The 128,066-nt window shown below is 58.9% G+C and overlaps 4 protein-coding genes and 2 pseudogenes across 12 annotated transcripts; 4 read left to right on the plus strand and 2 right to left on the minus strand.

Annotated features, from left to right (window-relative positions):
• Window positions 1–13,992: 13,992 nt before the first annotated feature.
• Window positions 13,993–33,424, plus strand: SECTM1 (secreted and transmembrane 1). 2 transcript variants are annotated; one of them, XM_064369734.1, is made up of 6 exons: window positions 13,993–14,075; window positions 24,072–24,229; window positions 28,252–28,557; window positions 30,506–30,565; window positions 32,059–32,240; window positions 32,714–33,424. In XM_064369734.1, the coding sequence occupies exons 2-6, from the start codon at window positions 24,136–24,138 to the stop codon at window positions 32,747–32,749; spliced, it is 678 nt and encodes a 225-aa protein (XP_064225804.1). In that variant the 5' UTR covers window positions 13,993–14,075; window positions 24,072–24,135; the 3' UTR covers window positions 32,750–33,424. The 2 variants fall into 2 exon arrangements, with proteins under 2 accessions (XP_064225804.1, XP_064225803.1); XM_064369733.1 differs by lacking the exons at window positions 32,059–32,240; window positions 32,714–33,424 and adding an exon at window positions 31,172–31,577.
• A 2,275-nt stretch (window positions 33,425–35,699) lies between these two features.
• CD7 (CD7 molecule) lies at window positions 35,700–38,446 on the plus strand. 2 transcript variants are annotated; one of them, XM_012452795.2, is made up of 4 exons: window positions 35,700–35,941; window positions 36,353–36,673; window positions 36,928–37,058; window positions 37,751–38,446. In XM_012452795.2, the coding sequence occupies exons 1-4, from the start codon at window positions 35,860–35,862 to the stop codon at window positions 37,862–37,864; spliced, it is 648 nt and encodes a 215-aa protein (XP_012308218.2). In that variant the 5' UTR covers window positions 35,700–35,859; the 3' UTR covers window positions 37,865–38,446. The 2 variants fall into 2 exon arrangements, with proteins under 2 accessions (XP_012308218.2, XP_012308217.2); XM_012452794.2 differs by having other exon boundaries at window positions 35,703–35,941; window positions 36,925–37,058.
• Window positions 38,447–68,948: 30,502 nt separating this feature from the next.
• CSNK1D (casein kinase 1 delta) lies at window positions 68,949–107,912 on the plus strand. Of its 6 annotated transcripts, XM_012452662.2 has the most exons (11): window positions 68,949–69,700; window positions 74,967–75,323; window positions 83,593–83,703; window positions 94,070–94,218; window positions 95,089–95,317; window positions 95,629–95,799; window positions 96,376–96,524; window positions 98,132–98,303; window positions 98,708–98,847; window positions 101,985–102,048; window positions 103,202–105,349. In XM_012452662.2, the coding sequence occupies exons 1-10, from the start codon at window positions 69,319–69,321 to the stop codon at window positions 102,015–102,017; spliced, it is 1,893 nt and encodes a 630-aa protein (XP_012308085.2). In that variant the 5' UTR covers window positions 68,949–69,318; the 3' UTR covers window positions 102,018–102,048; window positions 103,202–105,349. The 6 variants fall into 6 exon arrangements, 5 of the variants coding, with proteins under 5 accessions (XP_012308085.2, XP_012308084.2, XP_012308088.1 ...); XM_012452661.3 differs by lacking the exon at window positions 101,985–102,048; XM_012452665.2 differs by lacking the exons at window positions 68,949–69,700; window positions 74,967–75,323 and adding an exon at window positions 75,523–75,917.
• Window positions 71,133–72,118, minus strand: LOC105717455 (small ribosomal subunit protein eS19-like; annotated as a pseudogene).
• On the plus strand, window positions 85,855–92,360 carry LOC105717453 (G protein-coupled receptor kinase 6-like; annotated as a pseudogene).
• A 1,347-nt stretch (window positions 107,913–109,259) lies between the features above and the next one.
• On the minus strand, window positions 109,260–117,405 carry SLC16A3 (solute carrier family 16 member 3). Of its 2 annotated transcripts, none has more exons than XM_012452666.3 (5): window positions 113,661–117,405; window positions 112,627–112,875; window positions 112,006–112,149; window positions 111,014–111,775; window positions 109,260–110,030 (listed from the first exon to the last, which is right to left on the minus strand). In XM_012452666.3, exons 1-5 carry the CDS (start codon window positions 113,797–113,799, stop codon window positions 109,756–109,758), a joined length of 1,569 nt encoding a protein of 522 aa, XP_012308089.1. In that variant the 5' UTR covers window positions 113,800–117,405; the 3' UTR covers window positions 109,260–109,755. The 2 variants fall into 2 exon arrangements, with proteins under 2 accessions (XP_012308089.1, XP_012308091.1); XM_012452668.3 differs by having other exon boundaries at window positions 113,201–117,405.
• Window positions 117,406–128,066: the final 10,661 nt, after the last annotated feature.

A 128,066-nucleotide genomic window follows, 5' to 3' on the forward strand; every position in this document is an offset into this window, starting at 1 on the left:
TGCAGTGAGCTGAGATCGCGCCACTGCACTCTGGCCTGGGTGACAGAGTAAGACCTTGTCTCAAAAATAAAAGGATTTTGCCAAAGACCAGCTTTAGCTGTCTGCCCAACTAACTTTTCCTTCTCTCCTCCCTCAAAAGCGGCTTCACTGAGGCCGCAGCATGGAGCCGTGGCCGAGGAAGCTGCCCCAGGGGCAGTGTGCGGAGAGCGGCAGCTCAGGGCAGGGCAGCGGCACAGTTATACCCACTTGTAACTACATGCAAATGAAGATGTGGGATATTCAGAATTTCCTAGAAAAGGGGCGGCACTTCTGGGTCGTCACCATGGAAAGGGCAGTAACATCCGGGCATCGCCATGGCGATGGCAAAGCGTCACCAACTCCTGCACCTGCAGGAGGCCACTGGCTGCAAGCGGCTGTTCGGCAGAACTGGAACCCACTCCCGTGGCAGACTGACCCTTGGCGCCCGATAGCGCATCGATCCAAGGACAGCCTGAACCAAAATTTGGGTAAAGCAGCCTCTATGGCAGTTTGGTTTTAAAAAACAAGACAAAACAAAACGAAAAATATTTTTCCTTCTTTCTCTTTAATTTCAAATGAGTTTCCAACATTCACGTTCTAGTTAGACCATAACTGATGAGTCTTTGCACAAGCGGCTTAGTAACAGCAGGTTTGAAGCAGAGCGGAGAGGACGAGCGAGCACCTCAGAGGACTCTGCTTGACCAGCGCAGGGTGTCCGTTGTTCTTGCTGTCATTTGCCCATCAGCTTGAAACATGCACAAAAACGGGCTGTAATACGTCCCTAAGAGGACGACAAAATCGGGGGCCAGAGTGTGGGAAACTGTTTTTCCCTTTTTGGGCTGGACCCCTGGTGTGGGAAGAACATTGCCCTGGTGCCACAGCGAGAGACTGAAGGCGCAATCTGTCCCAGCATAATAAACAACCGATCACTTAGATACGGACCCAACAGGAAAAAAAGAATAAGGAATGCAGGGGGGAGGAGGAACGGGAAAGGTGGGGGGGAGGCTGGGGAGCCTGCGGCCGCTGCGTGGTGTGGGCCCAGCACCCCCACGCCGTCAGTCATCTCCTGTCAGGGACAGCCTCGCACCCCAGACCTGCGTGGCGTGGAATGAATCCCTCCCACCTCCAGTCGCCTGTCAAGGTCAACTGTTTCCAGCCACAGGGAGCTAAGGGTGCTTTGGTGGCAGACGGGAGGAGGATGTTGGAAGGAGAGAGGGATCAGAGTGCACGCTCACACGCACGAACAAACAGCTGCGTCCAAACAAATCCCCTTTAAGGGGCTCCGTAGAGTCCCAAATTCCTGGCCTCAGTTTCCAACGGCCCCTCAGGCGACTGAGCAAAGCCCAGAGGGTGCCACAAATACAAACGAATTCAAATGCATCAAATGCCCAACTGGTGTCACTCACAGCCAAGACTAAACAGAGCAGCGCCCCAGCCACACCCCGAGAAAGGAAGGGGGGAGGAGAGGGTCCCTGGGTGCACTCCAACTAATGCACCCAGGTCCAAAGTTTCCAAGTTCCAAAGTGTGTTAACTTCTCTAAAGGTCACTTTCGTCTGTACCCGCGCAGCGTTGAAGGGAGCAGGCGCCGCAGCAGGAGAGAAAGACAGGATCCCCGGAAAAAGCACCTCGGTGGCTGCAGGGCGGCTGGAACTCACAGGTGAGCCTACGCCTGGTCCAAGGGAAACCAGACGGGCGGGCTCGGGCTCCCCCAGAGCACACAACGTCCCTCACATGGGCCACCGAAATTGTTACCGAACACAAGTTCCGTTCCTCGTCACTTGCAGAGTTCAATGATCAAGAGCAAGGTCTGGTGGAAGGAAAGTGACTTTATTGGCCAGGGGTGGTGGCTCATGCCTGTAATCCCAGCACTTTGGGAGCAAGGCAGGCATCATGAGTTCAGGAGTTTGAGACCAGCCTGGCCAAAATAGTGAAACCCCGTCTCTACTAAAAATACAAAACATTAGCCAGGCATGGTGGTGTGTGCCTGTAATCCCAGCTACTCGGGAGGCTGAGGCAGGAGAATCGCGTGAACCCGGGAGGTGGAGGTTGCAGTGAGCCGAGATGGCGCCCCTGTACTCCAGCCTGGTCAACAGAGCGAGACTCTGTGTCAAAAAAAAAAAAAAAGAAAGAAAGTAACTTTATTAACCAAAACTAGTCATGGGCAAGTGGCCGCACTGCCATCCAAAGCAACCACTTCCCATTCCTAGGGAGAAGGCAAGGGCGTGGAGGAGTGCGGGAGCTGTGCTGAGTGCGAGATCTGTGGCCTGGCTAGATGCCCTGGGGCCATCCGAGGGCCCCTGCTTCACCCAGGAGGACAGTGAGGGGGCGCCCACGTCCCACCTGCCCGCTACTGAGCTGTTCTCAAAAATAACTGGAGGGGGTGTCCAGGGCACAGCCCAGCAAGGAATGAGTGGGGATGAGGCCGACCAGGGTGACTGGGAGGCCCAGGGTCTCTCCGGCGGCCACCCCAGCCCCTCACCTGAGAATGTCGGCTGGAGGGGAGAGGTGACGCCTTCAGGGGATCCACAGCCTTGCGCTCTGAGCCTGGCACAGCCCGGGGACCTCGAGGAGGCCTCAGTCAGGTTTGGGAGGGGGTCACTCCCCTCTCCCCCAGTCAGTCTCTGTCTCTTTAATAAAAATGGTTGTTTATTCTTAGAGAACGCGATTTTCCCGGATAATTTAAGTACATGTTCATTGTAGGAAATTTGAGGAGAAAAAGAGTGGAAGAAACCCCAAGCCGTAGTTCCCCGAGAGCCGCCTACATCCGTGGGAAACCGAAGCCGCGTCCCGCTTTAGCGCAGGGTGATCCTGAGCCGGTTGTTTTGAGAAAACGTGGACACAGGAGTTCTGTGAACAGAGTAGTTTCCGTCTGTAAGGTCATTTGATATTCACAAAGGAAACGTCTGTGTAAACGCACGCGCTCTGAGTGAAGAGACCCCAGCGGGCTTTGTGTGAGCAACACGGCCGTTTGTTCACCTGGGATGGGAGCTGGGTTTTACAGGTTCGGATCAACAGTGGCAAGTCACAGAAGTCACAGCTGGCGGTTTTCACAAGCTGGGAGGGGTCGTAGGGTGTGGAGTCAGGAGGTTGGGCCAAGGTCGGTTACAAAGTCCAGCGGCCTTGTCGACTGAGGCCGGAATAAGAAACGGTGGAAGACGGTCTCAGGTTAGACCGTTCTTCCTTCCAGCTGCTTCAGCTTCTCTCGTTCCGAAAGGCCCTCCGGAGGTGTACATGCGGTTCCTGGGGTCGCCATGCCGTCCAAGGCGCAGTCAGACCTTACAACGTCCATTTGCAAAGTGTCTCCTGCCTGTACTGGGAAGAGGGGGACCCCGGGTCACAGGAGACTGTCATCGGGGGAGCAGGCAGAGCTTGCACTGGCACACGCCTCACGCTGTCCACCTGCTTCCACAACCTCCGTAGCTTTTTTATTTTTATTTTTTGGATGCAGAGTCTTGCTTTGTCGCCCAGGCTGGAGTGCGGTGGCACAATCTTGGCTCACTGCAACCTCCACCTCCCGTGTTCAAGCGATTCGCCTGCCTCAGCCTCCCCAGTAGCTGGGACTACAGGCACGTGCCACCGTGCCCAGCTAATTTTTGTATTTTTAGTAGAGACAGGGTTTCGCCATGTTGGCGAGGATGGTCTTGATCTCTTGACCTCATGATCTGCTGGCCTCAGCAGATCCCAAAGTGCTGGGATTACAGGCGTGAGCCACCATGCCCGGCCAACCCTCTGTATCTTAAGCATTTCTTTCTATTGACTTCAACTCTATAGTTTAACTCTTTCAACCAATTGCCAGTCAGGAAATATACACCCTACATGTATTGATTTCTGTCTTTGCCTGTAACTTCTGTTTCCCTAAGATATGAAAAATCAAACCCTAGCCTGACCACCTTGAACACACAGTCTCAGGACCTGCTGAGGCCACTCCTCAGGCCACGGCCACTCTGACTGGCTCTGAATAAACATCTTAAAATACTTTTCAGTTTGGCTTTTTTGTGAACATAAGTACAGTATTTAAAATGAAATGGCGAAAGCATATGTCCACAGCTGGGGCCTGGCTCTCCTCACTGGCCGCATCGCCCAGGACACCTGTGGTCCATGATCAGATACCAGGCTGATGTGCCCTGCCCCCAGGTGGTCCCTCAGGTCCACCCCAGGTATTTCCACGCTTCCTTCTTGTAGACTGTGGCAGGAGCATCCCTGACCCAAACGCTGAGCACAGCTCTGATACCTCCCTTTCTCCCGAGGACTAAGCTGTGGTTTTTTAATCTTGCCCAATTCCTGTTGCTATAGGAGTTAAGAAGAAATCACTTAGGCAGATAGAAAGTAAGGGCATGGGAGTCCTCAGTAAGTCTCTTAATTTTAATGAAAAGCATTCCCCAAATCATTTTCTAATGAAGAGCGACTGTAGAGTTGAGCTTCAGACACAGAGAAGCAAGCTGGGCGCTTGCCCGGGTGGATGGTGGCAGGGTCTGCGGACTGGACACTTTCACGACGGCGGCTCCGTTCCTTCCCTGCCACCTCGTGTACTGTAAGGAGCAATCAAGATGGTCCTGATCAACTGGAAAGCCCATTTGTGTAAGAAGATCAGGGTAGGGTGACCAGCCCTCCCCACGCACTACGTAAACGTCATACCTGGTCGAAGCAGTCTATGAGCCCTGTGTAAGTCAGACATCACCTCCTCAACCTGGACCGTGGAAGTTGGCGCATCCACTGCCAGCCCGTCCTCTCCACTCAGAGACCCCTTCCTCTACGGAGGAAGCTGTTCGTCTTTCTCCTCTCTTCTGCCTATTAAACCTTCGCTCCTAAACTCCTCACGTGTCCACATTCTAAGTTTTCCTGGCACGTGACAACGAGCCCCAGGGTATATACCACAGACGACATGGCCGCTGCATAATGGGGACCTCATCTGGGACACCGAGGCACGACACCCGCACCGAGGCACGACACCCGTCGAAACAGTAGAGGAGTGAGCTCCAACCCTGTGCTTTCACTTCAAGGCTCTCGGGCTCCATTTTAGAACCAAATCAACCCAAATACTGGGCCCCCTTCAGCCAGTTAAAAACGACTGGTGTGGCTGCCAGCCTCACACGACTTGGGGGACAGGCTTGCTGGGGAGAACATGGAGAATCCCGAGTGCCACGGGTTGCGGAGCATATTGGCCACGTTTAAACCGGCTTCCTTTCACGGAGGACTTTGCTGTCGCGTGGGGCTGGAAAAAGTCCTGGGGCAACTGAGGATTTCTGGCCAGGGCCACCCCCCGACGTTATCCAACGGCTTCTGGACTGCCCCCAGCATCCGACCACCCCATGGGACAGCGGCAACAGGATCCCCCACTTTCCTGTGGTAACTGCCTCCTTTCCTGCCCGAGACGACCCTACGCCTTATCCCCTCTGTGTATGCAGGTGCGGGAAGTGTTACAGTTCAGGGATGTCACAGTAACCGGGGATGCAGCTAAGGGGAGCGTTGTTATACCTCTCTAGGAACAGAGGCTCCCCCGGCATCCACAGCGAGCATCTCTCTCTGCCCTTGGTCCCGAGAGCACGTGGTGTTTCAAGTCAACCCCACCACTTAGTGGAACGGGGACCCGCTCCATGAGGCACACTGTTGGTCCCTCACCAAAACACCCCGGCCTCCCAGTGCTCTCCCCTTTCTTTCTTTTCCTCCAAAGTGCTTGGATTACAGGTGTGAGCCACCGTGCCCGGCCCTCTCCCCTTTCTACTAGGACCCAGTCTTCATGTTGCTTCTATAAATGGGAAAATTCTGCCTTGAACAATTAGGGGTGAAATATCTTCCAAAGCCAAATTTTAGTTTTTTTTTTTGTTTTTTTTTTTTTTTGAGACGGAGTTTCGCTCTTGTCACCCAGGCTGGAGTGCAATGGCGCGATCTCGGCTCACCGCAACCTCTGCCTCCCGGGTTCAGGCGATTCTCCTGCCTCAGCCTCCTGAGTAGCTGGGATTACAGGCATGCACTACCATGCCCAGCTAATTTTTTGTATTTTTAGTAGAGACAGGGTTTCACCGTGTTGACCAGGATGGTCTCGATCTCTTGACCTCGTGATCCGCCCGCCTCGGCCTCCCAAAGTGCTGGGATTACAGACGTGAGCCACCGCGCCCGGCCTTTTTTTTTTTTTTTTGAGATTTCACACGTTTATTCTCTGACCAGATCTTAGTGTTGATACCAGTCCCATCAGCAGGAGGACGGGTTCTCTACATTCTTTCAATGCACCTATTCGGCCTCCGATCAGACGGGTACGTAATTAGTAAGGGGGTTTCAAGTTTGAAACTTAATCAGGTGGCCGGGCGCGGTGGCTCACGCCTGTAATCCCAGCACTTTGGGAGACCGAGGCGGGTGGATCACGAGGTCAAGAGATCGAGACCATCCTGGTCAACATGGTGAAACCCCGTCTCTACTAATACAAAAAAATTAGCTGGGCATGGTGGCGCGTGCCTGTAATCCCAGCTACTCAGGACGCTGAGGCAGGAGAATTGCCTGAACCCAGGAGGCAGAGGTTGCGGTGAGCCGAGATCGCGCCATTGCACTCCAGCCTGAGTAACGAGAGCGAAACTCCGTCTCAAAAAAAAAAAAAAAAAAAAAAGAAAGTTAATCAGAACCATTTTCTAAGGGTAAATGCTTCAGCTTGGGCCATCATTGCAGGATATAGAGTTCAATCTAGCATGCCCCCTCCATCAAAAGGGCCGTGCCCAACTATTACGTAGTTTTTCTCAAGCTCCACAGGGAGCCAGGCAGGTCACACCAGTCTAAGAGGTCAGAGGGATATCACAGGCAGAGGACTAGAGCCACTTGGTGAGTGTGACTAACCCCAATCTCTTAGTTCCTCTGGTTCCATGGTTGGGGTCACACCTGCAGCCATGGACAGCACATTCGACAAGCTGCCAAGACCCAGGAACCCCGGAGGGAGAACAGCAGGGGGCACCGCCCACCGTCTTCCTCTCCACCCTGGGTCACACCAAAAGGAGGGAGACTAAAGGGGCCCCTTCTTCTCACTTCTCTTTCTAGATGGGTCAAGTCCACTCTGAAGCACTGGGACTCCTTTCACTCTGAGACTTTAAAGAAAAAGTCTCATTTTATTTTGCACAAGGGCATGGCCTTTGTACCAGACCTTCGTAAGTAAGCCGAGCTCTTTTAGCGATCATGTCAGACAGGCCCAAAAAGAATGATTTCCCCAAATAGAAAAGCAACTTCCAGGGGAACCAGCTGAGGATCCCCCTTATCTGCGGCCCGTTCAAGTTCCCTTCTGATTATAAGACCTTAGGCAAATAAAGGGAGACTCAGGCCAATTTTCTAACCACCCTGACAGGTATATAGAAGCTTTCCAAGATTTAACTTCAGCCCCAGACATGGAGAGGCTGCCTAATGCTTCCCCAAACCTCCATCCTTAACAGCCTCCCAGCATGGGGGAACTGGGCATGAGGAAGCTGGGAGAGGGCTCTTAGGGGAGGGAACCTGGGGGAAGGCATGGGGGGAGGGCACTGGGGGGATGGCCTGGGGGAGGGCACAGGGGAGGACACTGTCGGGAGGGCCTGGGGGAGGGCACAGGGGAGAGGGCACTGGGGGAGGGCCTGGGGGAGGGCACAGGGGAGAGGGCACTGGGGGAGGGCCTGGGGGAGGGCCTGGGGGGAGGGCCTGGGGGAGGGCCTGGGGGAGGGCACAGGCGAGGACACTGAGGGGAGGGCATGGGGGAGGGCACGAGGAGAGGACTAGGGGAGAGGGCACAAGGAAGCACTAGGGGAGGGTAATGGGGGCAAGGCTTTGGGGGCACAGGGACCCTGAGGGTCTCCCAGAGGCATCTCCTATCCTGCAGCCCAGAACCAGATCCTCACTCTTGGGTGCCTCTGGGAACCCTCCCTCCTCTCTCCGTGGGGCTGGAGGATGCGCCTCCAGGAAGCCTCAGATCTGGAACCTGCATCCCGAGACTGCAGGGCCACGTCCCTCCTGCAGCTCCAGGACTTTGGGCACCCTTGGGCCCCGCCACCCTGTGCACTTGCTGGTGGTTAGAGTCTCCCCAGGAACTGTCCTGATTCTCTAGGAATTCCAGGAATGGAGGGGCAGGCAGCCGAGGGGAGAGGGTAGAATGTGATCGGACCACCCCTCCTGCACTGAGCGCCTGCCTGGGGGCACGTCGGAGGCTCCCCTGAGCCAAGGGCTCCAAAGGGCAGCAGGGCCAGGCACGGCCATTGACAGGAGCCCTGCCCAGGACAGGCATGGCCACAACACAGAGGTCAGACGGAAAGCGGTGGCTCTGTGGCCGGAGGGTTGAGGAGGGTCTCCAGATGCCAGCGAGATGCCAGCCCCAGAGAGTGTCCAGCGGCTCTGTGGCCGGAGAGTTGAGGAGGGTCTCCAGATGCCAGTGAGATGCCAGCCCCAGTCCCAGCCCCAGACAGTGTCCAGCGGCTCTGTGGCCGGAGGGTTGAGGAGGGTCTCCAGATGCCAGCGAGGTGCCAGCCCCAGCCCCAGCCCCAGACAGTGTCCAGCGGCTCTGTGGCCGGAGGGTTGAGGAGGGTCTCCAGAGGCCAGCGAGGTGCCAGCCCCAGCCCCAGCCCCAGACAGTGTCCAGCGGCTCTGTGGCCGGAGAGTTGAGGAGGGTCTCCAGATGCCAGCGAGATGCCAGCCCCAGCCCCAGCCCCAGACAGTGTCCAGCGGCTCTGTGGCCGGAGAGTTGAGGAGGGTCTCCAGATGCCAGTGAGATGCCAGCCCCAGTCCCAGCCCCAGACAGTGTCCAGCGGCTCTGTGGCCGGAGGGTTGAGGAGGGTCTCCAGATGCCAGCAAGATGCCAGCCCCAGTCCCAGCCCCAGACAGTGTCCAGCGGCTCTGTGGCCGGAGAGTTGAGGAGGGTCTCCAGATGCCAGCGAGATGCCAGCCCCAGTCCCAGCCCCAGACAGTGTCCAGTGGCTCTGTGGCCGGAGGGTTGAGGAGGGTCTCCAGATGCCAGCGAGATGCCAGCCCCAGCCCCAGCCCCACACAGTGTCCAGGTTCTTGACACCATCATGAGAAAGAATTCGATATAAGCGGGAAGCAGGCGAAAGGCAAGAAGCTTTTATCGCGAAGCGAACACTTGTGCACAGAAGAGGCACGAGCGAGCTCGGAGAACGAGTCACACACAACAGATTTCTCTTTTACGGGTTCTCCTAGTTAGAGGGTGGAATCATCGTGAGATTTTCTGGGAAAAAGGTGGAGATTTCTTAGAATTGGGGGGCCAGCTATTTTTATACTAAACATGGACGTGGTTGGATTCACTGTGCTGCTGCTGGGCATGTGATTTTGGATGGCAGTGCGTGTGTAATTAGGTCTGGGGTGGGGACTGGTCAAGCCTAGAGCCATGGCGGACCCGGCCGGCCTCCTCCTGCTTGTGGAGGTCGAGAGTCTCATCTGTCCGGGCTCAGCCCTGCCTGTGCGGCTGATTCTAACAGCTCCTGTCTAGCTTTTCTGCAAGATTCCTGCTTGGTATTTCCCATTTCTCCTGTGACCGCCCAGCATTCCTATCCACTGACTAGGAAGAATTCATATTCTTTCTTTCTTTTTCTCCCTTTTTCTTTGAGACAGGGTCTCGCTCTGTTGCTCAGGCCACAATGCAGTGACCTGATCTTGGTTCAATGCACCCTTGACCTTCCAGGCTCAAGAAATCCTCCTGCCTCAGCCTCCCAAGTAGCTGGGACTACAGGCACCGGCCACCATGCCCAGCTCATTATTTTATTTTTGTGAAGATGGGGTTAGTCTAAGCTGGTCTTCAAATTCCTGGTCTCAAGAGATTCTCTGACTTCAGCCTCCCCAAGTGCTAGGACAACAGGCATGAGCCACCACATCCAGCCCTAAAAATGTCATTCTTTCTCAAATTAAGCTATAATGGGCAGCCAGGCACGGTGGCTCAAGCCTGTAATCCCAGCATTTTGTGAGGCCGAGGTGGGTGGATCATGAGGTCAGGAGTTTGAGACCAGCCTGGCCAACATGGCAAAACCCGTCTCTACTAAAAATACAAAAATTAGCCAGGCGTGGTGGTGGGCACCTGTAATCCCAGCTACTCAGGAGGCCGAGGCATGAGAATCGCTTGAGCTTGGAAGGTGGAGGTTGCGGTGAGCTGAGGTAGTGCCATTGCACTCCAGCCTGGGCGACATAACGACACTCTATACCCCCCCAAAAAATTAGTTAATTAAAGTAAAATAAAGTTAAGCTACAAAGACAGTAAAATCCCAATAGAAATACCAAGAACGTTGACAGGTGAGGGCTCAGGGCAACGTGACTGGACGTGGGAGGAGTGCAGCCTTTTCAGGAGGAAAATAACAAGCTAAGGTGTGATTCCTCCGGAAGCGGAAGCGTGCGGGGTTCCTCCGGAAGCGGAAGCGTGCGGGGTTCCTCCGGAAGCAGAAGCGTGCGGGCTTCCTCCGGAAGCGGAAGCGTGCGGGGTTCCTCCGGGAGGCAGAAGCGTGCGGGGTTCCTCCGGAAGGAGAAGCGTGCGGGGTTCCTCCGGAAGGAGAAGCGTGCGGGGTTCCTCCGGAAGGCGGAAGCGTGCGGGGTTCCTCCGGAAGCGGAAGCGTGCGGGGTTCCTCCGGAGGCAGAAGCATGCTGGGTAGGAATTTAAAATTAGCCTTACATTTTAAAACTTCCAAATTTTATAAAATAGATAAATTAGAATTAGATTATCACAAGACAAGAACAAGGACCACAAACGACAAAGACCCAAGCAAACATTTCAGGTAAGATTTTTTATCTGTGCCTCCTGCCTGCGGTCCCAGCTACTCAGAAAGCTGAGGCGGGAGGATCGCTTGAGCCCAGGAGGGCCAGGCTGCATCCACTATGGTCCTGCCAGTGAATGGCCACTGCATTCCAGCCTGGTAACTACAGGAGAACCCATCTCTTTAAAAAGAGGAAAAAAAAAAAAACCCTCCAAATATATGATTAAAAATTTCTAAAACCACAAGAAGAGGCTGCTAAGCCCCCACCATGGGGGCCATTCCAACCTACCTCTCTTAGTTACCGATAGCTCAAGCCCATAAAAATTGGCAACTATGTAATAGACCTAACCTACCCCATTGATACCGTGACAGGAGGGACACCTGCAGGGAGCACTGCTCCAACAGCCAGAGATACACTCCCGCTGAGAGGACCCCTGAGACCCTTCCGGCCAGTGAGTGGTGGGCACAGCTGAGTCCTGCACAAAACCTGCGGGCCGCTCCCGGGAGGCTGCGGGAGAGCTGGGCCGGGCGAGGGGGCCGGCTGCGGGCCCGCAGGGAGGGGGCAAGCAGGCAGAGGGAGCAGGACATTGGGAGGGTCGGAGGCCCTTTCGGGAAAGTGCACGGAGCAGAGGAGCGATCCCCCCGGCTCCCGAACAGAGCGTCCTGGGTCCCCTGCCGAGGCCCGGGCCTGGCCAGCTCGGGAGCAGGGGCTCAGCCTGTTGGGGCCGGAGATGGGTTGGGGGTGGAAGGCTCCAAGATGCATCCGGGCCGGAACCCACAGACATCTCAGGTGGGTTGGAGGTGGGTGGAGGCGGCCTCCTCCTCCACGGAACCCGAGGTGGCACGTGGGCAGGTGTGGGCGGGGTCAATGATGATGACGTATCTTTGGAACACTAGGAGGAGTCCCCACAGGTTACAGGCAAGTGGGCAAGGTTCAAAGGGAGGGAACCCAGAGGATCAAGTTACGAGTTGATAACGCAAAGAAAAGCAAACGCAGGCCGGCTCACACCTGTAATCCCAGGATCTGGGAGGCCGAGGTGGGCGGATCGCAAGGTCAGGAGATCCAGACCAGCCCGGCTAACACAGTGAAACCCCGTCTCTACTAAAAATACAAAAAAATTAGCCGGGCGTGGTGGCGCACACCTGTAGTCCCAGCTACTCGGGAGGCTGAGTCAGGAGGATCGCTTGAACTCGGGAGATGGAGGTTGCAGTTAGCTGAGAACGCACCACTGCACTCCAGCCTGGGTGACAGAGCCAGACTCCATCTCAAATAAAAAGAAAAGAAAAGAAAAGAAAATGCTCCTGGACCTCGGGGATTTTAAGAATATGCTGCTCAATAATTTGGAGAGTTAAACAGGAAATCATAACTGAAATCTACAAATTCTTAGAAGAGAAAGGAAATGAAACTCCATATGTCGCCTGGTGCAGCTGAGGCTGTGATTCAAGGGCCAGGCAGAGGTGAAACACACCAGAGGGAGCAGGATGTGAATGAGTGAGCCACACACCCACCCTGAGGTGCCTGATCCCAGCATCGCAGAGAAATGGAAAGATGCCGCCCGGGGTTACGGTGACTCACACCTGTAACCCCAGCACTATGGGAGGCCCAGGTGGGCAGATCACCTGAGGTCAGGAGTTTAAGACCAGCCTGGCCAACATGGTGAAGCCCCTTCGCTACTGAAAATACAAACATTAGCCGAGTGTGGTGGTGGGTGCCTGTAATCCCAGCTACTCAGGAGGCTGAGGCAGGAGAATCAGTTGAACCTGGGAGGCGGAGGTTGTGGTGAGCGAGATTGCAGCACGGCACTCCACCCTGAGCAATGGAGCAAAAAAGAAAAAAAAAGAAAAAGAAAAAGAAAAACTCGAGTGGATGCCTGTGCTGTTTGTATGGATCAAAAAAACTTACAGAAGGCTAAGTGAGACGGAGTCCGTAACTCACCCCTGGGAACTGAAGCCGGGGTGGGGAGGAAACGGCAGCAATTGGTTTTATTCTATTTTGTTTCTGTGCGTGTATTACTTTCAAAATAAACAAAATAAACTAGTTTCGCTTTCACAACATGCAGCGCTCTATGAGGATATGCGTTTTCCTGCAGCTTCCACTGGTTTCCCATCACGGGACAAAAGGCTGCCAGCCTTCAGCTGTCCTCCAGGGCCTCACATGTGGGTGATCCTGCCTAAGCAGACGGACCCCCACACTGGAACTGGAGATCCTCTGAGCTGAGACCCTAGTGGGCAGGAAAAGAGAAGGAAGCTGTGGGTGCCTGGGGATGTGGCCCCGGGGACAAGCCCCTCTGCGCAGAGGGAGCAGGCACAGAGGACGTGGGAGGGTGGGATTCCAGTCCCCTCTCCAGCATCTGGCTGGCAGCTCCCCAAGGGCGGGGGCGGGGGAAACTGACCCCTGTGCCCTGGCCATGGTGCCATCTTGCTGGGAGCATGACAGGCTGTGTTTCACCTGCCGATTTGGCGACGCTTTCTCCTTTGGCACATCCTGGGGGACTTTGCTCTGTACCGCTCACCTCTGGACCCTGGGTCTGATGGCCGAGCTGCAGGCCCCAAGCTTCAGCGTCCAGTCTGGCCGTGCTCTGCCCAGCCCCTAAATTTGAGGGTTCCGAGGAACTTGGTTCTGCTTCCTCCTCCGTCCCATGAAGCTGGGGGGTCGCCCACACCCGGTGTCCCCCACCATCTGCCCGGTGGGGGCTTGCCCACCCACGTGACTGCAGCCCGTGGGGCCTCCTCCTAGTGTCCCGAAGATACCTGGTCAACCTTGATCCCGCCCGCACCTGCCCGCGTGCCGCCCGCCACCCCGCCGGGGCTCCCGGACCCACCTCCAACCCGCCTGGGATGTCTGTGCGTTCCGGGGCCGGGTGCATCTTGGAGCCTCCCACCCCACCCCATCTCCGGCGCAACGGGCTGGCCGGGCCGGGACCTCGGCAGGGGCCCGGGGCGCCTGAAGGGCAGGACCCTGCTCCGCGCCGCACGACTGTCCTCCGACCCTCCCGCGCTCCCGCTCCCTCCGCTCGCCCCGCGCACAGACTCGCGGCCCCGCAGGCTTCGCGCGCGACCCGCCCAGGCGCGGGCTCTCCTGGAAAAACGTCCCCGGCCGCCTTCCCGCTTCCTCTAGGTGACCGGCGCGTGCGGTGCCACCCGTGAAAATGATCAAGTCCCTGTGTCGTTTGCTGCGAACACCCGGCAGTTCCCGAAACTCCGCGGCTTCCCGTAAACGGGCTCCTTCCTCCTCTGGGACGTGGGTCCCCGTCGGGTCCGCCGCCTCCTCCCCGGCCCCTCCCTCCCGTCCCTTTCATTTTCCCGGGACTCCGGGCGCGCGCGGAGAAGCTGCATCCTGGAGGAGCGCGTCCAGGAGGGACCAGGTGAGGCGCGCGAGGGGCGGGCGGGGGGTGGGCTCTCGGCGCTGGGGGCTCTCGGCGTTGGGGGCTCTCGGCGCTGGGGGCTCTCGGCGCATTCATTTGGGTCGCCGTTCCGCGCTGCGATGAGGACTCCGGGGCTGCGGCGCCTCCGCCTCCGGGACCCTCACCCCTGCTGGCCCTGAGCGCGGGCCGGGGTCGCAGCGGGTGTGGCCGAGGAGGGGCGGGGACGAGCTGCCGGCCAGTGGGGACCTGCGTCTCTGCCCTTCTCGAAGCTTGAAGGGACAGAGGCGGCGTCTCGGACCCGGGACTCCACTGAGTCCGGTGGGTCGGAGCCCCCTCTGCCCTTTCTGATCCTCGGCCTCACCCGGGTTTCCTGCTCCGTGGCTGCCACGGAGCTGTGAGCAAAACGCGAGCTGGTGTTCACACGTGCAGGCGTCTCGCACGCGGACACGCGTGGACTGTGGCTCACTCTTCGCGCGCACTCAGCGGACTCTGAGACGAACCGTGAGGCTCCCCTCGCCCAGGCAGGCCCTCGGCTGCCCCTTCTCACCCCCGTTGCGTGTTGACTTTGCAGCCGCCTCCACGCGCAGTCCCTTGCCCACTACTGGTTAGCCACCTGCAGCTTGAGAACCACACTTCTGCCTCTAGTGGGTAGAGGATCCCCAGCTACTTGGAGGCCCAGCACGTCCAGCTGCAGGGGCCAGGGCAGGGGGCCTGTGTCCAGCAGGGCGGGGGTGGTGGCAGGGCCTCTCCAGGGGGCCGCTGCTGAGCCCAGAGCAGGAGGACAAGAGGCCACCAGCAGAGGGTTGAGGAGGAAGGGTTGGCCCTGTCCAGCGCCCACCTAGAGTCCCCTCTGGGCCTGCCTCAGCAGAGACCAGGGCAGGGAGGTCCACACCGTGGGCCCTGGCAGGTGGTAGAACCAGATCCTCCCTGCTCCTCCCTGACACCCGTCAACTCCCTACGTCCTGATCCCTTCAAAGTCATTCTCAAGTCAAAGTCAGGGGTCTTCCAGGACTGTGGTGCAGGCCAAGGGCTCCCCCCACGGCCGACTCATTCACACCTTTCCCGCCTCCTGCCAGGGGTGGGCTGATGGGGAGGGCACGCCACCTGCTCCTAGTACCACGTGGGCCTAGGTGGGCTCCGTGGCCTCTGTGGGCCTTGGCCATCTTCTGAGAGGTACTGGTGAAAGCCAGTGTGGCATGCACTGTGTGCGCTCATTCTCTATGGAGACGTGATGTCACCTGTGCTCCCCGAGCCCCTGCAGCAGGTGGGAAAGCGTGCCGGCCCTCCCGTGTGGCGTGCCCTCCCTGTGAGCCCACCCCAGCAGGTAGCGGGAAAGGTGTGGAATGAGTCAGCCGTGGTGGGGAGCCCCTGGCCTGCACGGCAAGCCTGGAAGACCCCTGTCAGCTGTGGTGGGGAGCCCCGACCCGCACGGCAAGCCTGGAAGACTCCTGTCAGCCGTGGTGGGGAGCCCCTGGCCCGCACGGCAGGCCTGGAAGACCCCTGACTTTGACTTGAGAATGACTGAAGGGCTCAGGAGGTAGGGATTTGGGTGCCAGGGACGAGAGGGGCAGGTCTGGTTCTACTCCGAGGCTTCAGGCTGCAGGCAGTGCGTGGCCCCAGCTCTGCCCGGGCAGCTGGTGTCAGCGACATTGGGTTGCTGCAGGGAATTTGCTCCATTTATTAGAAGAAAACTCACCCTTGCAACACAGGCCCCTCAGGTCACCAGCATGACCACCGATCACACAGGAGGACCCCAGTGAACCCAGCCCAAGGGGCCTGAGCTTCCACACACCCTGCACCCGTGGGAGCTGGGATAGGCGGGCACCCGGGACAGGAGGAGTGGGAATAGGCATGCACAGGTGTGCCAGGCAGCGCATGGGCTTCCCTGGGCTTGTCACTGGGAACAGCTCCAAGCCTCTGCGTCATCCCTGGCCAGGGAGCACTCAGAGCCTGGAGCCCGCTGTGCCTGGCGCCAGCTCCTCAGATGCCAACCCTGTTTTCATGGGTTGAGACAAATCTGGTTGCTGCCTCCATTTTTTCCTGCTCTACAAGTTTTGGGGCTCTGTGTCCCCAGTCTCCTGTGCCACACGTGGAGCCCCTGGCGAGCCACTGCCCCACCTGCCACTTTCCCTGTGGCTGCACCCCACCGCTTGCCCTCTCTCTGGTTTCTACCAACTGCACAGTATTCAGATGGAGCCCTTGCGTCTGGTCAGTAGGATGGCAGGAGAGGACTCAGGCAGACGGGGCAGAGACACAGAACCAGCAACGTCTGAGCTTGAGACCGTGAAGCGTGTTTTAATCTAAATGTGTCCCAAGTGTCACATGGGACAAGCTTTTACCATGACATCATTGGCTGTTTATCTGAGATTCCAATGTGACCATTTCTGCGGGGTCCACTGATGCCTGGTGACCTGAGGGGCCTGTGTCCCTGGGGTGAGTTTTTGTCTAATAAACGGAGCAAATTCCGCAGCAACCCAATGTCGCTGATGCCAGCTGCCCGGGCAGAGCTGGGGCCACGCACTGCCTGCAGCCTGAAGCCTTGGAGTAGAACCAGACCTGCCCCTCTCGTCCCTGGCGCCCCTCAACTCCCTGCCTCCTGAGCCCTTCAGTCATTCTCAAGTCAAAGTCAGGGGTCTTCCAGGCCTGCCATGCGGGCCAGGGGCTCCCCACCACAGCTGACTCATTCACACCTTTCCCGCCTCCTGCCGGGGTGGGCTGATGGGGAGGGCATGCCATCTGCTCCTAGTACCCTCCGGCCCAGCGCTCACCACCCTTCATCCCTGGCTGGACGTGGGTCAGGATCGCCATTGTCGGAGGGCGCTCAGTGGGGGAGTTGGTAGGGCCAGTGAGGGGCAGTGAGAGGACCCGTGTGTGAGAAGCAGCAGCCGCCACCACAGGTGGGCTGAGGACTTGGCGGGAAGGTGGCATTGCTGGAATGGTGCATCCCAGGCTGCCAGGGGCTGGGACCACCGAGGAGATTCGGCCAGAAAGAGAAAGAGTGCCAGCTTCTCACTCCCACCCCCTCGCCCTAACCAGGGCAGCCCAGGGCCCAGGGCCTTCAGGAAGCAATCTGGAAGCCGGGAGCCAGGGCTGCAGAGTCCACCCTCGACAGCAGACGCATCTGCCAGCAGCTGAAGCCTCCGAGAGCAGAGGCTCCACCGCGCTGCTGGCCCCATGGAATGCAGAGCGGGTGGACTTGGGACACTCGGGGTGAGGGGAGGCAGACGCAGCCACTGTCAGGCAGGAGGAGCTTGGCATGAAGCCGGGTGTGTGCAGCTGGCCATTGCGGGCCTCCAGGACCCAGCTGCTGAGGTCTGGCCCAGGGTGCAGTTCTCTGCTGAGTCAGGGCTGACTCAGGACACAGATGGGTGGCAGAGCCAGCCCCCGGGTGGGCAGGTGGGGTGGGCACAGCATTCTCAGGGCCCTGGGGATCTGTGACGTTTGGCTGTGTGCCCGGAGTTCCCAGCCCTAACACAGAGGCAGGGGCAGTCCCTGGAGGCATTTGTGAAACAGACTCAGATGCCTTCCGGGCCCCAGGTGAGGACAGGACCCCCAGAGCAGCCCGGGGAGAGCAGCAGGGCATCCCCTCCCAGATGAGGTGGGTGGGCTGCTATGGAGAGCAGTGGGAAGCCCCCAGCAGCCCCGACCCTCCCTGCAGCCGGTCTGCACGGTTTCAAGGTGGGTGGCTGAGCTGGCATTGCAGAGTGTGGGTGAGGGGAGCCAGACCCAGAACCCCGCCAGGGTCTCTTGTGTGAATCTCACCTCCATGCGGGAGTCTCCAGGTGGCCTGGGTCTCCCACTGCATTGGGGGAGGGGGCTCTGTGATTGGCTCCTAGTCCCCAAAGATGTCACATCCTCATCCCGGAACCTTACATGGCAGACTGCGCAGATGGGATGAAGTCACAGGTGCTGAGCTGGGAAGTCTATCCTGGATCACCCGGGGGGTCCTCGATGCCATCACAGGGTCTCCAGGAGAGGGAGGGGGGAGGAGGGGGAGTCAGGGAGATGAGGGAAGCAGCAGGGCGGGGGGATGGTGGCAGAGGGGCCCTGAGCCAAGGGATGGAGATGCCTCTGGACGCTGGAGAGGGAGAGGGACAGATTCCCCCTGGAGCCTCCGAAGGGACCACCCCGGCCCACCCCTTACGTTTAGCCCAGGGAGACCCTGTCGGACTCCGATAAGGAACCAGGGAAGAGAAAGTGAGAGGAGGCGGCCTGGGTCTGTTCCCGGCAGGACAGCGGGCGAGGCCCCAGCCGGAGCCCGGGGAGGATGCTCAGGCACCATGGGGGTGCGGCCCCAGCCTGTCTCCCAGCCCATCTGAGCAGCCCTGAGGGGCCACACAGGAACGGGGGCGTTAGTGAGGGGCCACACAGGAACGGGGGCGTTAGTGAGGGGCCACACAGGAACGCGGGCGTTAGTGAGGGGCCACACAGGAACGGGGGCGTTAGTGAGGGGCCACACAGGAACGGGGGCGTTAGTGAGGGGCCACACAGGAACGGGGGCGTTAGTGAGGGGCCACACAGGAACGCGGGCGTTAGTGAGGGGCCACACAGGAACGCGGGCGTTAGTGAGGGGCCACACAGGAACGGGGGCGTTAGTGAGGGGCCACACAGGAACGGGGGCGTTAGTGAGGGGCCACACAGGAACGGGGGCGTTAGTGAGGGGCCACACAGGAACGGGGGCGTTAGTGAGGGGCCACACAGGAACGCGGGTGTTAGTGAGGGGCCACACAGGAACGCGGGCGTTAGTGAGGGGCCACACAGGAACGGGGGCGTTAGTGAGGGGCCACACAGGAACGCGGGTGTTAGTGAGGGGCCACACAGGAACGGGGGCGTTAGTGAGGGGCCACAAAGGGTTCCTTCCCCTCACGCCCAGGCCGCGGCAGGGGGTGTGGGGTTTCCCACAGAAGGGACTGGACTCTACCGAGCATCGAAGCTGCCTGGAGTGGGGAGCCCACACCTGGGGACACGGCACCCCCGCCCGGCACCAGCCTTGAAGCCCGGGATGGTCCCTGAGCCTCAGCAGTGTGGCCCCGCCAGTGGCAGCGTCCCCACACCTGGTCTCTGCGGCCGGCAGGGGCTTCCATGTGGGGGCGGGACCACAGGGAGAGGGTGGGAATGACCGGTGGCTGCCTGTGGCTGTGCAGGGCCAGGGATGCCTGGGGACAGGGCCAGAGGGGGCTGCAGGGGCTGCGGGGGCTGGGGAGCTCGGGGCAGTGGGAAGAGAAGGCCAGAGCCCCTCTGCACGCCAGGTCCTCAGCAGACCCAGCCTCCAGCCTCTGGAGGACCCCCGGGAATGTGGTGTCCCGGGGTTGGTGACGTGTCCGGCTGTCACACTTTCGGGTTGTTTATTGTGTTTTGAAGAAACACACATCTATAAATAGCATGGTGACGGTAGCTGTACAGAGGTCCCTCCCGGGAGCCCCACAAATCATCTCGACACTGGGCGTGTGGGTTGCACTGGGAGCGCTCGAGGGAAGGAGCAGGGCGGGAGTCGCTGCCCCACCTAGGGACTTTTCCCAGCAGGGGTGCGAACACCGAGAGGAGAGGCGGGTCGGCCTGGCCTGGAATCCTGGCACGCACCCAGCCTCCTTCAAAGGCGAGTTCTCTTGGCAGAAGGGCGTGTCCTCCCAGGGCTCCAGCTGGGTCTCGCACACTGTCCTGCCTGGAACAGACCCAGGCTGCCTCCTCTCTTTCTATTCCCTGGTCCCTTATCAAAGTCCAGCAGGCACGTCAGCAGTTCATGCAAAAACATGTCACCTGGTCCAGGTGAGGGCCTGACCTCTGACCAGCCCAGGCATCGGGCCCAAGCCCTTCCTGGGGAATGCAGGGTACCTCCCTTGTGCAAAGCTGAGCTCCTGTGTCGGGGGCAGGTGGGGCTTTGTGGAGCATCCACACAGGGGCTCTCAGGGTCCAAATCCACATGGACCGAGCACCTTCTGTATGCAGGGCATGAGCGGGGCGCCTCAGGGAGCACACAGAGGGAGGCCCCCAGAGGGGCAGGGGCTCCAGGGCACAGGAGGGCAGGGCAAGCCCCTCGTCAGAAGTGTGGGCCTTCCATGGCGACCCTTCCTTCTTCTCAGTTCATGGCCCAGAGACACAGTGGGAACTTGCAAGGTGACTGGAAACGCTGACAGTCGTCAGGGAAATGTGTGATGGGGAAGACTGGAGTGGAGGGCTCTGGTTCCAGGGCGCACCCCCAGCCAGGCGGCCCAACTGCACTTCCCCCAGGAGAGTGTCCCACACTTTCCAGGCCTGCTGTGGTGTTTGGAAGGCCAGGGACCCTGCTCCCACACGCGTGAGAGGTTTCCTGGTAGCAGCCCTTGATGGCCCAGTCCTGGTAGACGTAAGTGCTGGTCTGCCTAAAGACTCAGGGCACGGAGTCCATGGGGCTTGGCCTTCAAGCTAACACATACCACCAGGCCACCAACAGGAGGCTGCAGGGAGCCACTGACCCGAGGGCCCGCACTGTGCCCAGGGCCTGGGGCTAGACCTGCAGGAGGGAGGATGCCAGGAGTCTCCCGGCCTTGGCTCCCTGGGGTAGAATGCCTGCCCGCCTGCTCCCTGGGCCTTCACTGTAGACCCGCTCTGAGGCCCTGGATGTGGCCGGGCCGGCTGCAGAGGGCCATCGGGCAGTGCCCTCCCACACCTCCAGCCAGGAGAGACCTTGGCCTGCCCTCTGCCATCATCCCCCAGAAACAGGGGGCTCCAGGACTGGGCCAGGGCCATCTGGGGACAAAGGCTATGCCACGATCAGCCAGAGGTGGCAGAGGAAAGAGCCTATGTCGGTCTGGGGCAGGAGCTGCATGCCCACTGGGGGCAAGGTGGCATCCCCGAGGGACGGGCCTCCTCCAGAGACCAGCAGAAAGGTAGCCTAGCAACCCCAGCAGCCCAGACCGCCCGAGGACAGGCCCCTGTGGTGAGGGGATGGTCTGGCAGGCCCTGGAGTGGCCTTGGAGGGATGGTAAGACCCAGGGAGCCCACGAAGCTGAGTCTAGGCCTTCAGCACTTACACGGCATCCACATCACAGCCTTGCGGGGCCTGCGAGGGCCCAGTGGGTCCTGGCCCTCCCACCAGCGTCCAGGCCAGAGGCAGGGACTACAAGGAGGGAAAGGTGTGAAGCTGGAGTCGGGCTCCAAGTTCTTAGCCCCTGGCTGGGCTGGAAATCCCAAAAGAGGCCGTCCTGAGCAGGCCCACTCTGGAAACGCTTGGGGCCGCCGCCCGAGGCTCCCTGGGGCTGGGACGGAGAATCCCAGGGCCTGGCAGGGGAGGGCAGAGGCGACAGAAAAGGGCAGGCTCCTGCCTCCGCCCTGTGAAATGCAGCTGGGCGCCCAGCCCCGTCTCGGGGTGCGACAGTGCCAGGCAGGGCCATGGGCAGCAGCAGGAGGCACGGGGCTGGGAGGTGACTGCCGGCCACGCTCTGGGGGACCGCATTCGGGCTGCTAGGGATACTTGTGTGTCCTGCCTGAACTTTCCAAGTTAGAGAAAGTTATTTTGTAAAAATATCTCAGGAAAAGGGTTGAGCGGATCTTATCTAAGCTACCAGGAAAACCCCTGTACCCGGAGTTGCCACACCTGTTTCTAGAACCTTCCACCCACAGCAGCTCCCAGTAGCATCAGGGTGGTGAGCTGCTGGCACCCATCTGGGGACTGCCTGGAACCGACAGGCAGGGGCAGGAAGGCAGCAAAACCGAAAGCAGCCCGGTTCATAGCTCAGCGCCACGGCCAGCTGCCACGCGGCCTCTGTGGAGACTCAGGACTCTGTGGCCAGCTGCCACGTGACCTCCGTGGAGACTCGGGGCTCCACGGCCAGCTGCCACACGGCCTCTGTGGAGACTCGGGGCTCCACGGCCAGCTGCCACATGGCCTCTGTGGAGACTCAGTGCCACGGCCAGCTGCCACGCGGCCTCTGTGGAGACTCAGTGCCATGGCCAGCTGCCACGCGGCCTCTGTGGAGACTCAGGACTCCGCGGCCAGCTGCCACGTGACCTCTGTGGAGACTCAGGACTCCACGGCCAGCTGCCACGCGGCCTCTGTGGAGACTCAGGACTCCACGGGCAGCTGCCACGCGGCCTCTGTGGAGACTCAGCCCCATGGCCAGCTGCGAGCGGCCTCTGTGGAGACTCGGGGCTCCACGGGCAGCTGCCACGTGGCCTCTGTGGAGACTCGGGGCTCCACGGGCAGCTGCCACGCGGCCTCTGTGGAGACTCAGGACTGGTTCTGGCAGGACCCGGCAGGGGCATCTCCACTCCACCTCCAAGCTCCTGGTTCCAACTAGAACCTAGATCAGGATTCCGACCATGTCCCACTGGAAAGCGGGCGTCTAGGGAAGGACGGAGGGAGCAGAAGGACGGAGGGACCAGGGGCTGGGCAGCCGCCAAGCAGCGTCCTTCAGCCTGGGCCTGGGGCTAGTCCAGGCAGCAGTGGAGAGGGGACAGACTTAGGGACCTCGGTTTGCCTGAGTGTCCCTGGCTCAGTCTGCAACCCCGGAAGAAGCAAAAGTGGACCCAGGCATGTGCCCTTTGCAAAATGACTTCCAGGTAGATTCCAGATTCCAACACAAAACCAGCTGAAATCGGCCGAGGCGGGCAGATCACCTGAGGTCAGGAGTTGGAGACCAGCCTGGCCAACATGGCAAAACCTCGTCTCTACTAAAATACAAAAATTAGCTGAGGATGGTGGTGGGCGCCTGTTGTCCCAGCTTCTCAGGAGCTGAGGCAGGAGAATCACTTGAACTCAGGAGGCGGAGGTGGCAGTGAGCTGAGATCACACCCCCGCACTCCAGCCTGGGCGACAGAGTGAGACGCCGTCCCAAAAAAAAAAAAAAAAAAAGGAAATAAAGAAATAGGAAAAACGATCAAACGAAGAAAGCCCAGAGATAAGCAGCACCAGCCACAGTCGGCTCAAAGACACCACACTTGCCCGGGACCTCTGGAGGACCCCTCCCCACACAGACGCCACAGGGACCGCACACCACACACCGGGAGCCCCAGGTCCACCCTTGGCCCGTTGTCAGCATGGAGGGAGAACAAGCTGGCGAGTGCCACAGGGAAGGGCCCTGCCCCGAGCGTGGCCGAGAGGTGAGGGGGTCCCGGGATCCAGCACCCGCTCAGTGTCCGGTCCTGGAGCTGCCTCTGCCTGTCAGGAGAGGAGCCACACAGCCAGGGGACCCCTCGCGTTGAAGAAGGCTCACCGGCTGGAAGCAGCCCAGCAGCCTGCCTCGCGTGGAGAGCAGCAGGGGTGAAGCCGACAGCCCAGCAGCCTGCCTCGCGGGGAGAGCAGCAGGGGTGAAGCCGACTTGGGTGTTAGGAGCACAGAGGTGAAAAAGATGTGTTCGGAAGGACGGACCTGAATGCTGCTCCGGGCGCGCGGTCGGTGGACCCGCAGGAGTCCGCCCGCTGCGGGCAGGTTGTGGTCAGCGCCGGGCTTGGCTGGGGGAGGCGGACCATGGGTGCTGGTCACGTGAGGGTCCTTGTGAGTGACAGGAGGGCTGGATAGGACCGACGAGGAGACCCACATGCTCTGTGCCCTGGGCCTGCAGTGACGTCAAACGCATGCTCCTAAGTGGACAGAAAACTGATTTCGTGCGTGGCATTGGTGAGGGGCTGGGGCTGGAAGCCGGGCTTACTACGGCGTCAGGTCAGACATGGCTGCCAAAGATTCCACCTGTCATGACTCATTTCTATGGGAAACATACTCAGGCACAGTTATGAGTAATTTATTGTAAAACAAAAGGGCTGACCCAAAAGGCAGATGGGGTCCCCTCCACGCTGTGGGCGACTCTGTCTTCTGCCCCACCTCTGTGTCTTCTTCATGGCCAGCATCGTACACCCCCTGCAGGCACATGGAAGGTGGGGGGCTCCGGCATCCCAGGCACAGCCAGTCAGGGAAGAGCGTGGGGACCCCCAGCCTCCCAGGCCCTGCCAGGCAACAGCCACTCCCACTGTTCCCTTCGGTGGCCTCGGGGGTCTCTGACCCATGGGCTTTCCTTCCTCCAGGGAGTGTCCCAAGAGCCACCGACGAGGACCAGGGGCCCCTGAGGCTGCTCAGGTCCTGCCAGCCATGCAGACCTGCCCCCTGCCGTTCCCCAGCCCCGTTTCCCAGGCCTTCGGGGCCCTCCTGCTCCTGGCTGCCTCCTTGAGTGCCCAGAATGAAGGTAGGTCTCGGGGTCCCGCCTCTCTGCTGGTGAAAGGGAGGCCCGGCGGGATCATGGCAGGGGTAGGAGGGGTGGACTGAGGTTGGGTCCAGACACCTCCAGGCCCCCGATAATGACTGACTCTGCAGACCCAGGGCCTGGCCACATGGAGGTGGGCTGCCCCAGGCGGTGATGAGTGGGCCGTGTCCCACCGTGGTTGGAGGGTGGTGGTGAGTAGGCTGTGTCCCACTGTGGTTGGAGGGTGATGGTGAGTGGGCCATGGCCTGCCATGGTTGGAGGGTGGTGGTGAGTGGGCCGTGGCCTGCCATTGTTGGAGGGTGGTGGTGAGTGGGCCGTGGCCCGCCGTGGATGGAGGATGGTAGTGAGTGGGCTGTGGCCCGCCATGGTTGGAGGGTGGTGGTGAGTGGGCCGTGGCCCGCCGTGGATGGAGGATGGTAGTGAGTGGGCCGTGGCCTGCCATGGATGGAGGATGGTAGTGAGTGGGCCGTGGCCTGCCATGGATGGAGGATGGTAGTGAGTGGGCCATGGCCCGCCGTGGATGGAGGATGGTAGTGAGTGGGCCGTGGCCTGTCATTGTTGGAGGGTGGTGGTGAGTGGGCCATGGCCCGCCGTGGATGGAGGATGGTAGTGAGTGGGCCGTGGCCCGCCATGGTTGGAGGGTGGTGGTGAGTGGGCCGTGGCCCGCCATGGATGGAGGATGGTAGTGAGTGGGCCGTGGCCCACCGTGGATGGAGGATGGTAGTGAGTGGGCCGTGGCCCGCCGTGGATGGAGGATGGTGGTGAGTGGGCCGCGGCCCGCCGTGGATGGAGGATGGTGGTGAGTGGGTCGTGGCCCACCGTGGATGGAGGGTGGTGGTGAGTGGGCCGTGGCCTGCCATGGATGGAGGGTGGTGGTGAGTGGGCCGTGGCCTGCTGTGGATGGAGGGTGGTGGTAAGTGGGCCGTGGCCTGCTGTGGATGGAGGGTGGTGGTAAGTGGGCCGTGGCCCTCTGTGGATGGAAGGTGGTGGTGAGTAGGCCATGGTGGGCTGTGATGAGCAGGCTGGGTCCCTCTGTGGATGGTGGCTGTGATGAGCAGGCTGGGTCCCTCTGTGGATGGTGGGTGGTGGTGCCTGCTGTGGTGTCTGGTGGGCAGAGCAATTGTGGGGAAGGACCAAGATTATGACCAGTTTCCAAGGGAGAGGGTCCGGGTCAGTTATGACCTGTGCCGTGGCCAGGGTCCCTTAGTCAGGCATGCCTCAGATCTGCCAGGATGGGGTCTGCATTTGAACAACATCCCCCAGTGATCCTCCCTAGCTCTCTAGACCCCAACCTGTGCAGCAAAGTCACCTGAGGGGCTTTCTTTCTTTCTTTTCTTTTCTTTTTTTTTTTTTTGAGACAAGGTCTGGCTCTATCACCCAGGCTGGAGTGCAGTGGTGCAATCACAGCTCACTGCAGCCTTGACCTCCTGGGCTCAGGTGTTCCTCCCACCTCAGCCTCCCGAGTAGCCGGGACCACAGGCACACACACCATACCTGGCTAAGTTGTGTATTTTTTGTAGAGATGGGGTTTTGCCGTGTTGCTGAGGCTGGTCTCAAACTCCTGGACTCAAGGGATCCTCCCACCTCGGCCTCCCAAAGTGCTGGGATTACAGGTGTGAGCCACTGAGCCAACCTAGGGGCTTTTAAAAGATATCAGAGCTCAGCTTAAAAAACAGTTCAGTCAGAATCCTAAGAACAAGCAAAAACCAAAACAGAAGAATCACAGGTGGAGGAGCTCATTTTTGGGGAGTTTCTGCCCCACCCCCAACAGTGGTTCCAAAGTGCGCCTGGTCTGGGGCACCCCCCGGACAGCTGCCCGCTGGCCTCAGGGCACAGGGTGAATTTGTGCAATGGCCTGTAGAGAGTCTGCAGTCCCTGACCACTCGGTGCGTCCCACGCAGGCGGCCAGCCTGTTCGCCAGAGGAAACTCAGTCCGTCCCAAAGACCAGGTGCCCCTGAATCCCACCCCCCTCCCGTGGGCACCAAATCCCCTGGCACTTGCCAGCACGTGGCAGCCGCCGTGTGGTTTTGTATTTGGTGAAATGTGGCCAAATGAGGGCTCCACCCAGCATGCTATGTGCTCCCCAAGAGCTCACCCTGCCGTCCGTCCGTCCATCTGTCTCCGGTCATGGGTGGACGCTGACACAGCAGGGACAGGAGCGGCACCAAGACTCCAGGCTGGTACCATGCTTGGGGCCCCACAACCTGAATGTCAGGCATCCTTGAGCTGGCCGCTGGGGCAAAGGCCCTGGACCTCCGAGGGGGCAGCTGTGGGTGTCACTACTGGGCAGGGTTCACCCAGGAGGGGAGAGAGACAGACAGACTGACACACCGACCTGTTACAAGGACTTGACCTCCCAGGACTGTGGAGTTATGTGTGCAGCTGGCCTAGCAGCCTGGAGCTGAGCGGGCGGTCGAGAGTGCAAAGGGGTCAGGGTTCAGGTCCCCTTGGGGGTGGCACAAGCAGGCTGGGCCCCACAGGACAGACTGGAACCCGTGTCTGCGCCGCTCACCCCCGATGCTGGCCTGTGGACGTCCGCAGAAGCCTGCGCCCTTCCTCACGTAGCCCAGCACGTGCACCTGGCCTAGGCCTTGGAGAAGCTGAGGGAGGAGCTGGGGCCTGGCCACTGCTTCCCACCACCAGGGCGATTCAGCAGGTCAGCAGCAGCACGGATGCCCGCACGTCCCCCAGGGTCTGGCTTCGCCCACCCCAGTGGAAATGTACAGGGGAGGGAGTTGGTAGGAACTGTCTTCATTCAAGTGGACACACCCGAAGGAACAGACATGGTCTGAGTGCAAGCACACACACACACAGACACACACACACAGACACACACAGACACACACACACAGACACACACAGACACACACAGACACACACAGACACACACAGACACACACACAGACACACACACAGACACACACACAGACACACACACACAGACACACGCACACAGAGACACAGACATACACACAGACATACACACAGACACACACACAGACACACACAGACACACAGACATACACACAGACACACACAGACAGACACACACAGATACACAGACACACACACAGACACACACACAGACACAGACACACAGACATACACACAGACACACACAGACACACAGAGACACACACAGATACACAGACATACACACACACAGACACACACACAGACACACACACACAGACACACACAGACACACACACACAGACACAGACACACAGACACACACAGACACACACACACAGACACACAGACACACACAGACACACACAGACAGACACACACAGACACACACAGACACACAGACACACACAGACACACAGACACACACACAGACACAGACACACACACACGCAGACACACACAGACACACACACAGACACACACACAGACAGACACAGACACACACACAGACACAGACACACACAGACACAGACACACACAGACACACACACAGACACACACACACAGACAGACACACACAGACACAGACACACACACAAACCACACACAGACATACACACAGACACACACAGTCACACACACACACACACAGACACACACAGAGACACACACAAACCACACACACAGACATAAACCACACACACACACACACAGACACAGAGACACACAGACACACACAGACACATAAACCACACACACACGCAGACACACACACATAAACCACACACACACAAACCACACACAGACACAGAGACACACACAGACACACAAACCACACACACAAACACAGACACACACATAGACATACACACACACACACACACACAGCCAACCTCCTTTTTTGTGACTACCTTATTCTTCGCACACAAGAATATGTGCTGATTGGATGGGATGGATGTAGACATAGTTACTTCATCACGTCCCTTAGAGGCCCTGTCTCCTGCCCCGGCCCTGGCCCTGGGCACAGCAGCCAGCCAGTGCCCTGATGCCCAGCCCTGACCCGTGTGTGCCCCCTGTTCTGGCCCCACAGGCTGGGACGCCCCTACCTGCACGGAGGGCGTGGTCTCCGTGTCTCAGGGCAAAAACGTAGTGATGTCCTGCAACATCTCCAACACCTTCTCCCTCGTCACCATCACACTGCGCCACCTCAGGGAGAACAAGACCATCTTCCACGTGTCCCAAGGCCGCTTCTCCCGGGACGACTGGCAGCTCTGGGTTCAGGGAGGTGTGGCCCAGCTGCTGATCAAAGGCGTCCGGGACTCCCACGCTGGGCTGTACGTGTGGCACCTCAGGGGACACCAGAGAAATAACAGATATATCACACTGGAGGTTTCAGGTGAGGGGGGGCTCGGGGAAGCAAGCGGGAGGGGAGTGGGACAGGCTGTGGGCAGGGGGAGGGCTGAGACTGAGAGGGAAGGAGGAGGAACAGGCAAGAGCCGGCCGCCAGGAGTCGGGGTTGGGGGTGGAGAGTCGGGGTGGGGGGTGGAGAGCCGGGGTGGGGGGTGGAGAGCAGGGGTGGGGGGTGGAGAGCAAGGGTGGGGGTGGAGAGCTGGGGTAGGGGGTGGAGAGCTGGGGTAGGGGGTGGAGAGCTGGGGTAGGGGGTGGAGAGCTGGGGTGGGGGTGGAGAGTCGGGGTGGGGGGTGGAGAGTCCGGGTGGGGGCGACTTGACCTCCAGAGACAGTTCTTCCTTTGGGAAGGGCAGCAGTCGGGCAGGAGGCCCAGGGGACCCACAGTGGGGTGGGACCCACAGAGGGCAGCCGGAGCCCCACAAACAACACAGAATATAAAGCGTCTGCTCCTCAAAGGAGCCCCGTCTGCCTGTCGGGGGTGGGGGCTGCATCATGCAGGGAGGAAGCTGCAGCCCCTGGCTGTGTGGTGAAACTGCACCCCAAATGCCTGTGCTCTGAGAGGCCCTCCAGACCCACAGCGCATGGCTTAGAGGCACCTGCCCTCCTTTTACTGGGGTCATCCGGAGGTGGTCAAGGTCACCCACCCACCACTCTCGGTGACCACAAACAGGGGCCTACCAGCCCACCACGGTCCTGCCCCGCACCTCCCGATCCCACACTGTCCACCTCAGCACGAGCCCAGACCACACCTGAGCCCGCCCTCCTGTCTTCAGCGCTGGGGCCACCCCTACCCTTCCCTGTCCCTGCCCCCCTCCTCCTGCCCTGAGGGAGGCTCACCGCCCCACCCTCTGCCTCAGCTCCCCCGACACAGGCCTGACCACCGCCCGCCCATGTCCCCACCCATGTCCCCACCCGCTCACCCAGCCGCTGCCCCACTGCTTCCTCTGCCTCTCCTCCCCCAACTCAGGGCCCACGGCCCCCACCCCACCTTCTTATTTGGTTCAACCAGAAAGCCGCAGTGGCTAGCAGAGCCCCCTCCACCTGCGCCCCACGCCCCAAGCAGCCGCCCCACGCCCCAAGCAGCCGCCCCACGCCCCAAGCAGCCGCCCCACGCCCCAAGCAGCCGCCCCATGCCCCAAGGAGCCGCCCCATGCCCCAAGGAGCCGCCCCATGCCCCAAGCAGCCGCCCCATGCCCCAAGGAGCCGCCCCATGCCCCAAGGAGCCGCCCCATGCCCCGGGCAGCCGCCCCATGCCCCAAGCAGCCGCCCCATGCCCCAAGGAGCCGCCCCACGCCCCAAGCAGCCACCCCATGCCCCAAGCAGCCACCCCATGCCCCAAGGAGCCGCCCCATGCCCCAAGGAGCCGCCCCATGCCCCAAGGAGCCGCCCCATGCCCCGGGCAGCTGCCCCATGCCCCAAGCAGCCGCCCCATGCCCCAAGCAGCCGCCCCATGCCCCAAGGAGCCGCCCCATGCCCCAAGCAGCCGCCCCACGCCCCAAGCAGCCGCCCCATGCCCCAAGGAGCCGCCCCACGCCCCAAGCAGCCGCCCCACGCCCCAAGCAGCCGCCCCATGCCCCAAGCAGCCGCCCCATGCCCCAAGGAGCCGCCCCATGCCCCGGGCAGCTGCCCCATGCCCCACCATGCAGGGTCACTGGTCGCTCCAGTCCCCAAACCCACTCCTCACCCCTCCCCTTCCTTTCCTGCAAAGCTCAGGAGCCTCTATGGCCCCTCCCAGCCCTCCCACCTCCACCACACCCAGTTCTGATCCACCCGGGTCACCCAAATTGGGGTTCTGCTTTGCTCCCCACCCCCAGGTGGAAAGGCCCCCCCAGGGGAACCAGTGAGCTCCTCCTGGACTCAGGTATGGGATCCTCAGATACCCCGGGGAACGCATCAGGGCCGGCCCCTCACTGCCTTGCATCTTCTCTTCCCCAGAGCCCCAGGGCCTGAAGGACAGTGACAGAACACAGCTCCTGGAACCTGGCACACTCAGGGGTAGGTGTTCCCCCGGCTGCCCCGAGGCACCCGCCTCCTGGGTCTCCTCCCGCCTCCTGGGTCTCCTCCCGCCTCCTGGCTCCCTCCCACTCCTGAGCCTCCCCAGCGGGGGCTCTTCAGACCCGGGGCTCATTCTCACCCCAGGGGGTGTGCAGGAGGAGGAGGCTGTGGGCTACACGGAAGAGGTGGGGGAGGGGATGCCCGGCCTGCAGGGTCCAGCCCCGCAGGGTCCAGTGGGTGTTCTTGTGTGAGACGATAGATAGATTGTAGAAAAGAAAGACAGAAGAGAGAGAAGAGAATTCAGCTGGGCCCGGGGTCCACTGCCACCCAGGGGCAGAGTCCAGCAGTGGCCCTGAATACCAGGACGGGGGGCAGGGCTGGAGAGTGACTCCTCTGACAGGATCGGTAGGGGTCAAGCAAATCACATGCTTACAATACAGGGGGCCACGTGGGCACAGTTCAGGGGGTCACACGGGTAGAGCACAGAGGGCCCCTCCCTCTCAGGCAGCCGCTGCGAGGAGGGGAGGCGCACACGTCAGTATCTTTCTGTGCACTTATCAGAGAGAGCAAAGGCTTTTAGGATTCCTCTATTCTTACTTCTCACAGCCTCTAAGAATTCACAAGGGAGCATCGGGTGGGAAAGTGGAACACGAAGGTGGACAAGGATGGTGGCCATCGGAGCACAGCACCACGGAGAGGGTTTAAGCCCCTGGATGTCTGTGGGCCGGCCTGGCCAGTGTCAGACCTTCCTCGAGAGCCGGCAGAGCAGAGTTTTCTCTGAACTCCACAGTGAGAGGGAAACTCCCCCTCACGGCCTGTTAAGCAACGGGCACCTTCCCGGGCACTGGCATTACTGCAAGGCCTGCTGCTAAGCAAGGGGCACCTTCCCGGGCGCTGGCATTATCGCAAGGCCTGCCTGCTGAGCAACGGGCACCTTCCCTGGCACTGGCATTATCGCAAGGGCTGCTGCTAAGCAATGGGCACCTTCCCGGGCACTGGCGTTACCGCAAGGCCTGCCTGCTAAGCAATGGGCACCTTCCCGGGCACTGGCATTACTGCAAGGCCTGCTGCTAAGCAAGGGGCACCTTCCCGGGCGCTGGCATTACCTCAAGGCCTGCCTGCTGAGCAATGGGCACCTTCCCGGGCACTGGCGTTACCGCAAGGCCTGACTGCTGAGCAATGGGCACCTTCCTGGGCACTGGCGTTACCGCAAGGCCTGCCTGCTGAGCAACGGGCACCTTCCGGGGCACTGGCGTTACCGCAAGGCATTTACTCTCGCCTCCTGATCACTTCTCACAATGTCCCTTCAGTTCCAAATTATATTTCACCCGATTATGTCTGTACTATAAGACTCAAATGTTCCTACCCTAAAGCAAAGATTAACAGAGAATAATGATGTAATGAGATTGATGGTATAATTGTGTGATTGAATCTAATGTCTATTTGGTGTCATTGTAACAACTAAGTAATCAGACGTTTATCACGTGGGACAGATCTTCCCACAGCAGCCCACCTGTCCATCCCTGAACTGTCCCCTTCAGGCTCAGAGGTCCCGTCTGTCCCCAGCGCTGGGTCCAGGCCTGTGCCGGGGGTGCTGGCTGCTGTCTGCACCCTCACGGTCGCTGTGGTCATGCTCGCCTGCTGCATGTGCCGCCGTTCCCGGCAACACCAGGAGGTAGGACGCCCTGCACCTGCACCCCAGTGTGAGCGGGGTGGGGCCAGCCCAGGCTGAGCTCACCCTCACTGTCCTCCACCCCCGGGGCTCCAGGAGAGGGTGGGGAAGCACCGGCCCCAGAGAGCCAGTCCCCGCCAGGGGCCCAGCCGACTATGGCCAAGAACACAGAGCCAGACTCCCACCAGACCCACTGTGCCCTCCCTAAAACCGTCACTGTCCCCAGGACTCCCCGAAGGGCAGCATGGCAGGACGTGCCGTCTCCATCAGGGACAGGGGAAGGAGGTTCAACCTCCAGCCGGCTGAGAACCCAGGGCTGGGGCGTGTGGAAGGGTGTGTGTTGTGAGGGTGCGTGGCGTGCCTGGGGGTGGGGGTGTGCACGCGAGCGCACCGGGAGTGTGAGCACACACCCGAGGGCGGAGCTGTGGACCCAGGGGCGAGATGCTCACACAGGCACCTCCTTCCGCCCTCCCCAGGTGAAGTTCTTTCCAGAACTCCAGATGAAGTTCTGAGTCCCCAGAGCGGGAACCCAGCAGGGTCTGAGTAGGACCCCCCGGCCTGTGGATCCCAGCCCCCACGCCCACCCCGAGTCCGCCAGCACTTGGAGCACTGGGGCTGCTGTGCCCCAACCCTTGTTTCCAGATGCCACAGACCCTAACCACCTGCATGGCACAGAGGGCACAGGAGAGCTGGCCCTGAGCGCTGACCTTGGGTGGTGGGGCCTGGGAGAGCAGGCAGCAGCCTGGACCTCTGTGTCACCCACTCCGGGGTGAGTGCAGACCCTTCCCCTCCGCCCCCCAGGTCTTCCAAGCTCTGCTTCCTCAGTTTCCAAAATAGGACCACCTCACCACTGCAGTGCCCAACCTACCAGGACCCATGCCCCTCCCTCCGCCCTCATCAAACCTGCAGACCCAGGCTGCCTTCTGCTGCCCTAGGCTGAGTCTAGTCCTGAGTTCAGGGTCTTCTCTCTCCACTCCCCAAGCTCTGCCCCCAAGCGAGGGGGCCGCTGCTGGAACCTCGGAGATACTCCAGTTCAGGGCTTTAGGGGGCTTTGGCCACGTACCTGTCCCTTGCCTATGAGAATAGCAGGTTTTTGGGGCCCTCCCTCGGGAGCCCCAAGGGCCAAGATTGGGTAGGGTGTTAGAGGCTGGGATGGTGCCTGGCCCCACCACCAGGGGGCAGCGCAGGCCGGGCCGGGAGGAGGCGGTGGCGGGCTGGGCTCAGGCTGGCGCTGATGAGTCGGGCGCTGCCCTCCGGGGCTGGACGTGCGTCCCTCAGTCCCTCGGCCGCCTGGGGGGCACCCCCTCCTGGCCACCCCACCTGCTGGGCCTCCTCGGCCCCAGATGGTGCTTTTTTGTCACGCGGTGGAGCCTTTGATGTCTTCTTGATGAGTGTGGGGTGAAAAAGCGACTCCTGGAATCCCCCTTCACTTTTCTGGAAAAGTTCCCTGACTCGAATCTTCAAAATAAAGAAAAAAGAATGACTCACGAACATCCAAGTAGCTGGGAAATGCAAGTTTTAAAATGAAAAACAAAAATCTAAAAGAAACATCTTTAGTGCTTTAAGCCCCAAAACATCCCTAAGGCGTCCTAAAGATGAAGACTCAGGGAGCCCTCACTCCGGTGATGTGAGCAGGGCACAGCGGTGCCCGGTGACCATGGCCTCGCAGAGCCAGCCGCCCTGAGGGTCGGGCCAGAGCAGGGTCCAAAAGGGGCGAGTTTGTGTCTCAGGTTAGAATAAGGTTCGAGTCACCCCGTGCTGGGTCCCTGTGGGCACAGCACCCGGGACCCCCGTGCAGTAGGGGCCTCGGGGCTGTCACACCAGCCTCCACAGGTGGCTGTGTGTCTTCGGGTCAATCAAGGTTCTTTCTCTTTTTTCTTTTCTTTTGTTTTTTTTTTTTTTGGAGACAGGGTCCAGGTCTGTCGCCCAGGCTGGAGTACAAGGGCGCGGTCAGGGCTCGATGCAGCCTCGACCTCCTGGGCTCAAGCTATCCTCCCACCCCGGCCTCCCAAAGTGTTGGGATTGCAGGCGTGAGCCCCTGCGCCCAGCCTCAGGTCATTCTGAAACTGGTAGTGTGGGTGGGGCGCACGGTGGTCCCGGTGTCCCCTGCACGCCCAGGCAGGAAACCCCGGAGGAGGTCCTGGGGCTGGAGTCCCTGAGGATTTTTATCTTTTCCTGCTGGCTGGTCTGTTTCCATTTTCCCTACTGGGATTCAGTGCTGGTCCTCACGCTGCCTTTCCCCTCGGTGTGTGGGGCACCCCCAGCCCCGCCCAGCCCCGTGCTGGCCTCGGGGATTCTGCCCTGCTGGTCCCACCGCCCCGAATGCTGATCCCTGAGGCCTCAGCTGGTTTCGCCCACAGCCTCTTCCTGGGTTGGCCTTTGGGGGCCACACCTGAGCCCTGTCCTGCTGGCTGTCCATCTGGCCTCCCCGAGGTCAGCTCCGGGTGGGAGGGCCCCCGGTCTGCACTGCCCCCTGCTCCTGCCACAGTGTCTGGCATAAAGACACCCGCTGAGCGTTGGTGACCGAATGCACGCATGGAGCAGAGGCCAGAGGAAGGGCTGCTCTGGAAAGCGCGTTAGCTCCACATCCTTGCTGGGGTGCTCCAGGGCCTCTGGGCAAGATTCTGCCCCAAGCCCTCTGTCTCTTGTTTACAGAGAGCCTGGAGGAGGGAAACCGGCTCCCCCAGGACCCTCAGCCCAGCAGACAACCTGCACCACCTCCCAGCCCCACACGTGTGTCAGCGCCGTCTGCTGTGGCTGTGTGGCTGGGGCCCCTGGGAAGCAGCTCAGGGCTGCAGGTCCGTGTGTGAGTCATGCACATGCATCTCTGCACACACACGACACACACATGTGAAGCCACTCCTGCACGTGTGCTGCAGATCCTGGCTCTGGGCACTGACATGGATGCTTCATCATTGTAGTGGGAGGCCCTCAGAACAGAGAAGTGCCCCCTTTCAGCAGACTCAGACCTCCTGGGGTCAGAGGCCGGGCATGGGTCTTCCTCAGCTCCCTGAGCTGAGCACTCAGGCCTGGCACGCTCCTCCCAGGAGGAGGGGGAACCTCAGGCCTGGACCATAGCTCAGCCCTCCCGCCCCCAGGTCGGCTGGTCAGCTGCAGCGTTGGACACAGGCCTGGGATCCTTTCACAGCCACACCTCGGGGGCTGGGTCTGGCCTGCCCTGCGCACCGTGTGGGTGACTGACAGTGGCTCCAGATTTCTGGGCATAAATCAGATTCCAGTAGAAAGTGCCCCAGAGGACCAGGCAGGCTGGGCCGAGGCAGCCCTGCCCCTCACCTGCAGACCCTGCCACCTGCCCCGAGCCAGGGGTCCCTTCTCGGTCCTCTCATCTGCCCAGCCACCAGTCTTGACCTCCTCCCTGTGGAGATGCAGAGGCAGGGTGGGGGCAGGGACACCCTGTGGTCAGGACGGCTCTTGGGGAAGCAGCGCTGGGGAGGGGAAAGTGAGGCCACCCAGCACCACCCCCGTCTGAGGCACCGCCTCCAGGAAGCCCTCTCTGAGCTCTGAGGCCTGCGGTCTCCTGTGTGCTGCTCTCCGTGGGGTCCTTCTTACCCAGAGGGGCGCAGTTGCACTTACCCGGCTGGGAGGGCTGGGTGTGGGGAATATGGCCCAGCCCCCGAGGCTCCTGCTGCTGGCCCTCCTCCTGGCACTAGCCCGAGGCCTGCCCAAGGCCCTGGCCATCCAAGGTAAGAGCTTCCCGGACCCTCCATGGCCACATCTCTGGAGCTCCCCCTGCCCCATGAGCTCAGCACCCCCAGCCTGGGCCACAGCACAGCCCCTGGGAAGCAGGTGGGGTGTTGAGTGGTCTCCTCTGTCTGGGGACTCATTTAAGAGAAGGAGAAAGGGGGACCCCAGGTGGAGAGTGGCTGGGGCTGTCCAGTCAGGGCCACTGCTTTGGGAGGAAGAAGCCCCGAGGCCTTGGAGCATGAGGACAGCCCCCGGCGCTGGTGCCCAGAGCTGCTCCAGGCACTGTGTCTTCAGCGACATGTCAGCCCTGGGCTGTCCCAGGCCCTACTGTCTCCACCACGGTTCCCTGCAGGGAGGACATTCTCTGTCCTTCTGGCCAGCCTGGTGGTGACAGCCCAGGTCCTCCCTAGAGATGCAGCAGGCTCCCTGCTTCACGATCGCCCCCGTGGAAGGCTCTGTCAACATCACCTGCTCCACCCGTGGGGCCCTGAGTGGGATCCACCTGAAGCAACTCTGGCCACAGCCCACAGACATCATTTACTACGAGGACGAGATGATGCCCACAGTGAACACACTGTTCCGGGACCGTGTCAACTTCTCGGGGTCCCAGGACAAACTGACCATCACCATGCACCGCCTGCAGCCGGCAGACACCGGCACGTACACCTGCGAGGGCGTCACGGAGACTGATGTCTTCCGCCCCCACCATGGCACCTTGGTCCTGGTGACAGGTAGGGAATGCGCCCACCCGGGCCCCTCCCCCAGCTGCTGGCCCGGCCAGCACCTCCAGCCCTTATCGGGGCGCCCTCCCTCCTACACGTGCTTGCACTGTTCCGGGTCCCAGCCCACCCCCTCCCCAGCAGCTTCCTAGATAGCTGCCCCTCCTCCCCTCCACTGCCTCTCCCTGCCCTGAACCCCAAATCCCAGGGGCTCCAACATGGTTCTCCCCCGGAGAATCCCTTCCTTCCTTCTTTCTTCTCAGAAGAACTGTCCCAAGGAGCACACAGATGCCCAGAGGCCCCGCCGACAGCTTCTGCCCTCCCTGCGACCCTGACGGTGGTCTCCTTCCTCCTTGGGCTGGGCCTGGGGGTGGCATGTGTGCTGGTGAGGACCCAGGTTAGTGTAAGCCCCAGCTGCCGCCTGCATCCCCACAATTGTCCCTCTCCTGAGAGCAGAGTGGGGGGCGCCAAGGCCTCAGAGGAAAACCCCAGCACCTGACGCCGCCTCTGCAGGCTCCAGGAGCTCTCAGGGTGGAAGTGGCATGGTAGGGAGGGAGGGGAATGAGCTGTGAAGCTGGGGCCCGCGTGTGCACGTGTGAGTGTGGGACGGGGGGTCTCTGAGGCCCACGTGTGCACGTGTGAGTGTGGGACGGAGGGTCTCTGAGGCCCACGTGTGCACGTGTGAGTGTGGGACGGAGGGTCTCTGAGGCCTGCGTGTGCATGCCGGAGTGTGCGGGCGTGCTGTGTGGTCACGGGAAGGGGAGGGGGCCTCGGACAGGCACAGGGTCTGGTCTGCGGCCACTGCCCTCCGTCCTTGCTGTTTGTCTGGGGCGGAGTGGGGGCCTGCTCGGCCTGGGCTGGGGCGTCCAAGCCGCTTCCACCCTCCTTCTTCAGAGGCACTGCCCTGGGGTCCGACCCGTCCCTGTCTGGGGAAGCCTCTGCCAGGAAGCCCTGGGGCTCAGGAGAAGTGCAGCCAGCCCAGAGGAGCCCCTCGGGGGTCCAGTGTTAAAATTAGAACTGACCAGAGTGGGGTGGGGTCCAGGACACCACTCCAGCCACCGGTTGCGGATGACAGGTTCTGTTTTTCAGATGAAGAAAGCGTGCTCATCTCGGGATAAGGACTCGGTGGCGGCGTGTGTGGTGTACGAGGACATGTCCCACAGCCGCTGCAACACGCTGTCCTCCCCCAACCTGTACCAGTGACCCAGTGCGCCTGCCATGCCCCGCCGGGGTCCCCCCACCGCCTCCCCTGCCCCACCATGGCCCTCATCCTGCCACGCCCTTCACCCTGCCGTGCCCCCTGCCCCACGGTCCATCCCCCTTGCTCCACCGCCAACTTCTGCCCCAACAAGCCCCCTGCCCTGCGGTCCTCCCACTGACCCCCACCCCAGCGTCCCTGCCCCTCTGCACCCTCGGCACACCGCACCCCTCACCCCGATGTCCTCCCACTGCTGCAGCAGAGTTTGGAGGGCCCAGCCCCACCCAGCTCCAACACAGAGGCAGTGGTCAGGCCCCACGGTGCTTCTTAGTGGACAATGACACCTCCTCCAGGAAGCCTTCCCTGCCCAGCCCACACCGCCACGGGGAGAAAGCCTGACTGTCCTTTGGCTGTGTCTCCAAACCATGGCCAAGGAGGACTTCTCTGTGGGATGGGCCTGGGTACAAGCCCCTGTCCCTTCAGTGCCGGCCCCCTCACCAGCAGGCCCCCAAACCCCCAGCAGCCAGGCAGAGGAGAGGCCAGTCCCCCAACCAGCCTTACCAGAAATAAAGTCTTCTATGCTTCTTTTTCTGACTTCCGCATTTATTTCTCAGCCAGCAGGAGCGAGGGGGGGGGTGTGTGCGGGGGGTGCGGGGAGGCAGGGGGGGCGGGGGGCTGACACTGCAGACCCTCCCCAAGCCTCCGCCCGGGACTGAAGGAAGCGCTTCCCCCCCCAGCCCCGAAAGGAGTCCTGGGGGCCTCTGACCTAGAGAAGCACATCACCTGGACAGATGGAGGCCGGACCCTGGGGCCCTTCAGGAGCCTCAGGACGCCCCTTCCACCCCATCCCAGCACACAGCCCCTGGAATGACGCCTCTGAGGCCGACCCCAGGGCAGGCAGGGACCAGCAAGCTGAGCACTGGGCTGCTTCGCTCCCCTCCTGCCCCTCCTCCTCGTTCTCAGAGGTCCCGGCAGGGAGAGGAGCCACAGCAGGACTCTCAAGATCTTCCCGGCAGTGCAGCTCCCAGGCTGCACCAGGGGGTACCAGCCGTCCTTCCACCAGCGGGGGAAACGGAGGCACTGGCCTCAGCCACTGCCTGGGGAGCTGCCCGGGCCCACACACTGCGCTTCACTGCCCCGGGACACAGGCGGGGAGAGCCAAGGTGGGGCCTTTGTGCAGGACCCTCACCCGCCCCCACACCTGCCCCTCACCCACAACCACACCTGCCCCTCACCCCCCTACACACCTGCCCCTCACCCCCCCACACACCTGCCCCTCACCCACAACCACACCTGCCCCCACCCACCCCCACACCTGCCCCTCACCTACCTCCACAGACAGGTGAGTCAGGTGGGACAGGTGGGTGAGATGGGTGAGGTGGGTCAGGTGGGACAGGTGGGACTGGTGGGTCAGGTGGATCAGGTGGGACAGGTGAGTCAAGTGTGACAGGTGGGACAGGTGGGTCAGGTGGGATAGGTGGGACAGGTGTGACAGGTGGGTCAGGTGGGACAGGTGTAACTGGTGTGACAGGTGGGACAGGTGGGACAGGTGTGACAGGTGTGACAGGTGTGACAGGTGGATCAGGTGGGTGAGGTGGGACAGGTGGGACAGGTGGGTGAGGGGTGACAGGTGGGTCAGGTGGGACAGGTGTGACAGGTGGGTGAGGGGTTACAGGTGTGACAGGTGGGACAGGTGTGACAGGTGAGTCAGGTGGGTCAGGTGGGTCAGGTGGGTCAGGTGGGTCAGGTGGGACAGGTGGGACAGGTTGGACAGGTGGGTGAGGGGTGACGGGGTGACAGGTGGGTCAGGTGGGACAGGTGTGACAGGTGGGTAAGGGGTGACAGGTGGGTCAGGTGTGACAGGTGTGACAGGTGAGTCAGCTGGGACAGGTGTGACAGGTGGGTCAGGTGTGACAGGTGTGACAGGTGAGTCAGCTGGGACAGGTGTGACAGGTGGGTCAGGTGTGACAGGTGGGACAGGTGGGTGAGGGGTGACAGGTGGTTCAGGTGTGACAGGTGGGACAGGTGGGTCAGGTGGGACAGGTGGGTCAGGTGGGTCAGGTGGGACAGGTGTGACAGGTGGGTCAGGTGGATCAGGTGGGACAGGTGTGACAGGTGGGTCAGGTGGATCAGGTGGGTCAGGTGGTTCAGGTGTGACAGGTGGTTCAGGTGTGACAGGTGGTTCAGGTGTGACAGGTGTGACAGGTGGGTCAGGTGGGACAGGTGTGACAGGTGGGTCAGGTGGGTCAGGTGGGACAGGTGGGTGAGGGGTGACAGGTGGTTCAGGTGTGACAGGTGGGTCAGGTGGGACAGGTGTGACAGGTGGGTCAGGTGGGTCAGGTGGGACAGGTGTGACAGGTGGGTCAGGTGGATCAGGTGGGTCAGGTGGTTCAGGTGTGACAGGTGGTTCAGGTGTGACAGGTGGTTCAGGTGTGACAGGTGTGACAGGTGGGTCAGGTGGGACAGGTGTGACAGGTGGGTCAGGTGGGTCAGGTGGGACAGGTGGGTGAGGGGTGACAGGTGGTTCAGGTGTGACAGGTGGGACAGGTGGGTCAGGTGGGACAGGTGGGTCAGGTGGATCAGGTGGGTCAGGTGTGACAGGTGGTTCAGGTGTGACAGGTGTGACAGGTGGGTCAGGTGGGACAGGTGTGACAGGTGGGTCAGGTGGGTCAGGTGGGTCAGGTGGATCAGGTGGGTCAGGTGGTTCAGGTGTGACAGGTGGGACAGGTGGTTCAGGTGTGACAGGTGGTTCAGGTGGGACGGGTGGGACGGGTGAGACAGGTGGGTCAGGTGTGACAGGTGGGTCAGGTGGATCAGGTGTGACAGGTGTGACAGGTGGTTCAGGTGTGACAGGTGTGACAGGTGGGTCAGGTGGGACAGGTGTGACAGGTGGGTCAGGTGGGTCAGGTGGGACAGGTGTGACAGGTGGGTCAGGTGGATCAGGTGGGTCAGGTGGTTCAGGTGTGACAGGTGGTTCAGGTGTGACAGGTGGTTCAGGTGTGACAGGTGTGACAGGTGGGTCAGGTGGGACAGGTGTGACAGGTGGGTCAGGTGGGTCAGGTGGGTCAGGTGGATCAGGTGGGTCAGGTGGTTCAGGTGTGACAGGTGGGACAGGTGGTTCAGGTGTGACAGGTGGTTCAGGTGGGACGGGTGGGACGGGTGAGACAGGTGGGTCAGGTGTGACAGGTGTGACAGGTGGTTCAGGTGGGACAGGTGTGACAGGTGGGACAGGTGGGTCAGGTGTGACAGGTGGGACGGGTGGGTCAAGTGGGTCGGGTGGGTCAGGTGGTTCAGGTGTGACAGGTGGTTCAGGTGGGACGGGTGGGTCGAGTGAGACAGGTAGGTGAGATGGGAAGCTAAGCCACGCTTTCTCTCTGGGAGAGGCGAGAGAAAGCTTCAGGCCTGTGCAGATGGCCCTGGGGGCTTGTAGCACAGCCAGGGCCCTGCTCATCACTGGCCAGGCACTGGGTCCAGGGTCCTGGGCCCAGAGAGTGGGTTCCGTTCCCTATTCTGGACGAGATTAGCAGGGCAAGGCGGGCAGAGCAGTGATGGTGCCTTAGCCTCCCCTGAGAACCCGGACCTCAGGACAGAGGGTGGGAGCTGCAGGGCAGGAGGAAAGGGCCTAGGCCACCCACCCGCCCTGCACCCATCGGGTCCCATTTAGATGCAAAGGTGAGGGAGTACCAGGTGGGCTGGGGCATGGGGGCGGCTCAGGCTCTCTGGAAGCTTCCAAAGGCCCCCTGGGGAGAGAAGGGCCTCATCCGGCAGCCAGGGCAGGTTCGGTGTCCAGTGCTGCCCAGCAGCTGAGTCAGGGAGTCAGGGCTGTCATGAGTCCACTTACTCCTCCCTCCCTGCCAGTGAGGGCTCTTGGAGCTGGGACTCAGCACCCTGCGGCCCCTGTCCCCTCCCTGCCACCCCCATGCAGAGCTGCCTCTTATTGGTGGGCCTCACTGAGGCTTGAAGCTGGGGGCACCAGTGAGTCTGCAGGGCCCACACTAAGCCCCGGCTGCTGAACGTGGGTGCCTCCATCCAGGGCATATGCTTGGGGTTGTCGAGCTCCTGAATCAGGTACGTGGGGGTGGGTGAAATGCTCCCTTCCCCGCCACCGCCACCACGCAGAGGCAGAGGGATGAATGCACTGGGCTGCCTGAAGGCCAGGCCCCTGGGGCAGCACCACACAGGCAGGGGCCTCCCAAGGCAGGGATCACAGGTAGGGAGTCACAGATGGGGGGGGTCACCGGTGTGGATCACAGGTGTGGATCATAGGCGGGGGTCACAGGTGTGGGGATCACAGGTGGGGGTTATGGGAGGTCACAGGTGGGGGTCACAGGTGGGGGTCACAGGTGGGGTTCACAGCCAGGGGTTACAGGTGGGGGGTTACAGGCGGGGGTTACAGGCAGCAGTCACAGGTGGGGGTCACACGTGGGGTTCACAGGCAGGGGTCACAGATGGGGGTCAGAGGTGGGGGTCATAGGTGGGGTTCACAGGTGGGGGTCACAGCCAGGGGTTACAGGTGGGGGGTTACAGGTGGGGTTCACAGGCAGGGGTCATTGGTGGGGGTTCACAGGTGGGGATCACAGGCCAGGGGTCACAGATGGGGGTCAGAGGTGAGGGTCACAGGTGGGGTTCACAGGCGGGGGTCACACATTCTCTCCATTTTCCACTTGTTCTGTGTCAGCCTCTGCCTGGAGGAAAGGGTTACCAATGCTGTTGGAAAAATGGCCTCAGAGAACAGGACTTGGATTACACTGTGGCCTGGGCAGCTGGAGTGGGGCCCAGGAGCTGGTGGTGGACGTGGGGAGAAAGGAAGGGAGGAGGGAGAGGGGCGGGGACAAGGGGGCAAGGGGCGGAGGGGCGGGGAGCAGGGGGAGGACGGATGGGGCCAGGCCACCCCGAGGCCTGCAGGGTCGGCAGGGAGAACACCCGTCGGCTGCCACTGGGATGGGTCGGCCAGAACCCAGAGCTCAGCAGGCCTCACAGTTGGGCTGGAAGGGCTGGAGCCACGCAGAGGATCCCTAGCCTCCCCGCAACAGGGCGGGGTTGCAGCTGCTCCTCGGTCCTCTGCTCCCTTCTCCTCCCCACCCCCAGCCCCAGGGGCCCCCTCCGCTTGCTTGATTGGTGAAGGACAGTGGGGCGGGCTGATGGATGAATGGCCGCTGGGCAGGGAGTTGCTGTCTGGCTGAGACTCTCAGGCTGCTCTGCATCCAGCAGGCAGCCTCTAGGACCCCCAAGCCTCCCGGTCTCCAGCCTGTGGGCAGGTGGCTGCCCTGCTCGGAGACAACCCTGGGCCTGGAGCTCCTTAGGTGCCCCCAGCACATCCGCCTCCCCCTCAGGTCCAAGCCGTCAGCTTCACCCCATTGTCGAATACATTTAGTGTTCATGAGGGCCCACGGGGACCTGGGGAGACCCTGCCTCTCCTTTAAAGAAACCAGGCCTGAGCCAGGAGGAGGTGGCCCGGGCCAGGTCAGCGAGGTCTGGGAGACGCCCGCCTGCCCCAGGCGATGATGATGGGGATGCAGGGTCCCCTCGGGAGAGACCTCAACCTCCCTGCCCTTCGGAAGTGGGGAGTCACCCCCAGGGCAGCTGGACAAGCTCTTCAGGAGCTGTGCAGGGTGGAGGAGGGGCTCTGCCTGGGGCAAAGATCTCCAGGATGGGGTGCCCCCGACACAGGGACGAGGGCGCCAGAGGCCGGGGCCACCGCAAATGGCTGGGCCGTTCCCACGCTCAGCCTGCCTGGCCCAGGCCCCCCACGCCTTGGGCCACATGGTGGGTACCCCTCCCCTAGCTTCTGGGGAAACAGCCTGTGCCATCCTGTGCATCAACTCTTGGGGCTTCCTGAGTTGAAGATCAAAGTCTGCCCTAGACCATGCAGAAAGATACCAGAAGCCAGGGGAGGGTGAAGACGCTGTGGGTGCCGGGCACACAGCTGCCCTCTCCTTCCTTACCCACAGATCGGGGCTGCTGTGGGATTTGGGAAACGGCTCCCGGAGGCCGCAGCAGAAGGCCTGGCTCCAAGGCTGGAGTGCCTGGCCACCGTGGCCGCAGAGGGAAAGCCAGGGTGCAGAGGGAAAGCCGGGGTGCAGAGGCGTGGAGCTAGAGAGACCCATGCCCCCAGCCACTAGGCAAGGTCGAGCCGGGGTTTGGGTCGGGCTGACACCGCTGGGGGCTGCGCTTCCTGTTTCTCACGGTGGTCAAGGAAGCGGCATCCTGCCTCTCTCTCTCTTCTGCCACAGCATTCGCCCCCAGAGCAGGGCTCCAAACCACCACCCGCCCCTGGCCTGGGGCCTCCAGCAGGCGCCCCAGCTGCCTGGGACACCTCCACCCACGACAGGACTCCCTGTCCTAAAAAGACCCCTGCCTGGGGTTCTGCTCCAGCAGCCCCTCCCAGCACTGCTAAAGGCTCAGCACCCAAAACACTGTCTTGAGCTTTGGGCCAAGCAGCCCCCAGCCCCGCAGTGCAGGCCGGGAGAGGGCGGCCCAGAGGATGCCCCAGCTGCCTCAGGCCTCCTGGGTCCCTATGCCAGCGAGTGACTTGGAAGAGTGCTTCTCTGGGGGGGGGGTCCAGACCCCATGGAAGTGGTTTTGCTCAGGCGGGGGGCTGCATCCCCTCACCCCACCGTCTCCCTCCCGGGAGCAGGAGTTGGGAGCCAGGTCCTGGGGGGTAGCAGGAGGTGGTCACTGCCGGTGCTGGCTTGCTGAGACCCCAGCCCCGCCAGGCCCAGGCTCTGGGACCGGGCTGCTCTGCTCCCCGCATCCGCCCTCACCCCGGACTTTGGAAACAGCATAAGAGAGGGATCTGCAAAGTTTTTCCAACTCCCCTCCCCGCCGTAGGCCCTAATTTCACATTTGCTGGTCTTCAAAGTCCCAGCCTGGGAAGCTGAAGAGACCCACTTCTCAGTAAGTCCTTGGGCCTGGCTGCTTGGCTGCTGGCCTCCCTGAGCACACCTCACGCCTCGAGAAGAGGCCGAGCAGCCTCGGTGGCTGGAAACCGCGTTCCAGCAGCACAGACACCACTTCCTACCCTGTAGCAGAGGCCTAGCTTCCCAGGGAGCCTGCCCCACCCAGCCCGGGAAGAGCAGTGGCAGGAGCCCTAGATAGCGGGGTCCTTGCCGGTGGACAGAGCGCTGCAAAGTGGCGTACAGGCCATGTGGGGCAGCCCCTGTCTCACCCAGATGTGAGAAGGCCCGGGCCCTACCTGGCACTCCCAGAAGAGAACACCTAGACCCTTAGAGTCCTTTACTGCTCCTCCCACGCCCTCAGCGGGGCAGGACCTGGGACTTCAGACCCCCCAGGCCCCAGGCGGCCGCCTTTCCCACACCTGGGGGTGATGTCTGGGGACCGGGCTAGTCTGCATGGACTCCCTGCTGAGGGCCAGGGGACCACGGAGCCAGAGAGCAGGGCTCCGCCCCTGAAGCCCCTGCAGTCCTGCCGTCTCCAGGACCAGCTCTGGGGCCCCAGCACAGACATGCACCCCCAGTCCTGGTCACCAAGCTCTGTGCGGGGGGGCCTTGGGATGGAAAATCTGGTCAGTCATCTCGTCCTGGCCTTTCCCCGCCTCTGCCCATCAGCCTGGCCACCTCAGTGCCCCCCAGACCTCCTTGCTGGGCACATCTGGGTGTGTGGGGCCTGAGGCTTCTCCACGTCCAGGGGACAAGGGAGAGGCCCAGGGGGCAGCTTCCTTCACTCACGCCCTGCACACCTCCCTCCAGGCCCACCTGGAACCCCCTTGTCTCTGCTGAAATCCTCTGGGCCAGCCCCAGCCTGCCCTGACCTGGGATGGGCCTGCCTCTGAAGCCTCTTCTGCCCTAAGACAGCTCCCAGAACGCGGCCTCCCAGCTCAGTGGGCCAGGGACCGCGTGGCCATAGCCCTGGCACCCTGCACTGGGCTGGCCACGGCCGAGAAGGGCTGCCTGCCCTCTGGTGGTGAGGCGAGGCATGGGCAGCAGACCGCCTGCCAGTGCTTCCTGGCCTGCAAGGGAGTTTGACTAGCAGGTGGGGAAACTGAGACCCAGAGGCAGCAGAGACTTTTGACAAGAGATGGAGTACCCCCTCCCCACCAGGACACCTCAAGGTGCATCCCCAGCGGGCTGGGCCGTCACAGACCAATGGGAAGTCCCTGCAGGGCTGTCGCCCTCTCATGGAGAAACACACATCCCACAGGTTAGCCAGCCTGAGAGCTGGGGTTTGCTGGGAGCAGCAGGACTCACGCCCCAAAGTCGGTGGCATGTGGGACTTCAGGGGAAGTGGGCTAGCAGTCCGTCTTCTCAGCACACAGAGAGCTCCCGAAGCCCGTGAGGAGGAGCAGAACGCACGGTCAGGTCTCGAACAAGTGAAAATACCCAGCCGCACTCATCGTTACAGAAATGCAAAATGCAGCTCACAAATGCAATTTTCACCTGTGAAATAGTAAAGGTTTCAAAAATCTATCGTCCAGTGTTAGCGACGGCATGGGAACAGTCTCCTGCACCAGGTTTTGTTCACAGTATAGAAGACGAATGCACGCAACCCAAGAAGGAAACAGCAACCCGGCCAGCACGGGACTCAGCCCGCGACCCCGGCACTGTGGGAGGCCGAGGCGGGAGGATCCCTTGAGCCCAGGAGCTCCAGACCAGCCTGGCCAACATGGCGAAACCTGGTCTCTACTAACAATATGAAACTTCGCTGGGCGTGGTGGCATGCGCCTGAAATCCCAGCTACTCACTGAGGGCTGAGGCAGGAGGATCGCTTGGGCTCCAGGAAGTTCAGGCTGCAATGAGATATGATTCTGCCACTGCACTCCAGCCTGGGTGACAGAGTGAGACCCTGCCTAAAAAAAAGAAAAAAAAGAAAAGGAAAGAAGGCCGGGCACGGTGGCTCACGCCTGTATCCCCAGCACTTTGAGAGACCAGGGTAGGAGGATCACTTGAGGTCAGGAGTTCAAGACCAGCCTGGCCAACATGGTAAAACCTCGTCTCTACTAAAAATACAAAACTTAGCCAGGTGTATTGGTGCGTGCCTGTAATCCCAGTTACTCAGGAGGCTGAGGCAGGAGAATTGCTTGAACCAGAAGGCAGAGGTTGTAGTGAGCCAAGATGGCACCATTACACTCTGGCCTGAGTAGCAGAACAAGACTCTGTCTCCAAAGAAAAGAAAAGAAAAGAAAAGGAACAGCAGCCCATCAGAAAAGTGAGTGGGGGGCGCCTGAGGAGGAGACGCGGAGCCAGAAGCTCAGGCATGCCCCTCACCACGGCAGGGACCTCGCGGGCTCAGAGCCCGGCCACCCATCCGTCCGGCGAAGGCGAAAGGCCCGACTTTGGCAGACGCCAGCCAGGTTGGGGGGCACTGAATTCTGCTGACTGGTGGAGGGAGCAGGGGATATTTTGCCAGCTTTGGAGAAGAAGCCCCACGAGGTCACGGACCTCCATCCTGCTGTCTGATGGGCGCCTGGCTGCCCCGACTGCCCCCATGGCCATGTCTCATAGGGGCTGAAGAAAGCGCCGAGGGGTCTGTGCACTGTGGGGCACCCCTCACCCCAGACACATGAAGGACGGCTGCAGATGTATCTGAGGAAATGGCCCCATCAAGCTCCGTGGTCAGTCCCTCAGCGCGGGGAGCCGGGCAGGTCCGAGAAGCTGTCGGAGCTGAATTTATAAGGGACAAATACTCGTCATAAAGACAAGCCTCGGTGAGTCTGCGTGGCCAGCAGTCTCTGATCCATGCAGGGTACTCTTGTGTCAGGCCTGAGTGTTCCGGGATTGCTCCAGAGGCTGGCAAGGGCTGCCAGTCTGTCAGGGTTGGAAAGTCCAAGCCACAGGACCCGGTTTCCTTTCTTAGCTGATGTTTTCCTAGAGCCCCGTGAGCTGTTACTTGCCTTGAGTCGGAAGCGGTTTGCATTTCTTTTTTTTTTTGAGACGGAGTTTCGCTCTTGTTACCCAGGCTGGAGTGCAATGGCGCGATCTCGGCTCACTGCAACCTCCGCCTCCTGGGTTCAGGCAATTCTCCTGCCTCAGCCTCCTGAGTAGCTGGGATTACAGGCACGCGCCACCATGCCCAGCTAATTTTTTGTATTTTTAGTAGAGACGGGGTTTCATCATGTTGACCAGGATGGTCTCGATCTCTTGACCTCGTGATCCACCCGCCTCGGCCTCCCAAAGTGCTGGGATTACAGGCGTGAGCCACCGCGCCCGGCCCGCCGTTTGCATTTACGCCTGTAAATGTATTCATCCTTTTCATTTATGTAAGGTTATTTTTGTTTTGGTTTGGTTTTTGAGATGGAGTCTGGCTCTGTCACCCAGGCCAGAGTGCAGTGGCACAATCTCAGCTCACTGCAACCTCCACCACCGGGGTTCAAGCGATTCTCCTGTTTCAACCTCTTGAGTAGCTGGGATTACAGGCACCCGCCACCATGCCAGGCTAATTTTTGCATTTTTAGTAGAGATGTGGTTTTGCCATGTTGGCCAGGATGGACTCGAACTCCTGACCTCAAGTGATCCGCCCACCTCGGCCTCCCAAAGTGCTAGGATTACAGGCACGAGCCACCGTGCCCGGCCAAATTTTGGTTTTCTACTGCTGTATGAGAACATTAGGCCCCAGCAACACGTCACTGTGTAAGGAAAAATAAAAGTGCTGCTGTAACTGGAAAAAAAAACGCCAGCCTGAGTGCTGATGCAGTGACAGCTTGGTGACGGCCGCGCGGGCGAGGGCTACTCCCCTCTCCATCCTCCCCTGTGCGTCTCAACCTTCCTGAAGTTACGAACAGAGGGAAGGGGTGAGGGGTCTCCATGGCGACCAGGAGGAGAACAGGGACTCGCTCCGAGTGAGGAAGCAGGGCCCCGAAGCAGGGGGCGTCGCGCTGCCCATCTGGGTGAAAAGAATACAGATGGCTCCGAGGAGGGGCTCACGCCTGTGCTGGTCTCCAACGTCACAGGAGGAGCAGGAACCACGGGGGCTCCTGGGCAGGAGGTGGAGCTGGGATTCCCATCGCCCGTCCTTTCCACCACTTGAATGTCTGTCTGCCTTGGACCTGGGCCTTTCCTGGGTCTGTTGGTTGTTGGTTTCACTGAGTTACTTCCGGAGGCTGGCAGGAACTTAGGCATTCGTTCACTCGGTTCATTCCACAGCAGTGGGGGACTGACCCCGCCTGGCCCAGGCTCAGTGTTGGAGACGGGGCACCAATCCCCCCGCCCTCCTGCTGGCCTGCCCTGTGACCCCCACCTCCCACGTGGCTTCCCAGAGACTCAGCCAGCCCCACAGTCACAGGAGGCCAAGGCCCCTTAACAAATTCCCCATTTTCTGTAAACCCGTAGGTGCCTCCTAGAGCGTCTGCTGCTCTGAGCCGACCCTGACAGACCCCTGCACCACGTGTGCTTTGCCCAGCTGCCTCTGCAGACACAATTCTGAGATCTTCATGACCCCACATTCAACCCCCTCCAGGGCCTGAGGCCCCTGTCCGGTGAGGGGTGTGCCCTGGGTTGTGTCCTTGGGGACTCCACCAACACTCGGTCACCATGGATTCCTGGGGCTCCCAGTCCCGTCTCCCAGGTCTTCAGCTTGTCACCTCAGGCCCTTCAGGAGTGGAAATCACGAACCTACCCACTGGGCCATCTGCAAGACTGGAGCCAGCATTCTGCAGGTGGACGCCGGCTGTCCCCTCTCCCAGAGCTCCCTGGGCCCCCCTGCTGCCCCATGGGGCCCTGCTCTGCCTGCTGGCGGCCTCTCCCTTTCCTCCGCTGCCTCGGAAGGCGTGGGGGCGTCCACGGGGTCTTGCCTCTCCCTCATGCCACACTCTCCCCTCTGCACCCTTGCTCATGCCCACTCCCCTGGCCACATAGCCAGGCGCTCACGTTGCCTCTGCCAGCCCCAGAGCCCCACCCCAGGCACCTCCACCACCTACAGGGTCCTCAATGGTAGTTCTGCCCTGAAAGGCATGTAGGAGGCTGCTCTGGCCAGAGCGACCCGCCAGGTCCAGGGTGTCCCGTGCGGTCAGGGAGGAGCCTGGAGCCGGGCGAGGGGCACAGGGGGAGCCTGGAGCCGGGCGAGGGGCACAGGGAGGAGCCTGGAGCCGGGCAAGGGGCACAGGGAGGAGCCTGGAGCCGGGCGAGGGGCACAGGGAGGAGCCTGGAGCCGGGCGAGGGGCACAGGGAGGAGCCTGGAGCCGGGCGAGGGGCACAGGGAGGAGCCTGGAGCCGGGCGAGGGGCACAGGGAGGAGCCTGGAGCCGGGCGAGGGGCACAGGGAGGAGCCTGGAGCCGGGCGAGGGGCACAGGGAGGAGCCTGGAGCCGGGCGAGGGGCACAGGGAGGAGCCTGGAGCCGGGTGAGGGGCACAGGGAGGAGCCTGGAGCTGGTCAAGGGGGAACGGTTCTCAGGAAGGTTACCCAGCCGCTAGCTGCAGCTCTGGGGGTTGGCGAAGGTTCCGTTCTCCCACGCTGGGGTTTGTATGATCATTTCCTTGAGATGACGCTGTTTCCACTGCGCACAGTCCTGGCCACGTCATCCCTCCCAGCCCACGACTTCCGGGTAGATGCTGCTGGGGTTACTAAGGGAAATGAATGCGGTGTTTGACGGAGACCTGACCCCCAGGGCAAGGATCCGGGGTGAGGACACAGCACACGCAGCCTCCAGCAAACACGAGGGGCCCGGTAGGGGCTCAGACCCAAGTGAGCCCTCCCCAGCCCCGCTCCCCACACGCACACACACAAGCTTCCTACGTGCCGCCCACCCTGGCCGTGCGTGACTCTCCCCCAGCCTCGCCCCTCTCGGCTGTTCCTGTTCCAGCGCCTCCTCTTCCTCCCAGCCTCGCCGGCTCTCACTCAGCCCTCGCTCAGCCCTTCTGGCCTCCGTCCAGGAGGAACCTGGGGCCAGGCCCTTCCCATACCCGGCACAGCAGCCCTCACCTCAGTGTGCCGGGAACTGGAGATGAGCCCCTGTTTGCTTTTCTATTTTGCCAGCTTGTGAATAATTTACAAATGTAAAAACATGGACAATAAGAAAAACTTTTATTAAAAATTGTCATATTAATGCAAACATAGAAAACCTCCTTGTAGCTGTAGCCAGTAAGTTTGCAAGCACAGACGTCTTAAGCAAAGAAGGAAGCCCTTCTGGTATCGTGAGATGTTCAGGCTGGACCACATCACATGACTGGTGATGACGTTCCTGCCAGCCACCAGCTGCAGGGGAGATACACCGTCCACCAGCTCAGCATCCCCGTCCAGGTGCGGTGCTGGGTCACCATCCACCAGCTCACTGATCCCTGTCCAGGTGCGGTGCTGGGTCATTCTTCCGGAATGCTCTCATTTCTTAGGATTGCAGGCATCGTGGCACAGCTGGGAGCCACGGATGTGTGGTGAGATGATTCCTAGGACAATGGAATGCAGACATCTCATGATAGGAAAGATAAGGCCACTGGGATCCCGAAGTCATGTGGCTCAGGAGATGTTTATCTGCCTGACAAGATGGGCTGACTCCTGCATCTTAGGCCAGGATGGGATGCGTTTTACTCTCTTAGAAAAGTAAAAGTCACTTTGTGTTCTCTTTGCACTTTGGAAGACCCATAAGAATATTAAACACATGAGCTACCAATCCTTACAAGACAACTGCTCCAAAAAGCCATTCCAAAGCTAGTTTCACAGGGCGCTGGGGGAAGGGGGCAGGGGGGAAGGGAAGGAAGGATGGGAGGAAGAGGAGGCTGAGGGGAGTGGGGAGGTTGGAGGGAGGGGTGGGCAGCAGCTGGCAGGCAGTTGGGAGCTCAGGGTTGGGGGCTTCCAGGCATCTGCACGCTAACGTTCACGACCCCAGACAGAAATCGGAATTATGCTCTTTCCATATGTAACATTTCATTTGGCCTACTTGACGGAAGGTTAAATAAAATGTCCACTAAACCGCATCACTACTAAGGTGCTAATACTCTCCTTGCAACGTGACTAAAGCCAGCAGCGGAGGGAGCTGCTCAGAACCAGGGACCGAAAGCTGTCCTCAGCAATGCTGTCTGCAACACAGTTCTAAGTGGTGCCTTTACGCCAACTGCACTACGGCTATTTTACCCAAGGTTCTGGGGCACAGCGGTGTTGGAAGGTTTCTTTTCCAGATCATAAACCTCTTCAAACATCCTCCTGTAATAGTTCATTTCCAATAAAATGCCATTAGGACAGCATTAGTCACAGCAGCTAAGGTATGGAAGGGACGTAAGTGTCCCTCAGTGAATGAATGGGTAACAAAAAAGTGCACGTACACCTTAGAATACCACTGAGTCTTTAAAAAGAAGGAAATCTTCCTGGGCATGGTGGCTCATGCCTGTAATCTCAGCACTGGGAGGCCAAGGTGGGCAGATCACAAGGCCAGATCAAGACCATCCTGGCTAACACGGTGAGACCCTGTCTCTACTAAAAATACAAAAAATTAGCCAGGCACGGTGGCACGTGCCTGTAGTCGCAGATACTCGGGAGCCTGAGGCAGGAGAATCGCTTGAACCCAGGAGGCGGAGGCTGCAGTGAGCCAAGATGGCGCCGCTGCACTCCAGCCTCGGTGACAGAGCGAGACTCAGTCTCAAAAAAAAAAAAGGCAATCTGTTATTGTTGACAACATGGGAAAACCTGAAGGACATCATTAAGGGAAATGAGCCAGGCACAGAAACGCAAATCTGCAGGCTCCCACTGAAACACATGTGGAGTGCAGAAAAGTGGAAATCGCAGGAGACAGCAGAAGGCTGGGCGTGGTGGTCGGGCGAGACGGCTCACGCCTGTCATCCCAGGATTGGGAGGCCAAGGAAAGCGGATCACCTGAGGTCAGGAGTTCAAGACCAGCCTGGCCAACGTGCTGAAACCCATCTCTACCAAAAATACAAAACTTGGCCGGGCGCAGTGGCTCACACCTGTAATCCCAGCACTTTGGAGGGCCGAGGCAGCCGGATCATGAGGTCAGGAGATGGAGACCATCCTGGCCAACATGTTGAAACCCTGTTTCTACTAAAAATACAAAAAATAGCTGGGCGTGGCGGCACGCATCTGTAGTCTCAGCTACTGGGAGGCTGAGGCAGGAGAATTGCTTGAACCTGGGAGGAGGAGGTTGCAATGAGCCGAGATCGCATCACTGTACTCCAGCCTGGCAACAAAGAGAGACTCCATCTCAAGAAAAATAAAAAATACAAAAATTAGCCAGGTGTGGTGGCAGGTGCCTGTAGTTCCAGCTACTTGGGAGGCTGAGGCAAAATCATGGCTGAAACCCAGGACTCGGAGGTTGCAGTGAGCTGAGATCGCACCGTTGCACTCCAGCCTGGGCAACAGAGTGAGACTCAATCTCAAAATAATAATAGTTACCAGGGGCTGGGGTGGAGAGGTTGGGAGAGGTGGTCAAAGGCCAGGCGGGACATCTGCTCGACATCCATCCAACATGATGACATTATTAGTCATCATGTTGTCATCAACAACAATGTATTTTTCCATGTTTTTGTTTTTGAGACAGAGTCTCGCTCTGTCGCCCAGGCTAGACTGCAGTGGCCCTGTCTTGGCTCACTGCAACCTGTGCCTCCTGGGTTCAGGTGATTCTCATGTCTCGGCCTACTGAAGAGCTAGGATTACAGGCATGCACCCCATGCCTGGCTAAATTTTGTATGTTTAGGAGAGACGGCATTTCACCACATTAGTCAGACTGGTCTGAAACTCCTGAAGCCATGTGATCCAACCACCTGGGCCTCCCAAAGCGCTGAGACTGCAGGAGTTAGCCACCGCACCTGGCCTTTCTGAAAATTTTAAACGTAGATTTTAAGTGTTCTCCCCACAAAAAAATTATGTGAAGATGCATGTTAATTTGCTCAATGTAGACATTCCACAACGTATGTATTTCAAAACAATGTTTTACATAATCAATATATACAACTCTTGTTAATTTAAAAAACAGGCCAGGTGCGGTGATGCCTACCTATAATCCCAGCACTCTGAGAGGCCAAGGTGGGTGGATTCGAGATCAGCTGGTCAACATAGTGAAACCCCATCTCTACTAAAAATACAAAAATTAGCCAGGTGTGGTGGCGGCACCTGTAATCCCAGCTATTCGGGAGGCTGAGGCACAAGAATCGCTTGAACCCGGGAGGTGGAGGTTGCAGTGAGCCGAGATCGCACCACTGCACTCCAGCCTGGGCAACAGAGCGAGACTCCATCTCAAAATAATAATAACAACAGTAATAATAAATGTTAAACAACTTTTTTTATGGAGCTTCGCTCTTGTACAACCTCAGTGAATGTAGAATTAAGTTTGTGCACTTATTACAAACTTAATATTAAAAAACTACAAAAATTTTATGCTAATAGTATGCATGCCGTTTTGGGGGTGAAGGATACTGACATTTGCAATTGAATACTGTAACTAACATCGCTTTACAGCATAATAATATAACGAGCCCCTGCAAGCCCCGCTCCAACAGCAAACCAAGGATTCCCGCTGACTCAGACCCTGCTTCTCCCGTCCCAGCCCCCAGAATGTGCAGCACGTTCTTGCTTGACGAGGAAGCCCCCACCGTGTGTATGCCTAAGTCACACGCTTTACTTTATTTGCGACGGAGTCTGGCTCTGTCTCCCAGGCTGGAGCGCACTGGCGCGATCTCGGCTCACGGCAACCTGCGCCTCCCGGGTGCAGGCGATTCTCCCGCCTCGGCCCCCGAGGAGCTGGGACTCCAGGCGCGCGCCGCCACGCGGGCCCCAGTCACCCGCCTAACGGGACGGGCTGCCGCGCGCACACGTGGTCACCGCGCAAACAGTCGCGTTCACGGCGGGATCCAGGCGGTGGCCGTCGCCAACTCACTCCGACCTCGCCAGACGCTGGCGCTCTTCATTAATTAAACAAAGGCCCCCTGAGCAGAACGCCAGCTCGAAGGCGGGGTCAGGGAGCCGTTTGGGTCTTTTTCGTTTTCCGTCCCGGGTGACCCCGCGGTCTGGTCCGCAGCGCCCAGCGTCTCCTCAGTCGGCCCCAAGGCCCGACCCAGGCCTGCCCCGGGCGGGGCCCGCAGCCCAGAACCCTCCCCTCCTCGCCCCGCGCCCCCGCTTCTCCAACGCCCGCCTCGGAAGCGATGTGGCCCCAAGACACGCAGCAAGCGCAGGCTCGACCCGGCGCCCTGGCAAGCCCCGCCCTCGCAGCTCTCCAGCGCGGGCCGCCGGCCGGGCCCTCCCGGGCCACCGTAGCCGCGAACGTCAAACGCAGCCAGCCCAAGGGCCTAGCACCGCCCCCTCTGGGCACATGACCCGGACTTGGCCAATCACAGCGTACCATAATTCAGCCTTAGTGATTGGACCATCGGAGAGCACGTGACCCCAGCTAGGCCAATTAGAGCCCACCCGCTTCTACTTATAGGAGAGCCGGCTTTGGCATCCAGGTGGGTCCGGTGGGGTCGCGCTTTATGGTTCGTGCGCCAAGTCCGTTGCGAATGAGTCTCCCAAAGTACGTACAGGAGAGTCGGAAACCTCAGCCCAATCCCGGCGCGGGCGGGCCCGAGGCCCCCGGGCCCCCGGTTACCACCGCGGGCGCGTCTGGTCTGCGTCCTGACCCAGAGGGACCCGTGAGCCGGGCCGTACCAGGTGGCCCTGGGGTTGGGGTGGCTGCCACGGAAGCCCAGCCCTGTGGACCCCCGCGTGGCGCCCGCTCAGCCCGGGTCCTGGGCCCTGGGGACCTAGCCCGGCAGCAGGGAAGGGACCGGGGCTCGTGGGGACGGAGGGCGGTTAGGATTGCTGGATACAAGACTGGACGCCCCGTTAACGTTTTTGTTTAATTAACGTATTTTTTGTAGACATGGGTCTCGCTATGTTGCGCAGGCTGGTCTTGAACTCCTGGCCTCAAGCTATCCTCCCGCCTTGGCCTCCCGAGTAGCTGGGACTACAGGCCTGAGACAGCACTCCCGGCTCAGTTAAGATTTTTGTTGAACTATAATGCACCTGCTATGGAATTCACCTCTTGAAAGCGTATGGCTTTGTGTATATTCGGAGATGTGCAGCCATCCTCACTCTCTCATGTGACACCCGTTTCTGTTGCCCCAGAAAGAAACCCTGTGCCAGTGAGCAGTCACTCCCCACGGACCCCTAAATCAGCTTCAGCCCACATAGATTTATCCCTACCTTGTTCGGCATGTACTGAAAATTATTTGTTGTTGGCTGGGCGTGGTGGCTCATGCCTGTAATCCCAGCGCTTTGGAGGCCAAGGCAGGCGGATCAGGAGGTCAAGAGATGGAGCCCATCCTGGCCAACATGGTGAAACCCCCGTCTCTACTAAAACAGAAATCAGCTGGGTGTGGCAGCGCAACTATAACTCCAGTTATTCGGGGGGCCTGAGGGAGGAGAATTGCTTGAACCCAGAAAGCAGAGGTCGCAATGAGCCGAGATGGCGCCACTGCACTCCAGCCTGGGCGACGAGCGAAACTCTGTCTCAAAAAAAAAAAAAAATTACTGCGCTTTAGAGACGCCTCGTTCTACCCCCTCCCTTGTGCAGTTTAGAAACAGTTGCCCAGCGTTCATGTTAAAATGGAGATCATAAGACTAAGAGAAGCAGCTCGGTGGCAATAAGATACCAAATTACAAACAGGACCTAAGCCCAGGCCTGGGGAGGGGTAAGTCATGCACCCTGCAGTCAAGAAGAAACTCTGTTCTAAAGGCCACAGGGCTTGCTTTTTCTTTGGCAGCAAAACAATCACTGGCCTCAAGACAAGCAACACTGAACAACTGCCATTCCTCCACCCGCAGACCCTGACTGCACACCCCGCTCCACCAGCCACAGCTACCGCTTTCCCTGGGCAAGAGAGTGGAGTCCCTTGGTCACCCAGCCTGAAGTTCAGTGGCACCATCTCTGCTCATGGCAACCTCCGCCTCTTGGGTTCAAGCGAGTCTCCTGCCTCAGCCTCCCAAGCAGCTGGAATTACAGGTGCCTGCCACCCCGCCGGGCTAATTTTTGTATTTTTAGTAGAGATGGGGTTTACCACGTTGCCAGGCTGGTCTCGAACTCCTGACCTCGTGATCCACCTGCTTTGGCCAGAGTGCCGGGATTGCAGGCGTGAGCCACCAGGCCCAGCCCTTCTTTAGCTGGGCCTCCCAAAGGGGGTCCCAGGCGTAGAATATGATCGGAACAGACAAGGCCCCCTCTGGTTTCGTCTGTTTCTTTGTTACTCAACCACTCCTTGCTCTCATTCCTCTGACTCATAGGCAGCCCTTCCGCGTTTTGTGTACAGGTGTTTTTTCATCTCAAGAGACAATAGATTTAAATGCCCATTCTTGTTACCACTTGTAGCAAGCTAGGAGTGGCGGGGGAGACCCTATGGGAGCAATCAGGAACCCACAGCAACTTTTTCCTTTTTATCTTTAGATAAACGTTTTATTTTAGAAGAGCCCTGGATAGCCATGTAAGGTGTAGGTAGTGGAGCCCTCTTGTTAACGTCGGACACTAGTTTGGTGTTTGTTACGTAACTGATGAGCTAATACTGACACGTTATTGACAAAGGCCCGCCTTTAGTTTTCCATCACCTTGCTTTCATCACCTGTCCTTTTCCTATCCCAGGAGCCCGTCCCGGACCCCACAGGACACTCAGTCCTCGGGTCTCAGGCTCCTCCCGGCTTCCCTCCTGTTTGGTGACCTTGGCCAGGTGTTTTGGAGGGTGTCCCTCTGTTGGGATTGGTCTGATATATTTCTCTTGGTTAGACAGGGGATACGGGTTTTGGGAGAAAGACGGCAGCGTGGAAGTCCCCTCCTCATCCCAGCCTATCAAGCACACCCACTCTCCACCTGCCGGGTCATGGGTGGGGCTGGCCGGGGCCAGCTGGCTGACTCGGAGTCAGGCTTCTCCACCACAAAGTCCCCCTGCCCACACAGTGACCTTGGTAGGGAAGTCACTATTTGCAGCCCCTGGAGAAGGTGTGGGGAGTTAGGCTCCCCCTCCCTAGGGTAGAGTGTCTGCGTGAATTACTTGGAATTCCTTTGTGAGAGACTCTTCTCCCCACTTGTTTATTTACTCAGTCGTTTCCTTATATCGGTATGGACTTGTGGAGATTTATGCTGTGAGTTATGAGCCAGCACAGTGCTGGTTTTGTTTTTTGATCAGTTTTCCACCTTCTAGCTGTGTTACCAGGGCTGCCACAACTAAATGCCACAGCCAGGCAGCTTAAACAACAGGTGTTTTTCTTCTTGCAGTTATGGAGCGTGGACGTCTGCCATCAGGCTGCCAGCAGGGCGGGTTCCTCCTGAGGCCTCTCCGTGGCTTGCGGAAGGTGACCTCTCCTTGCGTCCTTGCGTGGCCTCTCTCTGTGGCTTGCAGAAGGTGCCCTCTCCTTGCGTCCTTGCATGGCCTCTCTCTGTGGCTTGAGGAAGGTGCCCTCTCCTTGCGTCCTTGCGTGGCCTCTCTCTGTGGCTTGCGGAAGGTGCCCTCTCCTTGCGTCCTTGCGTGGCCTCTCTCTGTGGCTTGCGGAAGGTGCCCTCTCCCTGCGTCCTTGCGTGGCCTCTCTCTGTGGCTTGCGGAAGGTGCCCTCTCCCTGCGTCCTTGCGTGGCCTCTCTCTGTGGCTTGCGGAAGGTGCCCCCTCCTTGCGTCCTTGCGTGGCCTCTCTCTGTGGCTTGCGGAAGGTGCCCTCTCCCTGCGTCCTTGCGTGACCTCTCTCTGTGGCTTGCGGAAGGTGCCCTCTCCCTGCGTCCTTGCGTGGCCTCTCTCTGTGGCTTGCGGAAGGTGCCCTCTCCCTGCGTCCTTGCGTGGCCTCTCTCTGTGGCTTGCGGAAGGTGCCCTCTCCCTGCGTCCTTGCGTGGCCTCTCTCTGTGGCTTGCGGAAGGTGCCCTCTCCCTGCGTCCTTGCGTGGCCTCTCTCAGTGGCTTGCGGAAGGTGCCCTCTCCTTGCGTCCTTGCGTGGCCTCTCTCTGTGGCTTGCGGAAGGTGCCCTCTCCTTGCGTCCTCGCGTGGCCTCTCTCTGTGGCTTGCGGAAGGTGCCCTCTCATTGCGTCCTTGTGTGGCCTCTCTCTGTGGCTTGCGGAAGGTGCCCCCTCCTTGCGTCCTTGCGTGGCCTCTCTCTGTGGCTTGTGGAAGGTGCCCTCTCCTTGCGTCCTTGCGTGGCCTCTCTCTGTGGCTTGCGGAAGGTGACCTCTCCTTGTGTCCTTGCGTGGCCTCTCTCTGTGGCTTGTGGAAGGTGCCCTCTCCTTGCGTCCTTGCGTGGCCTCTCTCTGTGGCTTGCGGAAGGTGACCTCTCCTTGTGTCCTTGCGTGGCCTCTCTCTGTGGCTTGTGGAAGGTGCCCTCTCCCTGTGTCCTTGAGTGGCCTCTCTCTGTGGCTTGCGGAAGGTGCCCTCTCCTTGCGTCCTTGCGTGGCCTCTCTCTGTGGCTTGCGGAAGGTGCCCTCTCCCTGCGTCCTCACATGGCCTCTCCCTGCGTCCTCGCATGGCCTCTCCTCTATGTGCTCACTCCTGGTGTTTCTTCCTCTTCTTCTTAGACAGCTGTCTTCTCCAGGTGCAGTGGTTCACGCCTGTAATCCCACACTTTGGTAGGCCAAAGTGGGAGGATCACTTGAACCCAGGAGTTTAAGACCAGCCTGGGCAATATAGGGAGACCCCACCTCTACTAAAAAAAAAAAAAAAAAAAAAGACACCCACCAATCTGATCAGATCGGGCCCTCCCCCCCGACCCTCATGACCTCATTGAAGCTTAATCATTTCCTCAAAGGCTCTATCTCCAAATGTAGTCACATCAGGGGTTAGGGCTTCAACTTGTGATTTGGGGACAAAGAAATTCAGTCCATAACACTAGCACTGCAAGATCCTCCAGGATCATCTTGTATATTTGCTGTTCCAGTCCTAGAATCAGCCATTTAGCCAAGTAGCTATGGTTCTTTTCACTGGAGAATGGTCTTAGAGACCAAGATCTGATGGCTAAGTGTGCTCATTGCTGCTTGGATGTCCTTGCTTCTCAGCTGACAGAACAAAGAGATAGATATGTGTATACCAAGCTATGTATATTCACATCTATTTGTACACATATCCAGAGTAGTGTATGAAGCATGCGATGATACTAATGTCTCTAATTCTAATTTGTTACCACATGAATCATTCTAGCCTTTCCCCTCGTTTATCTGTAAGCTCTCATTCCCATAGTGAGAAACCTGACCCCTACCACCCACCATCCACCTACTCAATCGTTCACTTCCAGAGTATATGTATAGTGTTTTCAGAATTATTAGCTGGTATCCCCATGGGAAATGCCTTTATCAACTAGAGAACAGTGTTGACATCCTCAGTCTTTAGCACTGCAGACTCCACCCATGTCCAAAGTTACTGAGGTCAGCGCCCTTCGTTGAGGCTGTCACGTGCATTTGTAATGCAGTTACAGTCCCTTGTCACCACCTGAATTGCATCCTGGGATCCTCCATCTCCCAGGTGATTAAATTTGCATACATTAATGCCAATTCTGTCTCCTGTACAGTCTATGGATTTTGACACGTGTAGTTTTGTGTACTCCGCATTATCTAGAATACTGCACTACCACATAGCATTGTTTCACTGTCCTAAAACCCTCTGTGTGCCATCTGTTCGCCCCCCTCCTTTTTTTTTTTTTTTTTTTTTTGAGACAAGGTCTCACTCTGTCACCCAGGCCAGAGTGCAGTGGTGCAGTCTCAGCTGACTGCAACCTCCGCCTCCCAGGTTCAAGCGATTCTCTTGCCTCAGCCTCCCAAATAGCTGGGATTACAGGTGTCTGCCACCATGGCTGGCTAATTTTTTTCTATTTTTTGGTAGAGACGGGTTCCACCATGTTGGCCAGGCTGGTCTCCAACTCCTGACCTCAAGTGATTCATCCGCCTCGGTCTCCCACAGTGCTGGGATGACAGGCGTGAGTCACCGCACACAGTCCTCTCTCCTGTTGAACTGAAAACCACTGATCTTTCTACTGTCTCCACAATGTAAGGGAACCACACAGTACGCAACCTTTCTCCACCGGCTTCTTTCACCCTCATTCACCGTAAGTTTCTCCATTATATACGTGGTGGTTGTGGACATGAATGTCTAACCTGTAGCATTGAAAAGTATGTCTATTGTGCTAAGAGCTTTTTAATCATAAAATAGGTGAAAGCAATTATATTTCACCTAATGGTTTTCTTTGCCTGAGCTAGTCATGGTTTTTCTTCGGTAGCATATTAACAGAACAAATTGCACTGATACTGTCTGATACTAAACTAGAGAAGCCCAGACCATGAGGTCAGCTAGCTAATATTTTATTTCAAATGTTTTCTTTTTTCTTTTTTTTTAGAGAGAGGATCTCACTCTGTCACCAGGCACCCTGGCTGGAGTGCAGTGGCACAATTACAGCTCAGTGCAGCCTCAAACTCCTAGGCTCAAGTGATCCTCCCGAAATCAGCAACCCGAGTAGCTGGGACTGCAGGTGCATGCCACCATGTCAGCTAAATTTTTTTGTGGCAACAAAGTCTATGTTTTGCCCAGAATTAACTTTTAATGTTTTTTTTTAATATCGACAGAGGCTCACCATGTTCTCCACGCTGGTCTTGAACTCCTGGGCTCAAGTGATCCCCCGCTTTCAGCCTCCCAAAGTGCTGGGATTACAGGCATGAGCCACTTCACCTGGCCCCTAATATTTTATTTTGTATTTTTTGCACCTAAAATCCAGAGCGAAACAGGCGTCTCGTGTTCTGCGTTTGTCTGTGCTTGTTGGTTTGGAGTTGGGATCGCCCTAGCCTCATAAAGTGGGCTGGACACATCCCACTCTTTTCATTTTCTGGAACATTTTGTCCAAGACAGGAATTAACTGGCTCCAGAAGCTGGGTGGAACTCACTTGTACAGCCGCCTAGGCTCGTGCTGGAGGAGGGGAGGGCCCCAACAAACGCTTCTCATCTGTTCTGGTTTTTTGTTTCTTTTTGTGGTTTTTCTCGTTTTATAGTTTTCTGGGAATTTGGCAACTTCGTGTCTGTTGCAATGTTACTGGTTTGTGTTCTAATTCTGCTGTTTGAAACTCTGCAGTCGCTCCCTTTCTCGTGTTTCGTTTGCACTGCCTGCGTTTTCCTTTCTTCGTTCCTGCAGAGCGCTCTCCCGGGGTCGTTCCTCCCATGCCCCAGTGTTTGCGGGGCTTTTTTCATTACTTTGTTTTTTGAGACAGAGTCTCGCTCCGTTGCCCAGGCTAGAGTGCAGTGGTGCAATCTCTGCTCACTGCAACCTCTGCCTCCTGGGTTTAAGCAATTATCCTGCCTCATCCTCCCAAGTAGCTGGAACTACAGGCCCAGCTAATTTTTGTATTTTCAGTAGAGACGGGGTTTCACCATTTTGGCCAGGCTAGTCTCAAACTCATGACCTCAGGTGATCCTCCCTCGTCAGCCTCCTGAAGTGCTGGGATTACAGGTGTGACCACCATGCCCAGCCTCTTCTGGGTCTAAAAAACCCAGCTTTGGGGTTTTTACTCCTCATTCTTCCCTCTCTCTCTCTTCCCTTCCTCCCTGACTGCTTTCTGCCCTTTTAATTTTCTTCTCTTTGTTCCTTTGGGTCTGCTCTTCCTCTGAGTTGCCTGCCTGAGTGGATGCTTCAGTGCTGCGTTGGAGCAGACAGCTGCCTCCCCTGCCTCCCCATTCCTCGAATTCATCACAACCCTAAGAGTTGTGCAGCTGTTCCTCCTGGAGCATCCCGCATCCCACGTCCCACGCTGTGCTGGGCGCTCACAGCAGCTCCTCTACCCACCCCCCAACTTCCAAGCATGTGCCCGGAGCTGTGTTTCAGAGGTCCTGAATCTTGCCTTAATATGACCGAGAATACCCTCAGCCTTCACCAGACACCGGGACGTGCCTCCCAGTGGCCTCACCAGAGAACATGCTTGGGACTGGCCAGGGCTGCCCCTCTGTTATCTTGTCACTCAGTCTGACCTCTAGAGCTCTGCCAGCTAAGTTGAGTGGGATGTCCTGCCTGGAAGAAGTGGCCTGGGTGACACCCTGGGGAGGAGGTACTGGGGAAGTCCCCATGGCTGCCGACACACTGGGCAGCCCCTGCAGAGGCCGTACTCACCTGGGGCAGGTGGGAGGCTGCAGCAGCTGACGTTTCATTGCCCAGTCACCCAGCACAGCTGTCACAGTGACATGCAGAGACGAGGGATGGCAAGGGCGTCTGGGCGCAGATGCGCCCCAGCCAGCCGGGATGGTTCCTGGGCCTCTCTGCTGGCTCTGTGCAGCCACGAGAGAGGAACGAGACCTCTGGGAGCCGGAGACAGGCGTGACCCTTCCAGTTGTGCCCTGACCAGCCAGGACTCATTGGCTGGGGGGATGGGAGGCAGCAGCCCCAGCCCTGACGGGGACCCCTCCGACTTCCTGCAGGCTGGGCCAGGGCCACATTCACGGCAGTCCTGTGAGCATCACCACCACCTGCCCGCACCTCCAGTGGCAGAGGCAGCTGAAGAACAGCTCGCTGCCACCTGGGTGAGGCAGGCACCGCCCGGGCACCTCACTCCTCCCCTGGCTCTGGAGGAAAGGACACCATCCTGCTGGGAGTCGCTGTCCAAGTCACAAACGAGGGCGGCGGCAAGGACACGTCATTCCTCCCGCATGGAGCGCCAGCTTCTCGGCCATTGCAGAGAGGGCACTGACGGTGCCCGTGTGCCCAGCCCTGGGCAGGGAGGGTGGAACGGGGAACAGGCCCTTCGGTCACTGCCAGTCTCCCTGGAGAAGCTCAGTAGGGGCTACATGATTTGCCCAGGGCCGCCGAGCTAAGGAGGGACAGGCCCCAGGGCCGAGGGAGGGTGCTCCTGAGCCAGGGATGCAGGGCTGGCTCTGGGAACCCTGGGAAACCTCTGGACACAAAGACTGGGCGGCACCCAGCCCAGGCAGCCCGTCACCTCATGGGCGAGGTGGGGGGAGGTCTGAGGGTCCAGGTGCGGGAGGGGGCAGTCCACCCCCAACACGTTCCCAGCTCAGAATTCAAAATGCCTGATGGGAACCAACTCCGTCAGGGCTGTGCGGCCCTGCCATGCAATGACCACAGACATGGGCTCCCCTTAGCCTTACCCAGGGCCAGGGCAGCAGAGCCCCTCCTCCCACTTGGCTTCTTCAGGGCTCACACCCCCTCACCTGACCAGGTAAACTACCATGGTAGGAGACACATGCATGGAAAGCTCTCCTTCATAGCCAGCTGTTACCCTGGATGCTGGCAGGGGCACAGATCAGGGCTGGGGCTGGGCCGGGGGCCAGGGGCAGGGGGCCTCCACCTCAGCCCTACCAACTCAGGGCCAGGCCATTCTCTCCCGCGGCAGCCACATCCCCTCTGGGGAGTGAAATCACCTCTGGTCCAGACCACTCCTAGTATCACTGAGCACTTGAAATGTGGCTTAGGAGCCTGAGGAACTGCCTTTTGCTTTTATTGAATTAATTTAAATAGCCACATGTGGTCAGTGGCTGCCACGTTGCACAGGGCACCTCTAGGGCAGCCTCACTACAGTCCTAGGCTTCGTGGCAGCCTCATCTATGCCTGAGTCGTGGGAGGTGGGACATGAACTCACTTCCGTTCCTTCCTGGTGTGGGCTGGGCATTGCTCGCCTCTGCCCAGTTAGTCACCAGGGCTGGCGAGGAGCCCCAGGAACTTGAGGGTTGCTTTCCTCAGCTCTACCCGTGTCTCCATCTAACCTGAACCCTGGGTGACCCCAGAGCTTCCTGGAGTTACCCTTAGCCAGCAGGTGGGTGACAGCTTTGCCCAAACACATGTACTCACACGTGTGTACATGCACAGGCACACACACGCATATGTGTGACACACGGAGACATGCATAAACAGACATGCACACACAGGCACACAGACACGGACACACATGGACATGCACATATAGATGTGCACACACATGCACACACATGGAGATATGGACACGTGCACACACACGGAGACACGCACACACGCACACAGACATGCGCACATGGAGACACATGCACACACCTACAGACACATGCACACACATGCACACAGACACATGCAGACATGCACTCATGCACACTTGTATGCACACACACACATGCAGGCACACATACTGCCTCTAGCTCCTGGAATACGCTCTCCCAGGTCCCACGTGGCAACCTCCGTGCTGGCATCCTTTATTGGGCTGAGGATCCCCGCCCCCGGAAGCTGCAAACCTTGGTTCCCCTGTGTGCAGCTGGCAGTGGCCTTCGCCTGTGCAATGCTGGCTTGTCCATCTTCATCACCCCCGGGCTCAGGGATGGGGTGAGAGTGATGCCTTCTGGAAACTGCAGGTGGCTCCCGAGGGGAGGGTGGGAGGTGAGGGCCTCTAACCCGGGAAGGAGTTTGCTCAGGACTCAGGGCTGCCTGATGGGTTTTGCCTGTTGTTTGTTTCTGGTTGGTTTTTTGTTTTGTGTGTGTTTTTTTTTTTTTTTGAGACAGTCTGGCTCTGTGCTCTGTTGCCCAGGGTGGAGGGGAGTGGCATGAACTCTGCTCAAGGCAACCTCTGCCTCCCAGGTTCAAGCAATTCTCATGCCTCAGCCTCCCAAGTAGCTGGGACTACAGGCGTACGCCACTGCGCCCAGCGTCGTTTTGCTGTTTTTGAGACAGATTCTGGTTCTGTAGCCCAGGCTGGAGTGCAGTGACGCAATCTCAGCTCAAACTCCAGGGCTCAAGTCGTTCTTCCACCTCAGCCTCCAGAGTAGCTGGTACCACAGGTGCACACCACCACTCTGGGCTGTTTTTCGTACAGAATGGGGTTTTGCCATGTTGCCCAGGCTGGTCTCAAACTCCTGTAGTCAAGCCATCCTGCTGCCTGAGCCTCACAAGTAGATGGAACTACAGGCGTGAGCCACCACACCTGGCTAGTTTTTTATTTTATTTCATTTATTTTTGAAGCCGAGTCTCACTCTGTCGCCCAGGCGGGAGTGCAATGGTGAGATCTTGGCTCACTGCAACCTCCGCCTCCCAGGCTTAAGCGATTCTCTTGCCTCAGCCTCCCGAGTGGCTGGGATTACAGTCGGGAGCCGCTATGCCTGGCTAATTTTTTTGTATTTTTAGTAGAGACGGGGTTTCGCCATATTGGCCAGGCTGGTCTCGAACTCCCAACCTCAGATAATCCACCTGCCTCAGCCTCCTAGTGTTGGGATTACAGGCATGAGCCACTGTGCCTGGCCTAATTTTTTATCTTTTGTAGAGACAGCGTCTCACTAGTTGCTCGGGATGCGTTTTTTTGTTTTTTGTTTGTTTGTTTGTTTTTAATGTGGGTAAAATTCACATAACAAAATTCACCATTTTAACCATTTAAAAGTGTACAATTCAGTGAATTTTTGTACATTTGTAATGTTATGTAACCCTCACCCCTGTCTAGTTCTGAAACATTTTCATCATCCCTAAAGAGAAGGAAACCCCGTCCCCATTAGCAGTCACTCCCCACATCCACCAGCCACTGACGACCACCGTGCCCCCGGCCGTGTCTGTGAATCTGCCTGTTGTGGACATTCCATGTAAGCGAATTGTACGGTACATAGTCTTTGAAGACTTGTTTCTGCTGCTGAGCATCACGTGTTTTCAAGGTTCATCTGTTTTGTAGCCGCACACCTTAGTGCTTCATTCTTTTTTTTTCAGAGTTTCACTCTGCCGCCCAGGCTGGAGTGCAGTGGTGCGATCTTGGCTTCACTCCCAGGTTCAAGCGATTCTCCTACCTCAGCCTCCTGAGTAACTGGGATTACAGGAATGCGCCACCATGCCCGGCTAATTTTTGTATTTTTAGTAGAGATGGGGTTTCACCACGTTGTCCAGGCTGGTCTTGAACTCCTGACCTCGTGACCCACCCGCCTCGGCCTCCCACAGTGCTGGGAGTGCAGGTGTGCGCCACCGTGCCCGGCCTGCGTTTGGTGGTGGTGGTGGTTGTTTGTTTGTTTTGCTGTTTGTGCAGTGGTGTGATCACAGCCACTGAAGCCTTGACCTCCTGGGCTCAAGCAATCCTCCTGCCTCAACCTCTCAAGTGGCTGGGACTGCGGGTACGCACCACAATGCCTGGCTAATTGTATTTTTTGTAGAAATGGGGATTCATCATGTTGCCCAGGTTGGTCTCGAACTCCTGAGCTCAAGTGATCTGTCTCAGCCTCCCAAAGTGGTGGGATTACAGGCGTGAGCCACCACACCCAACCTTTTTAATTTTTTGTTATTATTTTTTTGAGACAGGATCTGGCTCTGTCACCCAGGCTGGAGTGCAGTGGTGTGATCATGGTTCACTGAAGCCTTGACCTCCGAGGCTCAAACGATCCTCCTGCCTCAGCCTCCCTAGTGGCTGGGACTCCCTTCATTCTTTTTTTGAGATGGGAGTCTTGCTCTGTTGTCCAGTCTGGAGTGCAGTGGCGCCACCTCAGCTCACTATAACCTCCGCCTCCCGGGTTCAAGCAATTCTCCTGCCGCAGCCTCCCGAGTAGCTGGGACCACAGGCATGTGCCACCATGTCCCAGCCTAATTGTTATTTTCTTGGTAGAGACGGGGTTTCACCATGTTGGCCAGGCTGGTCTTGAAGTCCTGACCTCAGGTGATCCACCTGCCTCAGTCTCCCAAAGTGCTGGGATGACAGGCGTGAGCCACCACGCCCAGTCTCATTCTTTTTTATGACTGCATAATATTTCATTATGTGAATGTAGCACAATTTGTTCATCTGTTCATCAGTTTTGGGCATTTTGGTTGTTCCCATTTTTGATTACTATGAATAGTGCAACTGTGAACATTTGCATGTGAGTTTCTGTGTGGATAGATGCTTTCAGTTCTCTTGGGGTGGAGCCTGGGCGTGGAATTGCTGGGTATGTGGTAAGTCTATGTTTAACCTTTTGAGGAAGTGCCAGGCTGTTTCAGAAGTGACTGCGCCATTTTACACTCCCATAGGCAAAGCACACAGGTGCAGACTCATGGCTACTGTTACGCAGGATGGTGCCTGGGCAGGATTTGAACTCTGAAACACCTCTCTGGCTGCAGTGGGGACAGTGGCCTGGAAGGGAGTGAAAGTGCTTTTCAGGGACAGCGGAGGGAGCTCTGAGGACCAGACAAGGAAGTCCAACTTCTTGCTCACGGCAATGGGCAGCCACAGAAGGTTCCGGAGAGCTCTCACGTCACATGAATGTGTAAATGAGTGAGTCAGACCCGGCAGCAGGAGCTTCAGAGCCGGGTTGAGCCCCAGTTTGCGGTGGTGCTGAAAGGTGATCTCCTGCTGTAGGACCTGGAGGGCCCTCAGGCCTCATCACCCCAGCAGCTGGACTTTGGCCTTTGGGACAGCTGACCTGATGGTTTCCGGGTGGCCTGTGACAAAGTCAAGGTTGGTTTTCATCAGCCGAGCGCCGTTTGCTCCTCTAGTAGACAGCGCTTGAATGTGGACGCCTGGAAGGTGCTGGGCTGTGGGTCCGGGGCTGTCTTGCTCAGGCGGGCACACACTGCCGGGCTCGGAAGCAGAGACCGGGAGCGAGTCCCACGGAAGTCAGCTGGAGAGCACGTGGCTCAGACACCAGCCGGGGGCGGGTGCACCGGGGTCCCATGGACAAGCACGTGGAGCATGTGGAAGGCTGGGTGTCGGGTGCCAGTCATCCGGACGTCAGCCTGATCCCTCATTCTTCCCGCAGCCTGGACCACGGGCTGCAGGTGTAGGAGATCGGGGCTGTCTGTGCCCTCTACCCCTTCCTCTTCTGAGCCCTCAGCCGTCTGGGCCAGGTGGGAGGCTGAGGCTGAAATACCAAAAGTGGGCCTTAATTACCCCAACAGGACATGAATTTTAGTAACTGAAGTGACCAGAAAACTGTGGCTGCCTCGGGAGGGGCTGCCCACGGTGGTGTGCAGGGGACAGCGCGGCCTGGCCTGGCCTGGCCTGTTCCTGCTAAACTCTCCTTCTGTGCTTGCAGGTTTGATCGGGTTCCTGCTGCCCTCCTGCTGCCCTAGTGTCCACCTGGCTGCCTGGGAAGTCCCTGAGCCTTTTCATTCCTTAATTGTGCCTGTCAGGTGCTCTTTGTTCCAAAGTCATTCGCAAACAACAAGTTTCCCCACCACGTGGCCCTGCTCCTCACCTCTCCACCCCGAGATGAAGTCTGTAGAAGACATCGATCTCTGTTTCTCCCCTCTTGCCACAGCTCTCTCTTTTTTTTAAAGTTTTGCCATCTGTGTAGTTTCTTATAAAAACTGAGACAAGGTCTTGCTATGTTGCCCAGGCTGGTCCCAAACTCCTGCCTTTGCCTTCCAAAGTGCTGGGATTACAGGCCTGAGCCACCGCATCCAGCCTTCCCCACTTCTGATGAGAGCTTCAAGATTTCGCTCCCCACCGCTCCCTGCCCCCAGCCTCTGGGTTTTAGTGCCAGCCCACGGACGAACTCCTTCAGCAGCACTTCCTATGTGGTCTGACACTTACTTTCCCCACTTCCAGAGAGGTGATCGTCATTCACTCTCCACCGTATTTTAGCAAGCATGCAGGTGCACACACACATACACATGTATGTGCGTGCACACAGGTGAACATACATTACACGATGTGTGTGCACCGGTGTGGTGCGTGTGCATGAATGCACACACACATGCAGCTCACACTTGTGCGAGCACATGCAGACACATGTGCGTGTCCATTCCGAACATGGCGTCCACGCACCATACACCCTTGTGCACGCAGCTGTGCGCACACACCAGCTCACACACACAGTGCTGCTCGACATGGCGCCCCTCCTCTTCACTCCGTGTCTGAGTTCTGGGTTCTGTCTCATTCATTGTTCACTAGGAGGCCTTCCTGGCTCTTGGCTGGGCTCAGGGTGTTAGACTCTGAATCCTCCCACACCCACAGATGCCCTTCCTCGCCCTCCCAGGCAGAGGGTGTCCGTGCCAGGCACAGGAGTCCTGGGAGCCATCTCAGCTGTCTGAAGATGTTTTTCCCCCATGTCTGCAGGCTTCCAGGTATGTATAAGCCGCCTATCTCAGTCTGTTTATGCTGCTATAACAGAACGTCATGGACCAGGTATTTGTAAAGAATACATTTACTTCTCACAGTTCTGGGGGCTGGGAAGCCCAAGATGAAGGTGGTGGCAGGTTCAGTGTCTGGTCAGCGCCTGGTGTCTCCTCCTGAGATGACAGCTTGTTACTGCACCCTCACACGGCACAGAGACTAAGGGGAAAAGGGATCAAACCCCCTTCGTCAAGCCCTTTCACAAGGGACTGAGCCATTCACTAGCGCAGGGCCTCACAATCTGAACCTCTCCCGAAAGCGCCCCCAACCCCTACCCCGTTGCACTAGGGAGGTCCATTTCTAACACAGGCTTTTGGGAGCCTGCAGGCAGGTGACAGCGGAGCCCCATGACAGTCTGATTCTTTCCCTTTGGTTTTTGGGTTTTTTTTATGTTGTTGAGATGGAGTCTTGCTCTTGTTGCCTGGGCTGGAGTCAGTGGCACAATCTGGGCTCACTGCAACCCCTGCCTCCCGAGTTCAAGCGATTCTCCTGCCTCAGCCTCCCAGGTAGCTGGGATTACAGACGCCCGTCACCATGCCCGGGTCTCACCATGTTGGCCAGGCTGATCTCGACCTCCTGACCTCACGATCCACCCACCTTAGCCTCCCAAAGTGCTGGGATTACAGGCCTGAGTCACAGTGCCCAGGCTGATGCTTTCCCTTTCTTAGCAGATTCTTTATAAATGGGTATCCACACACTTTCCTTCCCCGTTGCTATAGTGTGGGTGTTGGTCCCCTTCAAACCTCAGGTTGAAATTGAGTGTTGGAGGTGGGGCCTGATGGGAGGTGTCTGGGGCATGGGGTGGATTCCTCATGAATGGCTTGGTGCTGTCCTCTTGGTAATGAGTGAGTTTTCACTCTTATTAGTTCCAGCAAGAGCTGCTTTTAAAAAGGCCTGCATGGCCAGGCGTAGAGGCTTACACCTGTAGTCCCAGCACTTTGGGAGGCTGAGGCAGGTGGATCACAAGGTCAGGAGTTTCAGACCAGCTTGACCAACATGGTGAAAACCTACCTCTACTAAAAATACAAAAATTAGCCGGGGGTGGTGGTGCGCACCTGTGATCCCAGCTACGCAGGAGGCTGAGGCAGGAGAATCACTTGAACCAGGGAGGTGGAGGTTGCAGTGAGCCAAGATCGGGCCACAGAGCAAGACTGTGTTAAAGGAAAAAGGGCCTGCATTTCCGCACGTCCGTACCCCACCAGCTTCCTCTCCGACACGGTCTCCACACACGCCGGCTCCCCTTACCTTCTGCCATGTGCGGAAGCACCCGAGGGCCTCACCAGAGGCAGATGCCCGACTGTGAACTTTCGAGACCTCAGCATTGTGAGCTGTGTTAGGCCATGGTTGCATTGCTATAAAAAATACTTAGGACTGAGCAATTTTATGTATTTATTTTTACAAACGAGGCAATTAATTAACGAAGCATGGTTCTAACGCTTCTTGTTGGCAGCTGCCACCTGTCCGGCGATTCTGTCCAGATCTCTCTGTCCCTGAGGTGTTAGTTTGCGGCCCCCATCTTGGTCCTTTTCCACCATTTTCAGCCCCTCCAGGGCTTGGACGACCCGGTGGGCCAGACTCTTGGAGCCTCTGCTGAAGTGGCTGGGCATGATGCCATTTCTCTGACATCCCCCATAGACCGTGGTCATGGGGCCCACCCCAGCACCACCCCGGAGGTACAGAGCCGCACTGTGGAAGCAGCTCACATGTAGAACCTGTGCTTGGCCAGCTCGACGGTGTCCACCCATTCAGGGACTTTCAGCTTCCTGGACTTTTTGAGAGAGGCTGCCAGAGCTCTGACGAACTCCTGCTGATTCACGTCTTTTACAGTAATGCCAGGCATCGTGCAGCCTCCGCGCCGCCAGCCAGGGGAAAGGGCAAGGACTGGGCAATCTTAAAAGCTAAGAGGGTCGGGCACGGTGGCTCACGCCTATGATTCCACAACTTTGGGAGGCCAAGGCGGATGAATCGCTTGAGCTCAGGAGTTTGAAACTAGTCAGGGCAACGTAGTGAGACCCTATCTCTACAAAAAATACAAAAAAAATGGCCCATCGTGGTGGTGCACACCTGTAGTCCCAGCTACTTAGGAGGGTGAGGTGGGAGGATCACCTGAGCCCAGGAGGCAGAGGTTGCAGTGAGCCGAGATCACACCACCGCACTCCAGGCTGGGTGACAGAGCGGAAACCCTGTGTCAAAATAAATAAGTTATAAAAGAAAAAGAGGTTTACTTGGCTTATGGTTCTGCAGGCTTTACAGGAAGCACGGTTCTGGCATCTGCTTGGCTTCTGGGGAGGCCTCCAGAAGCTTCTGATCATGGCAGAAGGCAATGGGGGGCTGGCACATTATGTGGGCAGAGCAGGAGCGAGCGAGCGAGAGAGACGCCCCACACAAGATCTCAGGAGAACTCACTATCTCAAGGACAGCACCAAGGGGATGGTGCTCAGCATTCATGGGACATCCACCCCCGTGATCCAGTCACTCTCACCCCACCTCCAACCTTGGGGTTCCCAATTCCACACGGGGTTTCGAGGGGACAAACACAAATTGCCCAGCCTCAGGTATTTCTTGATAGCGACAGTATATGAGCTGAGACACTGTGGTGCTCAGGAGTTCTGTCAGTGCGGGGCTGTCGAGGCCCCACAGCGTTGCGGGGTGTCCCTCATGCTGTGCTGAGGGGCAGGATCCAAGAGGTAAAGAGCCAGGACACTGAAGAACGGGTGAAGAGCATCTGGACTCGGGGGGTCACACCACCTGTGAGTGGAGATCAGCAGTGGCCCCCAAATGCCCAGAAGCATCTGTATTTATTAGGTACAAGCAGGGGGCAGGGTCGTGAGTGAGGCCATCATCTATAGGCTTAGTGATAGGACATACATAATCACGTGAGTCTCAAGCGAGGGGGCCACCCCATTACGTCACCTGGGCAGAGAGGTGGGCTGTGCGCAGTAGGGGCCGTGCCGTGTGCAGTAATAGAGGGTCGTGTACAGAAAAGGGGTCCACCCCCATTAGGTCACTGAGGCAAGGAGGTGGGCTGTGTGCAACAGGTGTCATGTGCAACACTTCTTACCTGGGGGCTGGAGACTTCAGAGGATTTCTAGTAGGAGGATACTGTAAGCCAATGCAGTGGGAGCTGACAGACTTGTGCTCTTCTCTTAAGATATTTATGGGAGGATGACTTGAGCCAGCACAGAAGCGAGAAAAGACTGCCAGGGTGTACAGCCGCCATGACTGGTCACACCAGAGGGGTTCTTCTCCCTCAGTTATTTCCAGGATCTCAGGCCTGAGGCCGACTTTCCACAGGAACTGGATGCAAGGTACTATAACTCCTTTATCAGGAGGAGCGGCTCCTGCTCCAAGCCTGCCATACAGCGTGTGCCCTTTCAGGCAGGGCCGCCGCCGCCTGGGTCTTTGGTTCTCGTCCTGGTCTAGCTGTTTTCCCATGTATTGCTTCTGTTCTGTGACTGCTCTAGGCATTCCTCCTACTACAGACTACTGTATGGTTATATGGAAGGATTGTACAAATCGGCACTAAATGTGTCGGTACAGCTCCGACTACAATACCCATATGATTATATAGAACTAGGTATGCTAGATATAAGTACTAAGTATGATTATATAAGCTACACAGATGTAAGTAGCAAGTTATGCTTCAGGCACTAGTTCTATAAACTAATATGTGATTATATATGCAGGATTATGTAAAGGAAACAGCTGAGTAATAACACTATAAACTAAGATATTCTTCAGGCACTAATTGTGCCTGGGGTCTGCACAGTTCTTCCTCGGTGCCCATGGTGGGTGTTACCTACATATCAGGATGGGCCCGGGTGTGGGCCGGCCCTCATGTCCTGCCGGGAGCTCAGGGGGCCTCTCAGTCTGCAGGTCGGGACACCCTTCTACTTCTGATTGATGTCCTAGTGTCATCAAACCACCCCTCAGAGCACACCTGGAGACTGCGCCTCACACACCTGTTCCCGGTGCTCACCAGCCTGTTCCCCGAGGTCACCAGCCCTCATCCCTCCCTGGTCGCCGCATCTGTGCAAGCATCTCCTCTGTGACGCAGGCTGTTCCTTGGCAATGACTGTCCTTGGCTTCAGCCCCTGCTGACAGTTTTCTAGCTCAGAACCTGGGCCCTGGCTGCAGGATGTCCTGTCCATGTCTTCTCGGAAGGGGTGGTGTCATTCGCTGGGCTCCACACCTGCTTTGTCCTCCTCTCTCTGTCCCAGGGGCTCCAGGGCACCGCTGTCCTCTTCCTTTGTCAGTTTTTGGGGCTGGGGCTGGTGGTGGGGCAGCCACAGTGATCAGCCTGCTTCACCTCACCCAGCCCCACATTCCCAGGGCTGCTACGATCCCCACTACACCACAGCCCTGTCCATGTGCACAGGTTTTAGAGTCAAGACACAAACACACAAAAGCCAGGCAGATGGGCACGGTACCTGCTGCAGCTGCATGAAGCTTGGGGCACCATGGATGAGAAGAGCTAGAAATGTTGGGGCCATCAGAACTCAGGGGGACCAGATGAGGGGAGGAGCAGCTGACAGGTGGGCGGGTGCCCAAGTCAGCGAGGGCAGGACTCCCCAGGAGGAAGGATCACAAGGATGACAGTCACCTGCGGGTGAGCTGGGCTCTGTTCATCAACAGAAAAACCGTGATTCTGCCAACAAGGTCATTTTCACCAGTCTGGTGCACCCTCGCTCCCCGCCCACTTCTGTAACTCAGAAACTGGGCAGTTCCGACTGCCTGTCCCTCGTTAGTGACTGACAGTGTCTGGCTGACTGCATCTCCTGTCTCCAGGCCCTGCTGTGTAACTTCAGGAATAGACACCTGCCTCCCCGACCTGACTTCCAGCTGCACCATGGGAGCTGAGGGGTGGAGAGGAAAGACGGGGATGGAGACTGTGGGTACCACTGCAGGGCCCTTCGGGGGCTGCTTTCCTCTTCTGCAGTGACCCAGATGCCGGCTGAGGCTTCTGTCTCACTTAGGCCGCGGTGCCCACACCAGAGCCTGAATTCACCCGTTTCACCTTCTTGAGTTTCAGCAAGGACGGGACAGGTCAGGACGGGTGGACATAGGACCACGGGGACTGGTTCTTCATGGTCCCCATGCACTGTAGCCTGGGGGGCTTCTCTGGAGGGCTTTCTTCCCAGTGATGGGAATCAAAGGCCCTGATCTTTGAAGCTGACCATCAGCCTGAACGTGCACATTCTTGTTTTCTTTTGCAAGGAGGAATATTCAGATCCAACATAGATAAGAATCAGGACTCGCTCTCCAGGACGCAGGGACTGGAGGGAGGCAGGTGGTCTGGCCTTGCCCCCAACCTTCAGGCTGGACATCAGGACCTCCCAGGGTGCAGGCCTCTCTGTCTCTGGCTTCAGGTGTCAGGAGGCAAAGCCGCAGACGCTGACGTCCTGGGATGCCCCACGCCCGGGAACTGGCAGCCCAGTGAGAAGGTCTCACCTGTGTCCTCTGGGCCGGGCCTCAGCTACCTGTTCCCTCCTGCAAAGGGCACCGCCTGTCGCCAGGAACTCACCTGGCTCTCCCGAAATCTCGGGGGACACACGAAAAGCCCCAGCGAGAGCGGTAAGAGCCTGCACGTGGAAGGGGCTGGCGGCCCGAGGTCCCAGGGTAACGGGCGGGCAGAAGGACTGGGGACCCGCGAGACAGGGTCGGGAGGAGGCTGGAAGCGCTCGCCCCGCCCGGCCCCGCCCCCGAGGGCCCGGCCCCGCCCCCCGAGCACTGCGGCCCCGCCCCGCCGGGGGTTGCTAGGGGAAGTGACGTCACAGTGCGATGGCGGCGGCTCCTTTAGACAGCTGAAGGGGGATTTAGGCCCGGAAGATCCGAGTCCATCCGCGGCGGGGAGAGGGCAAGCGGGGCCAGCAGGGGCCGGAGCAGCGGCGGCGGCGCTTAGACTGTCCCATCCGCCCCGTATTGAGGCGCCGGGAGCGGCGGGACAACGGGAAAGCGATGGTGAAAGCGGGGCCGTGAGGGGGGCGGAGCCGGCAGCCGGACCCGCAGTAGCGGCAGCAGCGGCGCCGCCTCCCGGAGCTCAGACCCAGGAAGCGGCCGGGAGGGCAGGATCGAACCGGACCGCCGCCGCCATGGAGCTGAGAGTCGGGAACAGGTACCGGCTGGGCCGGAAGATCGGCAGCGGCTCCTTCGGAGACATCTATCTCGGTGAGGCCCCGCCGCCCCCGCCCGCCGTTCGAGGACCCGGGCCCCGCGGCTGCCGAGACCAAGCGCGACCGCGGAAGGAAGTGGCAGCCCCCGCGGGGTCTGCGCGCAAGCCCCGCCGCCGCCGCCGCCGGGTCATCGCTGGAACCCAACGGCCACTAGACAAGCGCGGTCGCGGGTGGGGAGGGCAGTGGGGAGGGGACGTGGGGGAGGGGCAGGGTCGGGGCGTGGGGGGAGCAGGGTCTGGAGGGGGGCGGGGCGGGGACGAGGGGACGCGGGGAGCCGGCCCGGGACGGGGACGAGGGAACCGGGGAGCCGGCCCGGGGTGGGGACGAGGGGACGGGGGGAGCCGGCGCGGGGCGGGGACGAGGGAACCGGGGAGCCGGCCCGGGGTGGGGACGAGGGGACGGGGGGAGCCGGCGCGGGGCGGGGACGAGGGGACGGTGGGGGGAGCCGGCCCGGGGCGGAGACGAGGGGACGGGGGAGCCGGCCCGGGGCGGGGCAGGGTCTCGGGGTGGGGAGCCGGAGAGGGCCGGGTGGGGCGTGGGGAGGCGGGCCCAGGGGAGGGGCGGGGCGTGATGGGGCCGCGGGCCGTGGGAGGGGAGGGGAGGGGAGGGGGCGGGGCCGCGGGCGGGCGTCGGCTTCTTCCGCGCCTAAGGTCACCTCGGTAAACAAAGGCACGCTCTTTCTTTCGCAGCCCTGCGCTAGGATGCCTGGCTCCCCGGTCGGAGGCTGCCCCTGCGTCTTGCACGCGTAGGGGAAAATGTCAGACCCGAATGCCGTGTGGAGCTGGGGGAGTGGCCTGGCTAGGAGCGGGGCTTGCCCTCCGCCTCGCGGCCGCCCTGATGACTGACCGCTGGGAGTTCTCTGCACTGCGACCCTAGGCCTTGGAGCGGTGACTGAGTGCAGATGAGCAAGGGTTAAGTTTCAGTGAATGTGGAGAGAGTCCCACAGGGTTAACATGCTGGCAAATGAGAGGCCCATGAGGTGGTAGTACTCACGAGCTGTCCTTTAACCTTCTCAAGGTAGATTTCAAAAAAATGGGATTAGGACATTCTGGGTTGTCATATTTACGATAGAAGAATATGCATGTGGGCACAAGTGTAATGAAAGATTGGCTGACATCTTCAAGTTTGTAAAAAAAAATTTGTTTTTGAGATGGAGTTTTGCTCTTGTTGTCCAGGTACGATGGCACGATCTCAGCTCACTGCAACCTCCACCTCCCGGGTTCAAGCGATTCTCCTGCCTCAGCCTCCCGAGTAGCTGGGATTACAGGCGCGTGCCACCACGCCTGGCTAGTTTTCTATTTTTAGTAGAGACAGGGTTTTCCTATGTTGGTCAGGCTGGTCTCAAACTCCCGACCTCAGGTGATTCCCCGCCCCCCGGACCCCTTGGCCTCCCAAAGTGCTGGGATTACAGGCATGAGCCACCACGCCTGGCCCAAGTTTGTACGTAATTTTACAGTAACTTAATTTTCCGCACTTGTCAGTGGGATTGTGCGATACATGAGTTATTCCAAGGCCCTCTGAACTTGATGTGTAGCCTCGTGGGCAGTGTGCCTGCAGAGAGCCTGCTGCAGACCTTCAAGGGGAGCCGTTCTCTGTTCCAGCAGCCCCAGCTCTGTTATGTGTGTGGCTGGGGCACAGCCAGAGTCGGGAATCCTACGGGATGTCGGTAATGCCCCGGTCGTACTTTGTAGATTAGCCCACGTGTGAACAGTCCCCACGTCTCATACCCTTCCCACTTTCCACCTGAGAGAGTTCTCAGGACCCAGCGGGCTGACGGCGTTAGGCTGAGTATGGGTGGCTCATACTTTGGGTGCCTGGTTACCCTGCCGGGTAACCCTGTCACATGCCATGTTGTTGCTTTTGAACCTGTACATGTGCCTTAGCGGGGCCTGCTGAGTAAAACAGGCTTTAGATGTTTGGGTTTGACTAAACATTTATACCCAGGTGGTCGGCTGGATGTGTTCTTGGCAGTGTTTTGGAAGTCAGAGTGCTTGGTAAATGGAAGGCGTTTGGCTTATTTATAGAATGATAGATTTTGGCAAAAGTTTTAACTCCACAGTCTGAGTTACACTGCAAGGCCGGTCCATTAACCACCCTTGGGCAGGCATCAAAAAGAAGTATTTCAGGCTGGGTGCAGTGGCTCGTACCTGTGATCCCAGCACTTTGGGAGGCCAAGGTTGGCGGATCGCTTGGGGTCAGTAGTTCAACACCAGCCTGGCCAACATGGCAAAACTTTCTCTACTAAAAATACAAAAATTAGCCAGGTATGGTGGTGATCACCTGTAATCCCAGCTACTCAGGAGTCTGAGGCATGAGAATCACTTGAACCTGAGAGGTGCAGGTTGCAGTGAGCCAAGGTCACACCGCTGCACTCCTCTGAGACCTTGTCACAACCACCTTGTGCTTTCCAAAGATAGATTCAGACAGATTCTGGTGTGGTTGTCACCAAGTCGTTCACAAAGGTGGAAGGTGGCAGGCTGTCTGCTCACTCATGGTTGCACCCTCAGGCCTCCCCTCATGCTGGGCATGCAGTCACGCTGGGAAACCACTAGGGGATTAGGGATTTCGGGCGACTGGCTCTGGCGCCCTGGGGTTGGAGCCCTCAGACAAGCATCCATCAGGGTACGTGTCCAGTTACTTGGGTGGGGTTGGGCACAGCTGGTTTGTTTTTTCCCACCAGCATTGGCTCCTGGCCCACGTTTCAGTCCTTTCAGACAACCTCCCTGAGGAAATGAGAGGTGAGGTGGTCATGTTACCCGGAGTAAGGCAGGCTGGAGGAAGTGTGGGTCTGAGCAGAGCAGCAGTTAGAGTCACGATGGCCGATCTGAAGACCATGAGATCATCTCCACCATAGTTGGTTTGGGCATCCAGTTAGTCAGGCATCGAGGCACTGGATCTTTGTCTTGACCTGCGCGTGTCGTGTATTCTCATATGAGCATAGTTAAAACCATTCCTACTGCTGTCACTTTGGTATTCCTTCAGGTGGGCTTCACCTTGCTCTGAGCCTGGCTTTTGGGTTTTTGTTTTCCACCCGGGACTTCCTGTGCTTTCAGGTGTTGAGGTGAGAGGAAGGCTGTGTTTTATGGCAGTGCTTGTAGGCTAGGAGCATGGTGTTCCCCACCCTGCGGGCTGGGCTGCAGTGCAGGGCCCTGCCAGCTTGTCGGGTTCCAAAACGGCCTCTTCAGAGGAGGCAGTATTCTGGGGCTATGCCCAGGCTTTGGATAGTGGGACCCCCAAAAAAATCTCAGTCCTCAGTCTGAGCTTGCCAGATGCAGAAGGTTCTTCGGGAGGGCAGGCTGGGGCACAGCCCACACGAGCTGTGGAGCACACACCTTGGAAATCTGTCGTGTGACCTGGCCCCGGCCCTGCGCCGCCCTCCACATTTGTGTCCATGTGGTGTGGCCATAAACCAGAAGTCTTTGCACTTTTGCTGGCAGAGTACGACTTAAACTTGATAACATTTGAAAACAGCCAGCGTCCTTAATGTGGACCAGGAGTTCCAGCCCTAGTACCACAGGGGTGTCTGGGGGAAGAAGAGCGTTAGGCTGGGCCAGGCTAGAGGCAGGGGTCTGCTGTGTTCACCGGTGCCTGCAGGGGCCTGTGCATAAGAGGCACTGAGAGCCCAGCTGGTCCGGCCTCTGTTCTCGCCCGTAGCGTGTTCTGGTCGTTAGTGGCAGGACTGGATTACTCGGCTGGTGGGCTGGACAGATGCATTTGTTGGCATTTGTACTTCACCCCATCACACCATTAGCTTGTCAGGGCCTCCGTTAGCACCTGTTACCTGGATGGACTGGCTTTATACTGAGCATCTTTTGGGAGCTAACTGCTTCATCTCTGAAGTTCTCGTTTTTCCCTCACTGACTGATTCCTGAGAGGCACCCTGCAGGGTGCCTGGCATACAGTAGGGCCCCAGGATGCTGACCAGCTGTGAGAGGAGAGCGGTCACCTGTTCTTGCTCTGGCTTGCAGGGTCTCCCCACTACAGTGTTGAGGCCTGGTCTCTGTTTACCTTGGAGTCTGTGTTGAACTCAAGCATCTGTAATGAGAAGTCGTGGTACTGCTAACTGTTGCCCTGCGAAGTGACCTATGTCCTGCTGCCCAAGGCGTCTCCCTATTTTTCTGTTGACAAAGCAGTCCTTAATGGGAGTTGCCAGCTTCCCGGCTGGTAATTCAGAATTACACTCCTGTGCTAGGACAGGGTCACATTCTGGTTAGGTTCACTTAATTCACCATCTGCTTGTTTTGTTTTTTTTTTGACACAATCTTGCTTTGTCACCCAGGCTGGAGTGCAGTGGTGCAATCTTAGCTCACTGCAACCTCCACCTCCAGGGTTTAAGCAGTTCTCCTGCCTCAGCCTCCTGAGTAGCTGGAATTACAGGCGCATGCCACCACGCCTGGGTAATTTTTGTATTTTTGGTAGAGACGGGGTTTACCATGTTGGTCAGGCTGGTCTTGAACTCCTGACCTCATGATTTGCCCACCTTGGCCTCTGAAAGTGCTGGGATTACAGGTGAGAGCCACTGTGCCCGGTCACTATCTGCCTTTTTTTTTTTTTAAAGATAAAGTATCATTCTGTCGCTCAGGCTGGAGTGCAATGGTGCGATCTCGGCTCAGGCTCACCGCAGTCTCTACCTCCTGGATTCAAGCAATATTTCTGCCTCAGCCTCCTGAGTACCTAGGGTTACAAGCTCACACCACCAAGCCTGGCTAATTTTTTGGTATTTGTAGTAGAGGTGGGGTTTCACCATGTTGGCCAGGCTGGTCTCAAATGCCTGATCTCAAGTGATCCATCATCCTCAGCCTCCCAAAGTGCTGGGATTACAGGCTTGAACCACCACACCCAGCTGCCATCGACTTTTGGCTGCTGAACTTGAGGGACATAATTTGGCTTTCCTAGGGCTTGACTGATACCCAAACATGGACTGAGGAAAGCCCGGTCTACAACAGACCAGGATTATTGCGCTGTGGGGAAGAGTTGAGGTTGTTTGGTTGATAGAATGTCCTTTGTATAAACAGACAACCCAGACAACCAGGTGATCTGCATGTCACCAGGTTTTGGTTTGTTTTGAATCTGAGACCCAGGATTTTCATTTCAAATTTTCATTCCCCTTGTAGTAATACTTCTCAGACTTAACCTGTTGGCGAAGGACCAGGCTTGTAATTTTTAATTGTTCACACACCAAAACTTGTCTGTAATAAGGTCAAAATGCTGCAGCAATGCCAGATAGCCGTCACAGTTACTCAGCGCCTCCTTGCTGCCTTGTGGACTGATGGCAGCTTGGGGACCTGACTTTGAGCAGCATGGCTGGTAGAGTGTGGGGGTGCCCCTGCTGGGGGAGGTGGGACAGGGCTGCAGGCCAGGGGGTCTGAACAGTGCTCAGCGACCTTGAGGCAGGTGGTACGCACGGGAATGGACGGACCTTGATGCTCTGCTGCCTGATGCTTTTGCCCAGCAGGTGACCCCAGAGTCTGGAGGCCCCAGACTGTTGCTGCCCTCACATCTGTATGCAGGGCCTGCATCCAGCTGCTCCCCTCTAGAGATTCAGAGTGACCTTGGTGTCTGGTTCCATAGGAGGGCTGGCTCTGTGTGCTTGCACAGTGAGTGGTCCTGGTGTCTGGTTCCATAGGAGGGCTGGCTCTGTGTGCTTGCACAGTGAGTGGTCCTGGTGTCTGGTTCCATAGGAGGGCTGGCTCTGTGTGCTTGCACAGTGAGTGGTCCTGGTGTCTGGTTCCATAGGAGGGCTGGCTCTGTGTGCTTGCACAGTGAGTGGTCCTGGCTTCGTGATAGGATGTGATTTGTGTTAAGTGCCAGAGTGGCTGGTGACTACTTGCCCCGAGACAGTAAATGTAGTGGGTGTGACTGGCAGGCATTCGCTCTACCAGCTATGGAGAAGTGGAGTGAGAGATGCTAGTCAGCAGACTCTGTGGCCCCAAGCCATCGGCCCCGGGCCGTGGGGTCACTGGGCTGCCAGCTGGTGAGGCTGGCACTGCTCTCCAAAACTGTGCTGTGCCTGCTTGGGGGTGCAAGGAGCTGCTGACATAACTACATGGGATGAGTCACCCTCCCTCCCGGCTGGCGAGTTGAGTTCAGAGTCCAGGTCCTTAAAGGAACTCAGAGTTCATTTTTCATTTGCACAGTACATTTTTCGATGAAGTCATTTCTCTTGTAATTGGATAGACTGTCCCAGCTGTAGGCAGGAAGAATAAAATTTATTACCTCTTTCTTTCGAGTGCCCTGAAGAGTTTCTGTTGATAGTAAGTGACATTCTTAAATCTAAGATGGTCATTGGCGGTGACCAGATGGTGGTGATTCCTATGGAACGAAGCAGTGGTGATGGGTTTTGGGCCCAGGCTGGAAGTGGCACGTCTCATGTCGCCGTCTGGGCAGGCTAGGGGGTTCTTGGGTGTTCATTGGATGTGTGTGAGTATCAGCAGGCTGCTCTGGTGCTCACTTGACCTTACCCTGCCTTTCATCAGGTAATCTCAAAGAGCTATTTGAGAAACTCTTAACTCATTCATCTCCACAACTCTCATGAAACAGACACCAGAGCTCACCACTGATCTCCATTGTCAAGAGAAACTGAGTCACTAAGGACTAGCCAGGTCGCTTTGCCCAGCACAGTCTCCCAGGGCTCTGTCTGGGCTGCTGGAGCTGATGTGAATTCCTTTGCACGTAGCCACACTGTTGGGAAGGATTCCAGTGTCTTACACTCTGAAGGGACCTGTGAGGGGAGTGGAGAGCTGGGTATGTGCTGTATGTGGCGTCTTTTTCTCTTCTCTTTGCTTACAGCTCCTTGGATGCCTCATGCAGTGGATGAGGGGAAGGCTTTGGGCCAGATTCAAACTCAGGAGTATTTGTGGGTGAATCTGAGAGGGAAGGTGGTTGTCAGATTTATTGTTTACTGGAGTAAAGCAGAGATGAACATTTCTAGATAAAAAGTGTAATTTTGCCTCCAAACTCATAGGCCAGTCGTCATGGTATTAGATATGTCATTGGTTTTAGCCACAAATGAAAGATGTGTGATCCATGTGTGCTGATAGGTAGTGCATTTAGGGCTTTGAAAACAGACGATTCTTCTGGCTTCGTGTCCCCAGGAAGGGAGAAGGGCCTTCCTCTGCCTGGTGGAGGGTGTTTGCCTACAGTGGGTTGACTGGAGATGACTCCCGCTGCCTGCAGTGCCAGGACTGGGTGGACTGGGGCTGTGGCTGTTGGGTAAAAACCCAGCCCTTACTCAGAGGGAAACTCAAACCACCCCCGAAGGCCTATCAAGGCAGTGTGGAGAAAAGGGAGCAGCGCCCTGGAGCTCCACCACAGGCTGTCTGGGGTGGGTGAGTGCAGGAGCCCTTGGGCAGGGCTGATGGAGGATGCAGACCAGAGGGGCCACTCTTCAAGAGGGAGCTGCAGCACCTTGAGACTGGTGGGCAGGCGATGGAAGCAGCGCAGACTTTCTGTGCAGTTCAGATTCTTCCTGTTGTAAAAGTGGGAACAAGGATAACTTTCCCCAGAGATGTATCAGCCGATGCGCCCACCTTACTACGCTGGAAAGGAGAAAGCAGCTGTCACTTGGTCCTTCTTGGAAAACTTACATAATGCTTGTGGTTTCTCTGGCATGTTGGGTTATTTGGTGGACACCAGGTAATTCCTGTTTGTGGTTTTCTTTCTTTACCAAGGTACGGACATTGCTGCAGGAGAAGAAGTTGCCATCAAGCTTGAATGTGTCAAAACCAAACACCCTCAACTCCACATTGAGAGCAAAATCTACAAGATGATGCAGGGAGGAGGTAGGTCCTTTACCAGTCACATAGGAACACCAGGGAGAACAGCACCTCGGCATTGCTGCTGCCCAAAACTGGTTCTGGGCAAAAGGGAGGGAGATGTTCACACCCTGACCAACTGGTCACAGCTTCCTTCAGAGACTCTTGGGTCCAGAGGCCCTCCCTCAACACAAAGAAACATCTTACGGGCTGGGCACGGTGGCTCACGCCTGTAATCCCAGCACTTCGGGAGGCTGAGGCAGGTGGGTCATTTGAGGTCAGGCGTTCCAGACTAGCCTGGTCAGCATAGTGAAACCTTCTGTCTCTACTAAAAATACAAAAATTATCCAGGTCTGGTGGTGCTCGCTGTGATAGTAATCCCAGCTATTGAGGAGACTGAGGCAGGAGAATCACTTGAGCCTGGGAGGCAGAGGTTGCGGTGAGCCAAGATCGTGCCACTGCACTCTGGTCTGGGCGACAGAGTGATACCCTGTCTCAAAAAAAAAAATCTTATACTATTATTTAAATTGCCTTCCTTGGCTTCATATTGGCCCATGGTATCTGAAATCAAGAGTTTGTTTGAATTTTAACACGTGCTCCTAATGGTGTCGTGTGCCCCTCAGCGGTCATGGGGCTGTGCTGGTGGCACACGTGGTGCACACTGGGGCCTTGCTGATGTGTGATCCCTGGGTAAGGCCTCTGGTCATTGGCATGCTTTGCTTATAGCTTGGGGGAGTTCCTTCACACCCTGGGCTTGTGTTGTCCTGAGCAAAACAAGGGTTTTGAACTTGGCAACCATTCTGACCTCTTCCAGCTCGGTTACTGTCCCAGGTCTTTGAGTCTTCAGCCCAGCACCTTAGGTACTTGGTGTTCCACGGTGGGCCAGGCATAGAGACAGAGTGCTCCCGTCCTGACCTGAGCGTCCAACTCACAAGTTGCCTGGACTTTCAGATAATTCAGCTGATGGAGCAGGAGGTCATTCCACGTGGGGTGAGCCGTGAAGCACGTGTCTCAGCAGCAGGGCTACGATCTGCCAGGAGCCCTCTTTGGGAACAGGGCTTTTTCTCTGAAGAGTGGCTGTGCCACGTCTGTGGAGCCCTCCCAGTCAGAAGCCTCCATGGCACGTGTGTAGGTGGGTTGGGTGAGCCCTCTTGGGCAGTCGGCCACAGGAAAACCTGTTGAGGGCCTCTGTTAGTTCTTTTGTCATGGGAAAGGGTGGACTGTTGATTTGATTTTTTTGACATCTTTTCTCAACACAAGCAACACAATCTGTGCTACTATCAGAAACTGACATGTCTAGGTTTATGTGACACAAAATGTCTTTGGTGGTACCTGTGGTCCTGGGGAACCCGTTATAGAGAGGGGTGTCCAGTGTGTCCCATCCTGAGCCTCACATGGCCAGAGAAGACCACAGGAATGAAAAATCCCATCACCAACCCAAGGAAAGGCCAGCAGAGACCCACCCTGGGAGCCTGTCCTCTGGTGGCCCTTCTTCTCAAGGGCGGACCTGCTTCTCAAGGGCCAGGGGCCTGCATTGTCTTAGAGTAGTGCAGGACGTGGCCTTGGCCTGCAGGAGCCTTATGCTGGGGTTGAGTAAAACCTTCAGTTTTTATGAGGGCCATCTTCAGGGGACTTGCAAGTCGGGTGCAGAGGGCAAAGGGTAGAAAGCCAGTCCTTAAAAGCCCAGGATGGGCACTGGGTAGGCAAGCCAACCCTGAACCGAAAAGAATCTGCGTGGTTCAGAACGGGAGTTCTCCGCCTGGCACTGCTGCCACTTGTGGTGGTGTGTTCTCTGCACGGTAGATGTTAGCAGCACCCCTGCCCCCAGTTACGATTCTCAAAATTTTCTTCAGACAGTGCTGAAGGTCCCTGGCAAGCAAAGTTGCTTCCCCGGTGGCCTCTGGCTTAAGAGAGTAAAGAAGCCTGTACCGGGCCGGGCGCGGTGGCTCACGCCTGTAATCTCAGCACTCTGGGAGGCCGAGGTGGGTGGATCACAAGGTCAGAAGTTCAAGACCAGCCTGGACAACATAGTGAAACCCCATCTCTACTAAAGAAAAAAATAGAAGGGCCGGGCGCGGTGGCTCACGCCTGTAATCCCAGCACTTTGGGAGGCCGAGGCGGGTGGATCACGAGGTCAAGAGATCGAGACCATCCTGGTCAACATGGTGAAACCCCGTCTCTACTAAAAATGCAAAAAATTAGCTGGGCATGGTGGCGCGTGCCTGTAATCCCAGCTACTCGGGAGGCTGAGGCAGGAGAATTGCTTGAACCCAGGAGGCGGAGGTTGCGGTGAGCCGAGATCGCGCCATTGCACTCCAGCCTGGGTAACAAGAGCGAAACTCGGTCTCAAAAAAAAAAAAAGAAGCCTGTACCTTCCTGTTTCTGCCCATGTACCTTCTGTAGAATCCTGGAAACCAAACAGGATTTCAGAAATGGACTTTCTCCCATTCGGGGTTCGAGCACATCGCCACGTCTCTGACCATTCCAGAACTTAGGTCAGGCCTTCTGTGTTAAATGCATGCCTGGTGGATACTGTAAAGAGTTTTTTTTTTTTTTTTTTGTAAGACGGAGTCTTACTCTGTTGCCGAGGCTGGAATGCAGTGGCACGATATTGGCCCACTGTAACCTCCGGTTCAGGCAATTCTCCTGCCTCAACCTCTGGAGTAATTGGGATTATAGGCGTGACCCACCATGCCTGGCTAATTTTTAGTAGAGACGGGGTTTCACCATGTTGGCCAGGCTGGTCTTGAACTATGACCTCAGACGATCTGCCCACCTTGGCCTCCCAAAGCGCTGGGATTACAGGCCTGAGCCACTGTGCCTGGCTGGATACTATAAAGATCTAAAGATCTAAATATCTGCATTTTAGAAAACAAATTCTGTCCGGGAAGGCAGAACGCCTATTTCTGGTGGTGGTTCTTGAATTCATTTTGAGACTAAACGGGGGGTTGACAAATAATGGGAAGGAATCGTTTCGCCCAGAAACCTCCAGATCTTGCTGCCTCTGAAAGGGGCAGCAGGCACCACTCATTGTGGGTTTCCTTCCTTTCATGAGAGTCAGGCGGTGGTGCCACGTTCTGATCTTGCTTACGTTTGCCTGATGGGGGCTGCCTTCCAGGAGAAAGCTCCATGCCGAGTGCATTCTGTTCTCTGCAGCTTGGGAGGAGTGAGCATTAAAAACCTACCAGTCACTGCCCACAGCAGCCCTGGGCAGTGGGTACTGAGCTCTTCAGCCTCATGTTGCAAATGAGGAGACTGAGTGTAGAAGGCTGTATAACTTCACAGAGAACACAGACTTGAACTTGAGCGTTTTAGCCCCCCAGGCTACTGCTGCAAGCAGCTGTCTGCTCCCGGAGAAGGGAATAGCAGCCATGCTGCATGGCCTTCAGCCGTCAGGAGCGTGCCCTAGATGCTTCCACTCGTCCAGAATCTGACTCTGAAATAGCGGAAACAGACTAAACTTGGCTGTATTGGTGGAAGACTTGGATAGCACCTCGTTTTCACCGGAATTGGACTGGTGGGCAAAACCCAGCGACTGTTGTAACTGCTCTTCCCAATCCTAATGTCCCCTAAAAGCAGCTTTAGACCACCCCCTCCTTGGGTCACCCCTCAGCAGAGGACATTTACTTAGTTCACAGCTGTTTGTCATCCTCTAAGAAACTTTTTCAAAATCCAAATAATGAAATAATCTAGAAACATTTTACAGTTTTATACATAATCATTTTAGGGTTGAATTGCTAAAAACTTCATAAAATTTTCTATTTGCATTAATACTCAGTCCCCACTTTTTTTTTTTTTTTTTTTTTTGAGATGGAATCTTGGTCTGTTACCCAGTCTGGAGTGCAGTGGCGCGATCTCTGCTCACTGCAACCTTTACCTCCCAGGTTCGAGCGATTCTCCTGTCTTAGCCTCATGAGTAGCTGGGATTACAGGCGCCCACGCCATGCCCAGCTAATTTTTTATATGTTAGTAGTGACAGGGCTTCACTGTGTTGCCCAGGCTGGTCTCTAACTCCTGAACTCAGGCAGTCCACCTGCCTCGGCCCGTCAGAATGCTGGGATTATGGGCGTGAGCCACCACACCCGGCCCCACATGTCTATTGAAACTTGACAGGTCAGAATGGAGCATGTCTTCATGTATCTGGCCTTGTCCCCCAGTGTTTTATCCCCACACGTTGGTCTAGCTGTCTTTGGGCACCACGAGGGGAAAGGGTCAAGTGTTGAGACTACAGATAGCACGAGTGACCGCTTCCCACTTGACGGCGCCTGGCCAGGGCAGCAGGGTGTCCCTGAACGACTGGCACACTTGGGCGCAGGCAGCCTTGGGTCTTTGTTTTCAAACCCATTGGCTTCACTTGTTCCTGCAAAAACACCAGTAGCAGTGAGTCCATTGAGAGCCAAGAGCGTGTTGCTTTCATTGTATTTCATCTGTTTTCTTAACACCACGGGTGATGGGCACGTCGTTGTTTACAGCTAACAAGAGAGACGCCATTCTGCTGAGACGTTTCGGGGGGAAAAGAAATAGGCCAGGTGCAGCGGCTTACACCTGTAGTCTCAGCTACTCAGAAGGCTGAGGCAGAAGGATGGCCTGAGCTCAGGAGGTTAATGCTGCAGGGAGTGTAATGGCACCAGTGCCCTCCCGCATGGGTGACAGAGCAGGATCCCTGTTAGAAAAAGAGAGAAAGAAAGAAAGATGGTGTCATTAAATACACCTTCAGTTACAGATGGATCATGAGTCCATGCCACATACGTCTTTTGCGTACGTGAAAGTTTTAGTGTTACACGATGCAGTCTGTATTCTGTAACTTCTTTTGACCCAGAGTATTCCCCAGATTCTTCCCCACAGATTGCAGCTATAGGTAATTGATTTTCTTTGTGTGGTCGTCTGCATAGCTCTATAACGTAGCTTCCTCTTACGCATTGTGTAGAGCCCTGGGGAGTGTCTAGCATTTGCTCTTAGGGATGGTGCTTTTGTGCACATCCTGTCCGTGTGTCTGGGGCACGTGTGCGAGCACCTACATGTGAAGGTGCAGTGGCTGCTGCTTGGCGCATGCAGGTGTCCTGTTCTGCAGGATAATGCAGGAGTCCGCATATTGATAGGTATCTAGTTTTCTGAGGTGGTTGTGCAGATTTCCATTTCCCCCTGCAGCACAGCAGAGTTTTGTGTCACCCACATCATCCTCAGCCTCACAACACTCTTTTCAGCAGGGCGGGGGAATGATGAAAAAGGCAGAAATAAAAGTGCTATTACTGGCGGCAGGTGGCGGTGGTGGCGGTGATCGGGGAGGCTGCGGCGCAGTCACTGCTAGCCGAGCCGAGCCACGCCAATTGCCATCGGGCCCGGCGGCGCCGCAGCCCATGGAGCTCAAGAACATCGTAGCTAACACGGTGCTACTCAAGGCCCGGGAAGGTGGTGGTGGGAATCGCAAAGGCAAAAGCAAGAAATGGCGGCAGATGCTCCAGTTCCCCCACATCAGCCAGTGTGAAGAGCTGCGGCTGAGCCTCAAGCGTGACGACCACAGCCTGTGCAAGCGGCAGCCCGTCGGGCGCCTGCTGTTTCGAAAGTTCTGTGCCACGAGGCCGGAGCCCAGTCACCGCATCGCCTTCCTGGATGGGGTGGCCGAGTATGAAGTGACCCCGGATGAGAAGCGGAAGGCATGTGGGCAGCGGCTAATGCAGAATTTTCTGAGCCACATGGGTCCTGACCTCATCCCTGAGGTCCCCCAGCAGCTGATGACGAACTGCGCCCAGCGACTGGAGCAGGGGCCCTGCAAAGACCTCTTCCAGGAATTCATCCAGCTGACCCACGAGTACCTGAGCGTGGCCCCATTTGCCGACTACCTCGACAGCATCTAATTCAACCGTTTCCTGCAGTGGAAGTGGCTGGAATGGCAGCCAGTGACCAAAAACACCTTCGGGCAGTACCGAGTCCTGGGCAAAGGTGGCTTTGGGGAGGTGTGTGCCTGCCAGGTGCGGGCCACAGGCCAGTCACCCTTCCAACAGAGGAAGAAGATCAAGCAGGAGGAGGTGGAGTGGCTAGTGAAGGAGGTGCCTGAGGAGTATTCGGAGTGCTTTTCCCCACAGGCCCACTCACTCCGCTCCCAGCTCCTCTGCAAGGGCCCCGCCGAACGTCTGGGGTGTCGTGGGGGCAGTGCCCGTGAGGTGAAGGAGCACCTCCTCTAAGAAGCTGAACTTCAAGTGGCTGGGAGCCGGCATGCTGGAGCCACCCTTCAAGCCATTTCTGCAAGGATGTTCTGGACATTGAGCAGTTCTCCACCATCAAGGACGTGGAGTTGGAGCCCACTGACCAGGACTTCTACCAGAAGTTTGCCACAGGCAGCGTGCCCATCCCCTGGCAGAATGAGCAGGTGGTGGAGACGGAGTGCTTCCAGGAACTGAATGTCTTTGGGCTAGATGGCTCAGTGCTCCCAGACCCGGACTGGAAGGGCGAGCCACCTGCACCCCCTAAAAAGGGACTGCTGCAGAGACTCTTCGGTCACCAAGATTGCTGTGGAAACTGCAGCGACAGTGAGGAAGAGCTCCCCACCCGCCTCTAGCCCCGAGCCTGAGGCCCCACCAGCGGTTGGCGGTAGCAGCTACTCCACGCGCTGTTCACAGTTTTGCACAGTGGTCTTCCCCGTTTTCCACTCAAGTCGTGGCCTGGGGAACACAGACGGAACTGTTCCCAGCGTCCTCCGCCCCTCAGCCCCTGGCCTGGCTGAGTGTGGCAAGGCCTGGGCTGTCCCTAGGACAGAGGTGCAGCCCTTCGGCTCTTCTCCGTGAAGCTCGGGGCTTTCTGTATCTATACGAATGTATATAGCGACCGGAGTGTTCTTAATTCCCACCGCAGACCTGGCACCCTCGCCTTGGCTCCTGGGGGTAGCCAGCCCTGGATGGGAGAGTGGGAGTTTGGCAGAGAGGCTCCTCCAGCCCAGTTTGGATGGCTGAGGGTGGGCACAGCCCTGAGCCCTCGGCACTGTGCTGGGCCGCCCCCCTGCACTCCCCCAGCCTCTGAGTAAGACTCATGCCTGCCCCTGCTGCCCTGGGCTCAGGCTGCTACCCTGTGGGGCCCAAAGCTGTCCCTTCTCAGTGCTTGTCAGAGCTGGATCTAGGGCCTCTGTATCCCCTAGGCCTATGCCAGAGTGGCCAGAGATTGGGCTGGCTATGAGACCCATCAGTCCACTGCCCCAGCCAGCCCAGATAGGTCTGCCTCTGCCTTCCAGCTACCAGGGCCTGGTCCCTGATGCTGGGCCCTGTCCTGTAGCCACCTCTTTCAGAAATGTCTGAGCCCAGCCCCTAGGAGGGGGTGGGGCATCCCTGGACAACCCTCAAACATTCCGGACTCCCTTCATAACAATAGATACATGTGCCCAGCCAAAAAAAAAAAAAAAATGCTATTACTGGCGTATGATGTGATGTAATTTCCTACATGGGGATCTCAGAACAGATTAGAGAGTTTAGCAAGTTTAAGATCAAAATATTCAATCAATTCATTTTGTTAAACCAACCACAATTAGTTATAAAATTAATTTGAAAAATACTGCTTAGAGTAGCAAAAACATTATCTAGGGATAAATTTTAAGACAGACGTGTGTGCATAAAATGTGTAAACTTTATTGAAGGATATTTAAGGATAATTTGCCTAATTCTCCTCCTCGTTCAGAGAAGGGAAGATGCCAGGTGTCGGGTCTCCCAAAGTTGCTCCTAACACTCAGTGACGTTCCCATCGAAATCCAGGCATTTCTCTAATATGACAAGGTAACTCTAGAGTTCACTGAGTGCAGGGCCAGGGTTAATTAAAACACTTGTGAAGAAGAGGCTCATTTGCCCTGCAAACACCAGAACTTACTGTAAAACTGTCATGATGAAACTTCGTGTAGTTCTGGCCACAAGAAGGGCTCAGAAGGAGTGACAGCCCAGAACACTGAGCATGCCGGCCCTCGTGGTTTTCGAAGTATCATTCTCTGTTAAGAGGAGCCCTGAGATTGGGCGCAGTTGTTCATGCCTGTAATCCCAGCACTTTGGGAGGCTTTAGCAGGCAGATCAGGAGATCAAGACCAGCCTGGCCAACATGGTGAAACCCTGTCCCTACTGAAAATACAAGAATTAGCTGGGCGTGGTGGTGCGTGCTTGTAATCCCAGCTACTCGGGAGGCTGAGGCAGGAGAATTGCTTGAACCTGGCAGTCGGAGGTTGCAGTGAGCTGAGATCATGTCACACTGTACTCCAGCCTGGCGAAAGAGCAAGACTCCGTCTCAAAAGAGGAGCCCCAAGTGCTTGGAGAGAGAAGCAGCTGATTCCAGGGGTGGTGCAGAAAGAAGGAAGGCGAATCTGGAACACGAGGAACTATACCATATTGGAGTGGAGAACGGGCATTGGAGAATCCATAATGCTGCATATGGAGAGAAAATAATTCACAAAGCTGTAGTAAGGTTGAGTATGTGAAAGACCCAAAATCGGAAACTTTGAGTGCTAACGTGCTCAAAGGAAATGTTACTTGGAGCATTTTGGGTTTTCAGATTAGGGATGCTCAACTGTGAAGTGTAATGCAGCTGTTGGGAGAATCTGAGAGTAGATACGCATTTGATTATGTATATCTGATAACATCTTCAGATTTCTATAAACCATTGTAAAAATACAAATGTAGGTAGAAGACCCAAATCAAACATAAACACATATATATGTATATGCCTCATGCCTTTTTTATTTTTCTTCAAATTTTTTGAGACAGGGTCTCATTCTGTCACCCAGGCTGGAGTGCAGTGGTGCAATCACAGCTCACTGCAGTCTCAACTTCCTGGGCCCAAGCGCTCCTGCCACCTCGCCCTCCCGAGTAGCTGGCACTGTAGGCACACAGCACCATGCCTAGCTAATTCTTGATTTTTTTTTGTAGAGACAGGGGTCTTACTATGTTTTGGTCTCAACTGGGGCTCAGGTGATCCTCCCACTTCCGCTTCCAACATGCTGGGATTATAGGCCTGAGTCTGGCCAGTTATAAAACTTTCTGACGTAGACTGCAGTTGAAATCTGTAGTAACTTTCCTTGGCTTTCTGTGCTGGTGTGAACATTCTAGTCCATTTCAATTGACCTCTTACTCCAGGTCTGTTCTGTACTCTTTAGATGCTGGACATCGAGAATGTGGCACGTGCTGTGCACTCCATGCTCCGCAGGCTCCTCCTCAGCCCCGTCTGGGATGAGGTTGGGCGGCATGGGTCTGTTCAATCTGGCGTTTGTGCTTATGCTCCCAACAGTGCACCAGGGCAGCCCAGGGCCCACTCTCCTGGCTCCTTCCTGCCCTTGAGGCACGGCTGTCATTGGCCTGGGCCTGGGGTTCTGGAAACCGCCCTGTGACATAGGAGGCTTTATGGTTTTTGTTTTTCCCTCAGTTACTTAAGGTTTTGAGGGCGAATAAGGCCCTATTACTGTGTTTGTTAGAAGTAGAAGTAACTTTTACACTTTCTTTTTTTTTTTTTGAGATGGAATCGAGCTCTGTCACCCAGACTGGAGTACAGTGGCACGATCTTGGCTCACTTCAACCTCTGCCTTCTGGGTTCAAGTGATTCTCCTGCCTCAGCCTCCTGAGTAGCTAGGATTACAGGTGCCCGCCACCACGCCAGGCTAACTTTTTGGATTTTTAGTAGAGACAGGGTTTCACAATTTTGACCAATATGGTCTTGAACTCCTGACCTTGTGATCCGCCCGCATCAGCCCCCAGAGTGCTGGGATTCCAGGCGTGAGCCGCTGCACCCGGCCTGCTAGCCTCTTCAGTGTTGGTTATGCCTTCAGCACTGATGCTCTTCATCCATCTTTACATTTTCCTTGTTGGATTCACTGTGTCTTCATTCCCTCTTCCCTTGATTTGTAGATTTCCAGCCTGGGTTACTGTGTGAATCCTCAGAAAGTTGTCATTGCTTTTGCTTTTCTCTTGTCCCGTCAAATACTTCTACCAACATGAGAGTAACTGAAAATACTTTCTTCTCTCACCTAACCCATGGTAGCTGCTTTCTCTCCTAAACCTCCTCCCCTCTCTAGTGTGACATCTGTGGCGGCTCCGCTGGTCCTTTCTGCCTGAGCCCTTTCTCCCCGGCATTGCTCTCCCACCCGCCTGCCCTAGAGGGCCGGAGTCAGGGAGGTGGGGCTTTGATCCCCTCTTTGTCCCCCTTGCAGTTCCTGCCTGCTTGGCCCTCATCCCACATCTTCCTTGGGCTGTTTGCTAACGGATGGGGCTTTATCTCGAGGATGGGTCCCTGAGGACAGGCATTGCTGGAGTCTTCTGCCTCCACTACCTCTCCCCAATTCGGGATCGTCACCGTGACCCTTGGTGCGCATAACAGAGACTCGGTGGAACTGAGGCAGCACCTGGACTGAAACGCTGTGTCTGATTCCCTCTCCTAGTGGGCATCCCCACCATCAGATGGTGCGGGGCAGAGGGCGACTACAACGTCATGGTGATGGAGCTGCTGGGGCCGAGCCTGGAGGACCTCTTCAACTTCTGCTCGAGAAAATTCAGCCTCAAAACTGTCCTGCTGCTTGCCGACCAAATGGTGAGGACTGTTGCTGACACCTGGTGCACACTTGCCGGCTGAAAGGCTCAGTCGCCCGGCTGTGCTGTTCTTGGCATTATTACGGCTGTTAATTCGCAGAGGAAATGGAAACGTGTTGAGCCGCAGCCTCGAGGCTAAGGTGGCGCGGCTGACTGGCTTGGAGGCCACCCTCTCGGTACCAGCACAGCATGCTTCCATCTCTCAGGGACACGCATGTGATTCCTCACCGTGTCTGTGCAGTTTCTGTTAATTCTGGTGTGTAGCCTTTGTGAAGAACAGAGCTGGGAGAGACCACTGTCTAGGGGTGGGGGTTGTCCCCTCTCTCTGTCACCTCATCTCTTTTTTTTTTGAGATGGGGTCTTGCTGCGTCTCCCAGACTGCAGTGCAGTGGTGTGATCTCGGCTCACTGCAACCTCTGCCTCCCCGGTTCAAGCGATTCTCCTGCCTCAGCTTCCCAAGTAGCTGGGACTACAGGCACGCGCCACCACGCCCAGCTAATTTTTGTATTTATAGTAGAGAGGGAGTTTCACCTTGTCGGCCAGGATGATCTCAATCTTTTGACCTTGTGATCTGCCTGCCTCGGCCTCCCAAAGTGCTGGGATTACACCATGTGCCACCATGCCCGGCCCTCACCTCTATTTTGCGGGAGCAGAGGGCAAAGCGCCAGGCTGTGGAGGATGGAGGGTTGCTGAAGGCACCTGGGGGAACAGTTTGGTCAGTTCTGCATCCCCCTCACTAATGGTTAAACTACCCTGCTGCGGCTGAGGGGCAAAAAGAACACAGCCGCTGGCATGGTGTCCTGCAGTCGAACGGTCCCTCCCTGAGGCCACCTTGGGGTGCCATCTCACACCCTTGCTTCTCTGCTCACAGATTAGTCGCATCGAATACATTCATTCGAAGAACTTCATCCACCGGGATGTGAAGCCGGACAACTTCCTCATGGGCTTGGGGAAGAAGGGCAACCTGGTGTACATCATCGACTTCGGGCTGGCCAAGAAGTACCGGGACGCGCGCACCCACCAGCACATCCCCTATCGGGAGAACAAGAACCTCACGGGGACGGCGCGGTACGCCTCCATCAACACGCACCTTGGAATTGGTGAGCCCCTGGGTGTGGAGTCACTGGCCTTGGCCTAGGGTGCCTTTTAGCTAGGGGTGTGAGCCTGTCATCGGACCTTTGTGGCAGACAGGGTGGCTCGTGGCTGCCAGGTGTGGGGGGCAGGCGGATGCTGGGACGTTTCTGGGTCACCTGTGATGTGTTTGGAATTTCCTGAGGACACATGAAGGCAGCTTTGGGTGAGAGTGATCCAGCCGTGTGTCTGAGGGTTGTGTCCGCCGTGTCAGCAGGTTCTTTTGCTTTTACATGAGCACATGGGTGTCATCCTTCACGCCGTTTCCTTTTCTTTCCAGAACAATCCCGAAGAGATGACTTGGAGTCTCTGGGCTACGTGTTAATGTACTTCAACCTGGGCTCTCTCCCCTGGCAGGGGCTGAAGGCCGCCACCAAGAGACAGAAATACGAAAGGATTAGTGAGAAGAAAATGTCCACCCCCATCGAAGTGTTGTGTAAAGGCTACCCTTGTAAGTCTCTGGAGGCCTCCTCTCAGCAGAGCTGCTCACGGGCGTTGCCCACGTGTTGGGCCCACGGCTCAGGAGAGTTGCTGGCCTTCAAAAGGGTGGTGGCAGGAACGAGGGGTGCTTTCAAGTATGGAGGTAACAGCCGGCCCTCCTGTTCAACTTGACTTACTTGCCCAGTGCCCAGTCACGAGGGGAGCACTTGGAGGCCCTGGACAGATGGCAGGCGAGGCGGGCCCGAGCCTCGGGGCCCTGAGTGGCTGGAAAGGGACAGTTGGGCAGTGTGGGGCCCCTCTCTGCCCTGGCTGCCCTCTCTGGCCCCTCCAGCTTTGGGAGCTCAAGAGTTTTTCTTTGCATTTGTAGATTGCCCCAGGATACACACCTCAGGTGAAACCAAATCGTGCTTTTGGCCTTGAATTCTTTAAAATGCTTTCTTAAGGCCTAGAGTCTTAAAACTCTGGCGGGTGTTTTCATCGCCGTCCTGCCCTTGAGCGTGCAGCAGCAGGAGGCAGACGGCGGCACAGACAGGCCCCTCCAGTTGCCGTCGGGTGTCAAGTTAGCTTCGAGTTTCCTGTTTTGCAGCTGAGTTTGCCACATACCTGAATTTCTGCCGCTCCTTGCGTTTTGACGACAAGCCTGACTACTCGTACCTGAGGCAGCTTTTCCGGAATCTGTTCCATCGCCAGGGCTTCTCCTACGACTATGTGTTCGACTGGAACATGCTGAAATTTGTAAGTGGCACTGCCAGCACGTTTGCTCCGTGTGCTGTTCGGGGCTGCCTCTTCAGCCAGAGGCCGGCAGCCTCTTATTTAGCGGACTGTGCTGTATAGGGAGTGTCTGCCCCGCGGTGATGGGCCAGTGTGTTGTAGCGGGCAGGACTTCGACTGAGTGGGCGTCTGCTTATGGGAAAGGGGTGCCAAGTAGTAAGATGCCATCGGGGAAAGCAGAGGGCTCTGTGGAAGTCTTGGATGTGGACAGCCAGAGGCCCCCTCTCCGCTATCACCAAGGAGAGCTAGGGCTCAGCATGCCCCAGGGAAAGAGGGCGGGGATCGGGAGTGCATCTTCCCATTCACTGTGCCACATGGCCGTGGTGCCCACCAGATGAGTGGGGCTGGGGCCTGGCGAGGTGCGGCTGGTCCAGCCTGACCCTGTCGTGAGCTGCTTTTGCCTGTGGCTTTCTGGGTGTGGGTGTGAGAATGCCCTGGAGCAGCCCAGCCCTGGGTCCATTGTCTGAGCTTAATTACTATTCAGATGCCACTGCCAGAATTGAAGCTTCTGTAACTGTTGTGTTCTTTCACTAAAAACTCTGTTTAGTTACCAGTTTTGAATAGAAGTTGGAGCCTTTGCAGGTTGACAGTCTAACAAAGGAGCAGAGCTGCCTCTTGGGAGGATACAAAAGCGGCGGCCTTGTCCGATGGTGGCGCAGGGGCCAGGGAGGAGCTGGGGTGCCCTGGACCTGGCCTCAGCACTCCAGGTGCTGGGAGGGGTGGGCTCTGCAGGGCGAGTCAGTCCTCTGCCGGGGCCGTGCTGCCTCGGGAGACGTCTGAGCCACCCTGCTGCCGCGTCGGAGTCACCTGGCCCTCAGAGCAGGCTGGGTTGGGGCTTTCCGTGAACGTGCTGGGCTGTGCGTAGCCCAGTGGACGTGGCTGTGTCCAGTGAGCTTTACGTGCAGGAAAAGGTGGCAGCTGGGTTTGGGCCCGGGGCTGTAGTTGGCGGGCCCCTGCTGCACAGCATTGGCAGTCGGAACCTGCTCTTCCGTAGGCTGCTGCCTCGGCTTAAAAGCTGACCTCCCCACCCCCATGCATCTGGATGGGGCAGCACAGACCTGGCTGCCGGCCTCGCCTCCACACCTGTGCAGACTGCTGGGGGCCGCAGGGTCTGGACCCTGAGTGGACGCCTTATCTGACCAAACGCTCTCATCCCCGCCCCACTTTCCTCCCCAGCTGTCACCATTTGGGGCCTGTCTCTGGCCTCCAGTGGCTCCTGTTCCTCTCCTTTCCCTGCACGTGTCAGTGAGGATGTTCACAGAGGAGCAGGCGGCCCAGCTGCTGCCCATTTTGAAGTTTAAGGAAGTTCTGAGCCCCCGGGGAAGTGCCGTGGCGAGTGGGGTTTTTTCGATTGTTGGGGGAGCTTAGAGGCCTGGCTCTGACCCCTTTCTGGGATGGCGCTGGCATCCCATGGGGAGAAACGTTGTGCAGCATGCGGGCGGCTTCGCAGCCAGTCTTGAGCCCCAGTGCCCTTTGGTAGGTATTTTCTCACGTGGCTGGGGCAGCCCAGGACCTGGGGTTACTTTCTGCCAAATATGGTTCCATCCCGGCCTCACCACCTTCCTCCTCAGGGTGCCAGCCGGGCTGCCGACGACGCCGAGCGGGAGCGCAGGGACCGAGAGGAGCGGCTGAGACACTCGCGGAACCCGGCCACCCGCGGCCTCCCTTCCACAGCCTCTGGCCGCCTTCGGGGGACGCAGGAAGTGGCTCCCCCCACACCCCTCACCCCTACCTCACACACGGGTGAGTGCCCCCCTCCCAGCACTCTGGGACGGCTTCCTGTGTCTCAGGGTTGGTGGGGGCAGTGCACTTGGTGGTGGACACTGAATTTCCCGTGTCAGGTGATGCTCACTCCTGAGAGAGGATGAGCCGGGCTGCCCCGGCGCCTTTAGAAATGCGGGCACCTGCCGGTGTGTGTGATTCCTCCCGCATCCCGTGTTCCTCCCGCGTGAGCCCCTCAGCCTCACTCCCATGCTCCTGCATGTTCCTCCGGCTGGATCTGAATGTTGGTGGCCGTCGGCTCTGCCGGCTCCTGACTGTCCAGGCAGCCCAGGGTCGTCTCTGGCCACAGCCTCTCACAGGAAGAAAGCCCTGGGCGGGAAGCAGCAGCCAGGGACAGCCCACTCCGTTTCTCTTCCTCTCCTCAGCTAACACCTCCCCCCGTCCCGTCTCTGGCATGGAGAGAGAGCGGAAAGTGAGTATGCGGCTGCACCGCGGGGCACCCGTCAACATCTCCTCTTCCGACCTCACGGGCCGACAAGATACCTCTCGCATGTCCACCTCACAGGTAGGTGCAGAGCTCCCGGGCAGGCACCGGCCTCTGCTGTGCCATCCGAGTCCAGAGCAGGCTGTGGTTTCTGAAGGGCTTGCTTCCTTCCTTCCTTCCTTTTTTCCCCCCATTTTTGAGAGTTTTTAATCTCGCCAAGGTGTGGTGGCCTGGTTGCTGATGAGGCTTCTGGGGAGAGCCTGGGAGACAGGCTGGGCCATCACAGGGCTCGTCTTCTGGTCGCAGGTGGCCAGTCTCAGGTCTCAGGTGCCTGAGGCCAGCAGACCGTGGGGGCTTTCTCCTGCCATTTGAGTGCCCCGCCGCCCCCAGCCATCGCCACGCAGGCAGCACCACTCGCCTGCTCACGCCTCGTCCGGGGTGCATTGCTGTGAGTGCCCCGGCCCAAGAACCTTCCTCATTCTTGCCGCTGGCCAGGGTTGGAGGCCTGTAGGGACCTCCACGGGCTCCCCGTGAGACCCTGCCTTCTAGTGTGCCCTGCAGCGAGGCTTCCATTCTTTTGACAGCCTTGTCTGTCTTCCCTCGGATAAGAAGCACCCCTGCTGCGCAGCAAAGGCTGGCAGCCCGGGTTGGCCACAGGGGCCGCCTCGTCAGCAGCCTCCTCCAGCAGCCTCTCCTCTCCTCTCCTTGCTCTGGCTTGTTGTCTTTTGTGTTTGCTGACGTGCTCTTCGAACCAGAACAGCTTTCTACCTATGGATCCATTGTGTTTCTTCAAAGTGTTCTGGGTTGTTCACCAACAGGGGCAAGGTTGCCCTGTCAGGGCTGTGTTACACCAGCAGGCATCCTGGGGGTGCCCAGATCCCCCACGGGTCTTCTGCATGAGCAGGAACTAGGTTCAGAAGCGCCCTAGAGTCTGGCTGTGGGCTTGTGGGGCAGCGTCTCTTGAGGTCACAGGATGGAACTAGGCCCAGTCGTGAGCGGGGCTGCATGTAGCTGGCTAGCCAGGAGAGCACCGGTGTGGGGAGCACTGTTGGCCACTTGCTGTCTTTTCATAAGTGAGTTTAGGCCGGGCGCGGTGGCACATGCCTGTAATCCCAGCACTTTGGGAGGCTGAGGCAGGTGGATCATGAGGTCAGGAGTTCAAGATCAGCCTGGCCAAGATGATGAAACCCCATCTTTGCTGGAAAAAAAAAAAATTGAAAAATGAGCTGGGTGCGGTGGCAGGCACCTGTAATCCTAGCTTGCTTGGGAGGATGAGAAAGGAAATAGCTTGAACCTGGGAATCAGAGATTATAGTGAGCTGAGATCGTGCCACTGCATTTCAGCCTGGCCGACAGAGTGAGATTCTGCCTCAAAAAAAAAAAAGTGAGTTTATTGCACGTTTCTAATTCACTAGTAATTTAACTAGAAATGGATTTCTTGTATGGTAAAATTCTCTCGAAGAGACCAAAGATGCAGGGATTTTGACTTTGTGGTTATTTGCATTGGGCATGAGGGGTCTGGCCTGCGTCACAAGAGTGGGTCCCTTAGCCCTGGTCTCACCTCCAGACACAGAAACAGTTTAACGGGTTTCTTCCCACGAGCCTGGCACTGACACCTCAATTACTGGGAGCAGGTCCCAGGAGGGTCTGCCCGTGCCCACCTGTTTTCTTGACGTGGCGGTTCTGTAGCCCCAACCATGGAGCAGGAGCCAGGAGTCGTCCCCACGCCGGGCACTGACTGGACTTGGATGGCATCACCCCAGCGCTTGGCCGACAAAAGACTAGGGAAGGGGCCTGAGTGCTTTTTTGCTTGTTTATTTTTAAGAAAATAAAGTCTCTAGTCGTTTGGCATCTTTGAGGGCAGTGAAGGCAGGTTGGGCAGTCACAGCCCTGAGTCTAGCCGCCTCTACTCGGCACCTGGGTGTGGCCATCACAGCCGCCGGCCCCCAGTGTGGCCGTGAACAGCGTCCTTCCATGGTTTGCTATGGCAGGAGCTCACGGCTGGGCTTCTAGCACTTGTTTTCATGTGAGGAAATGTGCTGTGGGCTCTGACAACAGGAGGAGTCTCCAGAGAGAGAGGGTTGGGGGTGCGTTCCCTCCAAAAGAGTCATCTTGGCCTCTGCCCCTGGGCACCCTGGGGGGGCTTTCCTGAGAGGCATGTTGAGGGCTTCCTGCCTCCAAGGTGGGCCCCCTCCTTCGTCACCATCTCACGGGAAGGTTTCGGCCGTGTCCTCTTCCTGCCAGACCCTGCCAGCACCAGCACGTGCGGTGGCTGTCATCGGCAGCCCCCATTTTGAATCCCGGAGCGGGGAGACAGGAGGCTTGATTCCTCTGTGTGCCTCACCTGCCTGCTCAGGTGAGCTGGAGAGACAGAGACAGGCGCCATGGCAGTGACTCATCCCCGGCCAGTCTTCTTACTTGGGCCGCTGCTCTTGTTGCCGGTTCTGTCTGCTCCTCTCAGGAGTCAGTGCACGCCGTGGAGATGGGAAGAGGCGGCAGAAAGCTCTCCTGGCCCTTGCTGGCTCCGGGTGGGTCTGCATGAGGGGAGGACCATGTAGCAGCCCTGTGTGTGGGTCCCTGAGGCCCCCACAGCTGCAGGACCCTGTCCCAGCCCGGACTTCGCACGGGTCTGCTCCCTCTTCACCCCCTCTCTTCTCAGGGGCTGCTGGTGTTCGGCCAGGTCTGTTTGGCCACAGTAGCCTTTGCCCTAAAGGCCATCTGGTTGCTGAGTCTGTTTGGAGTTTTTACTTGGTGAGAAGGCGGCCTCATCAGTCTGGCGGTTGATGACTCTCTTTGACTCGCTTTGATCAACCCCTGCTCAGAACTAGGCCTGAACCCCGTTGTCGTACCGGCGAGGATGTGCGTGTCTCCCCTGCCTGCGGGCTGTGCCCTGAGACCCGGTTGGGCTGCTCAGCCCCTGCCATCCCGCAGGGCATCAGGTTCTCTTAGTGCTTGAGAAAACTCAGGAGGGCCTGTCCCTCGCCCTCATTGGCCTTAAGAGCAAGTGATTCCAGAAGAGGAGTGGCCGCCATTCTCATCGAGAGGCCAGTCCTGAGAGGCAGGTGAGGCTGCGGGCCATGCCTGGGCTCCCCCAGCCGGCACCTGTCGGAGGTCTGTGGGCCTGGTTGAGGCAAGGACGCCCGTCTGGACGCAGGGCCAACTCAGGTAGTCAGGGGGCCGGTGGGACGCTTACCAACAGCTGTCTTTTCCCCACCTCAGAATAGCATTCCTTTCGAACACCACGGCAAGTAGCCGCTCGTCTCCCATCGGAAGGCAGCACTGGGTGAGTGTGCGCGTGGCGGGCGCCAGCAGCAGCGCCGGGTGGGTGGGAGCCACCGTGCCCCGCCTGTCCGCCCGTGGGAGCTTGCAGGTGGGCTGGGCTTGCATGCCAGGTGCTGGAGGTAGAGTGAGGCTTCTTCTGCTGTTATTCTTGTGTGGTGCAGAGCGGCTGCAGTCCACTGCCCAGTCTTGGGGGGAGGCTGTCCACAGAGACTCTTGGAACAGAGTAACCCCAGGAGACTATCCTGTTGGCCTGTGGCCTCCCCGTGACTGTGTTCAGCACACCGCCACTCCCCTCCTGTCCTGGGTGCCCGCCCATGGGGCAGGAGCGGCAAGGCGGGTGCCCCGAGTACTTGAGGTGCCTTGTCTGCGGTCGGCCGTGCCTGGAGGCCGTCTGTGTCCTGCTCAGCTGAGGCTCCACGCTTGGTGTTGGGGGCTCCACGCTCTTGCTGCGCCACACTCCTGGTGGTCTCTGCCATGCCGGCTTTTCTAGTCGCCTCTCTCTTCCTGTCTCATTTATCTCTGTTCTTGTTTTGTGTTTCTTTTCACACTTGGTCTCTGCCCAGCCGTCTTGTCCACGCAGCTTCGTCTGTATTAACTCCTCCAGCCGCAGCCCACTCACTCCCTGCCGTCGGTGCATGGCCGACGTCCTCGCTGCGCTCCCTCCTCGGCGGCCACGTGCTCGGCAGCTCCTCCAGCAGGGGCTTGCGCTTGTGTCGGGTTCCTGCCGCTGGCAGACCCGCTGCAGTTTTCACACTGTGCACACTCTGGAAATGTGTTGACAGGAACTGCTTTTCACGTCTTCCCTGAGCAGGGGTCTTTGTTTTCAAACACCAGGTTCCTTTCCAGGAAGGGAGGCCGGAGCGCCTGTCTCCGCTCCCCTCGGATCCTCCAACCCTGCCAAGCTCGGCTCCACGGGCACCTTGCTTGCATGCCTCTTCCTCCTTCCTGTCTTCCTGTCACTGGTTCTGCTGAGCACGTATTCCAGCCACAGAGGCCCCTGTGTGTGGCCGGTGGCCCAGGCGTCTAGACTGGAGCTAGGCGGTGGTGGTGCGTCCCGTCCCTGCCCAGCACCGTCACTGTGGTATCTGTGCCCGAGTGCCTGGCCGGCTTCCCCGGCCCCATGCTGACCTTCTCCTGTGCTTTGGCTCCGACAGATTCCTGGTCGGGTGGCTTCCAGTGGTCTTCAGTCTGTCGTGCACCGATGAGAACTCTCCTCATTGCTGTGAAGGGCAGACAATGCATGGCTGATCTACTCTGTTACCAATGGCTTTACTAGTGATGCGTCCCCCGGTCTAGGACCGAAATGTTAACACCGGGAGCTCTCCAGGCCACTCACCCAGCGACGCTCATGGGGGAAACAGACTAAACGGACAGACTCCAAGAGCTGCAGCCCCCCGACGTGCACTCGGTTGTAAAGGGGCTGGGAAGAAAAGCAGAGAATTGCAGAGAATCAGACTCCCTTTCCAGGGCCTTTCAGCTCCCTCCAGCGGTGGCCGCCCTGTACTCCCTGACGATTCCACTGTAACTACCAATCTTCTACTTGGTTAAGACAGTTTTGTATCATTTTGCTAAAAATTACTGGCTTAAATCTGTGTAAAGAAATCTGTCTTTTTATTGTTTCTTTCTTGTCTGTTTTTGCGGTCTTAGGAAAAGATGTTGACTCTACGGAATCCTGAGACAGACGCTGGCTTGGTTTGTGTAGGAAGTGGAGTCAGGTTGGGAGAGGGTGCAGGCGGATCTCAAGGGTGTGTGTTGTGTTTGTTTTGCAGTGTTTTTGTTGTCCACTTTGGAGAGGAGATTTCTCATCAGAAGTCTGTGGTGTGTGTGTGCACGGATGTGGTGGGGCCTCTTTTACCTGGTTTTTTGGGGTCTCACCCTCCCTCCTCCTATAACTGAAATGCCTGGCGTCGGAACTCTTGAGGCCCTCAGAGAGCAGTTGGGGACTGCAGGCTGCCTTAGAGCAGGGGCGCAGTGGGTGTTACCAGGCAAAGCAATGCCACTTCTTCCCTGGGAAGTGGGCAGGCAGCTGGAACTCTGAAGAACTTGGAAGCAGAGGCTTTGAGACCCTAGCGGGGTAGTTGGGAGTCCCAGGATTAAAGGCGGAAGATGCATTTCTGGCCTCTTGGGAGGGATTGTTAACCGAGAGGCGTGTGTGGTTATTGTGGTGGTTGTTGCCCTGCTGCCTTTGCACTTGGTAAATTTTCTGAACAGACTGTAAACACTCCGGTGCCGATCGGCACTCAATCTGTGTGCGCGCCTGTGCTCAAAACTGGCAGCGGGGCTGCCCTCGCCCGGTGCCAAGACTAGCTCAGAAAAGCCGGCGGGCCAAAGGGACTCACCCTCAGGTGCCAAGGAGCAGGTGACTCTCCCAAGCTGGCCCAAAACCTCTGCGTTGGGGAAGTAGGGTCTGCGCTCTTAGACCTTATGTTGGGCGCGTGTCTGCTGGAAGTGAAGCAGCGTCTGGGGCTGAGTCCCACCAGAAGGCAGGCAGCCTCCGTGAGCTGGTGCTGCTCCAGCCTCCGCGCTGCTGTGCCCTGTGGTTCCCGGGATGCCTTCTCGCCTCTCACTCCGTAGCAGTTGGGTGGTAGCCAGTGGCCGTGCACTCCCGACCCAGACACGCAGTGCAGTGTGTGTTCGTGGGCACTCCTCCATTGCCCTGTCATGGAGGACATTCCCTTTGGACTCTGGGGCCCCAAAGGTGTGCACCTCGGTTCTTCCCTCCCTTCCCCAGAGCTCCCGGATGCCGTAACCGCTCGGCATCCCAGAACAGTTGTGCACCGTCCCCGCCGGCTGGCCGTCTTGTCTGAGCCAGTGCTTATGAATCCTACGCTGGTTACTTTGTAAGCATCTTGTAGTGCAGGGCCTTGAGCAGGTGGGGGCTGTGTGTCTGGAAGTACAGAGGGAGGCTGGGGTGGGTCAGAGCCGAGGTAGAGGTGCTCTTTGTTGCTTGATGCCTCCCTGAGGGTAGCTGTCTCCCACCCGGCAAGGCGTTGCAGCTGGGGCCTGAAGCGGCGCAAGCTTGCTTTGTAAATATCCGTGGTCCCGATGTAGTGCCGGAACATTTGTGCAAGGCAGCTGTGCGCCCGGGCTCCAGCCTGAACCTCGCTGGGTTGCGTCCTTGGAGTGTGGTTGTGACAGTCCTTGCCCAGTATCTAGTCCCCATCGTCCCGTGCAGGAAACGTAGGTAGGACGTCCGTGTCAACCTGTGCACTGGCGACCAGTCTCCGAGCTGTGCGTTTGTATGGCCACTGTATTTGTGTACTTTAACAATTGTGTAAATAATAAATTCATAATGACTTCTATCTTTCTTCCCTGCCCTTTCCATGTGGTCTTTTATTTCATCGGCTTGAGATTTTTCGATGTGTTGAGGTAAACCATGTAAAAATCCTTTTTTGAGACGGCTGTTTGTTCCTTCTCATCCTGTTGCTCTGGGAGCTGGTGGGGCAGGAGAGCTGCACGCCGGGCCTTCTGCTGGGCAGGGAGGGGTGGCAATGGCTCCTCCCCGTGCCGCCCGCTCAGGCTCCGGCACGCACACAGAAGCCCACGTGGGTTCGGTGTGGTGGTTCTGGAGAGCCTCTGACCTCCACTGCCCTCCAGCCACCTGGGGTGAGCGCCTGTCTGCTCCCGTCGCCAGAGGGCCACACTGCTCTGCGAAGCCTAGGAGCTGCCTTGATGGCCCTGCACGGACTCGAAGATGCAGTTCCGTGTGGCTCCTCTCTGCCCCGCCTCCCCAGGATCTCACAGCGCGGACCCCTTCTGAGGGCTCAGGCTGCCGGAGCAGGGAGGTCTGCACCGATCGGTCGCCACCAACTCCTGACCTGTGCGCTCGTGTGTGGGTGAGCTCAGCCGGGCTAGGCCACCTCCCCTCCCGGCTCCTCCCGCCACCTCCACCCCACACTCTCTATTCTCCACTCCAGGCCGCTCCCTTGTTGCCTTGGCCACAGCCGTGCCGGCAGGTGCGCTGCCTGAGATGAGAATATGCGTGTTTGTAGTCAGAATGCAACAAGGACTTCAGGTGGCTTGCTTTGGAGGTTGCTGGAACCAAGAATGGTGTCGCTTTCTGAGCTCCCTGTGGGTTTGTGCTGAGGGGATCCCGGGGCTGTCCCGCCGACTCTGCCTGTGACGTGCTCCTGCCCCAACCCCGGGGATGCCCATGGCCTGGAGCTCTGCCAGCCCCTCCTGCCCTGACGTTGCCTCCTCCCAGGCCCTTCCTCTTGCCCATTCTGACCGTACCCTGGACATCCTGAGCTGGCTTCCCGGCCTTCCTGTCTCCAGGCTACCTCACATGGTTCCCTCTCATTGGCGCAGACTGAGACGCCGTGTGGGGCTTCACTGTGGCCACGGGTGAGGCTCAGCCCCCGCCCCACTCAATGCCATGCCGGCCCCAATCAGAAAATGGCCAGACCCGTGTTCCAGCTCCTGCCTGACCTTCCCAGGCCTGCTGGGTGGCGGCTCTGCAGTGCATCTCCTCTCATCTGCGAGGGCCAGTGCACACGGGGTTAGAGGGTCTGTTCTCTGAACCTGAGTCTGGCTAGGTCTGTGTCGTCAGGTGGTTTAGACGCTGAGAAAAGCAGGCCCTTCAGGTACTAGGCAGCGCCTCCCCAGAGCTTCACCACAGACCCCTCAGAAGGCAGAGGATGGCAGCATCTGGGGCCACTAGGCCCTTTCTGGGACTCCTGCGCCCCCGTCCCCTCCCCAGCATGGGCCCTGCACACATCTGTTCCAGGGCTGTTCTCAGGGAGCCAGGCGGGCACCTCTCCTCCTCCCACTGATCTGGGGTCACATGACGATGTCTGTCCCCCCCTGCCACATAGCAGTGCATCCTGGATGGATGTGTGTCTGGTCAGGGGGTCTTCATAGCACAGTAGACCTGAGCCACTTTTGGCACCAGAATCTGTCCCCAGGGTTGGGGTAGCTCTGCCCCCAGCTTCCTCCCTTCCCCTCGCTCCCACCTGCCGGGTCAGACCAGACCCACTGCCCAGTGGCTTCTGTCCCATAAAGGCACCAGCCAAAGGAGGGGGTGGCAGAACTCACACCCACTCATACGCACCCTCCGGTGCAGGGACCCCAGCCCCCGTGAGTCCTGTGCCTCCAGCCGAGCATGGTGACCTTCCCACATCTGGACCACTCCTGAATCACAGCAGTGTCCCTCAGGCACGTCTCTCCGGCAGTGGCACTGCTGGGCTACACTGCTGGGGCTCTGCTGTGTGCTCTGGGTGTGGGGACCAGAGTAAGGCAGATCAGGGCTGAGGGTTGAGATGGAGGGCCCACATCCTCCCTAGGGAAGGGTGTGGGCCCGAGATATCTGGACACAGAAGGTCCCAGGAACGGGCACCCCCTACCTGGCCCACAACCTCCCTGCCAGTTCCTTCGTAAGCCCAGGTCACACTCACAAGGCCAGCAGAACCAGGGACAGCCAGGTCCAGAGGGGGTGCCCCCTGGGTCTGAGCAGCCTCCCTGGGGCCCTGACGTGGGAGGGCCGGCCAAGGAAGGCCATGTGTCCTCTGAGACCCAGGCTGCCCACTCCCACCTCCTCCTGCTCCCTTCAACTTCTGGGTGGGGCTGGTGGACTCTGGAGACACATGGCCCTTGCTGTGCAGAGCTCCGCCTTGATCCCTGCAGCTGCCAGCATGCCTGAGCCCTGGTGGAGGCCTCCCCAGCCCTGAGGCTACAAGCAGGAGCCTCGGCAGCAAGAGCTCAAGCCCAGCTGGGGCAAGGCCGGGGCAGACGGGGGCAGCTGGGCCTGAGATGTGCACTTTCGCTTGCTTTTCATTGCAGAGGAGCAGGGATGTGGCGTCTCTCCGGCTGCATGCAGCCCGCCAGGGCACCCGCTGCCGTCCCCAGCGCCCGCGACGCACCTACTGAGGGCCCCGGCGGCCTCTGACTGGGCTCCCAGCCACGCAGGCCACTGCTGGCCACGAGGGCAGGTGGGTGTTAGGTGCTCAGGATAAGCCCAAGCGCTGGGCGGGGCTGAATGGAGGATGGGACCCAAAGACCATCCTTGGCCACCGGCACACTACGCACACTTGCAGTCAGCCGGAGGGTGAGCAAGGGAGGCAGGACAGTCCCGGTTCCTACACACCAGCACTACGCACACTTCCAGTCAGCTGGAGGGTGAGCAAGGGAGGCAGGAGTCCTGGTTCCTATACACCAGCACTACGCACACTTCCAGTCAGCCGGAGGGTGAGCAAGGGAGGCAGGACAGTCCCGGTTCCTACACACCAGCACTACGCACACTTCCAGTCAGCCGGAGGGTGAGCAAGGGAGGCAGGACAGTCCCGGTTCCTACACACCAGCACTACGCACACTTCCAGTCAGCTGGAGGGTGAGCAAGGGAGGCAGGAGAGTCCTGGTTCCTACACACCAGCACTACGCACACTTCCAGTCAGCTGGAGGGTGAGCAAGGGAGGCAGGAGTCCTGGTTCCTACACACCAGCACTACGCACACTTCCAGTCAGCCGGAGGGTGAGCAAGGGAGGCAGGACAGTCCCGGTTCCTACACACCAGCACTACGCACACTTCCAGTCAGCCGGAGGGTGAGCAAGGGAGGCAGGACAGTCCCGGTTCCTACACACCAGCACTACGCACACTTCCAGTCAGCCGGAGGGTGAGCAAGGGAGGCAGGACAGTCCCGGTTCCTACACACCAGCACTACGCACACTTCCAGTCAGCTGGAGGGTGAGCAAGGGAGGCAGGAGTCCTGGTTCCTACACACCAGCACTACGCACACTTCCAGTCAGCTGGAGGGTGAGCAAGGGAGGCAGGAGTCCTGGTTCCTACACACCAGCACTACGCACACTTCCAGTCAGCCGGAGGGTGAGCAAGGGAGGCAGGACAGTCCCGGTTCCTACACACCAGCACTACGCACACTTCCAGTCAGTTGGAGGGTGAGCAAGGGAGGCAGGAGTCCTGGTTCCTACACACCAGCACTACGCACACTTCCAGTCAGCCGGAGGGTGAGCAAGGGAGGCAGGAGAGTCCTGGTTCCTACACACTGGTGAACAAAGTGGCCTGTTCCACCCCAGCTCCCATCTAAATACCACTTGTGGGCTCCCTGGCACAGAAGCCTCCAGGCACCTGCCCTGCATCCCTCTCCACACAGTGCCTGCCCCACCACGAACGCTCTGCCGCTGCAGGGAAAGCTAGCGAGGACAGAGCCACTGTAGGAACCAGGCCACACAGCAAAGCCACACACTGCTAGAAGACCGTGTGTCCTGATGCTCCACCCACATGCAGGTTTATTTCCACCTTCCAGGGGTGGCAGAAGCTGTCCCCAAGACACTGAGGGGTGGGTACAGGCTGTACGTGAGAACCCAGGGTAGGACGGGCTGGAGAGGGCCCACACAGCACCTGCCCCACCAGCCTATCCGCAGCCCACCCTTGGATTAAAGTCATGTCATCTTGCAGCGTGGGTTGCTAGGTCTTTGAGCACAATAGTGGCTGCAGGCCATTTGGGACCAGCAGGCAGGGCCCCTGTTGTGGACGCCTTGTAACCTCGAGGCTTGGCTTCACCGCAGATCCACTCGGGAATGACACGGTTCCTGCCCCGCCACCGCCCCCCGCAAAACACTGATCAGGCGACAATCTGCTAAGCTGGCAGCTAGAGCCCAGCGTGGCCCTGCCTCAGCCAGTCCTGTTTGTAAAATAAATAGCAAGCGTTGCCAGCCTCCGTACCTCCTCCCTGTGCTTGCCGGCCCCTCCCAGCCACTCAGACACTGGTTTCTGGGGTGTGAACCACCTCCCCGTTTTTCTCAGGCTCAGCCTTCAGGAAATGTTCCACTTCCCTCGAGTCCACCCCGGCATCTGCGGGGGCCTTGCGGAGCTTCTCCTCCTCCGCGGCCGCCACCTCAGGCTGTGGCTCCTTGGGCCTCTTCCTGATGCAGAAGAAGTTGCCCAGCAGCAAAATCAGGGAGGAGGTGACCACCTCAGCCCCCGCCAGGAGGAACACGTACTTGTAGACGTGGGTCGCGTCCAGGAGCTTGCCTGCAGGAAGACCCTGTCAGTCCCAGCCACTCTTGTGCAGGTGCAGCTGTCCCTGGGTGCCCAGGGCCCCACCCAAGCCGGTGTCTCCTCAGTGTCTGTCGGCACACACGGGCCACCCCGCTCCAGCTCCTGGAACCAGGTGTTCTCTTCCCTCCATGTGTTCCAGCTGGGGGCATCCTCAGCCTCCCTCCCTCCTCCCCAGGGAAGCCAAGGCTTAGAGGCTAGAAACAGCAGTGGCTTTGAGGGGAGTTTGGGCCTTGGTTGGTGGTAGGAGTCACGCTGGTCCCCAGAGCCCCCCCTGAGGCTTCCAGTTGGCAGCCCCAGAAGCCCTGCTGCGTTCAGCACTGTCCCTGTTTCCCGGCTACCTCGGACCCTGAGACAGGAGTCAGGTGGTGAGGCCTTGGCCCTCCCCAAGCTCAGGACCCTCCCTCACCAGGTAGCCAGAGCCCGGGTGAGGGTGCTCTAGTCAGAACTAGTTCCCTCAAGTGTTAGCTCATTCAGCCTTCAAAAAGGAAAGGCCCCAAAATGGGAAAACCGGCTGTGGGTTGCCCGACACTGCTGCCTGAGACACGATCTTCGGGGCTCCTCCCCCACCCCCTTTCCTTGCATTCCTCCTGCAAGCCTGTCCACAGCCCCCTAACCTGGTGGGTCCCACGTGGACAGCCTGCCTTTGCCTCGAACGCCAACACAACTAGAGACAGGACCCTCTGCAGACAAGAGCCTGGAGGAGCTGCTCCGCCACGCCTGGGTCCAGCCCCTGGTCGCCCTGTCTGTTGGGGGTACACTGTGCCGGGCTGAGCCCCTAACCCCTAATGGAGACCTGCTGGCCCCAGCAGAATCAGGCTTGGTCCAGCACAGTGCACCCCCCTCCAGCTCTGACTCCCACGGTGGGTGGCTGCCGAGGGGTGTGCATCCCTGCCTTGCACAGCGGGCATCTGACCGGAAGGCAGGCGTGGGGAACTGCCCGAGGGCCCAGCGCTCACCTCCAGACGGGGGACCGATGAGCACGGCCACCGCCTCCATCAGCAGCACCAGGCCGATGGCGCTGGAAAACTTGTGCGTGCCCACGATGGCCATGAGCACCTCGAACTGCAGGGCCCCGACCATGCCGTAAGAGATGCCGAAGAAGATGCAGAAGACCACCAGGCCACCGTAGTCACCCGCCGTGGAGCCCGCCAGGTCCGCGACGCCGTTGAAGAACATGGAGAAGCTGAAGAGGTAGACGGAGTAGGGCCGCACCTTCCCAAGCCCCGCCACGAAGCCCGCGGCCGGCCGCGCGAAGATGTCGATGAAGCCCAGGATGGTGAGCAGGAAGGCCGCCTTGGTGTCGGGCACGCCCAGGTCCTTGGCATAGCTCACCACGAACACGGGCGGCACGAAGAGCCCCAGCACCATGACCGAGGCGGCCACCGCGTACAGCACGAAGCCGCGGTCCCGGAAGACGCTCAGGTCTAGCAGGCGGCGGGAGGGTCGCTGCGGCCCCGAGCCCCCACCCGGCTGGGCCACGGCCACCAGGGGCCTCATGAGTGCGGCGCACACGCAGCAGTTGAGCAGCAGGCCGCCCAGGATGAGGAAGCCGCCCCGCCAGCCGTAGTGGTCCTGCAGCAGCTGCCCCAGCGGGCTCAGGGCGCACAGGAAGACGGGGCTGCCTGCCGCCGCCAGCCCGTTAGCCATGGGGCGCCGCTTGCTGAAGTAGCGGTTCAGCATGATGAGCGAGGGCTGGAAGTTGAGCGCCAAACCCAACCCTGGAGGGAACGGAATGGGGTGAGAGCCCCCCAGGGCAGCCCCCAAAGCCCAAGACCCTCGTCTCTGCCCCCAGGTTCCCAGAGGCCCCTGCCACCCACACACTCAAGAAGGGGACAGTGAGGTGGAGCCAGACGCCCCGCAGCCACCTGCCCTGCTGTCCTCCAGAGACCAGGACGAGCAGCGCCAGTGCACAGCCCCGCCCCCTCCTGGCACCTGCGGCCCCACTCACCAGTGATGACCCCCGTGGTGAGGTAGACCTGGATGATGCTCCTGCAGAAGGACGCAGCCACCATGCCCAGGGACGCGAAGAGGCCCCCCACAAGCATGACGGGCCGGCAGCCAAAGCGGTTCACACACACGCTGCAGAGCGGGCCTGGGGAGGGCGGCAGCTGAGAGGGGCGGGCCCAGGCCTGCAGCCAGCTCTGCCCTTCCAGCCCACTGAGCTCACGGCCACCCCTCCCTCGGCGGGATGCTAGGGGCACCCTGTGGCTGGCTCCCCAAACACACAGCTAGTAACACCAGCACTGCCCGCTGGGCCCCATTGGTCCTGCGGTCAGGAACAGCCATCTTTTCAAGAACAGCTCTCGGGAGCCCTGTCCTCTGGGACTGTCTATAAATACAGCCGACCCGTTTGGACGGGGGCCAGGATGGACTTCACCCTGCCTGGGCTGGCCCCACAGAGAACAAGCCGCTGCCCAGCAGGATCCCAGCCCCAAGGGCTTCCCTCCAGGGCTCCCTGGGGAGCGGGCGGAAGGCGCTTTGCCAAGCCCAGCCACACATGGACTCCTGTGCCTGGCAGGATCTGCCAGTAGAGCCCCAGACGGGGGGCCCGGCGTGAGGCTGCCCTCACCTGTCCCGTAGAGCATGGCCAGCAGGATGGAGGAGATCCAGGCTGTGTCGCTGTAGCCGATCCCAAACTCCCGCATCAGCTCCTTGAAGAAGACACTGACGGCCTTGGGGAAGGCGTAGGAGAACCCGGTGATGACGAAGCAGCCGAAGAGCACGGCCCAGCCCCAGCCGCCGTCGGGGGCCTTGACGCCCGTGGGGCCCTCGTCCACCACAGCCCCTCCCATGGCCTGGAGGGCTGGTTCCGCCTCACCTGAGAGAGAAATCAGGCTGACTCAGGCTGCCCGGGTTACCATCCCCAACTGCAGCCTGGCAGGGGAGGGACACAAGCTGGGTGCCACACACACCTGGGGCTGGCACCTGGGCCAGACACCCCAGGAGCTCAGCCGTGGGGCAGCTGCCCAGCACCCACACTAGTGGCCCCCTGACCTGCTGCTTGGTGCAGGCAGGAGGGTTTGCAGGGAGGCCAGCAATTGGGGGTCCCAGTCCACCCACCTCCCTCCGCACTGCCTCCTGCACCCACACAGCTGGCTCTAAAGGGCAGTGGCTTTTTTGGGCTCAGCCAGGACTCAGATTACCTCCCGGGATGAGCAGCCCCCAGCAGGAACATGAGCCTGGCCATCATTTCTGCCCTGGCTCGTTCTCCTGGCTGACCCGTGCTGGGCAGGGGCCACTCACGCCGTGATTCTGGCAGCAGCCTGCACCTTCAGTCCCCAGCACCAAGCTTGCCCTGGGGCCTCTGGAGGTGGTGTCCTCCAGGCCTCTCCCTGTCTAAACCTAGGTGGAGTGTGCCTTGCTCTGGCTCTTCTGCCCCCAAGGGCCCACTTTGGCTTCAGTGGAGCCCGCCAGGAGCCTGCACCAAGAGAAGGGGGGCAATTGCTGGCTGTGGGGGACAGTTAGAAGCACAGGGGCTGCAGTATTAGAGTAGGTGGGATGGGGAAGTGGGGGCAGAGCTGGCCTCGTGTCCCTGGAGGCCCCCTTGCCTCCCACCGGTGTGCTTGTTCAGCGACGACTCCAGTGGGAAGAGGCTCACCCTACCTCTGCCTGGAGTGACCCACGGGCTGCAGCTTGAACTCAGGAACGTCTGGAGCCTCCAGGGGAGACGGGGGCCAGGGAGGCTTCCATCCATCCCACCAGAGCAAAGCACACCCTGCCCCACGATGTCTGAAGCTGGCATCCCTTTTGTAAACTCCAGGAGCTTAGCTCGTTTTGGGGGAGAGTAAAGTTGGAACCCAGGGCCAGACTTCCATGGTCATGCGCCGCCCGACCCGGAAGTCCCGGGGCCGGACTTGCATCTTCATGCACCGCCCCACCTGGAAGTCCCGGGGCCAGACTTCCATCTTCATGCGCCGCCCGACCCGGAAGTCCTGGGGCCAGACTTCCATCTTCATGCGCCGCCCCACCTGGAAGTCCCGGGGACAGACTTCCATCTTCATGCACCGCCCCACCTGGAAGTCACCTGTCTCCCTCCTCACCAAGGCTGCAACCCAAGGCCTCCAGTGGTCTAGTCCCGCCGGCTTGGTTTCTTCCTCCTGGGGCCATACTGTGAACCAGCGCCCCAGGAGGCAGCAGCCGGCAATCTTCGGGGCTTCACCCCCACCCCCTTTCCATGCATTCCTCCTGCAAGCGTGTCCGCAGCCCCCTAACCTGGCGGGTCCCACGTGGACAGCCTGCCTTTGCCTCTAACGCCAACACATAACTAGAGGCAGGACCCGCACGAGGGCAAGGACCTTTGCTGGGTGAGTTTCAGGAGTTCCGTACCTACTCCTCCTCCTCCTCTGGGCCCTCCCCGCATCCAGCCTGCAGGACCGGACCCACCACAGGTGCTGTGCCCCTTGGAGTCCCTGCTTCAGAGGTCTGAGGATGTCTTTAAGGGCTCCCCAAGTGTTTCACGCAGTCACTGTCAGTGGGAAATGCCGCTTGACAGGGGAGCCAGCTGTGGCTGGATGATGCAAGGCAGACGCAGCCCACTAGAACGGAACAGGCCCTCCCCAGAGGCCCACCCCCAGAGCCAGTGCTGGCTCCCTGGGGCCAAGGCCTTGGGACCATTTCTGCGAAACCCAGGAGCACCTTCTGCTTCTGCCTGCACCTGGGCACCAGATGCCCCCACCACAGTGCCTGGGACAGGACACTGCCTGGGGTCCCTCAGCAGCAGGATAGGTCCTGCTCATACTGGCATTAAGTTTAAAAGGTCCCTAAGATGACACTACATAGCAGGGTAACTACAAGCTAAAAACACATGCACTTGAACGAAACAGGAACAGGATGCAGAATGCGGGCCGTGGGGGAGTCAGGACCCTGACGGCCTCAGGGTCCCAGCTTGTTGGGGATTGTGGGTTTACACTTTTTAAAATACATCAAACGGACCATGCAAGGCCAAGGAAGGAAATGTATATACAACCAACAAGAACAGTCAAATTCCGCACACCCCAGGGTCCCCTCCAAAAGCAGAGAGGCAACAGGGTCTCCGAGTCTACCTGGGCTGTACCGGCGGGGGTGGGGGCGGGGGCGGGGGCGGCAGGCAAACCGGTGTTCGATGCCCGCCAGCATCCTCAGGAGACACGAGGGTGCATGGGGAGGCAGGGGATGAGGGATGACGGCCGCCCTCGGGATATGTGGTGCCCCCTGGACTAGGGTCAAGGAGGGCTGGCAGACGGTTGGGGCAGTGCCAGGACTCACTGGCCAGGAGAGCACAGCATGTTCTGGGACCTGAGGAGCTTGTGGCTTCCACGTGATGCTCATATAGGGAGGGCCATCTTCTGTGTCAAGGAGATGAGGCATTTGGACAAGAAGCTTCCAGACCACAGCCTGGCACTATCATCTGTCCTCACGCAGCCTGGGGTGCCAGTCACCCAGACTGAAATGGCTCCACGAGCTCCCACCCCAGCCTGTCGTCCAGGGGCTGACTTTGAGCCAGCTGTCTGCCCACACAGCTTGGGGGAGGGGATTCCACAGGAGGTGCAGTAGGGGAAGGGGCAGGAAACGACAGTCCACAGTCTCTGTCTCCCAGGATAACCCCAGCATCACGACGGACTGAGGTGCAGGCCGGCTGGTGTTCCGAGGACAGCCCTGGGGCTGCCCTGCCTGGAGCCACCACAGCCACCAAGCATTGGCTTCTCCGTGGGCCCACACTACAGGCTGGCCTTCCCCTGACATTTACTGTCGTCCCCGCTCCGCGCCCCCAGGAAGCATGCCAACCCACCCAGAAATAACCTGGCCTCTGGGCTGAGAAAGCTGATCTCCCAGGTGGAGTTGCCTGGAGAGCGGGTCCCCGAAGGCCCCACAACCCCGGGCTGCTAAAGCTGAGCAGGGAGGTCTGGGGCAGGGGTGCGTGGGGAGGACCCTTCCAGGAGACCCCCATATCCCAGAGCCATGTGCCCTCATGAGTCCTCATGAGCAAGCAGTTCCCTCAAGGGTCCAGGGCACAGGGGTCTCTTAAGGACCCCTGGTTTGGGGCCAGGACTCAGCCATGAAGCCCTCAGGACCTGGGTGCTTGCCAGGTCGGACCCCTGCACTGCCCAGTCACCAGCCTGGAAGGCTTGGAAGACCATGCCAGGTCCTGCAGGGTCTATGGCAACACGCATACAAAGGGTCCCGAACCCAAGCCCAGCTGCCCAGCTGGTTCCTCCAGGCCTCTCCAGAAACCTCGCCCACCTCCTTGAGAGCACTGGGCACCCTGGACCTGCAGACCCCTCACCCGCTTAGGTCCTCAGGTCTTCGAGCAGCACCACCACCTCCCTGAGGCCTCCGCTGGACTGTCAGCCCGCTGTCTGGTTCTGTACAGTGGCCTGAGCCCCAGGGCAGTGGCCTGTTACCTAACTGACTCCAGCCTTTGAAGGATGGGCCTTGGCCCTGCCTTTGTGGCCCAGGCAGGAGGCGGGGCAGGAAAAGGGCAATTTCTTTCCTTCCTGGATCCCTGGGAGCTGCCTGAGGACCAAGGAAGCAGCCCCCTCCCCCACCCTTCGGCTAGCTCAGGGTTGGCAAGGGGTGCCGGGAGGGCAGGAGGGCGCTGCACCCAGGGAGGGGCCTCCCTGAGTCCTTCTTCCCCTTGTGCAAACAAGGAAGGAGCACCAGCCCCTCCCTGCAGCCCAGGCCCAGCCACCTGCAAAGGTGTCGGGGGCCGGGCTGTCAGGGTGTGGACGCTGGACAAGGGGCTGCACAGGCCTGGGCCCTGTACCCCATCTCAGACTCCTGCGCATGCCTGTGCCCTACCACTGTGTCCACTCACATCATGACGGCAGGGGCCGGTGGGGCACGCGCACAGACCTCATTTGCAGATGAGCCACTTCCACCCAGGGCCAGGGCCAGGAGCCCCCCAACTGGTGCCCCAAGGGTTGCTGGGCGCAAGTCCCACGTGGAAAAAGGAGGCTGCCTGTGCCACAGCAGGCTTCATCCCTGACCTGCCACTGCGGGGGTCTCAGAGCTTGGAACCCCCTTCTCTGCAAGCTGAGGTCACCGCCCTGGGGCCAGGAGGCAGTGGAAGCCAGAACTGGTCCAGAGCCGCCCTCCCCCACCTCGGAGGCCTCCTGGACCCCGCAAGGCCGCCCCTCCACGAAGCCACTTCGTCCCATTCCTGGACTCCCTGCACTCCTCCACCCTAAAGCCAGTGTCCGAAAGCCCAGCAGGCGTCGTGGGGACCCGTGGGGAGGGCTGACCCGGAGGAGGCAGGAAGGCGGGTGGTGGGGGACGGAGGGGGAGCCCAGAGCTCCACCCTCGCTAGGAAAGGCCCCTCCTCGGTGCGCCCCTGACCGGGCTGGACGATTGCCTGACAGCTCTGGCTTCCCGGCTCTGCGGGCAGGGGTCGGCGCTTGTGGGGGAGGCTGGGCGGAGCCCACCCGGGGAGGGAGAAGGGGGACAGGAGGATGCTCCGCCCGGACCCGCCCCGCCGGCCGCGGGACGTGGGGGACGTGACCGCGCCATAGGAGGAGCCGCCGTATTGCCAGCAGTAGGCGCCCTACCGGACGCTACCGTAATTGCGCGCGCGCGCGCGCGGGTCCACCCGGGTCAGCGGAGCCTGGGAGCTGCGCCAGGCGTCGGGCCTCGAAGCCACAGGGCGGGGCCGGCTCCACTTGCTGCAGCGGTGGGACGAGTGGGCGCGGCTCGGGGCTCGGGGACTTTGACTAGAGAATTCCGAGTCTCGGGGCAGGGGCCTGGCGGTTCTGTGCGTGCGGCTGCCCGGAGAGGCCCATTTCACAGATGGGGCTGACTCGGGCAGGAGACGCCGTGAGGACGCCCCGAGCCCTGTCTACTCCCGCCCCGCCCCTGCGCCAGGGCCCGGGCACCTCCAATGGCTCCGCGCCACTGCCCAGAACGCCGGCTGCTGGGGCCCAGAGTGTGGACCACATTTAGCTCTTCACTCGAGGGAGTGGCACTGGCCTTTCCACCCCATGTGGCCAGGTCACCTTAGGACCCACCCCTAAGCCAGCCCTCCAAAGTAAAGTACGCCGCCCTGGTCACTGGGGCCACATGGCTTTCTGGGTGGCCTGGATGGCAGGCCCTGCCCAAGGTCACATGGGGTCGTTACCAAGCTTGCCTTGGGACCAGGATTCCTACCCCAAGCTCTGTCCACACCACGGAGTCCTGGGGAAAGACTCTGCACCTGCCAAGACAGTGTTCCTATGTACTCAAGAGCCTCTCTGGGGACAAAAACCCCCCATGGCCTCCTAGCACCCCTCTCCTGCCCGCCATGAGGGAGTGCAGCCCAGCCGCCACACCACGCTGTGGGAGCTGTTGCTGTCCCTCCCAGCACGCTCAGGCCAACACCCACCTGACTTCCCAGGCCTGTGCAGTAAAGCTGGGACCCTGGGCTCCCGGGCCCTAAAAGACACAAAGACCACCCACCCTTGTGCTGAGCGTAGACAAGCCCCTGGGCCCTGGGGTGGGGGCCAACTGGCATTTCCCCCGCTCAGCAGGCCTGATTCTGGCCAGGAGAGGGACCCTTTCAGCCCAGGCTTCCTGGACACGCAGCTCGGTGCCTCTAGGGCAGAGAGGAGGACAGCGGCCCGACGCTGCCCCGGCGTTCCTCACTGACTTCAGCCACCCCCGGTAGCCTTGGCCAGACCCAAGGCTTCCCTTCCACTCTGCGGCCCCTGTCCCTTGACTGGCCCAACACCCGAGGAGACGCCTGACCAACCCACTTTTAGAATAGGGAAACTGAGGCGAGGATTAGGAAGTGGGAGGCTACCGAAGGCCGCGCCTGGTTTTCCCACGAGCTGGGGCCAAGAGGTGGGAGGTAGGGCGAACCCAGGGAACCCAGCCTGGCTCTAGAAGCGGTCCCCACTTCCGTGCACGGCGCAGGATGTTAGTCATTGCCCGAGGGCGGGCGTGGGTCGGTGAATGTTTAGGGTGACGCGAACGGGGAAAGCGCCACGGCCCAAGCGCACGTGCTCCCCACTCCCTCGGGGAGGCCCCCCCCACGGGGAGGGCTGCAGCAGCCCCACCAAATATAGCCCGCGCCCCCCGCCGCCGCCGCCTCCGCCGCCGCGGACCGAGCTATTTATACCCGGACCGGGCTTGGCCACCGGCGCAGCCGCCTCCGGGCCGGAGCCCAGCCCCTGAAGCCGCCCGACGGGTGGGCGCCGGGCCGGACCCGGGAAGGCCAGACTGGGCAGCCAGGGATGCGAGGGCGCGGAGGGCGCGGCTGGCTCTCGGTGGCGGCCGCAGGGGGCGGGAAGGCTAGTCCATTTCCCGGGCGCCCCCGGACCTGACGGACGAAGTTGGGGCGGGGTGAGAGCGCGGACCCAGAGGCCACCCCCTTACCAGGCACCGGCTCGGCGCCCCGGGCGGCTCAGAAGCTCCTGGGCTCGACCCGCGCGCCGCGCATCCGGGCCGCGCCTACCTGCCGCCGCTGGGCCGCCGCGCCCGCCTCTGCCGCCTCTGCCGCCCGGCTCCGTGCCGGGGGCGACTTTAAGTGTTCCGGTCGCTCGCGCGGCACGTCCCCCGCGCACGTCACCGCCTGGCGCCGCCCCTGCGCGCCCCGCCCGGACCCCGCGCCGCCGCCGGAGGTGTTCCCGGGCCGCAGCTCCCCGACGGCGCGTCCCGCAGCCCCGGCCGAGCCCCGAGACCCCCCCACCCGGAGCCGGCCCCGTTGGCGCCCCCGGCCCAGAGCTGCGCTTCCCGCCGGGCCGGACCCGCCCCTCCGCGCCCCGGGCCTGGGGCCACGCGGCCTCCCCTGTCCCCGGCGCTGGGATGGGCGTCCAGGCTCGCGCCGCCCTCGCGTCCCTCCGCTTCCCCTCCCGAGACCGCGGCTGCCAAATCCCCCGGCTCGCAGCGGAGCGCGGCCCCTCGCCCCCAACGCCGGAGCCCCTGTGACTGGGGGGTGCGCGCGGCCTTCCTCGCTGAGGCCGCGGTCCGACGCGTCCCCGTCCAGACCTCCGCTTTCTCCCCGGAGCCGCGGCCGGTGTGGGCGGCGGCTCCTCCCGGGTCGGGGAGCGGCCCCGCGGCCCCGCGGCCTGTGCTGCCGGGATTCGGGGCGAGGCCTCGCCCTCCCTGAACTTCCGTTTCCCCGGGTGGCTCCGCGCCCGGCGGGGCCCCACAGAGCCACCCACTCAGCCCCGGCCCGGACCCCGGACGCGGCGGCCCTCGGGGGCGCTCCTCCCAGTCCGTTACATGGAATAACGGGGCGCTTCTGCTGCTGGCGTTTGACGCCGCTCCAGGGAGCGAGGCCTTCGTTGGCCTGGACCAAGGACGCCAGGGGCGGCCCGCGGGAAGGAGCGCTTTCCAGCCCCCCGCGCGCCCGGCGGCCCAGGCGCCTTGGACGGAAGCCGCTCCGTCTCCGGGTCCAGGAGGGGGCGTCGTTTCAAGGGCAGGAACGCCCCGGCGCTGTGCCCCTCCCGTCTCCCTCCATCGGGGGCTTTAACGCTTCCTGTTTAAATTTGGCGGGCGCGGGAAGACACTGGGCCCGTCACTCCAGCGGAAGGTTAAAGGAACTCCTTCCATTGGCCCGGGACCTTGGAGGCGGTGGGGGTCCTCCCAGGGTAGAGGTCCCCTTCTTCACACCCCGTCGGACTCCAGGAACACTCCCTTCGCGGAAGCCATGTTTCTTTCCGCTGGGTTCCCCTCTGGGTCCCCTTCCACGCTCCCGTGGAAGCCTGTGTTCCCTCCTGGACTCCACTCGATTCCGTCCACTCAGTCAGTGTGAAGCCGCTTCCCCCCCGGATTCCTTCTCTCTGGATTCTCACTCAGTGTGAGACTTGGCTGTTTCTTTCTCTCTAAATCACTTTCTACAAACGCCTTTGAGTCCGGCATTTACTGCGCACTGCGCCTTGGTCCCCTCCCGTTCTTGAGAGGGCAGGAGACCAGGAACCTGGAGAAACATCCTCTCGGGGGAGCTGGGGGCACCCTGAACCCCAATATTGCCCCTTCACTCGAAGGAGGCAGTGGCGATCAGTGGAGGACCCTCCAGAGGCCAAGGGGACGCCCACCGCTGGCAGTGAGGCGTGCGGGCTTTGGCGTCCCCATCTGGAGCCCAGCCTTCCGGGCGCCCAGTCCAGTAGGGCCGCCTGTCCTTTCAATGTAATGTTAGGAGCCCACCCTCCCACTGGCCCTCACCCTTACCTGGGCCCCAACCACCCCCATCGCCAAAAACTGAAGATCATGAAGATGAGAGCATGTGCCCCTGAGCAGAGCCCAGGCCTGCGGCAACGGGTGAGGAAACGGCCTCCCTTCACGCCCGCCCGGTCAGGGGTCTTCGGACTTCAAGGATGGACACCCCCTGCAGTTGGCCCGTGCTCCCGCCCAGGGCAGGTGCTGGATCCCCCTTGGGTGGCACAGGTGGTGCTCCCATCTTCTCCCACCAGGCGATTCGTCACTTTCCACGGGGGCTGGGGGCACAGCCGTGAGGGAGAGCAGCAGGGGCGTGGGACACCCCGGACAGCCGTGGGAAGGGATCCCCCACGAGGCACTGCCGGCCGGGGAGACGGGGGGCACCTCGCTCCTGGTCCCAGATTGTTGAGTCACCAGGCCTGCCAGCTCGGCTTGGGGCTCCTCCTGAAGCCACCAGAATACCTTCCACGTCTGCCTACAACGTGGCCCTGACCCCGCAACGCCCACCACAGAGCAGCAGCAAGGGGAGGGAGACAGAGCGGGAGAGCCTGGGGTGTCACTGCCCCTTCCCGCCTCCTGAAGGACAAAGGGGCATCCCTGCCAGACCCATGTCCTCCCAGCTGGGAAGATGCCACTCATCCCTCCAGGGGACCCAGGGAGCACCCGGGGTTTGGCGCTGAGCCCCAGGCCTGGCACCTTCTTAGGCATGGCTTCCCCTGGTTGTGGGGCCCGGACTGCCCACCCAGAGCTGGGTGGAGCCTCCCTGCCCTCAGGGGAACAGAGCACACAGGCCGGTCAGCACTGGCTCCCGGCAGAGAGCTCGAGTCTGTGGGCTTCCCCTAGGATGGGACTGGGAGATCAAGGCCTGCTTGGAGTGACGGCTGCCGGGGCTGAGGCTGGGGGCCTGTGCTGGAAACCAGGTTGTTACCCAGAGGAGAGGCGCCTGGGACACCTTGCCCCAGGCCTCAACAGGACAGGGCCCTGTGAGGTGGGGCCAGAGCCTCGGAGACCCTGGGTCCCTCTCCCAGGATTCTGGCACTCTGGCAGCATGAGGTACCCCTGACCTCCAAGTGCTCAGCTTTCAGAAAGACCCAGCAGCTGTTTTGGGGGAGAGGGCTCCAGGCCTGGCACCAGGGCCCAGGTGGCCAGTCTCCATCTGACACACAGCTCCATGGGCACCTGGGCCCTGAATACCACTCAGGTTTCCGGTAAGGTGTCTTCCGGGGAGCGTGCCCCTCCCTCAGCAACCCTGGATGTGTCAGAGACAGCGATGGTGCAGCGGGAGAGAGACACCTCTGCCCGTGGTGCCATCCCCCTGGCCCGCTGGGGGCCTGGAGCTGCAGGGAGGGGTGGGAAGGGCCGCGTGTGTTCGCAACTCTGCAGCTCCTCTCTGGGTGGTGTTAGGAGCATCCAGCCCAGACCTGGCTCCAATGCCTGCTCCCCCAAAGTGGCCCTGGGTCAGCCCCTAGACTCAGGCTGCCCGTTTCTGCAGGAAAGGAGGCGGGGGTGTGGACAGGTGGCACCATCCCTGGCCAGTGAGCAGCTTCACAGGGCGGTCCCCCCGTGACCCCACTGCCCCCAGCCCTGACCTCTCCCCCAACCCCAGGTGCCCCCACCTGCCCCAGCCTCCTTTTGTTCCCAGTTCCAGGCCTGGCCCTCAGGTCCTTCCCACCCTGCTACCTGGAAGGCTTAAGCTCCCTGGGGGACGTGGTCCCACTTTTTCCAAGAGCAACCTTTGTGGGAGGGGCGGGCGTGAAGGAGAAGCTGTTTCCTCCCCCATCGGCTGCCCCGAGGGTCCCATCTCCAGTCAGAGTGGGAGTCAGGCCCTACCTCTGTGTCCTGACATGGCCTAGGAGATGTGGAGAGGCTTTTCTGAGGGTCACCCTGGCTGCTGCCACAGGGACGGTGGCAGAACAGGCCCCCACTCCTATTGGGGGCAGATCTTGGGTCCCAGGGAACCTTCCAGGGCCGGGGGAGCCACACACAGCCCACATCCTGAGTGCTTGGGAACCCACACAACGTTTTCCAGATCCTAGCAGGGCCACCCTGTCCTGCCACAGTCCTGGCTGTACCACCCAGCGCCAGTTGCAGCCCCGTGGACAGGATTGGGGCCAGGACAAGCTGGGTCAGGGGAAGAAAGCCGAGTCACGGGGAAGGACATTCCGGCAGAGCCACGGCCCCGCCTCCCTGGGGTCCCGGGCCGCTGGGCTCCTGACCTTGCCTGCCTAGTGCTCCCTGCCCAGAGGATCTGGTGACAACTGCCACAGCCTGTCACTCCACACCTGTGGCCACACCCTCCCCCAGACTCCAGGCCCGCGAGGGGCGTGTGGTAGGACAAGCCCAGGTTGGATGGGAGATGCCGCCAGGACGGTGCCGGGGAAGCTGACGCCCTCCACCACGCAGAGCCTAAACCTGGGACCAGGGCTGTGGCCCAAATTGGTGCCTTCCCTTCATTCACTTGCCCCAGATCCTTCACATTAAAACCTGTCCAGGGTTACCCAGGCATGGTGGCTCATGCCTGTCATCCCAGCACTTTGGGAGGCTGAGTCGGGCAGATCATGAGGTCAGGAGTTTGTGACCAGCCTGGCCAACATGGTGAAACCCCGTCTCTACTAAAAATACAAAAAAAAAAAAAAAAATCTGTCCAGGCTCCCAGAAAAATACGTATTAACCTGGCTGCTGCCGGGAATTCCCAGTGAGCCGCAGCCCAGGCGGGGGCAGAGGTGGAAACGGCAGGAGAGGCTGCAGCTTGGCCCAGTGCAGCCTGATCTACAACTCTGCTGGCTGTGGTGCGTCTGCATGCGTGTAGGGGTGCGTCTGCATGGGTGTAGGGGTGCGTCTGCACGGGTGTAGGGGTGTGTCTGCATGGGTGTAGGGGTGCGTCTGCATGGGTGTAGGGGTGTGTCTGCACGAGTGCCTCTGTGCACAGGTCTAGGGGTGCATCTGCATGGGTATAGGGGTGTGTCTGCGTGGGTGTAGGGGTGCATCTGCACGAGTATGTCTGTGCACAGGTGTAGAGGTGTGTCTGCATAGGTATTGGCATGCGTCTGCATGGGTGCCTCTGTGCACAGGTGTAGGGGTGTGTCTGCATGGGGTGCCTCTGTGCACAGGTGTAGGGGTGTGTCTGCAGGGGTGTAGGGGTGCATCTGCACAGGTGTAGGGGTGTGTCCGCAGGGGTGTCTCTGTGCACAGGTGTAGGGGTGTGTCTGCAGGGGTGCCTCTGTGCACAGTGTAGGGGTGTGTCTGCAGGGGTGCCTCTGTGCACAGGTGTAGGGGTGTGTCTGCAGGGGTGCCTCTGTGCACAGTGTAGGGGTGTGTCTGCAGGGGTGCCTCTGTGCACAGGTGTAGTGGTGTGTCTGCATGGGTGTAGGGGTGTGTCTGCATGGGGTGCCTCTGTGCACAGGTGTAGGGATGTGTCTGCAGGGGTGTCTCTGTGCACAGGTGTAGGGGTGTGTCTGCAGGGGTGCCTCTGTGCACAGGTGTAGGGGTGTGTCTGCAGGGGTGCCTCTGTGCACAGGTGTAGGGGTGTGTCTGCAGGGGTGCCTCTGTGCACAGGTGTAGGGGTGTGTCTGCAGGGGTGCCTCTGTGCACAGGTGTAGGGGTGTGTCTGCAGGGGTGCCTCTGTGCACAGGTGTAGGGGTGTGTCTGCAGGGGTGCCTCTGTGCACAGGTGTAGGGGTGTGTCTGCAGGGGTGCCTCTGTGCACAGGTGTAGGGGTGTGTCTGCAGGGGTGTCTCTGTGCACAGGTGTAGGGGTGTGTCTGCAGGGGTGCCTCTGTGCACAGGTGTAGGGCTGTGTCTGCAGGGGTGTCTCTGTGCACAGGTGTAGGGCTGTGTCTGCAGGGGTGTCTCTGTGCACAGGTGTAGGGGTGTGTCTGCAGGGGTGTCTCTGTGCACAGTGTAGGGGTGCGTCTGCATGGGTGTAGGGGTGCCTCTGCACAGGTGTTGGGGTGTAGATGTGCATGGTCTGATGGCAGCAGGCTGTCATGGGCCTGCCAGGTCTTCTCCTTGACGTCCTCAGCGACCTCTTGCTCCGTCACTGGGAGACAGAACTGAGCGGGGTCAATGCTGCTGGAACATTGAGAACTAATGCCCATTGGAGCCTGGGCAGTCATTCCAGGAATGTGGTCAAGTGGGGAGGCCTCTCCAGACCTCAGCCTCTTGCTCTGTAAAGGTGGGCGCAGCAAAGGTCACCTGCTGGCTCTTGGGAGGGTTTAACACTCTATCCCTTCTCATCTGTGAGGTGCGTCCTCCCCTCCTGGCCATCCCTGAAAACCTCCCACGGACCTTCCAGAACCCATCGAGAAACCAGGTTTTCTTCCATCCCCTGCCCCCCCTCATCCTGTCAACAGTGACCGCACTGGCCGGGCTCCCATGTTGGATTTCAGGTTCATCCACCCCTCCCCACACCTCCATCTACCCCACACCCTGGCTGTATCTGTGGGTCAGGCGTGGGCTGTGTCCTGGTGCCGGGTGGCCTGGCCCCCTGGCTTGGACTCTCTCATCTTCCTGACGTCTTCCCTGGTGCCCTCGGCTGAGCTCTGCCAGGACAGGCATGTGTGGGCACCAGCAAGTACATGGACTCTGAGGTCCCAGCCCACGGGGAGCTTCTTAGGGACCGGCAGCCTCTGCCCGAGGGTCGCTGCTCCGCTGGGGGAGCTTGGACACATCTGTGCTCGTCCCTCCACACCCTGGGACCACTCTCGGGGACCTCTGCTTTGCCCCTTCGTAAATGAGAGCACGGAGCCTCAGAGACACTGCACTCAGCAGCTGACCGTGCATGGCTCTGGCCTTCCCCACGGGTGGGAGGGCGAGGGGCAGGATGTGGAGGGAGGAGGTGCTGCCCAGCACTGGTCCCAGGTGTGGACTGCAGAACACAGTGGGCGAAAGACCAGGGAGGGCCAGAGAGCGGCCTGGAGGCCCTAGCCTGTCCAGACCACGAGGCTCCTGGGCCTCCCCTCTCGGCTCTCCTTCAGCCTCTGCACCTTGGGCATGGGCTGTACTCTCTCCCTGGGCACTCTCGGGGAGTACAGAGGGCTTCACCTGTGGGCTGCAGACCCCAGGGGAGGCTAGTGTGCCTGTGTGTGGCTCCAGGACCTTCTGTTATCCAGATGGGGTAACCAGGTGGGGACAGGACCTGGCTGCGGGGGCAAGAGCGTGCAGGAGGGCCTGGGCAGGTCCTGAGCCACGGCTGTCGCTCACGCATGGACCCCGTCGAGGCAGTGGTGTCGGAAGGTCCTGTCACCCCACCCTGATCTGTAGAGGTGAAGCCTTGGCTCTCGGGGGACACTGGGCTGGGAGGCCCCTACTGTACCTGGGAGAAAAAAGGGCCTGGTGTCCAGGTCCCAGCACACCCACAAAGACTTGCAAACTGTGCTAGTCCTCCATGCCACCTACAAAGCATCCCACACCTGGCACAGTGGCTCACGCCTGCAGTCTCAGCAGGTTGGGAAGCCAAGGCAGGAGGATCCCTTTGGGAGGCCGGGAGTTTGAGACCAGCCTGGACAACACACCTGTGCACAGATGACAGACCAGGTAGGGCTGTATTCGACTTTCACCTGGACGCTTTCCTAAACTTCCCATTTTACCGGCAGAGACTTTAGATTACTTGTTGCTCACTCCTTTTAAAAATCAAGGTGGGACTGGGCCCGGTGGCAGGTGGATCACATGGGCCCAGCAGTTCAACACCAGCCTGGGCAATACACCGAAACCCTATCTCTACAAAAAAACACAAAAATTAGCCAGGCGTGATGGTGCACGCCTGTAGTCCCTGCTACTTGGGAGGCTGAGGTAGGACGATTGCTTGAGGCCGAGATTTTGAGGCTGCAGTGAGCTGAGATCGTGCCACTGCCCTCCAGCCTGGGACAGAGACTCTGTCTCAAACAGCAAAAAAAAAAAAAAAAAAAATCAATAAATTAGGCTGAGCACAGTGGCTCACACCTGTAATCTCAGCACTTTGGGAGGCTGAGGCAGGCAGATGACTTGAGACCAGCCTGACCAACATGCCAGTTTCTAACAAAAAAGACAACAAATTAGCCAGGCATGGTGGCGGGCACCTGTAATCCCAGCTACTTGGGAGGCTGAGGCAGGAGAATTGCTTGAACCCAGGAGGCAGAGGTTGCGGTGAGCCGAGATCGCACCACTGTACTCTAGTCTGGGTGACAGAGTGAAACTCCATCTCAAAAAAAAAAAAACTGTACCCTGGCGCGGTGGCTCATGCCTGTAACCCCAGCATTTTGGGAGGCCAAGGCGGGTGGATCACGAGGTCAGGAGTTTGAGACCAGTCTGGCCAACATAGTGAAACCCTGTCTCAACTAAAAATACAAAAAATTAGCCAGGTGTGGTGGCAGGAACCTGTAATCCCAGCTACTTGGGAGGCTGAGGCAGGAGAATCGCTTGAACCCGGGAGGTGGGGGTTGCAGTGAGCTGAGATCGCACCATCGCACTCCAGCCTGGGTGACAGTGAGAAACTCCATCTCAAAAAAAAGAAAAAAAGGAACAAAAAAATAATAGGGTGGAGCTGATGCTGCGCGCGGTTACCGTGAAGCGGGGAGCGCGGCGGCGCTGGGAGCGCTCACAACATTGCACCACCAGCAGCTGTCTCTAGTTTCAACACTCTTTCGTCACCCCTTAAAAACACCCGGCACCCATTAAGCAATCACTCCCCATGCCCCTTCCCACAGCCCCTCCCCGTTCCCTGGCATCCACCCGCCTGTTTTCTGTGTCTGTGGCCTGCCCTGTCCTGTCCACTTTGTGTGAACAGAGCCCTGCGGTTTGTGGCCTTTATGACTAGCGTGTTTACTGAGCGTCACATCTTCCAAGTTCATCCATGAGATAGGGTCAGTGCTTCATTCTGTTTTTTATTTTCTGAGATGGAGTCTCGCTCTTGTCACCCAGGCTGG

Source organism: Aotus nancymaae, unplaced genomic scaffold (assembly GCF_030222135.1).
Source record: "Aotus nancymaae isolate 86718 unplaced genomic scaffold, 86718_ANA_hifiasm-v0.15.2.pri h1tg000089l, whole genome shotgun sequence".
NCBI lineage: Eukaryota > Metazoa > Chordata > Mammalia > Primates > Aotidae > Aotus > Aotus nancymaae.

Bases quoted from the DNA above. Each gene is read 5' to 3' on its own strand.
- SECTM1 (XM_064369733.1), top strand. From the start codon at position 24,136: ATGCAGACCTGCCCCCTGCCGTTCCCCAGCCCCGTTTCCCAGGCCTTC. The intron at 24,230-28,251 runs GTAGGTCTCGGG...CTGGCCCCACAG, and splicing joins CTTGAGTGCCCAGAATGAAG to GCTGGGACGCCCCTACCTGC. The intron at 28,558-30,505 runs GTGAGGGGGGGC...TCTCTTCCCCAG, and splicing joins TATCACACTGGAGGTTTCAG to AGCCCCAGGGCCTGAAGGAC.
- CD7 (XM_012452794.2), top strand. From the start codon at position 35,860: ATGGCCCAGCCCCCGAGGCTCCTGCTGCTGGCCCTCCTCCTGGCACTA. The intron at 35,942-36,352 runs GTAAGAGCTTCC...GGTCCTCCCTAG, and splicing joins CAAGGCCCTGGCCATCCAAG to AGATGCAGCAGGCTCCCTGC. The intron at 36,674-36,924 runs GTAGGGAATGCG...CTTTCTTCTCAG, and splicing joins CACCTTGGTCCTGGTGACAG to AAGAACTGTCCCAAGGAGCA.
- CSNK1D (XM_012452661.3), top strand. From the start codon at position 69,319: ATGCACACACACATGCAGCTCACACTTGTGCGAGCACATGCAGACACA. The intron at 75,324-83,592 runs GTAAGAGCCTGC...TTCTTTACCAAG, and splicing joins GAAAAGCCCCAGCGAGAGCG to GTACGGACATTGCTGCAGGA. The intron at 94,219-95,088 runs GTGAGGACTGTT...CTCTGCTCACAG, and splicing joins TGCTGCTTGCCGACCAAATG to ATTAGTCGCATCGAATACAT.
- SLC16A3 (XM_012452666.3), bottom strand. From the start codon at position 113,799: ATGCCAGCTTCAGACATCGTGGGGCAGGGTGTGCTTTGCTCTGGTGGG. The intron at 112,876-113,660 runs GTAGGGTGAGCC...TTTCTCTCTCAG, and splicing joins GTGGGTCACTCCAGGCAGAG to GTGAGGCGGAACCAGCCCTC. The intron at 112,150-112,626 runs GTGAGGGCAGCC...CGCCCTCCCCAG, and splicing joins GGCCATGCTCTACGGGACAG to GCCCGCTCTGCAGCGTGTGT.